We start from the raw sequence: 144,179 nt of genomic DNA on the forward strand, positions 1-144,179 counted from the left end.
AAGGTTAGATCCTCACATTTCAAAGGATGGTCTTATGAGCTGACTACAAGTCAGCAGTGTGTTATAAAGGGGCCTGGGTTCAACACATAGCTGAGGTATTCTACTTCTGCATGCATATCTCTTGCAGCTTACAAAGCAAGAAGTGAACAGGGAAAAGTACCCCCCTTTAAGGTCTGGCACTTTCTCTTATGTTATTTCCTGGTTGCACTGCCCTCCTTCTTCTTTTTTTTCATCTGCCTACTTACAGTGTTCTTTTCTCATTTCAGGTGTTAGTGGATGATATGGTGGATATCCAGGTTTTGCAGTAGAGGTGGTCAAACATTGCGGCCCGGGCAGCGGACCTTTTCTGACAGATGCCAGGCAGTGACACTATAATGGCTGGGGCGCAGGGTCAAGCCACTCAGAAGAGATGACAAACATCGAAGGGCAAGCAAGTGGCCAGATGAAAAAGAACATGCCAGTCACTGTCCAGTGAGGAGGTGACAGTGGAGGTCTTGACACCAGAGGTCTTGACATTGTGCTCAGCACTTGCTGCTCCTGCAGGTCATGATTCTATAGTTCTGACTGGGGGGCAGGATGGAACAAGAATAGTAGGGGGAACATACATTTTGGAGGGTCCACAGGGTGGTGTTGGGGGTCTGCAGAACTTAGTGGGAGAGGGGTATGGTTGTGGGGAGCACTTTTCTGATAGAGACAGTCTAGCCATGGTGGGTAATCTGTCATCACTGGGGGAAGATACTGACCCTTGTTTGGATGAGGTAGGGTCAGATTTTGGGATGCGACTGGGTTATTGGCTGGCTATGCAGGTGATGAGGCAAGAAAGTGTGGTGGTCTTTTTAACTCTTGCCATACAATCTACCATAAAGGAAAGAATCTGGAAAGGAGAGTATGTGGACATCTTTGACCTAATTGATGCAGATGGTGTACAATGGTTGTTGGAAGCTAAAACAGCAAATGGGAAAGACCTGTTGGCAGCCTTAGCATCTCTCTGTCATAGACAAGTGAGGAAAATGCATCCAAGAATGTGGGAAAATTGGGTTTTGGGATTTATTTACTGCATGGAAGTCTGGTTGGAGAAGGATAGTGTTTTGGACCTCCCGTTATTGACTTATTTTTTTTTTTTACAATATGGGAGGCGAAAAGAATATGGGCTGGGAATGCTTGGTTGTGGTATGATTTTTGCAAGAGGAAGGTGGTGGATAGGTTCATGCATTGGGAGGTGAGACAGTCTGATATATGGCTGTCCACTATGATGGACAGCTTTAGTTTGGGTGGTAGGGGGAGTAAGATGGGGGAGGGAGGTGTTGGGGGTATGTTGGGCTTTTAATACCCGAAGATGTGCTTGAATGGCATGCAGATTTTTGCATGCTTGCTTGAAGTGTGCAGGTGTTCACCCAGTGGTGCAGTGTGGTAGGTGTGAGGGCCAGTTGGTAGGACAATCATCATATTTTGCTAGACAGATTGCAGTAGGTGGGCTATCTCCAGGATTGCAAGGGGTATGCGATATGGGGAATTTTAGTGGTCGGAGAAGTTGGCATTTTTGAGGGGCAAAGGGGTGACCCATGGGCCCATTCTGCTATTAAGGTGCATGTCTTGCGAGACATGCTTCGGCAGTACACATAGCCAGTGGTAGCCAGGGATCTTAGTGAGGGTTTTTCAAAAGGGTTTCCTATTAAGTCACAATTGGTGGGTGATGGAGTAGTGGGAAAAAATTTCAGGTCAGTGCGTCAGAGGGAGGATATTTTGGAGGCTTTGGTAGAGAAGGAATAACAGGTGGGCTCGTTACTGGGCCCATTTGAAAGCCCCTCTTCTAGCTCATTTTAAGGTCTCACCATTGGGATTGGTACCAAAGAAGAAGCGAGGGGAATTTAGGTTGATTAACCATTTGTCTTACTCTGAAGGGAAGTCTGTCAATGACTTCATTTCAGTGGAGGAGCATAAGGCGAGTTTTGCATCACTGGAGGATGTGGTCTTTATCATTAGAGGGTTTAAAGATCCTTGGTTGGTTAAGGTTGACACTGAGTCTGTATTTCACCTTTTGCCAGTTCGAGAGGGGGATTGGCCATTGCCTGGCATGGTGGTGGGGGGAAGTTTTATTTTGACAAAGCCATGCCAATGGGATGTTCAGTAGTCTGCACCACTTTTGAGAATTCAGCATGGCTTTGCATTGGATATAGCAGCAGCAGGTACATAAGCAGAGAACGGTACATTATTCGAATGGTTTCTTGCTTGTAGTGAAGTGAAGGAGGGAAAGACAGTGGCTATGCATGAGATTTTGAGGATGTGCAAGGAACTGGGGATCTCATTGGCCACCCACAAATTAGAGGGCCCTTGAAGGTGTTAGATTTTCTGGGGTGAGTGTGGATGCAGAATGGGTTTGTTTTGCTTGCTGGGGAGAAGGTGGCTAGGCTAAAGGATAATATGGTTTGGATGAAGGCCAGGGACAAGGTGCGGGTGAGGGATGATATGGAGCTCTTAGGGCTATTGAATTTTGCCTGTTGATCTGTTCACCCAGGACACTTTTTGTAGATCAGTAGCATTTCTGTTGAAAGGGGGTAAAAGTAAGCTCCACTGGGTGAAAATTGGCACATTGACTTGTGAGGATTTAACTTTGTGGTTGCAGTTGTTAGACCAATTTAATGACGTTACCTTTTGGCAGTGGGATTGGGTAGGGTAAGGGGAGCTACAGCTGTTCACTGATGTGGCAGGGGGCATTGGTATGGGTGTGTGTTTTGGAGGACATTGGTTTGCATTGCCATGGCCATCTGATTGGCAGGAGGAATGGAAGAGGGATGTTGCATCTTTGTTGCTGATGCCAATCTGGGTGGCATCAGTAGTGTGGCAGGACTGTTTGAGAGGCAGGTGGGTTGTTTTTAATTCTGACAATGTTGCAGTTGCACAAGTATTACAGGTTAAGATGGCTAAGTCTGCACATTTATTGTTGATATTCTGTAAGTTAGTTCTGCAGAGTTTGTTGATTAATTTTTCCTTCAAAGGTGTACATTTACCAGGGGTAAGGAATGAGACTGCTGACAGTTTGTCTCACTTTCAGTTTTCCAGGTTTTGGTAGTTGGTCCCAATGGCAGCAGATGATCCCATGGTGGTGCCAGATGAGGTGTGGTAGATTGATCTGCAGTGATCAGGAAGTTGATGCTGAAGTCCTGGGTTGTGCCCACCAGGAAGGCTTATGGTAGGGTGTTGTATGATTTTGACTGGTTTGTTATGCAGTTACTGAAGGAGGTATGTGTGTGGTCTGTAGAGTTGCTGTTGTGATATTTACCTGGGGCTAGGGTGCAGGGCAAGGTGGTAAAATCAGTTAAGGTGGATTTCGTGGCAATCAGTGTGTTTCCAAAAGTGGCGGGCTTGATGGATTTTACTAAATCCTGGAAGGTGGTGCGAGTGTTGAAGGGATGGAATAAGGAGGAAAGTTTGAACAGGGAAAAGCATTGGTCATGACAAGGCAGGTCTTAGAGGTGTTGCTGTGGAGTTTGCTTAGGATATTTGGAGAATTGGAGGATCATGTTTTGTGGACAATGTTGAGTGTTTGGATGCACTTTGGGCTTTCAAGGTGTCCGAGTTGTTGGGGTCATTGGTTTGGAATGATGTTATGTTATTGCCTGGAGCATTTCACATTAGGTTAAGGTCATCTAAGAATGATCAGGTGGGCAAGGGTGCATAAATAGTTTTAGTGAAGGGCAGGTTGGAGAAGATGTGTCCAGTAGTGTCAGCAAGGACATTGCTGGCAGTTCATAAAGGAAGATTACAGGAGTTAGTTTATCAGTTGAAAGGGGGTATGGCAATCACAGGGGGACAGTTGATTTCAGTCATGAGATGGGATTTTTATAGTATGGAATTGGATGGAGATAGATTTCTACTCATTCTTTTAGGATGGGTAGAGCATCAGACTTGGCTAGAGTTGGTAGTTTGATAGATGTTATCTGGAGGGTGGGGTGATGGTCTTCCAATGCCTTTTTGACTTATATTAGATAAGGGATGGTGTTTTTCCATTCCAGTGTTAAATATGTTTTTTTTTCTCTCTCTCTTCCCTAGACAAAAGGTTTCTCATCCTAGGTCATACGTACATTTACTGGGCAGCAAGGAGGGCTGCTGTTAGGAATAACGGTTCTGAGTTGGGATTACACCAGTTTGGTTGGAGAGTTCCATGGCATGGCATTAGAGGGCTGAAGTGGAACTGGCTGTTGCAGGTTGTTACAGTGATACAAAGTCAAGTGCAGCTTCCTCGAATCTTGCTGCTGCACCTGGCAGGTAACAATTTAGGTTTGATGCCAAAGAGTAAGTTGATTTATCAGATAATGGAGGATCTGTTAACTTTAAGGAAGTTATACCCAAGTTTATGCTTAGTGTGGCCAGAGATTATTCCTTGTTTGACCTGGAGGAATGCCAAGAAGTTTTCTGCAATTGAGAGGGCATGGAAGTTTGTAAATTTTCAAGTGACAAAGCAGTTGAGAGCCATGGCAATTCAAACTATACAGCATAATGAGTTTGCAGACAAGGATCCTATGTGGTTCAGTGAAGATGTGGTCCATCTTAGTGATTTTGGTCTGGACTTGTTTAATGTGAATCTGGAGTTGTTTTTGGAGGGGTTGGTTAGAGACTGGAGTTAGTAAGGGGGAACATCCTGATTTAGGCTGGTGGGTGGAGAAGAGAGACAGGGTTGTCCTTCTTCAGTTCCCTCTCAGGTGTACACTTTTGGAGGAAGGAAGCCTGGAGTGGTGGAAGTGAGTGGTTGGATGCTGCATGCACCTCCTGGTGGTTTGGATGGAAATAAGTTTTTTTTGATGAAGGTGAGTGGTTGCATGGTGCCTGAATTGTAAGATTAAGTGAGCAAGAGAGGATGCTGCTTATTTGGCAAGGGTGAGGGGTGCTATGCTGCCCTTATGTATGGTCATATGATGTTTTGATGATGTGTAAAGAAAGGAAGTTATGATTAATAAAGTTATGATGCATTTGTTTTTATGTTGAATTAATAAAGGTTGTCAAAGGTCCTTTGGAGTTCTGTTTCTTTATCAAAGTGGAAAGTGACAAATGTTTTCTATTTACACTTTGCCTGACATTACTTATCAATAAAACCAATCATTAAACTACAAACAATTAAAGAATTTAAAGAGAAACACAAATATTACAATCAGTATCCAGAAAATTAACTGACACTGAATCAATTAGGAATTTATTTCATATTGTATGAAAAAATGTACAAGCAATATGCAGATGTTGTAAAATAGTTATTCTGATCTACCATAACAGTTATGCCAGTCACTCTAAGATGTTTGTTGTGCAATAACTGTAATCATTATACATATCACACCTGATTATAAGTACTGAGGGCCCGGGGTAGAGTATGCCTGCTTACTGTCTAACCAATTCTTCTAACAAACAGCAAAATTCAGAGGTAAAAAATATATATAAACCAAAATAAATCTTATCCTACCAGGTTGTTGCCCAATAAACCACAAAACAACACTGAATGATTAAGCATCCAGTGCTGAAACAAAGTTATATCCTTACATCCTTCAAGACTAACCTAGGAGATTAGGTGGACATCCACAAATTCATCCTGTCTCTGACTTTTATGCCCTTCTAGAAGGGAGGATTCAGTGAATGACAGAAAGGAGGTATGAGAGTGGATACTGGAAAGGCATATATGATCACATGATTGACTTGCCTTGTAATTCCTGTGATGCTGCATACATACGAACTTACATACACAGATGCATGCAAACATACATTCATATATATATATATATATATATATATATATATATATATATATATATATATATATATATACATACAGGCATGCATATATGGTTCTTCAGACATGTGAAAACACCCTTTGAACCTGAAACTGAAACTTTCATTAAAAAAAAAATTATAAGAAATTTTAATGTGTCTATCATCAACAAAGTCCCTAATAAATCTTTATGATTTGCTCCATTCTTTTACAACTAAATTATTAAATCATAAGATTGTGTTATTATGTTTGCTAAAGCCCTGCTATCTCAGTGACCTATTTTTAAAACTTCCTCAAAGACCTACACATTCCTATAAAAAAATTGTCTTCAAAGGCTTGGTATACACATTTTTTCTGTAGAAAACTGATTAGGCATCTGATTTCATTAGAGAATCTTTTCCTTACATCCCTGAATCTTTTTTTTTTGAACTGTATAACTTCCAGTTTTGATATTTCCTGTGTTCCTGAAGTTGTCCATAATAACAAACCATATTCTATCTTAGGTTGAATCAGAGACATAAGGATATTTTCAAACAACCATGTCTCTTGATTTGAAAAATCTTATAGAGCTACCAAGTAATTACACTGCATTCTTTAACATGTTATGTATGCTTATCAAATAAGAGAGTATTATCCACAAGTCTCTTGAGATCTCTAATCAGTTCCACATTTTCTATAATAGTTCTCTCAATCATGGATGATCGTTATATATTTTGATAATCATATGTCATATATTTGGTTTACATATGTTAAGGATCATAGTATATTTCCCAATCCATGCAATGTCTAATGAAGTCTTTAGAAAGCTGTCCTCTTGACAGGCAACATGTTTACCAGTTTTCATATCATGTACATGTAATCAAATGAACATTCTTGAGGAACATAAAATGTCATAGAAGTACATGCAACAAAAAGGTATTCCTAAATCATAGTGGCAGTTCATGGCCATAGATCAAATATTTTCCTGTATTATTGTTATATCTAGCTTTACACGTTGCACTGCAAACTCTTTCTGGAATCCACTCCACAAGAGAAAATGTATTCTCAAACCCACAGAGTTTGATAATCAAGAAGGAATGACTTACTTTATCAAAAGTAGCTGCAGGTCTAATGAATACCACTTCCACTTTAATGCTATTGTCCATGGCAATTATAATTTTATTGTAAAATGACAAATTACATGTTTAGGTACACCTATCCCTGAAAAAGCCATGTTGCAATACACTATAAAATCCAATCTTGACCAGATCCTGAATTAAGAATACCAATGTCACTGTTTCCTTAGGTTTACATGAGTTTACAATAAACTAACTGACCAGTAGCAAGGAGTTGCTCTATTGCCTTTACCTTTATATCCTAGCTTAATTAAAACTGTCTTCCATTCCCTCAGTATTAATCGTTTTACAGGCTTTTACCAAAAATTATACTTAAGGATCAGTTTAACATTTGTAGATTATTTTTGGATATTCCATCCAACCAAGATATCTTTCTTAAGTTTCAATAAGAGAGAAGTGTAATAGAGTATTTTTGTGTCAGAACAGAGTAATAATTCTCACTCTTAATACAGTATAGGGTTAGAGATCCTTTCTCCCCACAGACTGACACATACTATTCGGTGAAAAGCTTTATCCCAATCAGCATTTTTTCCAGCTGTTCATATTTTGGAGTGGTATATCTACTATCATTAAGGAACATGTAAGAAACTTTCATATTACCTTTAATATCACCAGACATTTTTTCCTTAGACATAGCCTGTTCAACCTGTAGTTTGTCTAATTTGTTCAATTATTTAGAACAAATAGTTCTTACTAACCCTTCACTTTTTCAGTATTCTGTTTCTCTGTTTAAGTAGTTATCTTATATTCATTTTATATTTCCATCATCGTTTTATATGTTTCCTTTGCATTGGTTACTTTCTTACAAACCTAAACTTGTGGATGTAATATTTTAAGTAATTTTACATTTCATCAACATCCTTCTCTTAAAGCAATCCTCCCAATTCATTCACTGCAAGTATCCATTTCCTTCTCTGAATTTGCTAGTTGTAATCAGCATGCAATTGTGACTCCATTATTTTTCTAGGTATGTCCAGTTCAGTAACCACTATGTCATATGATCAGTATTACCCAAAATGGAAATATTTAGCAGAAAAGTACTTCGGCTTCAGGTAATACATGTAAGAAAGCTAACATATATTTTTTTAGTTTTGCTGGCTTCTCTATAACCTGCCTCAAGTTATTTTCAAAAAGAAAACTTGTAAATGTTTCGTTGATTTTCATACAATCTATAATTCTCCATTTTGTTCTTTTCATACAATCTATAATTCTCCATTTTGTTCTTGGCAGAATAGTATTATATTATGGAGTGAGTAGATGAAACTTAGTTCATTGAGATCATATCTCCCTGATCTGCTGAGTCTGCATACTCCAATAACAGATAGCCTACTCTTATCTGTAATATATGTTAAATATAATGTTTGTTAATGTTAATTTGTTAATAGAGATTGATTACTTTTGTATAAATGCAAATTTGCCTAGGCCACATGTGATAACAAAATAAAGATGTTTAAAAAAGTCTGATGCATAAAGAGTCAACTAATTGTTTCTGTTTTCTAAATATTTGAATTCCACAAACAGATGAAGATCTTTAACCAGTATCTATATTGCTAAATTTCTCCTTAATGCTTGTTGTATACATAAACCCTTCTATTATACATTTATGAATCACATCCTGCGCTTACAAAACAAAAATATGTATATTTTTCTCACGTTACACAGCCTGATCTTGCCTGCCCTGCTGCTTACAGAAAGGCAATGATATTTGAACAATATTTTATGCATTATATGATGTACATTTCTTTAATTTGGCCAACTTTTACTTTCTTTCATGAGGGTAATTCTGTGCATTAATTACACTCCTGATCACATTGCACACTACAAATGATTTACCCTGTAACTTATGTGTAGAGTTCAGTAAGTTATTTCTATGAATCACTGTGACAAGCCTGACAACTTATGTCTTATCTGCATGTGCCATCAACCATCCCAAGTCCCATGGTTTCACTGATTATTGAAACATTCATTATAATTAAATAAAGAGCACATTTTTGTGTCAAAGTTATAATTTTACACATAGATGTCATTTATGAAATAAGACAATATTTAACTTAATTCCAGACATGGCAAAAAAATCTGTTGACTACTTGGGGAGAAAAAAATCTCATTTTTTTTCAACTGACTCTGTCAATTATTTTCACAGCAGTGTCTATGAGCACCAGAAGAATCAACAGAGGTTACAGGTTTTAGTCCAAAGTATATGTTTTCTCCTCTTTCTATCAAAAGATAAAGTACTCAGTGGTGCATTTTGACATGTAGTTAGTGTAAGCAGAAATTGAAGAACATGTACTTTGACAAAAGAAAAAAAAAATCACATGACCAGGTTCGATCCCCTTTCCAGCTGTGATGTACACATTGTAGGTATACACTGAATCTAAATAACTCACAATGCAGCTTGAACAGTCATGTTTATGTTTAAGTATTTCATGACTGTTAAGTGGTTAAATGAACTGTTTGATGACCTTGCTTGGCTTTAACCTAGGCAATCTGGCAAAGGCAACCTGAAACCTACATTTTAGACTTTTTTAACATGGCTTTGCTTGCATATCAATTAATTTGAGAGGAAAACTGCATAGATGGAATAAAGCAAGACTCCTTGCTAGATTTTTCTATGATCAATTCTTCATTCACAGCTTTCTTCTATAAAATGTTGACAATACAGAGATAAAGTAGAATGGTACTGCATTAACAAATATTCAAAAAAGTATCACATGACATGATGAAATTGAACAGGATAACACTGCAACAATCAACATTAATGAGGTATGCCCTGTGAAACTTCTACAAATAAATAACACATATTTGATTTTTGACATGGAACTGAAAATGCTTAGACTTATCTGAGCCTTTGTATTAAGTCATGCTTTTTCCAAAAGCTGTATAACTTTCTGGCTTTCATTTCTTTGTTTAAGTATGTGTTATGTATGTAGCGCCATAACTTCTTATTAACACATGGTTTGAGAGTTATATGAAAACTCTTTCAAGTCATGTTTATTTAGTTTCATAATGAGTTTACATGATTCTGGCCTCAGAAAAGTTTTACAATTAGTTTAGAAAGCATGCAAAGTTTATTTCTCATGTTCTAGGATTACGTCACTCCAACTCTATTTGTACAAGTGTAGCATTCATGGAATAAAGTACAATTCACTTCAGAAACATATTATCCTGCTGCAGAAGATTGTATTACTGCTCAGATGGCAATGTTGGTATCATGTAACCTCTTGTGCCATATCATTTGCTAACCCGTTTTCGATTTGATGATATACAAGTACTGATTATCCATAGTTTTGCTATATCACTTAATACTTTTAGTTGCTTTAGTACAAAACTGTCAATGGTAATGAAATCTCCTAATTTAATATGGCATATTAAGTAATCCACCGATGCTTATTGTAGGTTTAAGGCCTTAAAGTGACTTGCAGTTTTAGAGGGCATTAAGATTAGGTTTTCTGTTATGAGTCAATAATGTACCAGTCATCTGCAAATCTAATAAGGAAGGCTGAGCAAACAAATTTTATCTCACCATCTATTTTCATCATGTCGAAATGGTGGATCAAGGTGAGGCCTCCTACACAGGAAGAGTTTCTGGCTATCAGGCTTTTATTCTAGTAGCTACCAAAAAACGCGTTAGATGCAAATATGGGTCTAGTGGAAAATTCAGTCAATGCCTGCTGTTTGAAGTGAATATTAAATTACTTATTTGTAAAAATGTCACAGTCTTCCTAAGTTTATACAAGCAAGTACTCACTTTAATTGCAAGAAATGGCAATTCCTCCTGGTTTGAATGACTATTGTTCCAATTAATCTTTTTTAAAGCTAAAAGACTATGAAATTATTGTGTAACTATAGTACAGGGAATGAGGTGTATTTTATGCATGCACTTATTTATGCATCTATTTATGTACATATACTTTTATTTTTCTTAATTATTGATTGATTGGACTCTATAGCTATAGCTGTATAATAAGAGTAGTGTAAGAAGAAGAACGTTCACTTTTTGTAAAAAATATACCCTGTATTTGTCACATAGTTCTTCCAGCTACTGTAAGTTTCAGTTTTAATATTATTGCATGCTCAGTGTTCTTTGTTGATGGAAAGGATCTTTGTATTTAAAATTTTAAATTCTCAAACACTTAACCTTTATGACTTTTTTAGTAATCAGGTGATTATTGTTGTCATGTGACATAGACTGTTAATTAAGTGGTCCCATTGATCTTGATGTCTGAAAGCACTAAGCTCCTGCATGTTTTTATTTTATTGTGACCTTAATAAACATGTGCTGCAGCTTCAGTATCTTGACTGCTGACCTTATTTAAGGATGCCGCTTGCTGTACTGCCCTCTCACTAGGTCCATTTTAAGCCTTTTTAGCTGGAGCTGCTTTGGATAGACACTCCTCTAAGAAACAATGAGGTGATGTCTGTAGACTGAAACAGCATGTTACAAAAGCAACACATTAATGTACCTTTGTTTGAAAGTGTCTAAGTATTTTTATAGCCAGGTAAAATTGAGAAAAACCTTTCCCCTGGATTTCAGAATATTGTTGGAGATGTAGTAGGCAGGAAATTTTTTTGGAAAAGAATACATCTGGATAATGTATTTTCCTGTTTGTGATTCTCAAATGAAAAGTTAAAAGATTGTAGGAAATTATAGTTACTTGCATTAATGCTGCTAGCAGCTAATTTTTTTTTTTGAAAAACATTACAAGTTAAAGAACATACCAGATACAGATGAAGTATAACAGTTCAGAATGATTTAATAAATGAAGAGGTGAACGGTAGGAAGGGAAACATTACTGGAAAAAGTGGTGTTTTTGAAAGGAGTACATAGAACAGTGAGCTGATAAGGCAACTGTATACGTATAAGCAAAATAATGTGATAAATGGAGTATAGGAACACACACACACACACATATATAAATATATATATATATATATATATATATATATATATATATATATATATATATATATATAGTTCCACTTGAATACATCAAAATTCCAAAACATCAAATGTCATATGGTCAAGACCATATCATTGATATATCGGAACATCAAAGTTTTCAAGTGAAACCAAAAAAAAAAAAAAAACTTTTAAAACAAGTGTATGCAGAGGGGCAAGCCCCTCTGCACCCCCCATGTGGGGACTGCACCCCCCACCCCCTCTACTTTAATATACCAACTCTGAGATTGCACTACAGTGGGGTTAAGGGAAATCTCCATTTTAACACTATATAAAGAAGCGCTAAACAGGGGATTTCCCATACCCTGCCTGCAGTGCCATCACAGAGATGGCACATTCACAGACACAGTGTGCAGGGCACCTTGCTGCCTTGCAGAAACACTAGCTTTATCCTGTGCTGCGGTAGCATTGTCGCCTCACAGTAAAACCCTGTCCGGTTTGATTCTCAGCTAGAGGGTCTTCTGCGTGGAGACGTGTAAATGGGAGTACCTTCGTTGAAGGTTGTGCATCAGGGCTGGTAACTCGGCACATAAAAATCAACTACCAATCATTAGCGGACCGGAGTTCCGCTCTGGCGACCCCTAACCAGGAAAAGCCAAAAGACACAAACTTACCTTTTTCTTCCCCTTGACAACATCGATGTTCTAAACACTCAATGATATTGTCTCGACCATATGAATTTCGATGTTTTAGAATTTCTATGTTTTCAAGGGGAACTATATATATATATATAAATCAACTTTCAATTATTAATGGAATTGGATTGTTCATCCGTTGTGGTTATTTTAGTTTTTTTGTTTTTTTATATATATATATATATATATATATATATATATATATATATATATATATAAATATATATTGATCTAGGACTTTTGAAAGAAAGTTCAAAAAGCTCAAATCCATTACCACCGAACACACTCTAACGAAAGCACTTTCATTGAAAAAGCACTTTCATTAAAGTATGTAAAAAAAAAAACACAATCTACTTGAATGCAAACTCCCCCCACTTTAATATTTTCACTCTGAAGTCGCACTACAGTGGGGAAAATTTCCCTTACCGCACCATAGTACGACCAGAGCAACAAGCATAATTACGCGAAAGTGCTTCTTCGGTGAACAGCACTTTCGCGCAAGTAAGCTCACCAAATTGGGATTCGGTAAAAGATGCAATTGAGCATCTGTACAGATCCCATATACATATATAGATACACACATTCACACACACACACACACACACACACACACACACACACACACACACACACACACAGCTATCTCTCTCTCTCTCTCTATATATATATATATATATATGTTCACTTTAGAAGCTTGAAATTCTGAAATCTTGAATTACAGAATCTCGAGCCCATGAAGAAAAAATCCAAATACCTGAAACTACAGAATCACGAAGCCCTAAATCCCAAAACCGCAAAACTGAAATTCAAACTTCCAACACTTTCAAACACCATTACAACACACACGCACACAACTAAATAAACACACACACCTACCCTTATGATATGCAGGGGGCAAGCCCCCCTGCACCCCCCCATGAAGGGGGCTGCACCCCCCACACCACCCTACGTAAATATACTAACTTCAAGGTCACACTACGTACACACAGACATAAAACACCATCACACAAACTAGATTCCTCTCGCACACACACATCACAGTAACAACACACACTAACACACACACACTACAGCCCCTTCCCAACAACGTTAAACATAAACATTTACCTGAATCCATGAACACAGCGCAACACCAGAATTGTTAATTCAAAATCTCCCGCTTTTGAGATTTTGAATTTCGCGCTTCTGAGGTTGCGATCTTCCGATCCTTCCACTTTATGAACTCGAAATACTGAATTTCACGATTTCGGTATTTCAAGCTTATAAAGTGTTCCCATATATATATATATATATATATATATATATATATATATATATATATATATATCACAAGGGGTAATATAACTTCTGTTATCAAATAAGGATTGCAGTTTAAGAGATTGCGTGATTTATAACAATATCAATAAATAATAGGGGGGGTGGCCTAATGGTTAAGGTGTTTGCCTTACAAACACAAGATGCAGGGTTTGAGTTTCACAAGTGATAATTGGCTAGGCTTACAATGGCTTGCAAGGGCAGTTAGCCTAGTACTAACCTATGAACATTACTGCACTAATTGAGATTTACATGATGAGATGTATGCAAAATGGAGCAAAGCTGCTGTTTGTTATGGTTGTATACCATCAATAAACTTAAAAAAATAATATTACTTTTTTAATAAAAAGCTATTAACTCATGACCCAGTATCCCAGTTCAGAAGACTAGCTTGTGCATGCATAAAGGGCAGACACCTGGGCTAGAAAGTTTTAGAGGATGCAATCAGCAGAGCTGACTGGTCTTCAATGCAATATAAACATTTGAATGTCTGTATTAAAATGTATCATTTCTTCATGTGTGGTAAGTATCAACTATAGCAGCTGCTTGATACAAATGTAGCAAGCAGTTTGCTACAGATAGAAGAGCTTGTGTGTATGTGTGTGTGTGTGTGTGTGTGTGTGTGTGTGTGTGTGTGTGTGTGTGTGTGTGTGTGTGTGTGTGTGTGTATGTGTGTGTGTGTGTGTGTGTGTGTGTGTCTGTTTGCTGAAGAGCTTTAGATCTCCATGTATATCAAGCATAAACCAGACTGGAAGATGGCCTCAAATGCTAGAATAGATAGCTACACCTCTGACCCTGTGGTTCAGAGGTATACAGTCCTGATTGCAATGTACATGATTCAAGTTCATGTAACAGCACTGGTAATGGAAGAAATATGCACTGGAGGATAGAAATGACAGACATTTCTTTCCTCGTTTATTCCAGATGGAAGAAGTTAGCATTAGTCAGGTTGACCTGCTCTTTTGTAAGAAGATGCTTGCATGTTTGCAACAGCAGTTGCAGGATTGTGAGACTTGTTTGGTGATTACAAGCCAATGCTAGTAGCCTTCACTGGTTTGTATATATATATATATATATATATATATATATATATATATATATATATATATATATATATATATATATGGGTCTACCTGATAATGCCGACACGCCAAAACACTGACAAATAGATAACCGACACCACAAAACCGAAATTTCAAAAACATGAAACTTCACATGCCCGACAAACCACAATCCCAACAATCAACAAAACAAATACCTTTCCTGAAAAACACACACACAACACAAGCACACCAAAAACCTTACAAACCTACACTAAACCATACATATACAACTATCTATGCACTAACCTTAACCCAAACCCTAACCCTAAGGTCCGTCACTATCGCACACTTACCTGACTTGTACCCTAACCCTAACTCACTTAATCTGCCCCTAACCCTAATATCCATCACTATCGCACACTTACCTGACCCACATCCTAAATCTAACTTCCATCACTATCACACACGTACCTTACCTGCACCCTGACCCTAACGTCCGCCCCTATCACACACTTACCTTAACATGTCGGTGTTCTCAGAGTCGGGATTTTCAACTGTCGGTCATCTCCGTTGTCGATCTTCCGGTGTCAATTATCTCATTGTCGGTGTTTTCCGCTTTTGGCGAAATCAGGTAGACCAATATACATATATATATATATATATATATATATATATATATATATATATATATATATATATATAATGTATAGGTGTACCAGAGTATACAGAGGGAAGGCATACAGTGCTCTGCTGTGACCTGATTAATGCTATATATTTACAGAATACATTCTTCAAAATGGAAGATAAGAAATATGTGAGTCACTGAGGTAGAAGAAAGCATTAGTAGATGGGATATTAAGTAAACTTTAGAGTTTTCAGAAGGAAGAAGTGGGAAGACAAAAAAAAATCTACAACAGATAAGGAAAAGTCAGGTAAGAAAAAAATTATATAGACATAATGGTACAAATGATGCGAGTGAAACAGGGCTGTAATTTCTTCATTATACTGATAAATAGTAGCAAGATGTTATTGAAAAGATATTATAGACAATGTTAGACAATTTAAGAAGGACATAATGCACTGATGAAGGAAACTATGGCCAGAGTGTGAACATCGATGTGTATGATATGTAGCTAGCTTGTTTATAAGTTAAAACTACTTAGCCTCATTCATGATGTGTTTCTATATAATAAAGCTGCTTGAACAAGAAAAAACAATGTTCATCTACTTCATCTCGACTAGTCGAGTGACATGGTGTCAGAACTGGGATTCCAGCCAACTGCTTTTCAGAAACATGAGGTGCAGAGTTAACGATGAAGGCAAACTAAGAGAACCGAGAGCAAAAAAGGGCCAGTAATGTGCTAAAGGTAATGAAAACTTGCATGAATGATTTATTTACTAAAAAAGATAAAGGGGAGCATTACAATGCAACAAAATGCATTATTAAGCAAACAAATAGCATGGAAAAATTTATTACGCAAAAAAAAGCATAAATAAAAAGCTCATTAATCAAACAAAATGTTTCAGATTAAGTTATTTGATAAAATGAGCATCAGAAAAGCAGATAAAGGGTTCAGAACCACCCTAAAATTGCAAAACTAGCATGTTTAAAGTAAAATGAGCATGTTTGGAGTTAAAACAAGCACAAGAAAGTATAATGGGAATGAATAGATTAAATGAGCAAAATGAATATAATAAATGGCAATAAGGGCACAATAAGCATAAATGGAGCAAGGTGACTGCATGTGTTTTGGCAAATTACTGTGTTTTGGCATAAATAATTATTTTGCATTGATTGAAGCTAGTCAAGACATAACTAGAGTTATTTGGAGTATCTCAAAATGTGTAAAAGTTCTTACAGTGTGTGTTTATTACTGGGCATTTATTTTAAATAGTTTGTTGTGTACAAAGTGCAACTATTTTGTGAAGTGCAGTCAAATACAGCCATTTTGAAAAGTCTCTTGTGCATGGGTGTGTCTATTCGCAGAGTATCACCATTACAGAGTGTTTCTTGCACTGTACAGAGTTATTTGGCAAAAGTGCAGACATTTGGGGGAAATCTGAGTGTGTTGTGTCCTATTTATTCACAAAGTGCAGTTAGTTCGAAGTGTTTCTCACTCTGAGCTTCTTCTGCCCAGTTCATAGGATCATAGGAAGTTACTAGGCTATTGACCCTGTGGCCCTTACAAGCCTAGCCAAGAATATTTAGCCCATGTTCCAACAAGTCAGCGCTCTATGCCACTGTCTAGCAGGGACACAGATGGAATCCTAGGGGTGTATTTTCTGTTCCCCATCCAGTTATCCAGGTTGCATTTAAAACGGGTTAATAAGGTACTCTGCTTTACATGAAGAGGGAGTCTATTCCTCAAAAGGAGGAGTCTCTGTGACACAAATCTGTACTGCCAACAAGTCCTATTGATATCGCAGACCAGGTTAAGGTCATGCATGTGGGTTACTCAAATGGAGCTTGACTTATGGATATGCAGCAGTCCCATCAGGGTGGGGTCTGAGATTGCTTTGTATGCCAGACAGATGTCACCTCTGAGGAGTCTGTTGGAGACTGAGTAGAGGGACAGGGTTTTTAGCATATCTGTATAGGGTATATGTTTGAGGCCCTGGATTCTCCAGTGAGGAACCTCTGTGGTCTCTCCACCTGCTACATGTGCTTTGCTAGGTACATGCCAAAATGGGCATCATACTCAGTAATGGGTCTTATAAAGGAAGACTACAGTGATGTTATAACCACCTTGTCCCTGGATGAGATACTCTTACTAATGAGATGGGCCATGTAGAAAGCTTTCCATGCAACAGAGGCACAATCAAAAGTCAATTTGCTATCAACCTGGGTGCCCAAGTCCCTCACAACTGATTGTGTGCTTAGGACCTTATTATCAGTGTGATAATTTGTGGGGATGTCACTCTCTCCTAAAAGGATGATGATGCATTTTTTGGTAATAAGTTTGAGGCCATGTTTCTGGCACCAGTCATTTGTCTGGGTAAGACCCTCTTGGAGGATGTTCATATCACTAGAGGGATTTATGACAACACCCAGCTTGTAGTCATCTGCAAACTTGATCAGCCATAGCTCACTAGATTTTGCCTGCATCTCCAGGAAGTATATCCCAAACAGCAGAGGTCCCAAGACCAATCCCTGGGGTACACCACTGTTACGGGTCTACTACTTGAGGTGGCTTCCCCTATTTTGACAAGATGGGTTCTGTCAGTTAGCCAGTTTGCTACCCATCTGGTAACATATGGATTAATGCCTAGTTGAGAAAGTTTATCTATTATACCATGACCCCCCATTAATATTCCAAAACGTGCATGCTGATTGGCCAGCGTGCACATTGTAAATCGACTTATACTAATGGAAAAAGGTCCGGTCGCCCGGACTTTTTCCATTAGTATAAGTCTTTTTTTAAAACACTGTCTCGCTATGTTAAAAGAGTTTAACATAGCAACACAGGTTTAAAAAAAGCAACGGAGATCTCCGTTGCTTTTTTTTAAAGCTGTCTCGCTATGTTAAACTCCTTTAACATAGCGACACAGTGTGTAAAAAGCAACGGAGATCTTGCTTTCTCCGTTGCTTTTTTAAACCTGTCTCGCTATGTTAAATGGGTTTAACATAGCGAGACAGCTTTAAAATAAGCAACGGAGATCTCCGTTGCTTATTTTAAAGCTGTCTCGCTATGTTAAACCCATCTAACATAGCGAGACAGGTTTAAACAAAAGCAACGGAGAAAGCAAGATCTCCATTGCTTTTTACTGTTTTGCTATGTTAAATGGGTTTAACATAGCGAGACATCTTTAAAATATGCAACGGACATCTCCGTTGCTTATTTTAAAGCTGTCTCACTATGTTAAACCCATTTAACATAGCAAAACAGTAAAAAAGCAACGGAGATCTTGCTTTCTCCTTTGCTTTTGGCCACAGCTCTGATGTACTGCGCAGGCATGCGCAGCACAGCAGAACTGCCGCGGATGCCAGACAGCTGCGGAAGGGCAGCAAAGAGGCATTATACAATGCCATTATTTAAGAAAAGTAATTGTTTCTTTTCTTAAATAATGTCATAGTATAATAGCAATAACCCACTTCTGGGTGTGGGTAATGCGGGATTTCCCCACGGTTGTCTTTGTTTGGTCCCTCGGGCTTCGCCCTTGGGACCAAACCACGCCAACCGTGGGTAAATCCTGCATTACCCACACTCATGCGTGGGTTATTGCTATATTATACCTGAGTGGGGAGTAGTATCAAAGGCCTTGACTAGGTCAAGGTAGGTGGTCTTCCCCTCGTCTATGGCCTTGGTGACTGTCTCAAAGAAGTCAACCAAATTTAACAGGCATGACCTTCCCATGACAAAACCAAACTGTGTGGGATCAAGTGTTTGGAGGTTGCCAATGTCCTTGTTTATTCACAAAGTGCAGTTTCTTTGAAATGTTTCTTACAATGATGATGAGTGCCGTTTACAGTAAAGTGCTTTCAATAGTATTACAGTGCCTGGAAAACATATTTCACAAAGTTGAGTTATATAGAGGGTTGTTGTGCCATTGGGCATAGTGTAGTTACTTTGAAATGTTTCTTGCTCTCAGCTTCTTCTGCCCAGTTTATTTGCACAGTGCAGTTACTTCAAATGTTTCTTATAATAATGATAAGTGAGTTTTACAGTAAAGTGATTTTAAGAGTATTACAGTGCCCAGGAAACTTATTTCATAACGTTCAGTTATACAGAGTCGTGTTGTGCTATTGGGCATACTTACACGTATCTGCATACATTTCTGACATATGCATGTATGTATGTGTGTGTGTTCATGCATACTTGCAAAAGTCTTCACTGAGATGAGTTAATATGGCAGACAGATTTTGAAAACCACTAACACTTGTATTTGCTCAGAATACTTGAGCAATAGTATGATATATTTATACAAGCAGCTTATTCTAGCAAAGATGCATGCACCAGGGCATTCATTTTGCTAAATCTAGCAGGGTCAGAAGCCAGTGATAGGGAGCGCTCATTTGTATATGCACCAGCCGTGTATGAAGGTAAAAGGGAAACTCAATGTATTATTGTGCAGGCTGAATCAAGGAAAGACCCTGAGTGTTTGAAGCACAAATTCAGAGAAATTTGTATCCCCAGACTAATGTTACATTAGAGAGGCATTTGTTTTACACAAGACATCAAAAGCAAGGGAAAACTTTTGCAGCATATATTACTGACATGAGAAACAAAGCTAAAATGTGTAAGTTTGGTGATTTAAAAGATGAGTTAATAAAGGACAGTCTCATGTGTGGTATTAATTAGTGCTACTGTGAACAAGATTTTGCTTCATAACAGTGATTTAATGCTGAGCAAAGCTACTGAGATTTGCCAAATCCATGAAGTTTCAGAAAGGCACACAGATATGCTTGCGAGTGATAGCATAGTTTCTGCAGACTCCAGAGCAAATGTAAATGGTATGCAACATGTGAGTAGCAAAAGCACATGGCAGCTGCAGCCTCTGTTGGTTTTCCTGGGAGGTCCAGTAATCTCCCAGCAAGTTCCAAGACCAAAGCAGTTAAAGAAGCATGCTTAGTACAGTACAAGGGTGAATCAGCAAAACCCAAGTCAAGCTTTATTCTTAACTGTTACAATTGTGGTGCCAACCACGGGTCTGAAAGAGAAAAGTGCAGAGCATTTGGTCAGCAATGCCACAAATATAAGAAATAGAATCATTTTCAAAGATTCTGTAAATTAAGTAAGCCTCACACAGTTGTAAAGAAGGGTCATTTGAAAAAGTAAAGCAATCAAATAATCCTGCAACAGACTGCTTTCTATGTAAATGGTGTCATTAGTTGGTGAAAAGATTGATGCAGTACATTTATTGGCAAAAAATGAAGTATTTTGTACTGTCCAGCTCAATGATAAATCCACAGAGCTCAAAGTAGACACTGGTTCAAAGTGTAATGTTATGTCTGCAGATACTTTTGATAAGGTGAGAGCTGGTGAACTACTGAATGTGACCAGTTGTGCAAAACTTGTTGCTTATATAGGTGAAGAAAGTCAAACCGAAGGCTCAGTAGTGCTTTCATGTTATGTGGCTAAGAACTGTTATAGCCTATTATTCTATGTAGTCTGCAGACCTGTGCAGTCATTACTGGGTCTCAGAGACAGTTTGAGAATGAATCTGCTTTATTTTTCCAAAGAAGTTCATCATACATATCCCAGTCCCAGCTTCACTACCATTATTTTTTGAGAGTATGCTGTTTTCTATTAAAGTTGGACAAACTTCCAGTTGTGTATTCTATGAAATTAGTCCCAGAGATCAGTCCAGTGGTCAGACCAGCAAGAAAAGTACTGATAGCTATGCAGCATAAGGTCAAAGCTCAATTAGATAAAATGGTGGAACAAGGTGTAATTTTTCTTTAAAGAACCAACTCATTGGGTGTTGTCCATGGTAGCAGCTCACAAAAAAGGCTCAGATGAAATCAAAATGTGCATTGACCTAAGAGATTTGGAAAAAGCATTAAAGAGACCTCATAATCCTATGAGTATAGCCGAAGAAGTCGCATCTCTAATACCGAATGCCACTGTTTTTTCTGTCTTAGATGCAAAAAGTTCATTTTGGCAAGTGATACTTGAGCGCATATCTTCACAACTTGACTACATTCAGTACCCCATTTGGAAGATATAGATTCCTCAGGATGCCATTTGGAATATATTCTGCATGTGAAGTCATCCAGCATGTAACAGAGCAATTTTTTTCAGGTTATAATACAAATTACACCTTTTCTGGTTATCCTTGTGCCATAAAAGTAGATGATGGCCAGAGGGAATGGTGAAGCAGAGCATGACAGAAATCTTAAGAGAGTTCTAGACAGATACCATGAAGTGAACTTAAATCTCAACCCTCTAAAGTGCAAATTCAGACTATCTGAAGTTACATATGTAGGTCATTTATTTGCAAGCATTGGCTTGAGACCAGACCTATCCAAGCGAGCAGCTAATCTTGAGATGCCAGTGCTGGATAATATACAAGCGCTACAACATTTTCCTGGTATGGTCAACTATTTAGGCAAATTTATACCAAATTTCAGAGATTTGACAGTGCCTTTGAGAGAGCTCAAATGTAAAAATGTTACATGATCATGGCTAGAACAGCACCAGAAAACCAGTAACTCTTTGCTGCAGTGCCTCAAAATTTGGTTTGGGTGCAGTTATTCTTCAAGAAGGCAGGCCAATAGTCCATGCATCTCGAACACTTACCCAAATTGAAATGCAATATGCTCAAATCAAGAAAGAACTTTTGTCAATAGTGTTTGCATGTTCCAAGTTTCATGATTATATCTATGGTCGAGAAATTCAGATTGAAACTGATCATCAACCTCTAGTTACTGTTTAAAGAAGCTTATGCATTCAATTCCAGTGAGATTACAAAGAATGATGCTTAAATTGTAAAAGTATAACTTAAAAATGGTCTATACAAAAGGCAAACTTTTTTATCTGGCTGATGCCTTATCCAGATCACCCAGAAATACCACAGTACAGCCTGACGGAGAAAATTCTGACTTTGATGTCATAGAAGTATGTAATTTTTTGACCACAAGACTTGAAGAGCTATGAGATCATACAAAGACTGATCCAGTTTTGAAAAAGCTCAATCACTACATCAGTGCTGTATGGCCATCAAAGCAATCTAGTGAACCACCTTGCAACCTTACTTTCCTTACAGAGATGCAATGTTGATGGAAGATGCCATTGTTTTCAAAGGACCTAAAATTGTTGTTCTTGCTTCCTTACACCAAGAATATATTCAGATTTTGCATCATGGTCACCCAGGTTCCAAAGCTGTGACACTGCCAGCACAGCTATCTGGAATTTTGTTAATAATTCTAAATCATTTGTGAATATTGTTATGATTTATACAGAACTGTATGTTATGTACCGAGTTTCAAGACTGTAACCACAGCATGACCTGCTGGAACATATAAGATTAACTTATAATACTTCAGTAAAATAAGTTGAAATTAAGTGCTTTATGGTGTGCTATAACAGTTAGTTTCAATGTGGCAAGAAGTCAGGATGTCTAGAGCTAGATGTTTTTTCTATTGTCTTAAAGAAAAGTAATTACTAGTTTTAAAATGTAACGTGTTTTATAGCTTTATGAATTCCTAGCAGCTGCACATCTGAGAGACATGTATTTTTAACACACATATGTTAGCTTCTGGTTTAGCTTGGGAACTAAAGTCAGGTGACAAAAAGTGATGCCATCCAAGCTAACCCAGCAGTAATATTTGTTATAGATTTACAAACTCAGAGAAAGGCAGAGTATTTTGTATCTTGTCTTGGACCTAGAAACATCGATTCAGCACTACTGCCTGTATGTTACTCTGTAAGTAAGTTATTTAGGGCATAGTATCTCTTAGATATAGATAGGAATATAGTAAAGATGTTTTCTGTTTTTATTTGAGACTGTTGTGCAATGTTGTTTTCAAATATTTCCTGTGATTCTGAACTCTGTAGTTACTGTGTTGATTGGGTATTGTCTTGTTCTTTTATTATTAAATATATTTTTGTGGCTGATATTTGTGAGTCCTATTTAAGCTCCTAGAGTACTTGCATATGTATTTGGTGACTCTTCAGTCTGATCTTTTGAGTAGGCATAGCCTCTTCAGTGATGGGCTCAGAAAGGCTGCATCCAGGAATTTAAGATCTTTTTGCATGTGCTACACAAGGACTGTGAAGAACATCTGCTGCTCTTTATGACTACCTCCTATATAACATTAATGCTTAGAAATAAAAGGATAGAGAAAAAACAATACATTCAATGAGGTGACATAGCACAAGAGCATGACAGGGTACTGTCCATTTGGTAGGGGTGCTCACCAAACAACCATCTCAACTTTCTCCTTAATCTTAAGATAAGTATATTCACAAACATACAGTGGTGGTGATAATGGACAGTCCTGCAGTGTCGCTCTTCTCAACTGTACATAAACTCTCATGCCTTTATTAAACACTGTCTGAAACCCTGCCTGCCCACATCTAGTTCATAAAGCTCACCAAGTACTACCCATTTCAGCAATAAAAACATAAAGCCTCTTGATATCATGTTGAAGGTAAATATGCCAAATACAGCAACCCTTTTCCTTTCAATGCATCATTAAGTGATTATCAAGCACTACTAGCCATACCTAATTATTAGTAAACAACTTGTCCTTCAGATGACCTACATTCCCTCCATGACACCTTATTTGTACACTCCACATTTTCATTGACAGCATTCTTGTGAAAACACTTGCAGCTGCACTCATTAGTGAAACAGACCTACAATGTACCCTGTCTCTCAGATTCTTCTACTCCATTTTCCAAACTATTAACTTTTGCCTCACACATTGATTCTAGTAAATGTCATGCTTCTCCTAAAATAGTCTCACAAACTAATGTGACACACCTGACTCACCCAGTTTTAATAACCTGATGGAACATTATTTATCCCTGCTGTTTGCTCTGCTTTCAAATACTAAATCACCACTCCTAACAGTCCTTTTCCTAAAATGTATTTAGCCTTCTTGTATCTTCCATTTCCATCACTTTCTTTTTCACCTTTCCTAGCCTTGTACCTTCCAACTTGCTTGTCCATCCCATTGTCCCATATGCAACATTTAATAAAACCCTCAAAGTACCCCAACATTGCTTTATTATGACTAATTATTTTCCCCTTAATGTTTTTGAGTATCCTAACCATGCACATTTCTCATTTATTCAGTTCCCATGCATATAAGTTACTCTCCTTTTCTCTGTGCACCCCATCCACCATACCATATAATCTCAAGTTTACCCTACACTATTTAAACTTTGCCAACATATATCACAACATCTTCAGTAAGACTCTCCTTTTTGTGTTGGTTTGTTGTGCATACATAGCTATACACTGATTTATGATCTCCCTCAACAAAAGTTAGGCTCCATTGATCAGACATTCTAACTGATAACAGCACAACCTTTCGGCAGCACTGAGTTAGTGGACAGTTACATGGATCAGGAAGGTAGGTTGTCATACACAGCAACATGATCTTTCCTGCAAATAAAAGGTCACTTTGAGGTTGTGTTTAATCCAATGATGCCATCACTATGTAGGGTAGTTTGATTACTGGTAATTATAGTTCAACTGTCAGCAGACAGCATGACCTCTTAACTGACCCATACTGATAAAAGGAACAGTATTACTGTTGTTTAATAGTACACTAGGAAAGTTTTGCTACAGAAGCTGTAATCTATGAATAACTCAAATACAATCTGAAACCTCTAGTGTTGTTTAAATATATCAGTTACACTGTGAATGTAAGGAAACTGTAAGACCTTGGCCATCCTTCATTTTCGTAGCAATGTTATGAAAACTTATATAAGATGCATACATAGCTATAGATCCTAAAGACACTCCTCAGGACTTAATAAAATCTGTGTAGGCACTGTGTAGTGCCTACACAGAATTTAACCATGTCCGTGTACATGGTTTCCCCTCTGCGGCGCATCATGCATATTAATGATGGTGCATTGCGGTGAGAGAACTGAGGAACATGGTTATTGAATCAGTATAGGGAAAGGTGTAGTGCTAGCCATGTCTACAGATGAGTAAGGGACTTTCTGGACTGTCCATTGTTTTATTTTTATTTTATTTTTTCTAAAAAAAAAAAAACATGTTTAGACGATGCTGAAAGGATCACAGCAATGCTAAGTGGTTCCCACAGATAAGATGGCAGACACCGGCTAGACATCTAAAAATAGAAACTGGATGTATTTTATTTGTTTAAATGTGTGTTTAATAGTATCTGAGTATGTCTGCATGATGCAGCGCTGTAGTCAGCACTGCTTATAGGTAGCTCATTGATATATGTAAAGGTACATCAGATGTTTTAATATCCATGTAGCTTAATGGTTGGCATTATGGCTCCATCTGAAATAGGTCTGGGGTTTGAATACATGGAAGGGAAAAGATGTATTTAATTTTGATAGACATATCATGTAGACAGTTTTAAAATATGGCTTCATTGTGCTCTGCTATGTTCTGCTCAACTGTACTTAGACCTGCTAAGCACCGCATAAACATGGTAATGGCTGCCAATACTTATGCACATCTCAGCTCTACCTGGCTAGTTTGCACACTGCTAAGCTCCACTAAGACCTTCGGTTCTGCGAGATTTTGCTCTTTTCAGCTCAGCTGCACTGGATTGCGCTCTGCTAGGTGACATGGCTCTTTTTTAAATGTTGCCCAATTATGTGTAAGAGTGAGAAAACAGCCTATATTAAGCCCAATAGGTGGGAATACTGAAGCATGTATGTGCTACATCAGGTGTAAGAGACTTGTAGTGACTGTACACATAAAGAAAATACAGACCTATTCAGTAGATAGTAGTACTGCTGTCAAGGAAATAAGCTGCAGTGTTACTAATGGACTGTTTTCTCTCTCTCCCCACCCCTTATCTGCATTTATTTATTATTGTTATTCATTGGTTATGGCTTATTATTAACATATGTTGTTACATTAACTGTTTTTGGGATGTGTTTTATTATTGTTATGTATTATAATGGTTGCATATTAACATATCTTGTTAAATTACCTATTTTGTTGGCCTTTTCTGTAGCTGTTAATGGCATGCTGTTAACATACTGACTGTTCTGGCATTTACTGTTGTGTTCCACATAAAATGCATTGATATGTAACTGGGTTATTTCCAATGTTCTGGCAGGCTATTACTAAGAATGAACTGTTCACAACTAACATATACCTATTGCTATAGCTCCATTACCACAGCACGTCAGGGTAGGCTGGTTCTGGCTGATCCACCTCCCATGCCTCAGTTGGCATTGTTATCAGGTCCCAGGACATCTGGGACCTAGACCGATGGTGCCCCCTCTGCTGCCCCTGCACAACCTGTGGCATTGGGTGGGACCACCTCAGAACACAGGACCTGGCCTCCAGATGGGTGCAGTGACAGAGGGGCCATTGTCACCCAGGATTTACTGCCAGTCATGGTGCACAGGATCATTCACCACAGCTATGAATGCTGCTTGCACCAGAATGAGAGCACACTGGCCAACCTGGTGGGGCAACCTCACCCTGGTGCCCAGCCTCCATCACAGCCACCCTTGGGGCAGTGAAGGAGCAGTGCCAACTGCCCCATTGATGGGGAAGTGAGTCATACTGCTGTCATCTGGAGGCACGTGCAACTTGGATTCCAGAACTTCATTCCCATTCAAGGTGTTCACCCACCTCATGTGTCACATACTGCATCTGTCTGCTTTCTTGTCTATCTGCTAATGCATCCTCTGATACCCAACATACCTCCCCACATGTACCTATGTCCCTTCCCCAACATTCCACTCTCACCTTAATAAAAAAAAAAATGAGCACTTGTCCCCCTAAAAAAATCACTCCATACATAGCTCTCCATTTCACACACATGTCCACTCCACACAAGTAATTTGGCCCAGTTGGCATGAAAACACAGTTCTGTTGTCACCCCTCTTTCTTGGGTTTGAGAGTCCAAATTAATCTACAAAATCTGACAAAGTGGACAGCTGTTGCTGTACAAGACCTGCACATCCCTACCTACCTTTCACTATGTTTTCCCCCTGCTTGCCCCATTTCACCATTTTCCAATCACCCCTTTTTCTTTTTTTTTATATTTTATTAGCACTGATTTGTGGGGATTTGTTTGAATTTTTGTGGTGTGGCACACTGCAGTGCATCAAGCTGCTTTGCTTAGCTAAGCTTACATGAGCTTTAATGATTTAATGTATTTATTAGATTGGTAGACCTGTATAAAATAAACACCTCTGACATGTTTCAAACCTGGGCCCCTCTTACCTACCATCCACTGCATTAACCCACCACACCACACCACACATACCTTAACTAAAGAAGGTGTTTCCAGCAAAACTTACTGATTGCTACTTACAGTAATTAGGCTTGTAACTGAAATAAAATCTAATGGGGAAAATGGGAGTGTACCTTGGACTCTGGTGCAATAATACATCAGTAGACAGCCAGAGAAAATAATGGATGTAAGTGAGGCCTGTGATGGCAGGTACATGTGCCCTTTTATCAGCAACCTGTGGAAAGACACCTGCTAAGGGATCAGTGGCAAAGTACATGTACAACTGGGACCCTGGTGCAGAAATACAGCCATATAAAGCCATGCATGGATGTTAACATGGATGTTGACAAGTCACAGCCTGCATATGTGCACATATATCTTACAAATGCACATGCATTTGCAGTGACTCAGTAGCTAGTTCTGTTAAATGCCTTCCATGTAGTGCATTTTGCCACACACAGTCCTGGGATCAAATCTAGTTTTGTGTTGCAGTTCAATTACATTATTGTGAAGACAGCAAGTAATAACCAAGTCATGTATCCTAATCTACACAGATTACTCCTACTTAATGAACTGCTACCCAGTTTTGCACATCAGAGGATTGCAGGTAGGGACACACTGCACATATCTGTATAGGCTAACTATATGTTGCCTACTTCTCTGTTATTGTCACCATTACATAACAGACATACCTTAATCATATGTCTCAGTTGGACTAAACAGGGTACCCATACCCTGGCTTTGAACTAATGACAGGGATGTCATAGCTGCCACAGTTACACATACAGCCTGCTTTCCTGAAAAGTGTCTGCACCCCCCCCCCAATGTGTGCTGGACTGCAACAGCAGCTGCAGTCTGTAGCATACACAGCTGTATGTAAAGGTAGCTGCTACAGACCTACCATACCTCCCAACCCCCTAGAACAAGGGATCCGTATGCAGCCAAATGTAATGGGAGGAGGTCTAAGGCCCACAGATAAGGACATTTGTAATGATTTCCCCTACAAAGATAGTAGGTTGATAAAATAATAGTTATTACATTAGCATGCATATTCTGACCAGTATGAAGTTTGATATTCAAATGTGTTTCTTTCTATACTGACCTCAACCCACAATGTTTGCCAGTGAACTGCCAGATGACCACAATGTCATGGAACACTGATCACACATATGAGGCAAAACTGTAGACATACTCCATACATCTCTACAGTTGACAGTTATGGTACCTATCTTCTACGATGCTGTACTCTCCACACCTCAGCAATGTCTATCTTAAAAACTAAGAAAGGTGTCCAGGTCTACATGAAGGCCTTAAAAAGTGCACTGTGATGGCATGTCATTGGCCGATGATAGTGCAGTTCAGCTGTTTCGGCAGCAGTTAGCAATTCTAAGCCACAGATTGGTGCAAAGGCAATTGCCTGCTAATGAGCAGTACCTTAAAAAGGCACACAGCTTGTTATGGGGTACAGGTCTGTATGAGACTTAAGTCAGACAGAGAGCATATTTACAAAAGATTATAAGAAGCAAAATTCAGAAAAGGAGTATTGCATTCCACCAGGTATGTAATAGATTTTTCCATATATCAGGATGCAGATGTAAGGATGGAGGTATGGGGAATATAAATTACAACAGTAAGCCTTTCTTAGATCTATGGTAATGACATGTCATTAATACTCTGCTGTACTACACCTACAGGCATGCCTCTCAACTGTCCCGATTTTCAATCACATCTCAGCTCTTTACCTGCAATCCCTCCTACAATGGCTGGCTGTTGTAGGAAAAGTAGTAGATTACACAGAGTACATAATGACAATAAGTAAGGGTATACGCTCATGTAATGTCAAACGATGTGTACTAATTCACCTCCTCTCATTTTGTCACTGACTTACATAAATAGTTCTAACATTTTAAAAGTATCCCTGAATGTCCCTGATGTACTCTGGCTAACTCCTTGTTTCTTTTGACATTTGTCCCTGACCAAAACCATGAGGCAAACATCTTGACATTCTGCAAGCATCTGTATAGTTGAGAGGTATGATGCATACAGGGAACATATACTACAGCAGGTCTGCATTGTTTAGTATCATTGTGGTACACTGGTGTTGCTGGACTGTCTCAAAAAAGCCAAACACTTGCAGAACAAAGCTTAGTTCATAAAGTCAACGCTAATAATAAACAACTGTTTAATAAAACAGAGCTTTCAGGTCAAACAAACCCTTCATCAGTGTATAAAATACTAACACATACTAATCATAATTATACTATCAAAAATCACAAGCCATCAATTATTCAATTAAACAATTAACATCCTGGTTAAGAACAATAATGAAAATTTTTAAAAGCATAGATCTCTATTTCGAACACATTTGTTTATGTCTTAGTACAGGTTTTAAAGAAAGAGCTTGATTTAAACCCAGTAATACACACAAAGGCGTATTATTCAATGATATCCGTTCATCTCAAGTTTATTGTTTAAATCTCCACTTCATACATCTTTATATACTCTATCACTCGGAAAGAAAATTTATGTGCATTACCATATTCCTTAACATGTTTAGCCAGAGAGTTGGTATCAGTCTTTCTCCTTATTTCTGAATGGTGCTCTATTATTCTTTCCTTCGGTTTTCTAGCTGATTTCCCAACATAAAATGCATGACATCTACGGCATGTATGCACATGCTCAGCTTTTTATATTGGCCAGACTTCTACACCACTCAGGTTACATATAGCAGAACACCTTAGTAATATTAAAAACAAACATTCCACCAATGCACTTTATAAAACACACCACTTTTCATCCCTCCACTAGTTTTACATTTATTATTATTGACAAAATTTGGGGTAATAGATGTTGTAAAGCTGCTTGGCACAATATTCTTAATAAAAAACAGAAATCATGGATTGTGAGACTGGGTGGATTATTCTCACCTGGCATGAATGATCACTTGTGATTTGCTATTGGCTTATCGGCCAATTAATAGTTTTTGGTTTTATATATATAATATGTGGTCTATCATGGCTAATTTTATTTATTGACAAAGGCTTTTGGACCAAAACCAGACTGTTGACTGTGGTTTGACTTTAGTGAACTTTGTTTTGTCCCATCCCAGCTGGTGTTGGCTTATTTTTGTGTCTTTTGTCATGTGTCATGACTACACATCAAACTTTGTGTATCTTTGTTGCATGCTGCTGGACTGGCAGTAGTGTTACAGAATGACAGGTGTGTCATGGACCTGTGTATATTTCTGTTCCAGGAGTCTGATGGACACATTGTGGCAATACAGCAGCACAGGATGGCATGGCAACACAGCAGAAATGTGATGTCAGCAAGGTACAGAAGTGTACGTGCATGGCTCCATAGTTGCATATGTATATAACAGTATAACAGGGACAATGGGGGAAGTCAGCATAATCATGCATTCACACTTTGTGATAAGGTCTGTTACCCTTGATACGTGTCACCTGGATTTTCTGAACTTAAAGCTCTAGAATGTGTGGTGATGGAGTTGAAACATCTACAAATAGCCTGTGTCTGGGTCAGACAAGTGGTGGATATCAGTTATGATTATGTAGAGGAAGGCAGTTTAGGGCCATCAGCTAGTCACAGGCACATAAAATGTATAACCATTGTATGGGGATAGTCCATAAGGGCATATCCACAGTGCTTCAAGGGGATATATTTATACACACACAGAGTTGGCTGCTGTGAGATTAGAACTCTTACCTATGTACTATTGCACACTATAGCTTGCAGAACTTATCACATGCGCCACATAGTTTATCTGTTATTAGGTTGTCAGCAAGCACTCTTATGGTGGATGACATCAGCAGGCCTTGTAGAAGAGGGCAATTTAGAGGCCAGCAGCTAGTCACAGGCCCTTAAAATGCATAACCATTGCATGGAGATAGCCTGTAAGGGCATGTCCATAGTGCTGCAAAGGGATATATTTATACACACAGACACACAAAGTTGGCTGCTTTGAGACTAAAACACCTACCTATCTACTATTACACATTATAACTCATTCTATTTATTGCACGTGCCACAGGTTATGTCTGTTGTATATATGCTTGCAGGCACAGTAGTTGTGGAGTATGCAAAATGTCCTTGTGTTAGACAGCATGTGACTCCCGTGGAGTGATATTGCTTGGTACTGTTATTGTATCTAGTATCCGAGGAGTGGGATACCTGTTAATATCCCTGCTATCTATGTGCAGTTACCAGTGTGGCCATATGTTGCTGGTTGCAGTTAGACAGGCAAATATGTGGCCAGGGACAATATGGCATGTCAAAGGCATGCATTGAAATAATTGTACATTACACCACCTGCTCACCTGTGTCTGTCTGCATGGTGACATTCTGCAGACACAGAGGTCTGTGGGTGAGTGGATTATGTACTGTTGCAGCCTTGGTCTGGTTCCTTTGGACAATTGTTGTGATGTATGAGTGCAGACAACTTCAGAATTCCAAGCATATGTGGGACATTCTTACATCCCCCCCCCACACACACACACATATAGATATATATCTAAAGCTATATATCTATATCATATATATATATATATATTGATATATATATATATATATATATATATATATATATATATATATATATATATATATATATGTGTGTGTGTGTGTGTGTGTGTGTGTATGTATATATATATATATATATATGAAGTGTTTAACAGGGATGTCTCTTTAAATGTTGCTATGTATGTCGATGTATCATAATTATGATGAAGAGGCAACAGACTTGCCCTCAAGTTAGCTAAGTGTAGGAGTATGCCCAGTGGGAATGTCAGTACTTACAAGGTGACTCCAGGCCAGAGCTACCTGTACTCTAGTATGGGATTTTGTGTGCTGCAAACATTGGCTGTGTCCCTGTTTCCATAGTACAGCGCTTCCCTTAAATTGTCCACAGCATTCTCCTCCTGTGTGCTGTACTTAATATATGACTGAGATACATAATGCAACACCACATAAAGGGTGAAACATAACCACAAAATAATGAACAAACCACAACTGAAGGAAGAAAATAAACAAAATTTAATGAGAAGTTAGCGCTTTCATGATCCAGACTGATCGCTTTTTCAGACTTAAATCATACTACTGAACAGACAAATTTAAATTAAAAGACAGCCTATCACAGTGGAGAATGTACTAACTAAATTATCTTTATTTATTATTTATCTAAAAACTTTAATTACTTAAAAGCTAAAAATATTTAAAAATGTACAAACTATTGGTAAAATGTATAAATAATACATAGTAATACAAAAAACATTTGATACATAATTTTAATGTTTCAATGGTCTGGCTTTCTAAAAAGGTTTAATTGATACCATACCATTAATTCCAAGGGGTTTATCAGCCTGCAGTTTCATAGGTTCATAGGTTCATAGATTAGTACTAGGCTAACTGCCCTTGCGAAACATTTTAATCCTAGCCAATTATCCCTTGTGAGACTCATAATCCACTTCTGTTCAACCTCCTCTATCCTGTTCTTAATATCTCCACCTCTCAAGCTTTCTGATAAAATCTCTAATACAAAAAAGTTAAAAACATGGTGCATCCCTTTTTCTTGTACATGCTTAGCCAGTGCATTAATTTCCTTATTTTTTACAATGTCTCTCATATGTTCCAGGATTCTATCTTTAAGGCCTCTATTTGTCTTCCAGATATAATGTTTTTTGTACTACTATGTATTATTTATACATTTAACCAATAGTTTGTACATTTTAAAAATATTTTTAGCTTTTAATTAAAGTTTTTAGATAAATGTACTTTCTAATTTAGTTAGTATGTTCTCCACTGTGATAGTCTGTCTTTTAATTTAAATTTGGCTGTTCAGTAGTATGTACATGTTTAAATGATGGTCTATACATATTGCAGCTATTCTGTTCTGCTAGTCACCCTCTAGGTTAGTCAAAGTGTGTGTAATGTCTGTCTGCAGTTTTAGCCCTTTGTCCCCCCATTGTCTCTGACTTTGTCTAGATTTCGTGCAGTAACAAATTGAGGGATATGATAGTCTGTGGGAATACCACCATACGAGTAGCTCACATGCAAAAGATGTGGATGCTGGCAGATTCAAACCATCAACACCATCACCTATGCTAATCTCCCTAACCCAGTGAGCCACACCAGCTGCCAGATAGATCAATGTCATTCCTCACACACTCAACAGCATATAGATGTACATTGTCACCCTCTGCATTACGTGAGACATACAAAGGGTGGTTAGGTTATATATCACAGCTCTGGAATTGGCTCGTCTGCTGATATATCATTGCAGACTTACTGTTTCAGCAGTTGTATGGGAACACTGATGTGTTGGAGGTGGGGGACGACCAGCACATGCTCTGCTGACATTGACAGTTTTGCAACTGTCGTGTGACCCAACTGTTTGCCACCCCCCTTACATAATTTAGTGAATTTTCCAGCTAGGTAGCCTAATGAATATTATGGAGCACATACTATACATACTATTATGTAGTAGTATGTATATTATGGAGCACATACTATACATACTACTACATAATACTATATACACATACATACTATTGGACAGAGTACCTGTTGTCCCAAGTGGCTGTTAGATCTCTCCAAGTAGCCCAGTAGCCCACTATATTCCCTTGTATACATGCGGCAGGTCCATACATATGCTACCATATTCTAGTACCTCTTACAAGGGGTGTATAGGTCAATGACTAACCATGTGAATGCAGCAGCTGACAGACCTGTAATTTGAGCTGACTCTGTCTAATGCATGCAATATGCAGCCAATGCATAGTTAGATACAGGTTGTGGGGGCTGGCTGGCATCATTTTTACTATATGTATGTGAGTTGGAGTGAGTTGTCAGTCCCTTGAGCCCTAGGTTGTCAATGTATGTGCTATGCATTGTCTCTTGGCCAATACCAGGTCATACTGGGCACACCTATGTCTACCTAAAGGGAATCCTCAGGGGTTTTCTCCTCTGAGAAACCTTGTGGGTGTGGGTGTGGCTGTGGGGATCTAGGCACTGGTGGGGGGCTGAGTATCCCTTCCCTTTGCTGATCCAGCTGCAGCTGTTTCTGCAGGATCATATTGTGCAGCATGGTACATACAATGAACATCTGCGCACATGTGGCTGAAGAGTACAGCAGGGCTCCACCAGATATATTGAGGCACCTGAACTCTGACTTCAGCAGCCCAAACACATGCTCTATGATGTTCTTAGTTTGAGTATGTGCCTTGTTATGGCATTCTTTAGTGGGTGTGTGTGCATTTCTGATGGGTGTCATCATCCACGGTTCCATTGCATAGCCAGCATCCTCTAGTAAATGACTATGCAGATTGTCCCCCTTAGCAAACATCTGGTGCAGCTGTGATGCATGCCAAATATGGGAGTTGTGATAACTGCCAGGGCTGCCAGCACACATTCATGATGATGCCCTAGGCACTACACACAGCCTAGCAGTTGATGGAGTGATACTCCTTGCAGTTGACGTAGATTCTACCCTCCTCACAGGGTGGTGCCCTGACGTGTACATGAGTGCAATTTATGGCACCCAGTACCTCAGGGTAGTGTGCTACACAGTAGAAGAGTTGCATACTGCTGTCGGTCACTTCTGGGGTGAGGGGAAAATAAATGTACTCACTGGCATGCGGTTACACAGCATCCAGGAACTGGTGGAGTACCCTGGATGCTGATGCCTATGAGACACCCATCATGCTCCCAGTTGGTCTTTGAAAAGTACCTGTAACTAGTATCTTAACAGGCACACATACCTTTGTTTCCACTGGGATGGGCTCCCCTCTGTAGGCTCTGGGCCTGAGTTAAGGGAGGCAGAGCTCAATTAGTTCTTGTAGTATGTCCTTGTGCACCCTGTAGCACTCTACAATCTCCAGATCATGTAGCTCCTGGAAGGTTACCCTGGACCTAAACACTCTTCTCCTTCTCAGTCTAGGCCTATTGTCAGCAGCAGCAGCACTGACCTCAGCATCTATCACATACATATGTAGCAGACCTGCAGCAGCCCCTAGCATTCCTTCAGTTAAAAATCCCAAATCTGTACTCCACTGATGCAGATTATGGTGGAGAAATCAGATTGTAGGGATTATGCAACCTTTATAGTGCTCTGATGTAGGTGTATCCTGTGTGATTGGCTACCTATGATGCATTCCACCTGCCAAGTACACCATTAAGGACTGTTAATGGCCCTAGTTTAGTGAAACAGGGGTCATCAGTAATTAATATATATCATTGACTTTCAGAGACACTTTTTATTTTTTGGGACAGCCTTCCTTGCTCAGCACTGTGGCATGCCATAGTAACATGCACTTCAAAGGTAAACACTGTACACCCCCATAAAAGGTCATACTCAGCATGGCAGCGCATCATGCAAAACCATGCAAACCTGATGAAACATGAGGCCCAAAGATAAACAAAGATTAATGGACACTGTACATGCCCCCTTGCACAGCACAGAGCTGTGCAAACAGGTGCTGCTGAGCTCCAATTAGCTTAAAAGAACTCAGACACACAATGTCAGCTACCTCTTCTCTGGACACCAACACGGTTCTGTGCCTACACGAATGGGATCTGTGGACACGGATACCCATTTGTGCTATTCAGTAACCCCATCTCATTTGCATTGTGATCCATGCACACAACCTGGAAACTACATAGTTCCCAGCCCTGTCTTGTTAGCAACAGCACCATTCCACCACTGTAGTTACTCTGCACAGGGTCCTATAATGCATTACTGCCACATACTAGTAAATTTGTTTTTTACAGTCTTTTAATTTTTTTTTTCATAAAATCATGTTTGTGCACTGAGGAGTGCTACTCAAAAATACCTGGATCATTAAAAAAATAAAATTATATTACATTATTTCCATATGGTTTTGGGCAAATGGTGGATAGCTGTGCACAAATATGTATCTGTTATTCTATTTCTGTCCATCTAACTGCACATTTACAGCCCATGTTGTCTGTTTCATATCCTGTACATGGAATTTTTCCATGTACACTGTGGACACCAACACTGGGTCTGCAGAACTGCCTGTCTGCTTCCTGGATTGCTCTGCTTCCCTCATTTGCATGCAGTTCACCTGCTTATAAAGTTATTTTCATGCCACAGATATTTTAGTGTTGGTGTGTGTGTGTGTGTGTGTGTGTGTGTGTGTGTGTGTGTGTGTGTGTGTGTGTGTGTGTACCATCCAGCTCTGTTAACTGGATTGCATACCTGCATACTTTTGTGTAAGCAGTATGCCACCATGCCTACATGTAAAAAATACATTTTTATATAAAATACATTTTTTCATTTGGCCAGAAGATCAAGTGACACCTGCAAAGCAGAGACACATATTGTAGGTTCTTATGTTGAACTTGTAATAACATTACTGATCATTTCCAGAAGTAATCCTTTATGAACTGTATGAAAATAGAGCAGCATACTAATTATTACCCTCACCCTATACAGAATGATCCACTGGAGAAGTAATGTTTTATCTCTCACATGGTCAACATTAAATAATCAAAACTTAAAATTACAAAAATGTGTTCTGTATTTTTTGTAGTCAAACAAAAGGTGTAGCTTATGTGCCTGTAAATCAGAAAAATTAATTTAATTTCCAAAATCTAAACTGTTTAATTTAGTTATAATTTCTGATATTATACTAACCTTATAGATGCTAAACTTTATTGTTTGATCTTTTATAATCTAAAAGGTCATTTATTCTTGAGTAGGAGTGGTCTTGCTTCAAAGTGTATAAGCTAAAATCTGTAAAAATGTGCACTAATTTAAGATATATTTGTGATAAAAAGTATCTCACCTCTTTATTTACAATATTTTGGCTACTGTGCATACAAACTTTCAATTAACAATACTGTCACCAGCTTAAGAAGAAAGGCAACCAAAGACCTTTTGAGATAACCCCGATCTTTCCTCATAAGCAAGACTAATAATTTAGTACATGAACAGCCACTGGCTACAGACTCATAAAACACTAACTAGTTCCAAAATTAAAACAAATGCAAAGTATTGCTGTTGCATACTAAAAGAGGACAGATAGTTATTCGGTTAAAAAAGCTACAACAGTTTTTTTCTCACTTGCTGTGTGAATGCACTTGAAACATCTAAAACTGATAGTGTGCAGAAGATTTTATATTTTTATTATTATTATTATGAACTCGGGCTCAGTCTGCTCCCCTACCCTACTCCCAATTCCCATCCATCCCCTCGTACTCTACATTTATACTTCCATAGCATCACGCAGATATTCCTCAAACCAATACCATCATTTCCCTCCAGAAGAAATACAATCAATAGAATTGCTGCCAATAGTATCCCCACTCCTGTTTAACACCCAAAACTCTCTCTCAAACTGTCTTAATCCTTGGTCCCTACAACTATGAAATTAAATCTCTACAACCAACCCAGTACTCTCCTAATGTTTTTTAATCTTAATTTACAAAACGAGATAAAACCCAAGTTGAAAAAGATGCTCTTAACTATTTTACTATTCCTCCTTAATCGACTAGCCTTTATCATCAATTATCACATCCACCTCATTCAAATACTTAGGATTTCAACCAATGCTCACAAAGAATATCAACATCATCCTGTCTTTCTACATAACACCCTATCTCTACAAACAAACCATATCTGACTTAGTTATCTAAAAATATCTCAAAACTAAGTATCCAAATTAATGATCAAATACCAAACCAAGACCAAAATATAACTGGGAAGATGCTTTCCTCTGTAAAATATCAATTCAAAAAATTAGTGGAGATACTCACCCCTACCCAGGTCTCACTGTTAATAAAACCATCACTTCCAACCCCAAAGTATACCTGTAACTTAATACATCTAAGCAAAAAGCAGTACCCAAACTCATCTTACTGAATATGATTCTAAGACTTATGTGCAGTAAAATCCATGACATACATGCCTACCTTACAACATACACTTCTGATGTAGTCATAGGTACTGAAACCTGGTTAAAAAAGAAACAAAGGATAACAAGATCACCCCCCAGATGAAATGTACTCAGACAAGACAGACAAAACAAGTGTGCAGGTGGTGTAGCGATCATTTATAAAAATTCCCTAACCGCCGCCTTACTTCCATAGGAAATATCCACATTTAACAATGCTATACTTCTAATGTTGTTGTGTCTTTCGGCTTTTCCTGGTTAGGGGTCAGTCAGTGGAACTCGGGATTTGGCAGTAGATTTTTTACATGCTGGCTTGCCAGTCCTAACGCACAACCCTCAATGAAGGAAATGATACCATCATGCATGTCACCACACAGAGAGAGGTCTCTGAATCGAGGCAGGCAACGTCTAACTGTGGTGAAGCGGTTTCCGCAGCACCACCACTGCAGCAATACTAATAAAATCAACAATAGGAAAACTATATGTTTAACAGCAATTTGTATACCTGCAGGGAATAACATTGCTACTGCTGAAGGCATCCTGCATTGGATATCCCAACACATTAACAATGAAATTATAATTCTTGGTGACTAAAATATATAGACTGGCAATCATAAATTCCACTACCCCCATTGAATCCATAAACTTGTTCAACTTCAGACAGTTAAATACCACACCTACTAGAATGAAAAAACTTCAGGGAGACACTCAACATTAAACCAGATTCTCATTAACAAATCAAATTGTCAAAAGTAGGTTGCCTGTTAGATAGCATAAGTGACCAGCTACCAACATATCCTATTAGAACTCACCATAACCTAGATAAACATATTATGTATAATCAAATATGAAATACAACCAATTTCAGAAAAGATATTTTCAATGAAACACTAAAGCAATATAACTGGAATGTACTTAGAACAATGCCACTTGATATGTTCTAGCACCAGTATGTAATAAAACAGTAAAGTCTAACCCTGCACCATGGCTGACAAAAGAAACAAAAAAAATCAAAACAAAAAGGGATAAAGTCTGGAAAATGGCAGAAAAATAGAACTCAAAATGCCTTCCAGCAATTTAGACATCTTAGAAACCTTGCAAATCTCCACGTCAAACAGGATAAGCAAAGATGCTATGCCAGCCTACAAGACAAACATAAAAAGAAAACAAAACATTTTTGGTCATCACTAAATAAATTACTCCACCCTGGCAATACCACGACTACCTCTCCAAAAATAGATAATACAACAGTCTCTATCCCCAGACAGTTTAATTCCTTCTTTATACAATCAAAATTATCTATCTTAGATGGTAATACATCTGCCCCCATCTCTCTACCCCTATCCAATCAAAACCACTGACAGTTCTTCGATTTTATTTGAGTACCTACCTCATTCATAATGAAGTTGATGTTAAATACCTGTATTACTTATATGTTGGGGTAAAATACTTGCGCCACCATTAATTAATAAGCTACAGTAACTTTGAACCATTATTTTGAGGAATTATTTTACATCAAAAATATAAAAATGTATATACTATCAAAAAAGCAAGTATGAAGCAATTTAACAAACAGCCCACAGTCTAAACACAGTAGTATCCTCTGGAGTGGGTATTACTGTGGACATAATATACTTCCACAGGTGTGAAGTTAGGCCTCACAACATTCTTGGGTGGATGTTATTTCTTCAATAACACCCACTTGAGGGGCATTATTTTTTTTTGTATTTTTGTTTTTCTTCTCTGTGCATTCCAAAGACATGCATCTGGAGGGTTTCTCCTCGGGCCTCCGCTGAATATAGAATATATATGAATAGGCTCTGTCCTAGTCAGACTTTCCCATTCAATAAATGTTAAATAAACAAATTAGCTTCTGGAGGATACACGTGTAAGGGTAGAACATGTTACACATATGTCAAGAAATACATTGCTTATTTCATCATAGCAATCTCTAGTAGGAAATGACCATCTAATAAATATATAGAGTTTTAAGGTCTGTGTAATCTGTTCAACCATGCTTATTAGTTGTTTTTTGCTCTGAGATATAATGAACTGCAAAATGATACTCTTCTAGTTTTAAATTTTCTTATTTAAGTTACTTCTCGATAGTCATTTAAATGCATACAAGTCCTCACTATGCCTTAAATAAGTATAAAATAGTAAGCACAAAATGGTGATCTACTTTATTTCCTGAAATTTAAAAAAATGTTTGCTAAAAGAAATATTTGTTATCCACCCCTTCTCCCAATGCATAGCTCTCAACTGTCCAGATTTTCACAGAATGTCCAGATTTTTACCTTATATTTTTGGTCTGTTCCTCATAAAATTTGTGGTTTTCTGGAAAATCATTGCGGACCAAAGTCACTAAATATTTACATACATTGGAGTTTGAGACTCCATATTCTTCAGAAAATGCATGCTAATGCAAACCTGTTATCCTGTCTACATTTTAAGTCTTTAAGAAGACTATTTAAAAATTGCCCCTATTTTTGGGCCTTTGTTCATCCCAATATTTTTGGCTTTGTCCAGATTTCTTGAGCTACAGGTTGACAGTCTGCTCCACTGCCATTTCCCTGCCTCTATACATTTTTTCCACTTGAAAGTGGTCAGGTAAAAACAATACTGTCTCAGTTTACTTTACACAGGAGATACTATGCTCACCTTAAAGCCTTTCTGTATGTTAATTGTCTGGAGAGTGTATGCATTGTCTGGATAGTGTACACATTTTTATTGCAATCAGACTGGTATAATTTAATAGGCAAAGTTTTATTTAAAGCTAGTATCTAGGAGTAGTTTGCTAATGCTTCCATAATGCAAACATCATCACTATCAACTCCCTTTTTCCCATTTTTTTACATGGGGTCAGGTTATTGTGTTAACTGTCACCATCTCTTTCAATTCAATGCCACACTCCTGCCTCCTTTCACACTCATGCTTGACTGTTGCAGATCTTCTCACACAATCCATCTGCCTCTTTGCTGGACATCTTTACTAGAAAGGCTCACCCAGACTCTGCTACACGTTGCCGTGAGGGAAAAGTTAGTTTGCTTTTTATTTGTTGTATTACTTTATTGCCTTTTTCTATTTTGAATACTGTGATTCATTGTATTTACCTTGTGTTTTACTTGTATTCTGCTTTTAGCTGCAGATTAAAACTTGAAAAGAGACCACAGCTATGTCTCTTGTGAGTCAGGCAGAAATTAATCCCCCCCCCCACCCGGGTACTGTAGTGTTCTTAAACAGCACTGTCTTTCTAGTTGTCTTCCCCTTATGTTAATTTGACCATATATCTCATTTCTTCTCAGTTTTACTGGCTTGTGTGAGTAAGCACAAAAATTACCATTTTGTGAAATCACTCCCCTTCAAATATTTAAATTTATTGGCCATCCTACTGTATTCCATAGTACCAGAATACAAAAGTGGCCACACCCTTTCAATCTATCTTGCTGTTTTAAAAATAGTGACTCTTCACTAAAACTTAACTTTTTAGACAGGTAAAACTTAAGTTACCTGCTTTCACATCTAACTCCTCTAGTGCACACTGCAATGTTTAGAATAAACCATTTTTTTCATTTTACCTTTAAGCATCCCTGTGACTAGCACTTGCTTTAAAACCTGCTGGAAAGCACTAGAAAGTCTTAAACTGTTCCAAACACTCAACTCTCCTTGTTAATAAGGAGAAATTAATCATAGGCACTAAACAGCCTATAATTGCAAAGTACCTTTCTAAGGTAAGAGAAAACAGCTCTTGTACTTTACAAAAAAAAAAAAAAAAAAAAAAAAAAGCACCAAACCAGGCATGTCCAAGGGTCAGCTTCCGGTGATTTCTCCTGTCCACCTGGTGAATCCGGGCATACTGGGGCAATGTAGCAATTGCCTCATGTACACAGACAACCCTCTCCTCCTACCAACAACACTACAACCTGCGAGAGATGCACTTACAAAGCCAAACTGGAAGCAAAGCTCTCTCTACCCAATATTGTGCTAGACAGTCAAGAGGAGAAGGATAACACTTGCACTATACCTCAAGTAACCCACAGCCCTTCTAAACCCACACCAACAGCACCCACACATAGCAACACTAAACTCACATATGTGGAGGCCCTTAATATTAACCTGCCCAAACAACAAGGACCTCCGAAACTGAAATGCAAACACCAATCACGACCAAAGTGTCATACAGCTCACAATACCAGTGTGCCATCCAACAACAGCCCCTAAGGCAAGACATAAGTGACTCTATAGTCAGGCACACTGATGTCCCACTCACCAGGCTGAACAAGGAGAAAATTACAGTCAGCTGCCTGTCAGGTGCCAGGATCTGCCAAATAATGCATGCACTCAAGTCACTCCACAACAAGTACAAATGTGACTGTCATTGTCCATGTTGGAGTGAATGTCTTGAGACATACCTCTCTGGACTACATGAAAAGAGACATTGAAGAACTCTCGGATCAAGTGGCCCATGTAGGTATGACCCTAGTCCTGAGTAGCATCCTGCTTTTGCCCAGAATTATACCACAGTATAAAGACAAAATGACTGAGTTTCTGGTGTCATTCAAAGGGGATCAAGTATCAGTCTGCCTGGGATTACATGATCAACAGACCATGATGCTTTGCCAGAGATGGGCTGCACCTGTCGCCCCTGGCATTTTGGTTACTGGCTTATCCCTATAGTGCCTTTTTTAGGCAAAGGTCAAAGGACAAAACCACCACCATAACAGGTACAAGCATGCAAAATCTGATGGTAATGCTACTCAATGCTAGAAGTCTAAACCTCAAAATGCACTCTCTCCAGTCACTCCTAAAAATGGAGAACATTGATATCTGTGCCGTAACTTAGACCTGGTTCAAGGCTCTAGACAGCACCCCTGCAATACCAGGCTACAACTCTTACCACACTATTTGTCCACCAAACCAGGACCGAAACACTAAAGGTGGAGGAGTGTCCATATTCACCAAGGATATTCACAGCACTAGGCTAGTTGCCCAACACAATGCATCTGAAATTCTCTAGGTGCAATTCACACTAGGTAAGACTGCAATCCAAATTGTAGCGTGCTACAGATCCCCCACCATGCCCCAAGATTCTCACTACACCTTTCTAAACATACTGGAAAATATTAAGATACAACCAAACACCTTAATACTGGGTTAATTCAACTACCCTGTCATTAACTGTGAAAACTACTCATGTACCAACATATTTGCCCAACGGTTCTTGGAATTCATAAACTCCAACGCCGTGGATCAACTAATCCTTAGTCCTACCAGGGGCTCCAGTATCCTAGACCTGGTCATTACCAACATGGGAAATTGATGCTCCACACCTATGGTCACCCCCTTCTTGGTCAGGTCTGACCATAAGCTAATTACCCAGATATAGGGTCATAGGTTCATACTAGGCTATCTGCCCTGGGGTAATTATAAGCCTAGCCCGATTCTGTATGGCTTACGCCACCCCTTGATTTGAGTATACCGTGCCCTTTTTAAGGTTTAGTTTATAGGTTCATAGGTTCATACTAGGCTATCTGCCCTGGGGCAATTATAAGCCTAGCCCAATTCTGTATGGCTTATGCCACCCCTTGATTTGAGTATACTGTGCCCTTTTTAAGGTTTAGTTTATAGGTGACACCCTTGACATCCACATCATACCTCCACCCGCCCAGTAAGGAAACCTCCATAAAAAACTTTTCCAAAGCCAACTTTATGCTACTGAAGTCAGAAGTGACAAACTTCATGACACCCATGCAGATGGGAATTGAAAGTTCGACTGCTGAATCCTACACTAAGGCACTGAACGAGCACATCCACTTGTGCATAAATCGTGCCATCCCCAATAGAACCAAGACGCTCTCCTCCAAAAAGAGGAAGCTAATCTGGTGGTCCCTTGCCATAAGCAAACTTTACAACAAAAGAAAGAAACTGTTGCAGAAAAGAGGAAAATCCCAGGATGCAAAAAAACTCCCCTATCAGCCTCAGTAAGAAGCTGAGATCCCTCCTAAAATCCTCCAAAGCTAGGTATGAAAATAAAGTTGTCAAAGAGTCCAAAGACAAGCACAAGGCATTCTATAGCTATGTCAAGAATCTAAATGGCAATGCTCAGATCTGCTCTGAGCTACAACAGAATGGCATTAAATATACTGATCCTAAAGATATTGCCAATATCCTGGCAGATCGATTCAGAGCAAACTTCACCCACTTCTCATCCCCTAAAGGGCCCATCTCAAGACCAAAAGATTGCCAAATTCCAGTAATAATGGCCACACAGGTAAAAATGCACTCTCCAAAGCTAAAAATACAGCATCCATGGGAACAGACGACAAACCAGGCTGTGTACTACATGAATTACAAAATGAACTGGCACCTCACCTAAGTGTCATGTTTAATCATAGCCTCACCTTAGGCTTCATGCCCACTGAGTGGTGCACAGCTACAGTTATCCCACTCCACAAGGGGGGATACACCTTGGATCCTGAGAACTAGCGACACATCAGTCTGATAAGCCTGATCTGTAAGGACATGAAATGTATTATCATGGAACTTATAAACAAAGACATTGGCAACTTTCAAACACTGGACCTCACAAAGTTTGGGTTCGTGAAGGGCCAATCTTGTCTCCTGAACCTAATTGACTTCTTTGAATCAGTCTCCAGAGCCATGGACAAGGGTAAGGTAGTCCACATAGCCTGTCTGGACCTCACCAAGGCCTTTGACACCACCCCCCACTCTGAAATCATCGATAAACTTACTAAGCTGGGCATTAATCCCTGTTACTCGATGGGTTGCCAAATGGCTTACTGACAGAATCAACACTGTAAAAGTAGCCAACTCCAAATTCAGCTCCAGACAAGTGACTTGTGGAGTATCTCAGGGTTCATTCCTGGGACCGCTCTTGTTTGGCATCTACTTCTCTGAAGTACAGGCCAACACTAAGGGACTCTGGCTAACAAAGTTCACAGATGACTGCAAACTGGGAGCCATTATCAAATCCTCAACCGATGTGGATATTCTACAAAAGGGCCTTAGAGAAACAGATGCTTGGTGCCAGAGCCATGGGCTCAAGGTCAATGCCAAGAAATGTATAGTTATTCCTTTTGGGAAAAAACATACACCCATGAATTACCACATAGGTGGCAGTACACTAAACACTGAAAGTGTGATAACAGACTTGGAGACATAGGTGGACAGTGGTCTCACCTTCGATAACAACATCGCCACAACCATCAGGAAATCCTTCTGTGTGGCACACCTCATCACTAAGGGCTTTTCATCAAGAAAAAAGAAGGTCATTGTCCCACTGTACTCATCCCTCATTAGACCCATTATAGAATACAACACCCCGTTTGTTATGTATCTCTCAAGACATCTGCAACAACTGGAAACGTCACAGAAATACCTCACAAAAAGAATCACAGGCCAAAAGTACATGCCCTATGCTGACCGTCTAAAATAAACTCCACCTATACTCTGTCACATATCCTTTACTCAGAGGTGATCTCTGCTTAACATACAAGGCCATGTCAAACCCAGAGCGGTTGGACATGCTGCACTTAAAGAAATCCCAATCCCTCAGAGGCACATACTCCAGGGATCTAAACCTTGTTATCACAATCAACAAAACATGTGGGAGGGATAGGTTCCTGACCCAGAGACTCCCCAGACTCTGGAATAGACTGCTCATACATGTCAAGCAGAGCACCTCTTTGGCCCTCTTCAAAAGGAACCTTGATGATTGGATGGGAGATAGGAAATTCTCTCCAGGGATCACATTAGTCACCCTACTACACAGAGGTCCAGGGAAGTAAATACTGTGGGAAGAAATAGCCAGGGAATTGTTATGGCTAGGCTTGTATAGGCCCTAGGGCCGATAACCTAGTAGCAACCTATGAAACTATAAAACTATTCTTGTTTCCTCTTACCATCTTCCTGTCTATCCCAAATCATCCTCACCAGATTGTCTTCTGCTTTTCTGCACATGTCCGAGCCACTGTAATCTGTTCTCTTTGATCTTTTCTGCAACTGGAGCGACTTTGGCTTCTATTCTTATATCCTCATTTCTTTATCTGTCCCACAGTGTGCATCCTACCACCCATCTCAAGCACATCATCTGCATCACCTTTAGCTTCCTCATCTGCTCTGCCTTTATGGCCCAGGTTTCTATACCATAGATTATTATTGGTAGCACCACTGTCTTGTATACCTTACTTTCCAGATTCTTCATCATTCTTTTGTCTTTTAATACACCTGAGAATCTGTCAGTTGGCTGCAGTCCCTCTCATTCTAGCTTTGACCTCCTCATTCAGACTTCTCCTCAACCTCCACTCCCAGATACTTGAAGCTGTTAATATGTTCCTCTATCTTCCCTTCTATCTCTGTTCTCAGCTTCTTCTGATTTCTCCCATTTGCTCTCTTTACTGTTGTCTTATCTGAACTCTCTTTCATCCCATGTCCCTTCAGTTTTTCTGCAATTCCCCTGTTCTTTGCTGAAGTTCTTGCTCAGTCTCTGCCTGCAATGCCACATTGTCTGCATACAGCTACTTTGTTGATCTGTCACCTCCGTAATGGAAAAACTACTGGCTAAAGGCACTACTACAGTTCATTATTTTTTACTAAACATACATCGTAATACAGCAGACGATTTGCTGAAGTATCAGACTGAAAGTAAGAGATTGTTACTTGGATGGAAAGGAAGCTTTAGAAATGTTATCAACTTCTCACATGTTCTGTGCCAAATTAGAAACATTTTACATGGAAGCACTTACAGTTGTTGTTTCTAAATCCCAAAGCTGTATAGATAGATATATAAATAGACAAATACTTTTTATTGAAATTCCTAGCTAATGTCAAAGGGATTAAAATGGTAGTGCAGGTAACTGAACGCATATATTTTGGAATAGTCACACACTGTTCTACTAGGGCAATTTTCAGTCTGGCATCTTGGAGATTTTTGTGAAATGTGTGACCACAGTAATTTTTGTAGGTTACCAAGGTACAGTAAGTAGCCCTGCAGCTAGTTATTTATTATGAATTATTTTGACAATAACAATAAATGGTATTACCAAGCACTGGGAGTCAGAATATGAAGCAAGAGCTCAGACTTGCAGGATGACTGGGAATCAAATTTATGTGGCTGAAATGAAAGTAGCAAGGGGAAGAAAGATTTTATATAAAATAAGCCAAAGTGGGTCCTATCTGAAATTTCTAGGTATATAATGCTTACTTAAGAATAGGACATGTGTCTCTCCCTTTTCCTCCTTCTTTTTTACACCCACATGAGTTTCTAATCCTGACCTTGACCTCTCACCATCCTCCTCATTTTTCACCAGTTTTATTATCTTCCATCCCCTCTCCTCCCTTTCACCTTTCTATTGAAACTCAGGTGTGTAGTGTTTCCCCATCCCATACACCCTCTGTGTTGCAAAGCTGTTGTTCCATTAACTTTTTAAGTGACTTTATGGTAATATCTTAAGATTAGCAACAAACAAATGAATGGCAGTCAGATGCACAACAACCATAAAACTTTAATAAACAAGTGCAAGTAGGTAAGTGCTTTCACCACTACAAGTGGCTTCTTCAGACCATATAACTCACAAGAGGAAAAACAAACACTTAAATAGATGACATCAGCTACTCACTTTTTAAATGAACCAATAAAATGCATAGCAATCACAGTATTTCATTCATTCAGTGCTTAACTTGCACCTTCCTTCATTATCAGCTGATAAGAACAGATAAAACAAGCTACATCATCAAATTCAGGAAGCAAACTTCTTAAAACAACAAGATTCATATATTGCATGCATCAAAATTCAAAGTTGCTACAGTTATAAATACACAGCATAAACAAAAACATATAACAGCAGAAACAGACATTTAAATAAAAACATCAGCTACTCACTTTCTACTTTATACTTTTTAAAATAAACCAGTAAATGCACAGTATTTCACACACTCAGTACTGAGCCTGCCTCCCTCCATTGCCAGCTTCACAAAGGAGCTGAAGCATACTGCATCATCAAGTTCAGAGAGTGAGCTATTAAAGCAACAACACTCACATATTGCATGCAACAAGATCATTCAGAATTGCTGCAATAATACATGCACAGTATAAACAAGCCCCAGAATGAATGCTACAGTCATAATCACACCCATATATAAAATACATAAATAGTAAGAACAATAAAAGAAAAAGAGAGGTAGCCTATTTAGGTATACCTCTCTTCAGAACTGTCTTGATGGAAACTACCCCACTGAGCCCCTACCCCCAATCATCTCTAAGCTTAAGGATCCAGCAAAGCTCTGCTTATTCCATCTAATTCTCAATGTCTCCAAACCTGACACCAGCTTCTACACTTTCAATGACCCTAAATTTAAATACATGTGTTAAGGTCATAAATAAATAACATTAAGAATTTACCTTATATTCCTTTAGTCAAGAACAACACTTCAGGATGCGCAAACAGAAATTTAATTTTTACAGTGCTGGGAGTTTGTCTTCATAATTCTTGATGAAGCATTCTCACTTTACATACAAAAACTGTAATTTTATACATTTTCTTATCAAACTGCTCATGCAATTTCATGACATTATAATGACTTGTGTCCAATAGAAAACTTTGCAAATGTCCTCATCCCTAGTGATTTTCACCTCAGAATTCATGTGAACACCTACCTATACATGATTCACCTGCTTCTAAGGGGTCTTGTTTCTGACCTTGGATGTTTCAAACCTACCCTAGCAACAACGCATTCCTAGCCTGGAGGAGTAAGGCTAACAAATTTCTTTTTATAATAACTACATGCCTCACTTCATGCAACACACTATTCTCTCTTATTACACACTAAAAGAATACAGTTTAAAATGAACAGTGATACTGTGACTTATGAAGCTGTATTTTTCCCAGCCCTGCATACAAATTATATTTGCTTTTTAACAATCATATTATAGCATAATTAATAAACTGAAAATAATATACATTTTAATAAGCTGGTCTTGTCCCATAACAGTTTTCTCCCTCTGACACTATCAGTGTCATACCATACATATAATTATATTTTTATTTTTTTAACTTGATAAAATACGCCTCAATGTCATAGTAGTCATCATCATTTTTTTTAAAATAGAACTGTCATTGATTTCTGCATGCAGTGGCATTTCATGTGCAGGTGAGGTTAAACATTTTGTAACCACAGCCTTTATAATAGAAAATGCTAAAATGATTACAAATATAATTAAAAGTCCAATGACAATACCGTGGATTATGCTAGTTTTCAGGTTACTAAAAATACTGCACAACCAAGTGTCCAATTTTTGGATGTGCTGTCCAACTCTTTGGCCATTTGTTCCATGAAGTTTGACAGTTTTTTCTCTTCATTATGATAGTTACTAATATATGAACAGCAATGACTCCTTATGAGGGCACATGACCCCCCTTTTTCAGCAAGCATTATATCAAGTGACATTCGATTCTGTAACACCACAGTTCGCATTTTAGTCATTTCTCGATTTGCCATTCTGATGTGATGTGAAGTTTTTTTGGCCACCTCCTGTAGAATTTGAGCAAGCATAGTGATTTCAAGCATTGTCCTTTGCACTCCATACCCAGGATTAAATACTGAAAATACTTGCTTTGCCCAGTGGATTGCACATTTATTTTTCAGTCCACCTGCTGGTGGGGTTTTGAAATGTTGAATAGCAGAAGTAATAAAACTTACAAAGCAACATTCAAATCAGTCTGTAGGCAACCAGGGGTAGGCGCAATTACCACAGATGTAGTAACAGTCACTTATCATGCCCATCCCACCCCCCCCTAGTCATAGCTTTTTAAGTGCAAAGAGTTTAACAAGCTTAGATTGCCTGGTGTCATTACATTTGCTTTTCTCTACTGGTACAGTCCCATTTCTGGCATAACAAGTGTCTCCATGTTGTGTGGTTGCAAGTTGAAGAGACAACTTTTGGAAAATCAGTTACATTACGCCAGGTTAAGCTAATGTCATTAATGTCCTTTTTAAATGACAAGCTAATGTCATTAAGGTCCTTTTTTAATGACGCCTGTGATGCAGGGATGGGAATAATGGAATCCCTGCCTTGGAATAATGAGATATATGTGAACATATCCAGCGAGGAACTGTTTTCTCTCAACCAGGTTATAGAAGGGAACAGCAGCAGAAACAAAGAAAAAGTACCTGTTGTCACTGGATTCATCATGGACTGCTACTGAAGTTGACCTTCTCACTGGGCAGATGAATTATCTGTCACACCTCGATCTTTCTCTGTTGGCTACAAAGATTTGTCTGGGGTGCCCACACAACAGGTCTTCTTGCAATGAGATGAATGGATTTACATTGTTTGTCCTGCACAGTGAACTGCAGTCATTAGCAGGACCTGAAAAGGCCCCTTCCTCCTCAGACTGAGGCAGTTTTTCTTCTGGAATTTTTTTTTATGTAGACCCAATCAGCCAGTTGTTGTTGATGACAGGGTTGGTCAGGAGGCTTTGGTAATGCTGCTTTTACTGTTTGTGGATGTTGCTGAAAAATGTTGAGGAGTCTCCTACAATAACAAATCAGAGCATCATCTGACAAAGTTAAATTAGCATTTTCCACTGGAGGGGTAGCTGGAAGAGTCATGGGTCTTTTCATTAATATTTCGTATGGACTCAATTTTCTGGTGGCATTTAGTGAAGCCCTCATACTCATTAATGCTAAGGGAAGGGCTTTGGGGCACTTTAAGTGGGTTTCAGCACAAATCTTCAAAATTTTATTTTTAAGGGTCCTGTTTACTCTTTTCACTAATCCAGATGACTGGGGATGGTTGGGAGACAGTGAAGACTGAACTTAGTATTAAAAGCTTTACAAAACTCTTTAAACAGATTATTATTAAAATGAGTTCCCTGGTCACTGTTAACAATGCTGGATATACTGAATTTTGGTATATAATCGGATAACAATTTTTTAATAACTGTGACTGCATCAGCTTTGCAACATGGGTAAGCTTTCACCCATGCTGAGAACATACACACTACCACCAAAATAAATTGTAAATTATTAGTCTTAGGCATCTGGATGAAATTCAACTTTATATGAACAAAAGGTCCCTAGGGTGGAGGTAAACATGCCGATTTGCTGTTGGCATGTTTGCTTATGTTATATTCCAAACAAATAGTACAATTTTGTACATACTGAAGTATCAAAGAGGAGGCATGAGGAGCATACCAACTTTGGGTAATTAGATTAAATAAGGCTGTCTTACCTGTATGGGCCGGTAGATGATATGCCCTTACCAGGTAAGGTAGCAAAGAGGCAGGCACCATCAGTCGGCCATCCAGATGTCGCCATATGCCATCAGAAGATTTTCTACATCCATCTTTGAGCCACCTCAGAACTTCTCCCTCTGATGCTTCCCTTGAAAGGCTGACAACTTTTTAAAATCAAACATCATTACAGTTGGAGTTTGTCATAGTTACATGCACAGATCTTTACAACAGTCTTCTACTGCTTGTTTAGCAGCTTGGCCTGCCAAGTTATTGCCCTTTGTTACAGCATCTGTTCCCTTTTGATGGGCACAACATTTGATTACAGACAGCTTTTAAGGTAACAAAAGTGCATTTAACAATGATTTTATGTACCCTGAATTTTTAATTTGATTTCCTGAAGAGGTTAACCCCCCCCCCCTTCAAGGATGCCCAAATTCATGTACCACCCTGAAGGCGTAATGGCTGTCTGTAAAAATATTGGCCACCTTGTCTTTGGCTAACTCACAGGTGTTTTGCAAAGCCACTAGCTCAGCTATTTGAGCAGAGTGAACATCTTCTAATCTTTGTTGCAACAATATTGTTTCCTCGGTGCAGACTGTTATTCCCGAGATCAAATTTTCTGTTTGATCTCTTCAACAAGAACCATCCACAAACAGATGCATATCACCATTGGGTATAGGAGTCTCTTTAAGTCCTCCCTAGGAGAAAGCAAATAGTTAGTTACACACACACAATCATGCTCTTTATCATCCTCAGCATTAGGCAACAGAGATGCAGGATTTAGAACACGACAGCAGATCAGAGAAATAGATGGATCAGAAAGAAGTATAAGTTCATATCTAGTTAGACATGCAGTCAAGAGAGGATGAGTTTTATTTTAAGTAATAAAGATGATTCAGAGTGACGGATAGCTACTGCAAGATCCTACTCTGAGATATTAAATGACCAAGATAACGTACCTGAGGTAACCATAGCTGTAATTTTTTTTGTTGACACTTTGTGTCCTTTTTTTGCAAAGATAGTCAGAAGATGCAATGTATTTCCTGCAAGGATAGTCAGACGATGCAAGGTATTCTGTTAACACTGTTGAAAGGAATTTGGTGCTATCAGTAAATCATTTACATATTGTACTAAGACAGAACCACCCGAAAATGTCACATTCTCCAAATCTTTTGTATAATTTGAAAAAATAATGAAGAAGATTAAGTATATCCTTGTGACAGCCCTGTCCAGTTATATTGTTGTCCCTGATAAGTAAAAGAAAACAGAAACTGACTGTCAAGGTGAATTGGTATAGAAAAGAATGCTGAACATAAATCTATCTCAGAAAAGTAACTAGCTGTAGGTGGTATGCAACTCAGTATTGTTGCTGGATTTGGAACAACAGGAAAAGTAGGTAGTGCTGCATTACTTAGTGCCCTTAAGTCTTGTACAAATCTATAAGTATCCTTTTCTGGCTTTTTCACTGGAAAAATAGGAGTATTACAAGGGTTTTGGCTGCTAATATTATTTCTAGCTGTATTAGAGACCGAATTATAGGTTTCATTCCTTGCTCTGCTTCTGGCTTTAGTGGTTACTGTGGAACTCTGGGGAGAGGTTTTGATGGATTTAATTTTATTTTTACTAGTTTTGCTGATTTCAGTATACCTACTTAATTTGCATGCTTAGCCCACAAGTTGGCAGGTACTTGCTGTAGTAACTCTTGTCTGTATGCTTCCAAGAGACTGTTCTTCAGCTTATGCTAAAACTGCCAATACTTCCCCCTCTGATTCTGTTGGAACATTTAGATACACCCCTTCTGGGGTACAGTAAGTAGTACAACCCAGCTTACATAGCAAATCTCTTCCTAGTAGGTTTACTGGTGCAGTAGTACTCAAAAGAAAAGAATGCTTTTCTTCAATCGGACCTAAAGAAATGGGGATGGGTTCTGAAACAGGATACATAACCATAGTATTTGTTACACCAACTGCCTTTACTTTGTTTTTATACTGGTATTTAACTGTCTGAAGTAGCTTTTAATACAGACCTAGTGTTTCCGGTTTTACCAAGAATAGAATTGGCTTTGCATTTATTTTTATTTTAACATAGGGACATAGGGAGCCAAATTCAAGAAGCCTCCGTGTAAGAGTTATAACTCTTATACGGAGGCTGCAGTTAAATGGTGTGATGTCAGCATGTCATGCATATGCATGAGGTGCATGAGGCATGCTGAATCACACTGTAACTCTTACACGGTCCATGTAAGACAGTAGGGGGCGTGTCCGTAGGCTAAGCCCTGCAAGCGGACACGCCCCCGGAAGTCTAGAATGGCAGAAAGTAAACACCCACGAGAGGCCATGGAAATGTGAATAAACACACTACACAACACATGCCCCCACAGACCAGCAATGTAAAATGTAAAAAGTGAACAGATGTTATAAAATGTAAAATGAAAACTTTTTTATTTTTTTTTAAAACCCCGTAAATGTTTGCTAATGTGTGCGCTCGTGTGCGCGGGTGTGCTACTAGCGCAACTGCAGTTAGCAATCAGTGGAAAAGGATATAAGAACTAAATATGCAAAGTAAGCCAAGAAGTAATAGCATAGCGGTAGAGTTTTTGGCTTAAGAGCAGGCAGGCAAGGTTCGAGCCCACACAACATCCTTTTTTTTTGTAAATAAGCACTAAAAAGGCCCCTGACAGTATTGTACAAATGTAAAAGTATTTCCTTTTGTAAAATGGAATGAAATGGATCATATATTTTCAAGTAATACAATAATAAAAATATTTAGAAATGTACCGATAGCTAAGCTGCTGTCAAACAAGGTGAGACAGAGTGCCCGTAGCTGAGTAGTGTTTCAAAGGCTGCAAATTGCTTGCCTGTAGCTAAGCACTGGTTTAACAGGCTCAAACTGTGTGCAACTAGCTGTGCTTAGCTTAACATGCATGTTAATAGCCAATTAAGGTTTAACCCAGCACACACAGTTTGCGCGGAGGTGCGCCGCCACAAGCTAGCCGCTGGGCAGCGTTAAGCAAGCTGTATCAAAAGTGCCTTTACACAGACACACCCCTCAGCCTGTCTAGACAGTCATAAAAATTAAAAATCAGTGGTCAGATTCGAACCCAGGATACCATGCACTAGAGTCAAGGTACTAAACCACTAAGCCATGACAGCAGTACTTAGAAATGCAGAAATAGCATATATATAGGATGTAATCCAAAATGGAGCATGATAAAGCAGTTTCTGTGAAGTTGATACAATTCCAAAATGGCCAATCATAAAAATGTGCGAGAAAATCGGCATATATAAGCCCCATAGGCGGGAATACACAGCATAAATGATTGTAGAATAGACCTGCAAGCAGAATGAGTGGAGTAGGGGAGGGACATTGCTTTCGAGCACAGCGGTGGGGTGTTGAGGAGTCCAGATACATGGTCTGGCTCCTAGTTCATCGTCATGACTGCTTGCATGTATATCACATGTTCTGACTCAATGTGTTATTATGTTTGACCTTATATTGACTGTTGCTGTGAATTATCTGTAATATCGTTGGAGCTTTTCTCCCCGGGCCTCCACTGAAAATGGACATATATCCAGCTGGACTAGCCCGGTCAACAAATGTAAAATAAATAAAATAAATAAATAAATAAATGAGGCCCAACTCATGCAGGGCCAGGTCTCATGGGGAGCATACAGGGCGGAGGCATGGGACCAGTTGACTCATGATCTCACTAGTGCTACTGGGATTCCACGTACCGGTGAGCAGGTCTGTCACCACCATGCGGACCTGAAGCGACGCAAACAAGACCAGTTGACCCAATGGATCCAGGAGGCCCGGGATATGCCCAACGCCCCACTACTGAGTAAGTTACATTTTACTTATGTATGTAAGGAATTCAAGTAGCTGATACCATGGAGATGTGTATTCCAATATTACTTGTTTTGGATTACAGCTGCAGGTGTCTGCTCTGCGAATCGCAGGGCACATGACAGCAGGCTGGTGCGGCTGTGCCATCATGCAGGTTAGTAACCCCACCTAGTACTTGTAAATAAATATTATAGTGTAGCACGTAGCAGAACACTGCAGTGTATTGATTAAAAGTAATAGAATGTGCAAGCAACAAGTGAAAGTGTGCAGGTATGGCTGCAACAAGTTCATCAGTATACAAGTGAAACTGGAAATATAATTGATAGAAATAAATAGTTCTGTAATACAGATGTCCCACCATTAATTAAATGTAGTATAACCTGCAGTAGTCTCAAGAGTACAGCTTCAGAAGCTGAGTTAATCACATGTGAGATATATCCCTGTTGAAATGCTGAATCATGACAGAAGTGAGGCTGCTGGAAAGTGTTTGAATCACCACAGGTCTAATATGTGAACAAAGCCTAGACGTACCAACCTGAACTGTGAAATAGCAGGATGTGTGAGAGTGACAGAAAGGGTCATGTATCAATAAATAAAGTAGTAATAACTCCTGAATATATAAGCCTCAGTGTGGTTCTACAGAACTAAATGCATGTGGGAATTAAAAATTAACATCCCAAAATGATTTCAGTGTGTCTGAATCTTGAATGTTTAAGCCAAAATCTGTATATGGTGATCACAGTCAACAATTTTCAGATAGAATGAATGATTGTCTGACATACTAAACATCCATAGTTGTCCCCTGCCTTGTCATCAAAATGTAGCAGGATGATGTATCTGATCAAATTCAAAATAACTAGGATAGTGATGTATCGGTAACAGGTCTAGCATGACAGTCAATTAAAAATTATTTGAAAACTATCACCCACAAGTTAATTGTGTTTCTATTACAAATGTATATCAATGTATAATTTATGAATGTGTCAACATTTTCTTTCTCCACCCACCCTATAATTGCAAATTAAAAACTCACTAAATATTGGTATGTGAACATTTCATTAACCATGGACATTTGTCCTGTTGTTTCAAAAATATATGCATGTCCGTTGTTGCATGTGCCCTGTTCATACCTGCAAACCTGATGGCCTGTTGCCATTAATCAACCCTGCATGTTGTTTGATTGTGTATTTCTGTTCAAATAATGCATGTGATATTGATATGCCTGTTGTTCAATGGTGTTAATATCTGGGTGTTTGTTTAATGGGAATACCAATGCATGCTGTTACAACTAATTTGAATGGAATAATATGCTACTAACCCAAGCTAACATAACATACTCACAAACCTAGAATGCTTGGGAAGGCGGGTCCCAGCGGACCCACCTCTCCCACCTCATCTGGCGATTGCACCTGGCACTAGTGCCCAGGCCGGACCCTCCTCTGGTGGCCCTGTGCCACCTTCGGGTGGAAGCGCTGCAGGGGATGGGGCCTGTCCCCCCCTCTGCAAGCGTGGCCAGAGGAGCCCATCCACTCACCCTCCAAGGTGTCCGGTCTGTGGTGCGAAGGGAGATTCAAGACTCTGTTCTTGGGCCCCTACGCCAGCTTGAGGCCTGGGTGGCACAGCTTACGGGCATGTCCGTTGTCCCTCCTGCACAGCCCCCAGCACAGCCCCATCCTGGGCTGTGAAGGAACAGTGGCAACTGCCTATGGGTGGGGATATCAGTTCCACTGTTGCCATCTGTGGGCTCATGTGCCCTGGATATCCCAACCTCCGTCCCTGTCAATTGTGTAAACCCCCACATGTATCATACACCGCCCCTATATGCATCTTGTCTGTCTTGTCTGTTAACCTATCCAACCTACCTCCCCAGCTATACCGACTACCTTCACCTGACATACCACTCTCACCTGAAAAAAAAAAAAAAGGGCACTCTGTACCCACAAAAAAATTACGCCCCATACATAGCTGGCCATGTTGCACACATGTCCGCTGGACATTGAAACTGTTAATTACAATTGGCTGTACAACAGGTATTAATGTTGTCCTGACACCTCTCTCAGGGGTGGAAGGTTTCAAATGTCGCACCAAATTACATACAAATGCACAGCTGTTGCTGAGAAAGACATGGGCAGCTATGGACCTCATCTACATCCCTCCTGCAAAATCCCAAGCTTGTTTCCCTACTGTTTTACCCTCTTTGTGACCCCTTTTTCACCACTTTCCTGTCACCCCTTTTTCTTTATCTTCCAAAGAAAATAGCGCGAGTGTGCGCCAGAGTAAGCACCGTTAAGCGGTTGTAAGCGGGTGTGCGCTTGTATGCGTGGAGCTAACCGCCAGTGCGCGTGAGCTCAGCATAAGCGGCGGCGCAGACCTAGTTTTAAGTGCTTAAAAGTGCCTTTGGTACTTTTGATTGACAGGTCCTGTACTCATTTCGAAAGAAAAATAAATTCCCACTGTCAGTCTCGAACCCAGGACCTTGGTAACACTGGTCTGTATGACCTACCACTAAGCCATGACTCTCATACAAGAACATAGTGCTAAAATAAATATAACATGTAATAGTAGGAATCAATATAAAGGCAATATAGGATGTGTACTACCCAAAGCATGTCAGGTAGATTTTTAATGCCCGAATTACTGGATTCCCATACTAGTTTAGTGTTAACAGAAACAGCCCTGCTAATTGTTAGCTTGTACATAATAATGTAAGGTAATGTACATATATGAAAGTATGTATATGTACACATACATATATATATATATATATATATATATATATATATATATATATATATATATTAATACATATGAAATATAGTGGTAGGTGTCAGTATTCATACACACTCACTACAGGAAACAGTGAAGATAAATGCAGCAACCAGAATCTACAACACAGCCTGACTCCTGTGAGACTTACTAACCCTTTTAACTGCTTAAAGGTGCCTTCAGCACTTTGATTGACAGGTCCTATACTCATTTCGAAAGAAAAATAAATTCCCACTGTCAGTCTCAAACCCAGGACCTTGGTAACACTAGTCTGTATGACCTATCACTAAGCCATGACTCTCATACAAGAGCATAGTGCTAAAATAAATATAACATGTAATAGTAGGAATCAATATAAAGGCAATATAGGATGTGTACTACCCAAAGCATGTCAGGTAGATTTTTAATGCCCGAATTACTGGATTCCCATACTAGTTTAGTGTTAATAGAAACAGCCCTGCTAATTGTTAGCTTGTACATAATAATGTAAGGTAATGTACATATATGAAAGTATGTATATGTACACACACATATATATATATATATATATATATATATATATATATATATATATATATATATTTATATATATATATATATTAATACATATGAAATATTATTATTTATTTATTTATTTATTTGCAGTTGGTTTACCAGGATAGTCCATTGGGCCAAAAAGAACCCGTTTTCAATGGAGTCCTGGGGAGAAAAGCTCCAAAACAGACAAACTAGGTACATACAAAGATTGCTAATAATAATTATACAAAAATAAAAGATACAACATTTGAGCTCAAAATTCAGGAAGCATTCAAAACAATACAATCTAATGAGAGTTAACGTGAAGTGAATATGCTGAGAAAGTGACGTTGTTTTACACATACAGAGTAGTTATTTTGTAAGGAACATAAGCTTTGTTAGGTATAGTTAAGTAACATGAGCGTAAAAGGAAGATAAGATATCATATATTATGAGGGGTGGGAGCAAGAACATTCCCATTGGGACTTTAGATGTATATGAAGAGATTTTTTGAACATGTAATGGTTGGAGGTGGTGCGAATGGATGGTGGGAGTGAGTTCCAGAGACGGGCTAGGTTAAAGGATAGTAAGTTTTTGCCTGGGGGATGAGATGGTTTATGAACTTCTAGTAGGTTTTGATTGTTAGACCTTAAGACTCTATTGGGTAGGTGCATTTTAAAGGCAGAAGACAGGGAGGGACAAAGAGAGGGGTTGAGAATGAGCTTGTGGGCTAAAGTTAGCTGTGTATAGATGAGTTGGTTAGGTAGTTCAAGCCAATTTAGTTTTTGGAGAGAGGAACAGTGGTGGGTGGAGGACCTGTGGCTGTTAGCGAATTTAGCGATTTTGTTATAGCAAGAGGAAAGCTGTTTTTTTAGAGAGGTCTGAAGATTAGTCAACAATGGTGCCCCGTAAAGAAGGGAGGGGATAAGAAAGGAGGAAGCGAGAGTGATTTTGGAGGAGCTTGTAAGGTACAGATTCTGACGGTAGAGCATGCCTAGTTTTTGATGGGTTTTTTAATATTTAGTTGTAGATGGGAATTGAAATTAAGCTGGTTGTCAATTTGTACACCAAGTAACTTGGTTTCAGACACCAGTTCCAGGGGTGAGTTATTTTGGCTAGTAATCGAGAATGTGTTTATATCGAAAGGAGTAGTTTTAGAAGGGGTAAATACCATTAGTTTTGTTTTGGAGGCATTGAGTGCTAGGTGATTTATTTTCATCCAATGTTCAGTAATTGAAAAAGCTTCTTGAGTAAGCTTTTGGAGCATAGAGGAAGATGTGGCAGAGCAGATAATGGTAGAATCATCTGCATATTGGATGATGTTTGCGAATGGAATGGATTTGTGGAAATCATTTATAAATATATTAAAAAGAAGGGGACCAAGAATGGATCCTTGGGGAACTCCAGTGGGGTACTAAGGAAAGAGGAAGTGGCCTTTTTCCATATTAAAGCTTGGTATCTATTTGATAAATAGCTGGAGAACCAATTTACGGAGGAGGGAGAAAGGTTAAGTTTTGAAAGTTTAGTTAAGAGCAGGCTGTGTGAGATAGTGTTGAAGGCCTTGGAGAGGTCAAGTAGTAAGGTAGAGACAATTTGGCCAGAGTCACGTGCTCTATTAACAGTCTCAAGATAGGACAGGAGGGCTGTCATAGTGCTATGATTTGGCCTGAAACCATGTTGTGTAGGGGTTAGAAGGTTATTATCTAAGAGATGTGGTAAGAGTTGAAGTTGGACACACTTTTCCAGAAGTTTAGAAATGGGGGACAGGATAGCAATAGGTCGGAAGTTGTTGACGTTACAGTTGTTGCCTCCTTTATGCAGAGGAATGATAAAGGCTTGCTTCCAGAGTTGGGGCACTGTGCATTCATGGATGGAGCGGTTGATTAGAATGCTTATGGGTTAGGCAATTGCTTCAGCAGCTATACTTAAGAAGTAAGAGGGAATGTTATCAGGTGCGTTAGTACATGCTTCAGTTTCTGAAGGAGTTTCTTTATAGTAGAAGTGGATATAGGTTTTAATGAGAATAGAGTAGAGTGGGGAGAGAGAGAGTTTAAGGATGATAAGGGTGATGTGGAGGTTGGAGTAGCGGATGAGGTGGAAGATAGACAGTGAGTAGAAGGGAATGAGGAAGAAGTGGTAATGAGGGGTGGATTGTTTGCAGGAGAGGGTGGGGGTGTATTAGATAGTGAGGTGGAGCTCGGGAAAGAGGAAGTGAGTTTGCTAATAGAATCAAGGAAAAAGGAGTTGAACTGAGTAGCTAAATCTACGTCTGGGGTATTTGGGTCTGGGGTTGGGGTGTGTGGTTTGCTAGGGTTAAGGAGGGTAGAGATTCCCTTCCAGAATCTTTGAGGATTAGTTTTATTATTGTTTTGGAGTGTAAAGAAGTATTGTTGTCTATCAGAGATAATAAGCTTTTTTACTTTATTTCGAAGGGTTTTGTACGCAATGTGGTGTTCTGGGGTCTTGTTTCTCAGATAGAGTCCCCAGGCTTTGTCTCTAAGGCGCATGGTTGATAGAGTGGTTTTGGTTAGCCAGGGGGCAGAATTTGTTTTTATTCTTTTTATCCTCAGAGGGGCTTGGGAGTCTAGTATTTCTAAGAATGTAGAGTTGAAGTGCATCTTCTAAGGGTAGTGTCCTTAGATTGTTCCAGTTAATTGTTTTTAGGGAATTTAAGAAGGTTGATGGGTTAAAGTTTTTGTGGTTGCGGGTAGTAATGTAGTTGTGGGTGCGGTATGAGATACAGGGGAGTCGGTGAGTGAAAATGGGCATATGATCTCTTAGAGGGTCGGGAAGAGTACCACTATCTGAAAAATAGTGGGGATGTGACACTAGAATCCAATCTAGAATGGTGCCACAAGAGGGATTTTTGTGGATGTGTTATAGTGTTGATTAGCTGGGAAAAGTTATATAGGTTGATGTTAAGAGGGTTGGTTGGAGACTGGATGGAGGCTCAGTTAATATTTACATCACCTAAGATTATGATTTCATTGCTGATGTTGTTGGAGAGCCACGAGAGGATATTTTCAAGTGTGGAAATATTATCCCCTGGGGGGATGTAGAGGGATGCTAGACATATGTGTTTGTGCTTATTAACTTGTAGGAGAGTGAGGAGTAATTCAGCGTTGTTAAATTGTGGAATGGGTTTGTTGTAAGGAGTAATTAGCAAGGAAGATGAATATAGGAGTGCTACTCCACTGCCTTTTTTGTGGGTCCTGTCTTTTCTAATGATAGAATAGTTGGGTTGAGTTATTTCGGAGTCTTTTATAGAGGGTTTTAACCATGTTTCTGAAATAGATAGGATGTCAGGTTTGTTATGCATGAGCCAGGCATGGAGGGTAGTGACTTTATTGACTATACTCTGGGAGTTTAGAGAAGTAAATAATATAGGCTTGTGTGAGGAGGTGGAGGTAGAGGGGCCTGGGTTGGGATGGATATCACCTGATAAAAGACTGGTAATGAGATGAAAGATTGGGTTAGAGAGGTAATTGAAAAAATAAGAAAAGGATTGGGTTCTGTTGTGATGGTGAAGGGGTTTCTAGTTGCTATGGGGATGGAGTTTTTCTGTGAGGAGAACACTTTGTATGAGAAGGATAGGAAGTGTTTTATTGGGTATAGATGGGGAGAAATAGAAGAGTGTGAATGTGAGAGAGGGGAGTTTAGATGGTTAGTTATGTGATAGAATTGTGAATGGTAGGAAGTACAGGGTTGGGTGAGGTAATAAAGATATGAAAGTTTAAGAAATAGTAGTAGTAAAATAGAGATGGATGAAGGTTTAAAAAGCATGTTGAATTAAGGTTGCTTAGTGTTATAGTGTTGTAATTGCCTTGTATATGTTATAAAGTTTATTACACAAGGGGATGGAGGAAAAAGCCTGAAAGGTAGTGCGGAGTATAGTGTTAGGTAGGTTGGAGCTGGTGGGTTAGGTCAATTATGTGAGTGGAATTTAGAATTGGAGTGTAATATTATAGAGTAGATGTGGGTGTGGTAACAAGTAGGTAATAGGCTGGTATGGGGTGTGTCTAGGGTGTTGGAGGTTGATTGGTGTAGAGAGGAAGTGTGTGTGGTCACAAGAGGGATATAGCTAGAGGTACCAGGGGCGGGTGGCATTTGGGGGCAGGGTAGGGGAGCGGAGTGAGCCTGAAGGGCGAACGGAGCGGGAAGGCACCAGGAGAAGATCGAGAGCCAATCAGGGGAGCATAGATTTCAGGAGAGTAAGTTGTAGCAGGGTAAGTAAGGGTTCTGTATATAATAGGTAGAGTGGGCTAAAGGTATGGGTGAGAAAGTGAGGAAGGAGAGTAATAGCAGAGAAAATGCAAGAAGTGAGTAAAGGAAAAGTAATAACAGTGGGGAGGGGACGCCCTCTAGTGGCCAAATGCAGAATTGTACTAGGCCCACTAGGGAGGTCTAAGGACTAAATAGGATAGAATTAAGGAAGAGCTAGTGAAACTCAGAAAAGAGATGAGAGTGAGAATGGAGAGGGAGAAATAAGAGGGGTTTAGGCTGCTGGCTGTCCTGGCAGGGAGATAGCTTACAAAACTAACAAGCAGGAGTTAGAAGTTACAGAGGCCTAAGTAGTAACAGATGCACATACTTTCTCAGTTTCCTCTGGGAGACTCTGTTCCAACTTTCCAAAAAGGGGTGTTGAGGCAGCAGAGCAGTAATATTGCCTGAGCAAAATAATGGATGAGGTAGGTGACTTTAGTCAGATGTATGTGTCCACCCAGGCGAAGGTCCCAATGGGAAATGCAGGGCAAAACAACTGGAGATAGGAGGAAAGATGAGTAAGAGTTAATAACAGTATAGTAGTGACAACACCTTATTGCCTAATAGTAGTAATAAGCAGGTAAAATAAGATACCATAAGCACAATACAATCTGTAATGCAAAGAGTAATTCAATATCCTAATACTAGTAGACTCTATCAAAATGGGTAAAGCACATTTGAAACTCAGCAGACCTACTTCACAGACGAGTTTACAACTAGGCTCTATCGACAAACAGTGTAAAAAAAGAGAGCAGTGCCGTCTGGAAATATTCAATTCAATCAGTAGGCACTAGAACTAGTCCACAAGCTCTGTATGAAGTACAAAATATAACTGAAGCAATTATCGAAAAAAAAATATTGCTACAGTAGGCAAGATAGCATTACAACCCTAGTGTGCCATACAACAGCGACTAGCCAGGCATATGTGAAGATAACACATACATGTGGAGTTGGCGTGTTACACCAACATTGGTTAGTAACTATAACACATTTTACACAGGCACAGAATAGTTCAAAAAGCAGCCTCGAACAGTCCCATTCAACTGACCCATCCAAAATAGACAATAACTGTTTCTTACATCAGCTGTACATGAAGCAATCATATAGGAGTTCAGAAAAAAATATGCAGTGTAGTCTAAACACAGGCAGATCAGGAATATGCAGGGCAATGTCGCACTACAGTCAGTAGCGACTACAGAGGCACAAGAGCAACCTAGTCAAACTATAGAGAAGGTTTGCAATAACCAAAAATAATGAATACTAAGTTCCACCAATACATATACAGTATTATATGCAGTAAACCATCCAAACAGACAATCAATCTACGTTCTGAATACACACTTTAAGCAGTAGAAATGTTTAGTACATTCTAAAACAGCAATCGACACAGCAATATACACTTTAAACAGTAGAATTGTTTAGTACACTCTAAAACAGTAATCGACAGTGTTCAGATGAAAAATGCTGGCATAGCATAGCTATGGTGGTCGTTTTACATAAAAGTAAAGGGAAAAGCCCTGATAATAGCGCTACAAATTATACATGGAGTCTACTTACAGTAGGAGCGCACTCCTAGCCAGTTACCTGCAGCAGCCGTGAACGGGTAAGGTTCAAAAATGGTGCCCTGAGGAGAGGGGGCGGATATATCACTTCTAGTGGTAGGTGTCAGTGTTCATACACACTCACTACAGGAAACAGTGAAGATAAATGCAGCAACCAGAATCTACAATACAGCCTGACTCCTGTGAGACTTACTAACCCTTTTAACTGCTTAAAGGTGCCTTCAGCACTTTGATTGACAGGTCCTGTACTCATTTCGAAAGAAAAATAAATTCCCACTGTCAGTCTCGAACCGAGGTAACACTAGTCTGTATGACCTACCTCTAAGCCATGACTCTCATACAAGAACATAGTGCTAAAATAAATATAACATATAATAGTAGGAATCAATATAAAGGCAATATAGGATGTGTACTACCCAAAGCATGTCAGGTAGATTTTTAATGCCCGATTTACTAGATTCCCATACTAGTTTAGTGTTAACAGAAACAGCCCTGCTAATTGTTAGCTTGTACTTAATAATGTAAGCTAATGTACATATATGAAAGTATGTATATGGACACACACACACACACACACATATATATATATATATATATATATATATATATATTAATACATATGGAAATATAGTTGTAGGTGTCAGTATGCATACACACTCACTACAGGGAACAGGTGAGAGAAATGCAGCAACCTGACTTTACAACACAGCATGAATCATGAGAGACTTACTAACCTTCACACTCACAGAACACTGTCAACAGCATACCAGCATGGTCCACCCCCTTACAATCTGAAAGGGCAATGCCTATCTCACATACCCTTTTATAGCACTGTCCTGAAATCACAGTGAGACATGCAATCAGTACACAACTGGCTGCATGCAATTAGCAAATGCTGCCTTACAATTGGTGCAGAGGCCATCACATGGACCTATGCAGATACCTACAAAAGCATCCATTACTAACACTCCACACATGTAATACATTCATTGCACCAAACCGACGGAGAAAGAGAGAGAGAGAGAGAGAGAGAGAGAGAGAGAGAGAAAATAAATAAATAAATAAATAAAGCAATAAAGGCAGTGATAAAAAAAACTGCATCATCACAGCAACAAAACCAGCAGCAGCAACTAGCACCAGTGACACAACAACAGCTGACACAAACACAGGTAATGCAAAGTAGCAGGTTAATACTGTGTTTACTGTGAAACCTCCAAATGTATCATAGTTCACTATCTATAGGTATGTCCATGAGATAGGTTGTGTGTACATAGTCCTGATATATATACATATGTAATATTGCTGTACATGTCTTCCATACTTAAAACTTCCATAGCTTAGAACACAAGGCCAGTTATGCATATGATGCAGTAGTTCCCAGGGTCAGTAGGGGTTCCTCCTCATTGGTGTGGGACCACTGTGTATGTATGGCACTGTTCAGGTACATATCCTGTAGTATGGTCAGGGTTTAATATCAGTCTGTAATGTGGTGCTATGTCCTCTAGGGGTGAACGTATCACACATCCAGGGATACCATTTTGTAACAGTGATGCTGTGTGTTCTGCAATGTTGTTGTGGCCCTCACCTGGACATGTGAGATGATAGGGAGGTTACATTCATCTGTGATAACTAATTCCACTTGTGTAGGAGAATGGGGGGGGGGACCTGCACCTAAACTGTCTGCAACAATGTTGCCAATTTCTGTGCATTTGGTGAATGTGAAGCATCTTACCACTGCTGACCACAGATGCCTTGCCTTCATGTGAATCTGCTCTGTGCTGCAGTAGCCTCCTGCTATTGTTATACAATGTGCCTGTATCTGTAGTCCACTGGACAGGATAAATAAGTGGTGTGCATACGGTCTGGGTTAGATATGTGTGTGCACATTACATGCACTATGTGGGATGTCTGTGGTAAGCTTTTGCAAAGGGGCCAGCAGTGTGTGTTGTGGCTTCCACTGGCCCAGTGGGCTGCATGGATAGCATCACAGTCCTAACTAGTGAATAACTGTGTAATTACATACATACATAGCAAGGTAGTGTACTGTGCTTGTGATGTTGTTGAGATATGTATATCCAGGCTGAGTAATGTGTGCCCACATCACAATGTTGGATGGCAATGCACATACAGTATGTTGGGATGAACACCCAGAGTGTTTCAGAAGTGTTGCCTGTGCAGAAATATCTGGCCATTACCTGCGCATCCCCCACAACACACACACATGCAACATATGGCAGAAGTAGTATAGCAGTACACATAGGTTCATAGGTTCATACTAGGCTATTTGCCCTAGGGCATTGATAAGCCTAGCCAGAATGTGTTTGTCTTTTGCCACCCAATTAAAATTTATTTTGCTATGCCCTTCTCTGAGAAGAGAGTCAATGAGGGACTCTGCCTAACCTGTACTGTGAGTTCATTACAGAGTGAAGGGAGCCTCTGGGTTAGGAATATGTCCCTCCAGCATGTCCTATTTATGTCAGTGCTAAGGTTCAGGTCTCCTGAGTGTGTGGCTGTATGGGATTTTGATTTCCTGAGGTGCAGCATGTCCATTACTTCTGGGTTGGACATGGCTGTATACGTCAGGCACAGATTGCCTCTGAGCAGGCAGTATGCCACTGAGTCCAGCTGGATTTTCTTTAACCGGGCAGCATATGGCATCTGTTTGAGCCCTTCGATCCTCTTGATGAGGTACTGTTGGGTTTTTTCCAGTTGCTATAGGTGTCTGGTTAAGTACATCCCAAAAGGGGCATTGTACTCAATTATAGGCCTGATGATGGATGAGTAAAGAGGCACGATGACCTCCCCTGATGTACATGTGAATCCCTTCATGATTAGCTGGGCTGTATAACATGTTTTTCAATCCACTTTGGCCACGTGGTTGTCAAATGACAGATTGTTATCAAGTTTGTTCCCCAGGTCCCCAATTACTTCTTCTGTACTTAATGGCTTAACACCTATGTGGTACTTTGCCACCAATGTGGAGGTGTGGGTATCTTTGATGAATATTGATTCTCCCCCTCCTTTTGTTGTTTGGTCCAAGTGTTGGGGCCAACAAGAATGGTAACAGGTATAACCTGGTAGTGCTGGTGTGCTCTTGGGAAACCTGAACCAGGTTTCTGTTACTGCCTGAATGTCGATGTCCATAATGCTAAGTAGTTTTGAGTGCATGTATCTTGAGGTTTAGACTTCTGGTGTTGAGTAGCATTACTCTTAGTTCCTCATCCTTTGTGATACGTATGGATGTGGGTTTGTCTTATGAGCCTAGCCTAATAAAGGCACTATGGGTGTAGCAAGAGCCTTTGCCAAAATCCAAAAGCCCAGGGGTGACAGGTGCAAGCTGTCCCTAGCAAAGCATCGTGGCTTGTACAGCATATCATCCCAAGCTGACAGGCATTGTATCACCTTTGAATGACACCAGTACTTCAGTCAATTGTTGAAAGTGATCATCTTGCCTTGATATTGTGGCATCATTCTTGGTGAGGGTAAGATGCTACTCAAGGTCAGGGTCATACTGTCTTGGGCTACATGCTCAGAGAGCTCCTTTCTGTCTCTTTTCATGTAGTCTAGGGAGGTATGTGTCAGGTCATTCACACCAGCATGGACAATGAGTGAGTCATATTTGTACTTGCCTTGGAGTGCTTGTGTTATGTGGCGGGTCGTAGTGCCCGACAGGCTGCACACTGTGACCCTCTCCTCGTTCAGCCTGGTGAACGTGACGTCAGTGTGCCTGATGATAGAGTCACCTATTACAAGTGTATGAGGTGTGTTGTTTACTGTTAAGGGCTGTGAGTGTTCAGCACATTGGCTTTGTGAGATATGTGTTGCACGTGAGTGGTTGCTTGGATGTCTGCTTTGGAGGTCTCTGCTGCTTAGGCAGATCTTTATTTGAGCCTCAGTATGTTTTTGTGTGATTATGTGTTTGTTTTGCTGTCGTGGTAGGTCTATGTGAGACTGGAATTGTAGTGAGTGTGGTTTCCTTCTCCTCCTGACTGGTTATGGTAGTATTGAGTAGAGAGAGCCTAGCCTCCAGTTTGGTATATGGTTGCATCACTCACATGTGTTTGAATTTGTTGTTAGGAGGAGGGGGTTGTCTGTGTACATGAGGCTGTTATAACATTGCCTCTGGATTACCACACTCACCAGCTGGACTGGAGAGGAGATTGACAACTGACCTCTGGACATGCTAGAATACTATTGTGAATTCTGTAATAATTTAAAACAAGTTCCAGTGGGGAGTGAGGGTGTACTGATATTAATTTCTACTGCTGACTTGATATAATAGCTTCATTGAGCAAGTGCCAGGTAACTTAAGTGCAATGTGTTACAATTAACTAAATGCAAAAATGACAAACAGTCACTTTCTTTCAAGTGTAGCAAGGAAATAAGTACAGTAAGCAATGCAGATATCAGTAGTGATTCACAGAAGTGCTGAGAAGCTGTGTATTATGTGGAATTAGAGTACCAGTGAAATAACAAGCTAACAAATAACAAGCATATAAACAAAGCTAGATTCAGGAGGCTTGGATGTAGTGTATGCTACAGCAAACAAGGTGTACCAATGTCAGTAAGATACAGTTCAAATATGCAGGCACTATAGACCATAAACCAGAAGTTCCCAGCTATGAATGGCAGAGTACAGCCTATTCTCACACAAGAGTGCAGACCACAAACCTTGTTAATGTTAAATAACTGGCCTGAAGGCCAACTGCTTATACCATAACTAATACACTTTGACACTGGGCTCTCAATCAGCAGTTCCCAACTTAGAAGGATGAAAGCTACCTGTCCTGCCACCACAGTGCTTGCCACAAACCTTCCTAATGTAAAACAACTGGTCAGAAGGCCAAGTGCTTAAACCAAAAGACTTAGAATGATAGCTACACTTTAATCAAGTTACAACCAAGCAGTAATAACTACAATTTAATACTTCATGTATAGAATGTGTACCATATATTGCTGACATACTCTGCTGATATCCTGTTTGTGTACTTTTCCAGGGAGATATGGCTCCAAAAAGGAACTCTGCATACTCTGCTGCAGAGGACGAAGTGATCCACCAGAGCCTGGTGCGTGACTATGACATCCTGTTTTCATGCACCACCCAGAATCAGCAGGAGAGGTCTGCACTGTGGCAAAACCTTGTCAGCAGGATAAATGATGTTGGCATGCATGATAGGACATATGAGCAGGTGAGACATCACTGCAGTGATTTGATTAGAAATGTCCACCAGCGTGCTGCAGATATCCGCAGGCAACAGGTTGCCACAGGTGGAGGGGCCACATCCCCCCCTCACCAGACAGGAGGGGCTACTGCTAAGTGCCGTGGATCCAGTCCCAGAACAACAACAGCATCAGACTTGCATCCTGATGGAGGTTGGATCCACACAGCAGCAAGACACTGAGTGTGCAGGTAAGATGCCATATGTACATATGACTGTTCTGTACACTGTTACTTCATGCATGCATAAGGTGTGCACGTGGTATGTATCTGTCATCATGATATGTAATTGTGCATGTGTGATACTGGCATTATGAGCAGCTGATGTGTATAAGGGAACTGTATCATATGCAAAAACAATGGCACACTTGTGCCCACTGACATTACTTTCTTCATATTTCCAGGTCCCTCCCATCTAGCAACGAGGCAGGCCATACATGCTGGTGAGTGTGTTTATCATTACCTGAAAAACTATTTATAATACTAGTAAGAGTAGTGTAACTCAGTAGTAAACATGCTGGTGAGTGTGTTTAATAATACCTGCAATACTCAAGTTAATACTAGTAAGAGTAGTGTAACTCAGTACTGATGTGTGTGTGTACTGTGGGGTGTGCATGTGTGCAAATGTACCTGTGCCCATGTGTGCATGTTTGTGTGTGTGTCCATGAGTGCATGTGCCCATTTCTGAATGTGTGCATTTGTATTGAAGTGCATCACCGTAAAATATGTCTTGAGACGGTAATCTGTGTTCCCTGTTTTCCTCCTGTAGGTTCTGGTGCTGCTCTGGTGACCTGCAGCAGGGAACCTGAATCTTGTGCCCCAGGTACTGATGATGAGGAAATGTCTATAATGGTGCAGGAAGGTGTGTCTGGGTCCGCCATTGGTCAGCCAATTGACAGTACACAGATGTCAACCCACAATAGAAAGCTTTACTTTTTCATGTATTTTTGTGTATGATGGATGGATACATTTATATATATATTTGTGTTTAACCACTTGTTTTTGTATTTATGGATTTCCTCTTTCCTATTATGTTTCCCCTTATACAAGACTATGGCACCCAAGAAATCTGTACCCTTTAAACTGCCATAGATGGACGCTGAGATGTGATCATTCTGACCCTTTGCTGCCATAAGCCATTCCTATTAGGAAAAGGCAGGGGTGACAAGTTCTCCTATGACCATATCTGGGAGCAGGTGGTGAATGATGTTAATATATATATATATATATATATATATATATATATATATATATATATATAAATATATATAGGTTTACTATCAAAATGTTGAAATTCATATGGTCGACAGTCATAAAGTCGAAAGTCATTACACCGAACATTCAAAATACTGAAAAAAATGTCAACGTTTAAATGGTCGAAAAACACCTGCAGCACTGACAGCAGTGTTTTTGCAGGCCCACCTGCACTCTCCCCCACACCCCCTACTACTTATATATTACAACTCCGAGATCGCACAGCAGTGCTGACAAGGGTATATCCTTGCCCTGTTGTCAACATAATTTGCATGCACTTCCTGTTGACCAAATGAACTACTTAACATTTATATGTCAACCATATGGGTCGATCTAATGAATGTTTGACCATATGAATTTCAACCTTTTGATAGTAAACCATATATATATTATAGAGAGAGAAAGAGAGATGTAAGGTAATAGAAGAGACACAGATAGACAGGGAGAAGGTGGGGGAATGGGGGTGGTCCAGTTTGCAGTATTGATTTGTATGAGACATGCCTTATTCTGCAACTGTAAAGGCAACGGTCTTCTGTTTCTTCTGCCATTTACTTGGTGATTCTTATCATTCCTGTTTCTTTTTTAAATGTAGGGACATCTAGCTCTGTCATTGCATGATCACCTGCATGTGATAAACACACCTTCTGTATTCTTATTTATATCCAAAAAGTAGGTGCACTTGTAAATGAAAGTTATTTGACTTCATTGCATTAGCATCTTTTAAGCTGTAAGATGCATTCCACAAAACATAGGTTTGATCGTTGTTTGTTCTCTTTCTTTTCATTTTTTTTTCTGTTTGCCTACTTCTTAGCATAGCTGATCCTGTCAGTGGGACTATGGAACTCCTGCCCCCAATGTCACAGCATTGCTAGCCTCTGATGATAATGATGGTGATGAAGATGTACAGTCTGGGGGTGAAGATGATCAGTCTGACATAGAGGTTGTGCCTCCTACATCTCCTACTCCTATTCTAGACACAGTCGGTATACCTATATATACCCATGACACAGAGACCTCAGACACAGGACAGGTTGAGGGTGACACAGCTGATCAGTGTAGTGTGGTTACTCCAGCTGCAGAACTGGATGATTCTTCTCATAGCCATTGCAAGGGTGAGGTGCCACACAGGTGGGTTGTTAGAGGTGGTCAGATGAGGTCTGATGTTCACCCTCCTCCTGATGTTGGTGTGTCAGTAAATGCCATACAGCATATGTGTACGATGGTCATGGAGGCACAGGCACATTCCACAAGGGCTTCAGAACAGATAATGTAAGTATTAAAGATTGTGCATTCTGAGGTGTAGGCCTGCTGGAACCATGTCGGAGAATCCTTGGACATGATAAAGGACACACTGGATAGGACAGTATCTGTAATGGAATGTCTACAAGGGTATAGTTGCTATCCATATGGCTGTAGAGCCACTACATCATCTACTGATTTAGTTCCTATGGTGGTATTCCTCCCACCAATCTGTCAGTGATTGCAGTACCCACACCAAGACATGGTAGGTGACGTGGTGGTGGTCCCTGATGGAGTTGCGATTACAGCTCATCCAGCAGACATTAGTCACAATCAGGTAGCACCCAAATTCTAGTCAGGCCATGGAACTAGCAGTACAATACCTGGCAGAGGTAGTTGGTAATGACGACATTGAACTAACTAGTCTACCAGACACTTCTCACACCTGTCTTAGTTACCAGGATGTAGTACTAGCACGGTGCTTGATTGTGTTCATGTAGAGACACACACATTCAATAATATTTATTATTTGTTTATTTATTATTTATTGACATTAGTTGACTGGTAATGTCCACTGGACTTGAGACCCATTTTCAGTGTAGGCCCAGGGAGAAAAGCTCCAAGTTACATGAAAATCATTACATGAATTTGTAATGAAACAATTACTTATAAAGCAAGTTAAATACTACAGAAATCTAAACAGCACATATGTTGTAAAAAGGCACAATTCAGTAACAATAGAACATTATCATGTAGGAAAATTATATAGTTAGAAATATTTAACAATACAGCTCATTTTTTAGGGGGGAGTAGGAAAAGGGAAAGGTAAGTGTAGTGGGAAGGCAGAATTAGAGAGTTAAACTTAAAGGTAGGATAAATACAGTTAGAATCTTATAGCTAGGTGGTGGGAATATGTAGATTAAAGGCGGCATGTATTTAATGGTAGTATTGAAAGTAGGAAGTGACAGCAGAGAAGAGAAAATGTGTTAAGATGATTGTATAGATGTGTGGATTAGGATACTAAAGATTAGGGATAACTCGTATGGAGTAACAGTATGACATATACATAAGTATATTTGCTATGCGAAACAGTTTTGCTAGCGTAAGGAGTCTGTGGATATGTGTTTCATCTACAGCTGGGGTTATCAGTGAGATGTTGTTTTAGTTTTCTTTTAAAGGAGGTTATGTTCTCTAATTCTGTAACTGATGATGGGAGGGCATTCCACAGCTTAGTTATGGAATGGGAATAGAGGCAGCTACCTGCTCTTTTACTAGGTTTTGATACTTTAAGTAGGTGTTTGTTGTTAGATCATGGTTTTCCACGCCAATCACGTGTAAGAGACGCTTTTGTGTCTGTCTCTTACACGGAGGTTTTGGGCTGTTCCCTGGATCGGGAGGCTTACACGGAGGCTTACACTACTCTTAAACTCCGTGTAAGCCTTCGTGAACCCTGCCCTAGGTCTATCATCATCAGCCATGTCTGCAGCAGGCAGTCCAGGCATGTGGGTGTAAACTGGCACCCAGTTCTGATCCCCCATGTAACAGCTTGTGCACAAAAATGCACAGCCTTGCTAATAGCATTTGCACAATAAGAATCACAGGAATGGCTTGCTAGAGACATTGGCAGTGAGTACAACTAGAAGAACAGAAGGTTTTAAAAATGGAATTGAGATTTAACTATGTTCGATGCTCCAACTCTTGAAGACATGTTTCAATGTTAAACCATGATATACTTTATGGTGTTGATTATAATCATGCTTTTCTGGAGGAAAATGTAATTACTTGTGACATATTGGCATGTTGGGAGTTAGACACTGATAAGATTGAGGAGTGCCACCTGAGAATTGAACCCAAGAGAAAAAAGGATAAAATGCCAAACAGTGCTGATTCAATGTCTGCAGTTGCATGATCTGTGTAGGACATGGTGGGATGGATCATATGCATACTTCAGTACACATGCTGTCAAGACATATTTATATATGTACAAACTCAATAATTACAACAAAAATGTGCACAGCATACCTATGTATGTGCAGTCTACATTAAATATCCTTGTCATGTTTAACATTCTATTTGGCTTCTAAAGCGAGCAGTAATGATACATTTTTTGCAATAAAGATAGTTATGATATTTATGTCCATTTACTGTGATATTCCTAATCAAAAATGCTGCGAGAAATGGCATTCCATCTCCTCCACCCATTTGTCAAGTGGAGTCAACCCGTACATCAATTGTCTCCTCTCTTTATGATCATTGCACTTACACATTGTGCCACAGGAAAAGACTGTCTGAGTGATTGAATTTTTTCCCTGAATGCTATCCAGAGTGCTGATGGCCACATACTGCTGCTGGGCTTCTTTGTGCTGCAGAAGGCAGCCTAAATTAAAATGTTCACTTTTTTTCCTTAGATAGTGAACTGTGTTTGTGTACTTCAAAGCACAGTGCAAATGCAAAAGGTATTAGAAAAAAAAAAATAATCGATAGAGATAAAAAGCTGAAAGGAAAATGTAACTCTAGCATAGCGTATACCTAGCAATAACCAGAATAAGAAATGCATTACAGTGATGATGCCATCCTTCTCCCATCTCATCGCCATATCACACACTTAATTTCTGGCACAAATTATCAGGGCAGACAACAGCTCACATGTTAGCAATACTGAGCATAGCTGATTTTTAATCTACAGTACAATATCACAAAATGTACGCAAATATGTTTTTAGATCCCATGCAACAGCATTTATCTTTCTTTAAGCTCACTGCACTTACATTTTGTGTCACAAAGAAAGTCACCTGACAGGTGCATTTTCTTCAGTAAGTGCTACCCAGAGTGCTGACAGCCACACACCATTGCAGTGTTAGTTTGTGCTACAGAAATCATACTAAATTAAAATTTTGTACTAATGAAATGATTCCATGAGTGCCATATTTAACAAACCATTAATGTTGGCTCTAGTTACTCTGAACAAGTTTAATAAATGCAGAAAATGATTAAATAAAACCACAGACTCTAATAAATATTAGTAATTTAAAGTAACAATTTATTTTTTAGGAATATTTATTAAAGAAAGAACTAATATGGCAAGGAAAACTCAATTCTGATAGTTAGCCAGGCATAAATGAACACAGTTCCATAACACCTGTGTTAAAAACTTTGCAAAGGAAGAAATTGTAAAATACAAGTATTTTATTGGTTAATTTTATTAGGATTTTTTTCTTTATTAATATTGTTTTAGGTTGATATATGGTAGACATGGTAATGTTTGCTTTAACATTTGTTTCAATTATGTCTGTATGCTAAAAAATGTCTTAAATAATGAAAAATGGGCCTTCCAAAGTTTTAAAAGGGGTGTGTATGCTGTGAACCAATCACGTGAAAGGTGCTAATATTTAAACTGTAAGACAACAAATGGCGGATGTCTGATGAAGTTTAATATTATGTTAAATGAAAGTACTTGCATTTACTAATATTTATTGGACTCTGTGGTTTTATTTAATCATTTTCCACATTTATTCAAGTTGTTTGGAGTAACTAGAGCCAGCATTGGTGGTTTATTAAATACAGAGCTCATTGAATCATTTCATTAGTGCCAGCTTTTGTGTATTCAGTTTGTTTTTGATTTATTTCTTTTTTTTTTTTTTTTTGGTAAATTAAAATGTTCACTTTTTTCTTTAGGCAGTGAACTGCAATTCATCGCTAGGGACCTCTGCCAGTCCAAAATGCAGAATGCCAAACTGCATGCAAATGAAAAACAAATAAAAAAAATAAATAAAAAATAAAATAAAAATAAAGAAATAAAGAAAAAAATAAAGTTAATGAAATAGAGGAAGCAGTATAAAACAAGTAGTTAAATGTAGAGTTTTGATATTCTCTCAACATGGTTGTGTTTCAACATGAACCTATTTTCATTAAACATCATCATGTTCACACAGACACCACCATCTATGGATTAGAACCGCACAACACCAGGGCATTTACAAGACACAGTTCAGATTTTTATCAGTATAAGCCACACTCAGTATACCATGAAGATAAAAAGTGAGGTTACTTATATTCGGTATGTGACATACTACACATTGACATTACAGGTAAAACAACAACACATCTCGTTTGCCTTATGTAATTTAAACTTAGATGTGTGATTGGCTGTGATACTGGCAACAGGGAAGGTAATCTTTCCTCACACAATATAAAAAAATGTGAACATAGCACCTCTTTTTTTCTTTTTACTTTGTGATCATCATTCCCATATCGATGCTTCCCTAACAAGACTGTTATATGCTTTGCCTTGCAGTTGATATACATTTTAATGAATAACTTGCTTCCTTAGAATGCAGATTCTATTGTATTGAGAGGCAGAAAATGTTGTCAGAAACAATTCATATAAATTGTAGGAATATTGCTCTCCTAAATCAGTCAAGGATAGTCAAAAAATTTCTTGAAAGCCCCTTCTCCCTGACACACCCTTGTTGATATTGCAGTTAAGCTATTTATTCACACTTGAAAGCACTTAGCAGGTAACAGTTCTCAGTGCTCATCCTTGCAGAAGTAGGGCATGTGCATACAACTGTGTAGATCCTTACACCATGTTTATATTCACTGTCTTTAGTGCAGATTGTGGAATTCATGAATGCTAATTAGTTCCCACATTGTGTGCTTATTCACAGTACTGAGAGGGCTAAATCTGCACTACATAAAGGTAATCATGTAGCTAAGGAGTTTATATCATAGTAGTATAGACAGGAACCCTAGAACTCAATAGTAATACTTACTGCTACTTGCTTTGTAAACTTTTTTCTACTTTCACAACTGATTTGCTGCAAGAGTAGATTGATGTTATGAACACATTTATGTATTTGAACCTTAATTATGGTTTGCATTTCACAATGCAAGTATTTCTCTATTATCTGCATTATTCTCAGTAGCTGTGCATTGATGCGGCAATGTACTACAGTGACAGAAATGCTTGTTCTGCTATGAATATTTTATCCAACTTCCTTCTTTGTTTTCAATTTGGGGGAGGGGATCTGTTATTAAGTTGTGTTTATCCATATAAAGCCTCCCCTTAAGCAAGTATTTTGTTTATGCTGGATGGATATATTCATATGAATAAACTGATGTATTTGAACCTTACTTATGGATTGCATTTCACAATACAAGTATTGCTGGACTGTCGGCATTAGTTTCAGTAGCTGCTGGCATGGGCATGTGAGCCACAGTTATTTCTTGACCATTGAAATTAAGAGCCCATATAGAACCGGGCCTTAATTCTATTGTTAATATTAGACCGGCTCTTTTAGGGCAACATTAGACAATGAATGTTATGACTCTGTACCTTGGATTTTTATTAATTATATTTTCAGTGTTTATGCACTACACATCTGTTATATTAATATTTACATTAATACATTAACATCTCTATATTAATTTTGTATAGGTTTTATCTTACAGTATATACATTGTCATTATTAACTTCATTATAATTGATGACCATATATATTAATGGACTAAATATAAATAAATTAAGTAAACAATTTTATCATGGCTACATTGCTATTGATATTGATTAAATATTATTTTTATATATTAATTATATCTGATTTAGACATACTAAATGGAATGTATAGAATAATTTTTCCTGGACACTTCATGTTATTTTTTATTCTATGTACATATCTTGTTTTATATTATCTAATACCTGTATTTATATATAATTATTTGCCAATATTGCTAATATTTTTGGAGGCATATAAACTTTTGCATTTATGCTATTATATTCTGGGGAATTAACATCAAATGCATAAAATATAACCCCTGCTGTTTGGGAAGCAAATTAAAAAGTTTTAAGCCGATAGGCATATTAGGTGAAGCTAAGCAATGCTACTGAAATACACTGCTGGTTTTACTTTACTGTTTACCTTGTATAGAAAAATTCTCTATGACATGAAATGTCATTTCCCTTTTAAATGTTCAAATTTATATAGATTAATTGGGATTTTAATGGAATGATTGATGAAGCTTTTTGTATATAAATGTTGATTCTAAATTGTTTAATTGTAACCTGATGAAGCACACCGGGATGGTGTGTGAAAGCGCTTGTTCTTCCAATTAAACTGTGGATTTTACATCGTGGTGGTTCCTTGCAGTATTTCTTTCTTTATTTCTTGACCATGCAATAGTTTCCTCACAATGATTCAGAAGTTGTTTGTATTAATTATTACCAAGGTCATTGGTTCATGCATTAGAAACAGTGCCAGATTTGTTATGGCTCTCCTGTCAACATGGCTGACATGCATATCAGATCACAAAGTGTTACTGAAACAAATGTTTTGAGCAAGAATAATCTATATCTCTTATGGACTATTCTAGCAATTGCTAGAAAATGTATTACAAGAAAATGGAAAACTCCTGAACCCAATATTCAAGAATTTAAGTCTTTACTAGAAGAAACAATACATTTGGAAATAAAGGTAAAATAAGCAAGAATCTTCCCTAATAAATGGATCAACAACCCTTGGAAGAAAGTTCTTTCTCTTACTGAGACTCTAAAGACTTCCACAATCTCTTAGTACTAGAAGAAAGTACACTGATATATATGTAATTGTGTGACTAATTCTCTCTAACTAAATATCCTCTTTTTATATAGGCCATATGTATTTATTGTATACAGTTTGTTATTTGAATTATTCACATTCTATTAGAATTTACATTTATTGTCTTTTTGAAAATCAATAAAATTATTTGAAAAAAGTGTTAACCATTTTCTTTCATAGGTGTACATTTTTTTAATGCTGCAATTTATTACAGAGTGACAGAAATGTTATTCCTGCTATGATTTTTTTATCATGTTCTTTCTTTGTTTTGCATTTGGGGATGGGATGGGGGAGTGGATTAAGTTATTTCCACAATAGAAAGCTTTACTTTTTCATGTATTTTTGTGTATGATGGATGGATACATTTATATATATTTTTGTGTTTAACCACTTGTTTTTGTATTTATGGATTTCTTCTTTCCTATTATGTTTCCCCTTATACAAGACTATGGCACCCAAGAAATCTGTACCCTTTAAACTGCCATACATGGACGCTGAGATGTGATCATTCAGACCCTTTGCTGCCATAAGCCATTCCTATTAGGAAAAGGCAGGGGTGACAAGTTCTCCTATGACCATATCTGGGAGCAGGTGGTGAATGATGTTAATATATATATATATATATATATATATATATATATATATATATATATAAAAATATATATAGGTATACTATCAAAATGTTGAAATTCATATGGTCGACAGTCATAACATCGAAAGTCATTACACCGAACGTTCAAAATACTGAAAAAAAATGTCAACGTTTAAATGGTCAAAAAACACCTGCAGCACTGACAGCAGTGTTTTTGCAGGCCCCCCTGCACCCTCCCCCACACCCCCTACTACTTATATATTACAACTCTGATATCACACAACAGTGCTGACAAGGGTATATCCTTGCCCTGTTGTCAACATAATTTGCACGCACTTCCTGTTGACCAAATGAACTACTTAACATTTATATGTCAATCATATGGGTCGATCTAATGAATGTTTGACCATATGAATTTCAACCTTTTGATAGTAAGCCATATATATATTATAGAGAGAGAAAGAGAGATGTAAGGTAATAGAAGAGACACAGATAGACAGGGAGAAGGTGGGGGAATGGGGGTGGTCCAGTTTGCAGTATTGATTTGTATGAGACGTGCCTTATTCTGCAACTGTAAAGGCAACGGTCTTCTGTTTCTTCTGCCATTTACTTGGTGATTCTTATCATTCCTGTTTCTTTTTTAAATGTAGGGACATCTAGCTCTGTCATTGCATGATCACCTGCATGTGATAAACACATCTTCTGTATTCTTATTTATATCCAAAAAGTAAGTGCACTTGTAAATGAAAGTTATTTGACTTCATTGCATTAGCATCTTTTAAGCTGTAAGATGCATTTCACAGAACATAGATTTGATTGTTGTTTGTTCTCTTTCTTTTCATTTTTTTTTCTGTTTGCCTACTTCTTATCATACCTGATCCTGCCAGTGGGAACTGTGGAACTCCTGCTCCCTGATGTTACAGCATTGCTAGCCTCTGATGATAATGATGGTGATGAAGATGTACAGTCTGCGGGTGAAGATGATCAGTCTGACATAAAGGTTGTGCCTCCTACATCTCCTACTCCTATTCTAGACACAGTCGGTATACCTATATATACCCATGACCTCAGACACAGGACAGGTTGAGGGTGACACAGCTGATCAGGGTAGTGTGGTTACTCCAGCTGCAGAACTGGATGATTCTTCTCATAGCCATTGCAAGGGTGCGGTGCCACACAGGTGGGTTGTTAGAGGTGGTCAGAGGAGGTCTGATGTTCACCCTCCTCCTGATGTTGGTGTGTCAGTAAATGCCATACAGCATATGTGTATGGTGGTCATGGAGGCACAGGCATATTCCACAAGGGCTTCAGAACAGATAATGTAAGTATTAAAGATTGTGCATTCTGAGATGTAGGCCTGCTGGAACCATGTTGGAGAGTCCTTGGACATGATAAAGGACACACTGGATAGGACAGTATCTGTAATGGAATGTCTACAAGGGTATAGTTGATATCCATATGGCTGTAGAGCCACTACATCATCTACTGATTTAGTTCCTATGGTGGTATTCCTCCCACCAATCTGTCAGTGATTGCAGTGCCCACACCAAGACATGGTAGGCAACGTGGTGTTGGTCCCTGATGGAGTTGCGATTACAGCTCATCCAGCAGACATTAGTCACAATCAGGTAGCACCCAAATTCTAGTCAGGCCATGGAACTAGCAGTACAATACCTCACAGAGGTAGTTGGTAATGACGACATTGAACTAACTAGTCTACCAGACACTTCTCACACCTGTCTTAGTTACCAGGATGTAGTACTAGCACGGTGCTTGATTGTGTTCATGTAGAGACACACACATTCAATAATATTTATTATTTGTTTATTTATTATTTATTGACATTAGTCGACCGGGAATGTCCACTGGACTTGAGACCCATTTTCAGTGTAGGCCCAGGGAGAAAAGCTCCAAGTTACATGAAAATCATTACATGAATTTGTAATGAAACAATTACTTATAAAGCAAGTTAAATACTACAGAAATCTAAACAGCACATATGTTGTAAAAAGGCACAATACAGTAACAATAGAACATTATCATGTAGGAAAATTATATAGTTAGAAATATTTAACAATACAGCTCATTTTTTTTATGGGGGGGTAGGAAAAGGGAAAGGTAGGTGTAGTGGGAAGGCAGAATTAGAGAGTTAAACTTAAAGGTAGGATAAATACAGTTAGAATCTTATAGCTAGGTGGTGGGAATATGTAGATTAAAGGTGGCATGCATTTAATGGTAGTATTGAAAGTAGGAAGTGACACCAGAGAAGAGACAATGTGTTAAGATGGTTGTATAGATGTGTGGATTAGGATACTAAAGATTAGGGATAACTCGTATGGAGTAACAGTATGACATATACATAAGTATATTTGCTATGTGAAACAGTTTTGCTAGCGTAAGGAGTCTGTGGATATGTGTTTCATCTACAGCTGGGGTTATCAGTGAGATGTTGATTTAGTTTTCTTTTAAAGGAGATTATGTTCTCTAATTCTGTAACTGATGATGGGAGGGCATTCCACAGCTTAGTTATGGAATAGGAATAGAGGCAGCTACCTGTTCTTTTACTAGGTTTTGATACTTTAAGTAGGTGTTTGTTGTTAGATCATAGATTTTTGTATGGAACGTAAGGTTCAAGGATATTTTTCAAGGAAAAGCAAAACTTGGGTTTATAAATCAGTTTATGGCCAAAGGTAAGTTGTGTGTAATGTAGGTAATGTGCAAATTCTAGCCAGTTTAGCTCTCTAGTGGCCTAGCAATGGTGGGTGTGATTTGGTTGGGCTGATGTGAATTTTGCAATCTTATAATAACAGGACTGCAGTTTGTGTTGCAAAGGGTTGTGGAGATTGGTGAAGGTAGGAGACCCATATAGTAAGATTGGGAGGAGAAGACTTTTTGAAAGTTTTATTCGGATGGATTTGTCTAAGTATTGTTTATTTCTGTAACGTTTGCCTAATTTGAAGTGAGTCTTTTTTATTGTGTTATTAATATGCAAGTCAAAGCTAAGTTTGTTGTCAATAGTAATTCCTAGCAGTTTGGCCTGATTTACTAACTATTTGGGTTTCGTTTATGGAGAATATAGTAAAGTCTGTGGGAACAGGTTTAGATGCAAAGATCAGTAGTTTAGATTTATTAGGGTTAAGTAATAGCTGTGATTGGTTTAGTCAAGAGTTTGGTGTATGTAAAGGCCTTTTGTGTTAACTTTTTGAAGTCAGAGAAGTTATTGAAGGTACAGATTATGGTTGAATCATCTAAATATTGTATGGTAGTACAGTCAGAGGGAACTTTATGTAGGTCATTTATAAAAATGTTGAATAGTAGGGGTCCTAAGATTGACCCCTGGGGCACTTATATGTTATTTGAGAGAAAGCTAGAGAGGTTATTCAGCCATTTTATGGATTGCTGTCGATTTTCCAAGTAACTAGTGAACTAGGTTAGGGTGGCATCAGAACATCCTAGTGAGTGGAGTTGCTGGATAAGTTTGATGTGGGAGACTGCGTCAAATACTTTTCAGAGATCAAGTAACAGGACTGATGTAAGTAGATTACTGTCTAGGCCGTTATAGATGAAATTTGTGAAGGAGACTAGGGCAGTAATGGTACTGTGGGACGGTCGAAAACCATGTTGTGAAGGGGATAGTAGGTTGTTGCTGGTTAGATATAACCAGTTGTTTGTGGATGCATTTTTCCATTATTTTAGATAGAGGGGACAGTATGGAAATGGGTCTAAAATTAGATAGGTCATAAGGGTTTCCACCTTTATGAAGTGGGGTGATTACTGATTTTTTCCAGATCTGGGGGACTGTGTGTTCTGCAAGCGATCGGTTTATAAGGATACTTACTGGGAAACCTATTGCCTTAGCACTAATTTTGAGGTATTCTGGGGGGAGATTATAAGCAGATGAGAAGCCTGGTTTCAATTTTACAAGTAATGTTTGCATTTGAGAGGCTGCTATGGTTGGAAGTTAATGGATGGTATGGAGCTGTTATTGCCTTGAGGTATATTGGATGGGTTAATGGGGGTTGGGGTATTGACTGCATTTACTAATGTAAGGATAATATCAATAAAGTTTCTATTAAATATTTCAGTGATTTCAACTGGGCTTTTGTCTGGAAATCGAGATGGTTTTGGGTGCTACCAGGATTTAGTAATGAGTTGACAGATTTCCAGAAAAGTCTGGGATTATTAATGTGGGTGTTTATTTGTTGAGGGAAGTAAGTCTTTTTGTCCTGATTAATGGCCTGTTTTGCTTTGCTTCTACATATTTTGAAGGCGGTTTCATTGAGTGGGGTCTTATCTTTTCTCCATTTGTGCCATGCTCGGTCTCTATTAATCAGTAGTAGTTTGTTTGATTTAGATAGCCAAGGAGCACGGTTATGTTTAACTCACGTTTTTCTTATGGAGGCTATGGAGTTAAGGGTATTTAGGAAGACAGCATTGATATAATGTACTGCTTTATCTAAGGGAAGATATTTCATTGGGTTCCAGTTAATGTTTGTAATAGGTTGCAAAAGTGAGACTGGCTAAAGTTGGCTAGATTTCTGGTATATTTATTTGTATGAATGAATGCATGGAGTGGAGTTGACAGAAAAACTTGCACATACCCCCACACTAACAGACTCTCTAGTTATCTAAACACTACTGTTGACTGCTAAACATGTCCTGCTACTGGCCCTGTAAATTGGATACTTAAGGAATACATTTTTGTTTTACTTGCACACATTCACTTCTTTGGTTTGTCCCCCAACCACTCAACCCTGTGCAAGTGATGACTGTGCCCTGCCTTTTGCATATTTCTTTGTGACTTCAGGTTGCATATATTTATGATGCATAAAGTGCATAGCTAATGCTTGATTACTAAGAACCCTCCTTTAATGAAAATGTATTGCAGAGGAAATGCTTTCATTCATAGTCCCTAATCAGTTGTGCGTGATTGCTTCGGTAATTTTTACCCTTCTGTGTATGTGTGTTACTGTTGTTACTCATGCATTCAAAGTAGATGCTTCAGTCTTGTTTACTGTTATACCTGTGCAAATAATGCTACCCATGACCTGCTCACTGGTTTATATGCAGTGGCCAGCTGAAAGGCTTGATGCCTGTTAGTGGGCAAAATCCATAGCTGTGTATTGCAAACATCAGTCATAATGTTTTACTGACATTACTGTGCACCTGGGACATGTATCAAATCAGGGACATATGAGATTTTTGCATAACACAGTAATCATTTATATAACGGTTGTTTCTTCCATGCATGTCACAGACTTACCTTGGTAATAACCACCCCCTCCCGTGGTGGGGTTGCCTGTCTCTGATGCTAACTGAATACATGGATAAGTAAAGGCTGTGCATTTTGTCAGATATCATTTTTAATATTTATATATTCTAAAGATACTGTTCTTTCTTTTAGGTATTCAGAGTGCATGCTGTGCTTTTCCTCTTAGCCACTGCCATGGCATGTTGTGCATGTCTATGTCTGTCAGCAGCATCTGTGGCTGGTCATTTTCTCTTGGACTCTTCATCTGTATCTGCCGGAGCTGATGACCCAGCCATCAGTACTGGGAATGCTGGTTCTGCCTTAGTTGTCCTTGTTGAAGCTGTCACCTGAGAATGATATTGTGCAACATTGAACAGACTGTATTTTAGCAGAGCTGGATGGTCATACTGCAAGGCACCTCCTGAAGTGTCTAGGCACTGGAACCTTGATTTTAGCAAGCAAAATACATGTCTGTGACATTTCTAGTTTGAGCATGGTCATCATTGTATCCTTGCTCACTGGTGTTGTGTGGGTTTTTCATGGGTGTCATGAGCCATAGTTCCAGGGCATGACCTGCATCCTCCAGCAGATGTCCTAGTGGAAAGTCAACCCTACCAAGCTTTGTTTACTGCTCACATGTCTGCCATATGAGTGAATTGTGAAAACTTCCAAGGTTAATTGCATAGACGCTGTAGATGATCTCTTGGGCATTATAGACAAGCTGGTAGTTTACAGAGTTGCATCATTTTGTGTTGATGCACCTTCTTACCTGTTAAAGAGGTGATGATTTTACTTCTGTGTGAGTACAATCTATGGCCCCCAAAACTTAAGTGAAGTGTCCTAGTGCATAAAATTCCTGCATGGTTCTTGTTGTCTTCTGTGGGGTGCATGGGAAATAGATACGATCCCTTACATATTGTAGCATTACATTTAGGAACTGATGTAATATTCTAGAAGCTGAGGACTGACAGCCCTACTATATCCCCTGAGGGTTTTTGAAATGTGCCTGTACCTAATATACATAAAGTTATACATATTTCCTTATGTATTGTAGCATTACATTTAGAAACTGACGTAATATTCCAGAATCTGAGGCCTGACACCCTAATAGATCCCCCTGAGGGTCTCTGAAATGTACCTTTACTAATATACATAATGTTACACATACCTTTGTTTCCACTTGGATGGGTTCTCCATGATATCGCTGGAGCCTCAGGTGAGGGTGGTAGAGGTTGAATATTTCCTCTAGTGTTTCCATATCCACCCAGTACTGATCTACAATTTCTGTCATAAAACATAAAGGGTCTTAACACCCTCCTTTTTCTTGACCAAGATCTGACAGCAGCATCACCTTGAATTAGCACAGGCATATGTGATGCTATTTCTACCATCCACTATGGGTCTCACTTGGGGGTCTTCTTGTTTAACCCCCCATTGCATACTACCTTAGGGATTTTTAAAAACGATGTGAAATAAACTTTAGGGATGTCTTGGTTAGAACAAGTTATAAACAACACAAATTCAACCTACATCCCTCTCAAATACAAGATCTTCCTAAATTGAAACTGTTTAATATATGTGTGATGCAACCCGATAAGGGTGGGGGCCTAATTTTCATGGAGAAAAGTGATTACACCTTGAGGATGTTAATCATGTTAGATAGTGAAGCGTATGAAAACGTTTCTGCAAATTAAGTAAATAGGGCATTCTTGAAAATTAGGAACACCATTAATGACATGTTTCTGGAAGGCAAGATTAGTCTTGACATTAGTAATTATTTGACAATGGCTGCCCCTATGACACCTGTAATATTCGGAATCCCAAAAATCCATAAAAATTTCATAAAAATTTAGAAGACCCCCCCACCCACTGAGACCCATAGTGGATGGTAGAAATAGCATCACATATGCCTGTGCTAAACTGGTGGATGGAATGCTAAAGAAATATATTGCCACCGAATCTCAAATTTGCAAGGATTCCTGGGGTTTATTTACATGCATTGAATGAAGGTGAGTATAATTCAGAATTTGGTTTCCTGACGATAGATGTCAAGGACCTATATACTGCAATACCACAAGTTCTGGGTATTAGTTGGGTGAGAGAATTCTTGATGGAGAAAGGTGTTGATGGCGATGAAATTAACCTAAGAGAGAACCTATTAGAAATAATTTTGGAAAATCATTTTTTTCTATTCAATAAGAATTACTAATTGCAGAAAAGTGGGGTTGTTATGGGTTCACCCTGTGCGGGCAGCTTTGCAAATACCATCATGGCCTTCTGGGAAAATAAATTTTTGTTTCCCAATGATACATTCAGGAACAATGTGAAATGGAATACATGGTTTTTGGATGACATGTTTCTATTAATAAAAGGTAATTTAGAAGCAGTTAACCGATTGTTAGATGAGATGTCAAACATGACATCCTTTCTACAATTTACATTCAGTTTCCGTGAATATGAAATGGCCTATCGAGATGTAAAATTGAATAAGAATAATGTAAATAATAGATTTGTAGCCTGCATATATAGAAAATCCACATATTCTAATGATTTTCTTCACTTCACCAGTAACCATCCTGTACATCAAAAGCGGGCAGTGGTGAAAGGGCAGCTCATGAGAGCTGCCAGGATGAATTCCCTTAACCAGGATTTTGACAATGAATGTCAAACCTTGAGAAACATGTTCCTGAAGCGGGGTTACCCACCTAGTTTTTTGGATGACATCATGGTTGAAGTAAAAGGAAGAGAATGACAGGCCATTTTAAACCCATTTTGAATAAGAATGTACTGGAATGTAATGGGGAGACGGTGAGTACCATAATAGACATGAATCCTAGGATAGAAAATAAATTTAATGTTAGTTTTATAACAACTTTTTCTAGGGATGCAGGTGCCCACAGGAACATCTTAATTAAAAACTGGGCCCTTGAAGATGCCACCCTTAGGACCAAATTAATGGACAAACCTAAAGTTACATATAGAAGGGGGCCCAACATAAAATTTATCCTGGAAAGGAATGTACAACCTTATATACCCAACAAAGGTATGAAGAAATGTGGTAGATGCCCCTATTGTAAATTTATACAGTTAACATCAACATTCACTGTTCTGGATGAATATGAGGTGCAGGGGAGATTTGACTGCAACACAAAAGGGGCTGTCTACCTTGCACAGTGCCAGGCATGTGTCTGCTTCTATGTGGGGAAAACAGGGAGACACTTTAAACAAAGAATTTATGAACATCAATATAGCATAAATAAACAAAATACTATGAACACTTTGACTAGACACATAATGAATGAACCAGGTCACCAGTTTAAATACTTAGTAATTAAGCAAGTAGTACCCAACTATTGGGGGGGTCCGTGGACTTTGGGGTTAGAGGAGCATGAGCTTTTGTGGCAATTAAGGCTCAATGCACACTCATATCCTGGACTAAATGATTATTGCTCCTTGAAATGTACCTTAAAATTAAAGTCACTTTTAAGATAAATATGGAATAAGAACACCAAAATTGATGGTGTTAATTCCTGTTATATGTGTTAAAATACCAACAAATTTCCAGACACACATATATATATATGTATATACATTTTTTTACATCAAATAAGAATAATAATATGTTTGTGAATGAATCATGTGAATTGTTTGATCATATGACTTGATAATCACATGACTTTTTAGGGTGGGTTTGTGATGTCATGAATCAGGAAATGTATTTAAATGTTCTTTTGAATGCCTTTTATTTGTCTGAAGAAGTTCATTTTATTTATGTGAATGAAAGCGCACACATTAAAAGGTTTTTAAACTATAATTTGGATTAATGGATTATTTCCAGCTTCGAGGTGCCTGGATTCCTGTTTTGGATTATTTGTTTGTGTTTCTTTCTTTTGAGTCTGTTTTTTTATGCCACACATTATTATAAATTTATGATTTTATTTAAGTTAGTTGATTCTTTATGTGGTGATTTGATACAAAAAATTGAACTAGTGGAATACAAGTGGATACTTAGACTGAAAGCACATATTTTACCTGCCTTGAATTAATCTATATGTTTAAAACCTTTGTTACAACAACTGCATCAGAAAGTTTGATTTGTCATGTGACTTGATTTAACTGATTTAGGTATTTAACCCTATTTTAGACTTGATTTATATACCTGAAGAAGCTTTTATGTGAAAATATGAAAAGTTGCAAAATAAAACTGTTTTTACTTGAGCTGTCTTGCCTTGGTATATTCAGTGCTTAAGTGGTTCCAGTGGATCTTATTTATTTATTCAAAGTTAGAATTTTACACATGCATGTAGACCATGAACATCCTTTACTTAATAAAAGACACTAAAATAAATCTTTCTTTCTGACTGTCCAGGTTAAAACCACTATGCTTATACCAAACATATCCACAAAGGCGACAGAAAAAATATATTTAGTGAAATGTATATGGTTTCCCCACTTTCTGTCAAAAGCCAAAGTACGTGGGAGTAAATTTTAACAAATAATTGCTGCAGACAGGTAAGTAAAAGAAGTCACACATACTCTTCCATATATACTCTGTAAAAGTTGCACATTTTATGCATGCACTGAGGCCCTGTGGGTATATAATTTAAATAAACTATTGTCGCCTGAATGAAGTCTCTATGAAATGCCTATAAACAAATTACAGAAGCATGACTTCTGCATTGGCTTACTGCATCCTTAATACTAAATCTGGCTCTTCTAAGATACTGCATAAAGCTGTTAATCTTTGCTTGTTTTATTTAAAAAAGTATTTTGCATATAAAACCTGTATTCCCATCTGTATGTCATTACTCAGTGCAACAGTAACTCTCACTAGCCACATTTATTTATTTAATAGCATGTTTACTGTACTCTTGGTTTTGTTTAAAATATTGCTTCACATGATAAGCTCTGCAAACAGTAAATATGACTACAGTAACTAAATGCACCCGAACATGTAAAGTATTTTAGAACAAACCACTACTTGTTCAGTAAGCTGTTACTATTTTTCACCGTCGGCAGATGAATATTACCATACAGAGTACAAGGAAGATGATATCTGACCTCTTGTATACAACCACATAATTCGTTAAGCTCAATTCATTTTATGACATGCAGATTCTAATTATCAGTTCAGCTTGGTCATTTGGTAAATATGACTTTAGTTTTCATTTCCTTTGTGCAGATTTGTCAGGGAACTTGACAGCTCCTCATTTGTTCTAACCACAATGTTAAATGATGCACATGTACCTACTGTGTGCATCTCCTCATTTGTTCTAACCACAATGTTAAATGATGCACATGTACCTACTGTGTGCATCTCCTCATTTGTTCTAACCACAATGTTAAATGATGCACATGTACCTACTGTGTGCATCTCCTCATTTGTTCTAACCACAATGTTAAATGATGCACATGTACCTAATGTGTGCATCTCCTCATTTGTTCTAACCACAATGTTAAATGATGCACATGTACCTACTGTGTGCATCTCCTCATTGTTCTAACCACAATGTTAAATGATGCACATGTACCTACTGTGTGCATCTCCTCATTTTCTAACCACAATGTTAAATGATGCACATGTACCTACTGTGTGCATCTCCTCATTTGTTCTAACCACAATGTTAAATGATGCAAACCACAATGTTAAATGATGCACATCTCCTCATTTGTTCTAACCACAATGTTAAATGATGCACATGTACCTACTCATTTGTTCTAACCACAATGTTAAATGATGCACATGTACCTACTGTGTGCATCTCCTCATTTGTTCTAACCACAATGTTAAATGATGCACATGTACCTACTGTGTGCATCTCCTCATTTGTTCTAACCACAATGTTAAATGATGCACATGTACCTACTGTGTGCATCTCCTCATTTGTTCTAACCACAATGTTAAATGATGCACATGTACCTACTGTGTGTAGGAAGGCAGACATAACATCGTTTGCAGTTCCTGAGGACAGGACATAAGCATACTGTGAGTTATTCACTTGCATTATACCACAATGTTAAATGATGCACATGTACCTACTGTGTGTAGGAAGGAAGACATAAGATCGTTTGCAGTTCCTGAGGACAGGACATAAGCATACTGTGAGTTATTCACTTGCATTATACCACAATGTTAAATGATGCACATGTACCTATTGTGTGCTTCTCCTCATTTGTTCTGACCACAGTGTTAAATAATGCACATGTACCTACTGTGTGTATGAAGGCAGACATAACATCGTTTGCAGTTCCTGAGGACAGGACATAAGCATACTGTGAGTTATTCACTTGCAGTATCTGGCAGGGAGAGCTGAACAAATGTATTTTGTCTGATCCCCTCCTTTATCTTCATTACAGCTTTGATTGTGACATCAGATTTCATAAATAAATAAATGAAAACATTGAGATCCTAGATCTGTTGTGAAGCTTTTTCTCCCTGGGCTTCTACTGAGAAGGAGTTATTCAAAGGTACATTTTTCTCATGCAAGAAACTCTGTAACAAATTAATATTTATTACCAACACTCTGGCATGTAGAAAAGATTATTGTTATATGTAGTCATGCAGTATGTATGTGTGCATATATACAGTATATATACTTCATTTAATCACGTGGCCATAACGTCGAACTACAATACATTAAGACCAAAACAACTAAAGACCAGAAACTCGAAAATCCACAAAATCTGCAGCCATAAAATTGAAGACCTTAACATTGAAAACAGTATGTCACACTACTGATACCGTCAGTATGTCACACTACTGATACCATCACCACTCCCTGTTATAAGCTAACACATAGCATTCATACTTAAAAACTCCAAATTAACCTTTTCTACATTTTAGCAGAGGGCGTCTGCCCCCTACAATTCCCACACCCCCTATAAATTAAATATACAAACTCCAAGATCACACTACAGTGGAGAAAAGGTACATTTCCCTATCCCCACTGTACCTCAATCTCCAAAACTTGCACACACGCACCTATTCCCTGAACAACACACCTAAACACATCCAACATACACACTTCCCCTCCTAGTAACGTATCCCACCACTTTCACTACCACCATTCTTTAAACCACATAAAACTATGCATAAAATAAAACATCATATCTCACAAACTAACATAAAAATATCCACATAGCATACTACAGCACTGTAAGCTACCTCTGTCATGTTGCCTCCATAGAAAACACCTTAAAGCAACACACCACTATCATAGGTTCATAGGTTCATACTAGGCTATCTGCCCTGGGGCAATTATAAGCCTAGCCCGATTCTGTATGGCTTACGCCACCCCTTGATCTGAGTATACTGTGCCCTTTTTAAGGTTTAGTTTACTGTGCCTCTGTCTAATAGTGACACAGGAGTAATCCCTGGGACAAACCTACGATCCCCCATCCACTTATCGAGATTCTTCTTGAAGAGATTCAGTGAGGTGCTCTGCCTCACATGAACTGGAATTCTATTCCAGAGTGAAGGGAGCCTCTGGGTTATGAACCTGTCCCTCCAGCAAGTTCTATTTATTTCTGTGCTGAGGTTCAAGTCCCTCGAGCATGTGGCTCTAAGGGATTTAGATTTACTGAGGTGGAGCATGTCCATTAATTCTGGATTTGACATAGTTTTGTATGTCAGGCATAGATCGCCTCGAAGTAGGCGGTATGCAACTGAATAGAGCTGGAGTTTTTTTAGCCGAGCAGCATATGGCATCTGTTTGAGACCCTTAATCCTCTTGGTGAGATACTTTTGGGGTCTTTCTAATTTCTGCAGGTGTCGGGTAAGGTACATCCCAAAAGGGGCATTGTATTCTATGATGGGCCTGATGAGGGATGAATAAAGGGGCACGATTACCACTCTTGATCTAGATGTGAAACCCTTTGTGATGAGGTGGGCTATGTAGAAGGTCTTTCTAACCACTTTGGCAATGTGGTTTTCAAAGGAGAGATTGCTATCAACTTGGGTCCCCAGGTCCCTAATAACTTTCTCTGTACTTAATGGGTTTCCGCCTATGTGGTAATTTGTGGGCACATTGTTTTTGCCAAAGGGTATGACTATACATTTTTTGGCATTTAGCTTTAAACCATGGCACTGGCACCAGTTATTTGTCTCTGTGAGACCTTTTTAAAGGATGTTTGTGTCAGCTGGAGAGTTTATTATGGCGCCCAGTTTGCAGTCGTCTGTGAACTTGGTGAGCCATAGTCCTCCCACGTTTGCCTGTACCTCGGAAAAGTATATACCAAACAAGAGTGGTCCCAGGACAGAACCCTGTGGGATGCCACTTGTGACCGGTTTCGAGTCTAACATGGCTCCAGGAACTCTCACTCTGTGGGTTCTGTCTTTGAGCCAGTTTGCGACCCATCTTGTGACATATGGGTTTATATTTAAGCTGGATAGCTTATCTATGATGCCCGAGTGGGTTATTGTGTCACATGCCTTTGCAAGGTCCAGATAGGCTGTGTGGATGACCTTCCCTTCATCTATGGCTTTGGCGACTGTTTCAAAGAAGTCAACCAGGTTCAAAAGGCAGGATCTGCCCTTGACAAAGCCGAACTGGGTAGGATCTAGTGTCTGTAGGTCCCCAATGTCTTTGTTTATGAGCTCCATGATGATCCTCTCCATAGCCTTGCAGACTAAGCTAGTCAGGCTTATGGGGCGATAGTTTTCAGGGTCCATAGAGGCTCCACCTTTGTGGAGAGGGACCACTGTTGCTGTACGCCATTCTGTGGGCACATATCCTGTAGTGAGGCTGAGATTGTATAGCTGTTTTATTTGAGGGATTAGTTCCTCTTGTAGTTCATGTAGGACGCAACCTGGGACGCCATCTGGTCCCATGGAAGCAGTGTTTTTTGCTTTGGAGAGGGCAGCCTTCACCTGAGCATCTGAGATGTTTGGGAGGCAGCCCTCTGCTGGGATAGATACTTGCTCTTTTGGGGGGGAGGGGGTGGAGAAGTTTGCACTGAACCTGTCTGCCAGGATATTGGCGATGTCTGTGGGTTCAGTGTATTTTTTGTCATTTAGAATCAACTCAGAACAAGTCTGGGAGTTGCATCCCAGGTTTCTAACATAACTGAAAAAAGCCTTATGATTGTCTTTGGTGTCCTGTGCAATTTTTCTCTCAAAGCTGGCCTTGGAGGATTTTATGAGGGATCATAATTTTTTGCTAGTACTGATCAGAGATGCCTTCCCTATTAGGGATTTTGCTCTATCATGTAGTAGCTTCCTCCTTCTGTTGTACAGTTTATTTATGGCAGGGGTCCACCAGACTGGACACCTGCCTTTGGATGATTGGGTCTTGGTTTTGTTTGGGATAACATGATCCATGCATTCCTGGAGATGTCCATAGAATGCATTTATATAGGATTCTGCAGTTTGGGCCGTAGTTTCCACTGGCCCTGGGGCCTTGAAGGATTCCACTTCGGTTTTGAGAAGTGAGAAGTTCGCTTTTGAGAAGTTTTTCACTGTGGTTTTCTGGGCTGAGGGTGGGGTCGGGATGTGGACATCCAGTGAAATTAATTTATGGTCTGATCTTACCAATGAGGGATATACTTCTGATGTGGAGCATAGAGTCCCCATGTTGGTAATGATCAGGTCTAGTATGTTGTCCCCTCTTGTGGGAGTGGTGACTAGTTGTTCCATAGCATTTGAGTTTATAATTTCCAGGAATCTTTGGGCTAAGGTGCTGGGGCTTGAGTAGTGCTCCCAGTCAATGCTTGGGCAGTTGAAGTCACCCAATATAATAGTGTTTGGAGAGAACTTCATGTTCTCCAATGTTTTCAGGAAAGCTGAGTGGGATTCCTGACTTTGAGAGGGCGGTCAGTAGGATGGTATAAACTGAAAAGCAGTCTTGCCCACTGTTAGTTGCACATGGATGGTCTCTGATACTTCGTGCAATGCCACTAACCTAAAGGTGTGGATATCCTTGATAAATATGGAAACTCCCCCTGCTTTTGTCGTTCGGTCCGGGTTTTGGGGCCGAAAAGCATGATATGAGGTATAGCCTGGTAGTGCTGGGGTGCTCTCTGGAGCCTTGAACCAGGTTTCTGTCACTGCACAGATATCAATGTTCTCCATACTGAGGAGAGCTTTGAGTGCGTGCACCTTGAGGTTAAGACTTCTGGCGTTTAGCAGCATTACCCTTAGTTTCTTGTTCCTTGTGCTGTCTATGGGGGTGGGTTTGACTTTTGAGCCTTGCCTAAATTAGGCACTATGGGAGTGGCAAAGGCCTTTACCAATATCCGAAAGCCCATTGGTGACAGGTGCAAGCCATCCCTAGCGAAGCAACGTGGCTTGTCGAGCATGTCATCCCAGGCTGACAGACACTGGATCCCCTTTGAATGACACCAAAATTTTAGCCAATTGTTAAAATCAATCATTTTGTCTTTGTACTGTGGCATCATTCTAGGTGAGGGTAAGATGCTGCTCAAGGGCAGGGTCATACCAGCCTGGGCTACATGATCAGAGAGCTCCTCTATGTCTCTTTTCATGTAGTCCAGGGAGGTACGTCTCAGGTCATTCACACCAGCATGTACAATGACTGAGTCATATTTGTATTTGCTTTGGAGTGACCTGAGTATTAAAACACTACAACACTAATATATAAACAAATTCAACTTTAAGACACTCAACCTTTTCAATTTTCAATCTTCTAAGACTTCAGTATTCTGGGAACCTGAGTATTAAAACACTACATCACTAATATATAAACAAATTCAACTTTAAGACACTCAACCTTTTTAATTTTCAATCTTCTAAGACTTCAGTATTCTGGGAATGACATTCTACAGTTCGATATTCTGGTAATTTATATATAAACATATATATATATATATAGAGAGAGAGAGAGAGAGAGAGAGAGAGATTTACATCAAATTATTGAAAACTCACTTTATTGAATCCCATTTCAGTGAGCCTAATTTCATCAACTTCCATTATATCAAACTCCCAGACCTACAAAAAGGAAACCCAGGGAAAGGAACCACTTGACCAGCAAGACAAAAACAACAAACAGAAAAACAAAAAATTCTCCACCCCCAACTAAATATACTATCTTTGAGATTGCATTACAGTGGAGCAAGGGTAAAGTTCACCATGGTGGCCAACTGTTTCCTTTTCTGGGGTTTCCTTCTCATAGCTCCAGGAGTTTGATATAATGAGAGTCGATGAAATGAGAAACAAAATCCAGAAATGTACCAAGGAAGGGTAAAAAACAGCAAGGGGGTTATCCGACAAAGATGATTCAACAAGTCAGGAAGGAAGTCATTGAAGGTAGGAAGTAAAGATTTAAGCCTATTTTAGGTGAAATTTTAGCAAGTAATGCAGAATTGAATGAAGGTCATGATGAAGACTTTGGGAAGGATGTAGTGCTAGAATTTAATGCTAGTGCAGGTCTGGTTAAAAGAGTTATGAAAACAGAGTGGGAAAGTTTTGTACGGTTTACTGACCTAGGGGACATCCCTAAGGGCACATTAAAGGTTGTATACTGAAATTCTCAAAATCTGAAATGCTTGCTAGAGGCTGATCAGAAGTATGGTAACTTTGTTAGAAGAAAGAAAGGGACCTACAAGTGTAGGTGCTGCTTGCAATGTGGCTATATTGCGAATAAGGAAAAAATATTCTTAGCTAATAGGAGTAGGTGGATAGTTGGAAATTAATTTTCCAATTGTAATTCTGCTGGGTTAGCTTACCTCACAAGTTGTGAAGAATGAAAGTCCTTTTATATATGGAAAACAGAACATAAAATAAGGAAAAGGATTTATGAACACTACTACAACATACAAACTAAAAAATAGACAAATGCGTTGTTTAAACACTCAAAGTAATGTAAAAATGCACACTATTCAATTTGTTTTTGTTTTAGAAGAGGTGAAGAAGGAAATAAGAGGGGGGGGGCTAAGAGAAGAAAAAATTGAATACAGGAAGTTGTGGTGGCAAATAACATTGCAGGCCACTGTTCCATCTGGTTTGAATGAGAATATTTCCATAGCCCTGCTATTAAAAATTAGGGCGGCCAAATTGTAACATGGGGAAACATAAAAACGTGCACTTAATATGAGTAAAAATGTTCTTTATTCATTTTTTTTATCACTTATTTATTCTCTGCAATAAACATAAAGATGTAGTTGTATAAATGAGAATTATTTAAATGAGAAGTATTAGGTAATAAACACAACACATCCTAAATGCTACCAACCTACACCAATTCAAAACTCTGCTCAAAGACCACCTCACTAACAACTGGCTCTGCTTACCACATAAGCTCACATCAAATTTCATCCCCTAAATTATATAGTCTCCACGTATACCCTGCTCCCACTTGTTATCAACACCTATCAGCTACCTACAATAAGAGTATAATTTGATCATTTCTTTTCTTTTGTAAGGGTATACATATGTACACATATTAAAGTATACTCAAATGATCAACTAAAGATGGACCCCTGCCCTCAAAAACTGTATATATAGATATATACAACTTTAATATATTGCAATAACTTTCTCCTTTTCACTAAAGTGCCTATTGTATATTGTACTTTCTTTGTTGTCTCTAAATATTTTTGTTAAATTCTATGTAAAACCAACACTGTACCTGTCAATGCTGTTCTTGTTTTACTGGAGCTTTTCTACCCGGCCCTCTGATGAAAATGGGCTTCACACCCAGACGGACTATCCCGGTCAACAAATGTAAAATAAATACATAATAAAACAAAGTGTTCAGAAGATTCCACTGCCATGATTAGAAAATGGGTGTAATTTTACATTTAGGCCACAAGAGGGAGGCTTTGTATTAGTATTTCACCACTTTGCTAGTTTCATTCACAAAACAAAGCTCAAATAATGTCTTTTTAAACACATTTTAGATATATTTATCTTGTAAATAAATATTTTTTAAATACATTTAAGGTTTTTTTTAATAGGTAGAAATTTTTATATTGTTTTTATAGACAATTTTTAATGCATATTATGAATGTATTTGTGAAAATGTTTTTTTACACATGCATTCCTTAATGGATATTTTTTTCTCATAAGAGGCTTCACGAAAGCACTATTTCATTGTCTTAATAGGGTAATGAGGGGGAGTATATAAGTTGTATAATGTTGATTGTCTGCATCCGATGAAGTCTGTATAACAGGGATGAAAACGCAGTGATATTTGTGAAAGTGTTTATGTGCTGGTGTGGTTCATATTAAACATTTTGCTTCAAAGCTGTGGATTGCTGTTTCTTACCCTTCCTGGGGTGTTTGAGTTGTGGTTCACTGAAATTTGATTTGATAAAGTGAGTTTTCAATAATTTCAGGCACACCCAGATATACATACATATATATATATATATATATATATATATATATATATATATATATGTATATGGTTTCACTTCATATTGCCGAAATGCATTTCGACAGTATAAAGCCGAAACCATCACCACACTGACACTTCACAATCACGAAACCACAACATCGAACACACATCATACAGCACACAACACACAAACTATAACACCCATACCACAAAACAATTACATATAACAAAACACTACACAGACACACACCTACACTACAGAAATGCAGGGGGGCACCCCCCTACTTATACATACTAACTCCGAGATCGCACAAACAGTAAAAAAAAATCACACACAGTCAGCACACACACTCATACCTCCACCTCCCTACTCTAACCCTCTTGTACAAGTTACAAAACACTCATGCACACTCATTCTCCTTACACTGCAGGCATAACGTAAATGCATAAGCGCAAATTCGACATATTCCTATTCGCACTTATGCACTTTCATTATTTATAGACACGAATTGCTAAAATTCGCTATTTCAGCAATTTGTGATTATGAAGTGAAACTCTATATATATATATATATGGGTCTACGGACCGAAGCGACGATTTCACGACAACACGGGGGAAGAGAGAGAAAAGACCGACAGGTAGGTTTACCGACCGGAGATTCAGTGTGTGTTTGTGTGCGTGGTGGTCGGTGCTTTGGGTGAGGAGGGGTGGGTAAGTGAGTGTGGGTAAGGGTGCAGTAGGTGAAAGTTGGCGATGGTGGTGGTGCTTGGGTTAGGGGGTGGGTAAAGTGGTTAGGTTAGGGTGCAGGTAGGGTGTGTGCGATGGTGGTGTCGGTGCTTGTTAGGGGTGGGGTAAGTGAGTTAGGGGGTGCAGGTAGGTGGTCGGTGTGGTGTGTTGTCGGTTGTTTGGGGTAGACCCATATATATATATATATATATATATATATATATATATATATATATGAGTGTGTGTGTGTGTGTGTGTGTGTGTATATATATATATATATATATATATATATATATATATATATATATGTGTGTGTGTGTGTGTGTGTGTGTGTGTGTGTGTGTGTGTGTGTGTATGCGAATCACCCCTTTGATCAAACATTCAGAATATTGAATGTCTGTAATGCCAACACAAACACAAATAGCCATATGATTACAGAATGCCAGCACTGCTTTGTACAAAACTGGGTTACAGCTGGGATTGTGAATTTGCCATTGTTGTCTGATTTTGGAGTTGGTATATATAAGTAGCAGGGGACGTGAGTGCACTAGGGGGCTTTCCACTCTGCAAAAAATATATATTTTTGGTTATTTATATTTTGTAGGGATCACAAATAAATATATAAATTAGTTATCACATAGCTCTGCCAGGATCTGAATGTGCCCTTAAATAACGATAAATGTAGTAGAAAGTGGTGGACAGTATTGATTATTTGTGGTGTTCACTGATTGCTATGACTTTGAAGTAAGAATTAAAATTTGTTTCTTCACATCGTTTATTAATTTAAAGATTTATGCATACATGGTGTGACATAAGTATCAAAACAGATAAAGAGTGGCATTGATATGATTTGGATCCCTTATGACTGTAGCAACTTTGCATTATTTTATTTTTATTAGTGGAATCATTGACTTGTTTATATTAGCCTATCTGTGTATATTGCTGCCAAGCTAAATGTTGTTTTCGACCTTTTTCTCATGGAGTATGTAAAATTCATTTGGAATATGTATACTGGACTTCCTTTTGTCAGGATCCGTAACATACAGAATGTGGTCTTTATTTTGGGTTAAGTAATAATTTGTTGGCATGATTATTCTGTTTCTTATGCACTTTTGTTTTGAGGGTCTTCATGTAGTTGTGCTGATGTTCTGACATCTCTATGACTTTGGGAGACATATTTCTGTGATTGTGGGGGTTGAAGAGTTGTGATGATGAAGTGTAGGAAACCTGGGTGGTGCAGTGGTACAGCAGTTAACATTGTCATCTCGCAGTAAGAGATTCTCCAGTTCAGTTCTCGGCTAGGGTGCTTTTTGTGTGGAGTCTGCATTTCCTCCCTGCATTTGGGTGGGTTTTTTCTGGGTGCTCTGGTTTCCTCCTACATTCCAAAAAAATGCATCTGGAGCATTTCTCCCCAGGCTTCTTCTGAAAATAGCCTCTGTCCTAGTCAGACTTTCCTGATCAACAAGTGTTAAATAAATAACAAAGGTTACTGTTGAGCAATAATTGCTTAAATTATATTATGGTTACAGCTCTAGTGTACAAATTCAGTGTCAAGCATACCTCTCAACTGTCCAGACTTTCACAGAATGTCCAGATTTTTGCTTCATTTTTTCAGTCTGTTCTTCATAAAAGTTGTGGTTTTCTTGCAATTTCTGAGGATTGGAGTTACTAAATAATGACATACATTTCCATTTCAGACTTAATATACTTCATAAAATGCATGTTAATACAAATTATGTTATTCTAATAACTTCCTAAGTTTATAAGATCAATATTTAAAGGGCCTATATCATATGAGCGAATCGCACAAATTGTAAATGCTCATAATATCAAATGTACCTGAACTCGAACTTCCTATTGCAGGTGGGCTGTGCCCCCACACCCCCCACTAAATATATATTCCAAGTCTAGGATCGCACTACAGTGAGGAAAGGGCAAATATCCAATTCTTCACTGTACCACAATCTCAGAAAAAGCACTTTGAGGTCCGGTACATTCAATATTATGAGTGTTCACAATTTGTATGATTTGCTCATATGATATAGACCCATATTTAAAATCTGTCCCTATTTTGGGGCTTTTGCCCCCTTCCCCACATTACTGTAAGCTTGTCCAAATTTCTTGCTCAAAGAGGTTGAGAGGTATGGTGTGTAATGCTGATTCAGTTTATTGACTTGAAGATAGGAACTCTTGGAGAGTAAGGAGAAGTTTGTTGATGATCAAGCTGGTCATGTGAGCCTTATCATTAATTCAGAGACAGAGCCGCGTAACACGGTTACAGAATCAGTGTAGGGGGTGTGCTACAGTATCTGGAGATTAGTAACACACACCCTGCATTGTCAAAGCATTGAAATTAAATCATTTAATAAATAATGTTTTTTTTTTTGTTTGCGCGGTGTGGCTTTTAGCTGTGGACATGTACCAGACATCTAAAAATAGAAACCAGATACATTTAATTATTTAGTAAAGGTCAAGTTTAAGCACAGCTAAGTGGGTTTGTGTGGAGCGGCACAGTGCTTAGCTTTGCTTAAACGTAATGGAGAGATTTATGGAAAAGTAGAACAGTCTTTTACACAGCTACATATCCAAATGATTAGAATGACAGCCTCATATGCAGAAGATTTGAATACACAGGCAAATTATTTTGTAAATACACAATCTGAGAATTATTTTAAAGTTCCAATGAAATATTGTGTGATTATGTTGCAAATACATGTAAGAGTATGTTTAAACCTTTGATGGAATATTGTATGCATGCACAGACATTTTATTGAACATTCATTTTGCAAGTACACAGTTATGAAATATATTACAAAATCCTGCAATGCTGCACATCAGCTTAGCTCCCCTAAGCACAGCTAAGCATAGCCAAGCACTGCTTAAACCAGGAATGTTTTATCAGTGCTTGGCTGGTTTGCGCATTGCTTATCAGTGGGAAGCCCTGCTATGTAATGCCCGTTTAAGCATTGTTTAGTCCAGTTAAGCTGGTTTGTGCACCACTAAGCATTGCTAAGCATTGCCAGTTTAAGCACTGCTCAGCTGAGCTCAGTGGGTTTGTGCAGTGCTAAACGAAATCCCACATTTTTAAAATGGTCCAATGTCTGCAAAGGTGCGGAAACAGCCTTATTTAAGTTGAACAGGTGGGAATACAGCCAGAACCTGTTGGAGTTTGACCTGTGCAGGAACTATGGCAACAGTTAGAGAGGGTACACTCTTCTGGGTGTAGTGGTGGGTCATTCTGGAGTCCAGTGTCACAGTTGGACTCCTAGTAAAAGACCATGACATCCGGCTGCTGCAGGGCCAGTACCAGGGGTTGGAATACAAATCGAAGGCCTGAGACTGGCTGGCACATGATCTTGCCAGTGCAACTGGTATCCCCCACATAGATAAGCACATGTGTCACCATTTTGATGACCTGAAGCATAGGAAGGGGGATCTCTTGCCACTTGGATTCAAGATGCCCAGGATGACAATGCACCACAATATTGTTAGCATTGTTTTACCAATAAGTAATATCCATGTGTGATAGACAGGTACACATAATGGTGTGTTTCTCTCTCCACAGCAGCAGAGGAGGGAGCTCTCAACCTGGAGGACCATGAGGACATCTGGCCAGGTTGCACCGAGAGTATGGTTAGTGAAGATGTATCTTGCAATCTATAGTCATATAAACAATAAAGAGTACATTAGTAGCTGCTAGTATGTTGGGTGTACTGCAATGAATGTGGTCATAGACCTGGACTGATATAAGTGAGTAATGCCAGGTATAGTTCAATATAGATGAAAGCATGAAACCTGCTAATATTAAGGAAATACATTTACTACTGTAGTAATAATGTTAAGGAAATAAATGTTTTTATTAATTTAATAATGTTAAGGAAATAAAGTTCAACTGCATTCATAATTGTTAAGGAAATAAAGTTACTATCGCATACATTTGTCGAAATACAGCTGTCTTACAACACTTGCATAAAGACTGTTAGATGTATAACAATCACTGCTTCATGTCACTCCTAATAAAGGTATGTTGTGCAACGTGTGTATTTGGGCTGTTGATCAAGAAATCGAGTATTGCAAGTGCTACCATGAAGTGACTGAAGGTTAGCTGATAAAGACTGTTTTGTTAAAGTGTAGCTGTACTACAAGATATAATGCATTATGATATTTGTTCTGCACTAAGATCTGAGCCTAGAATAGTAATGGCTAAGGTATAATAGTGTGTTTATCTCAGAACTGTCTTGTGTTAACCATTGCATTTCAGCTATATGCATTCCTGAACTCAGTTACGCTGCTGCAGGCAAGTATGAAACTGTAATAGCTGTAGACTGCAAATATACCATCTGCAATTGTATATGGGTCCGGTAGGCAACCCAGCAGTCTGATATGGTCTGTACACATCATACATATTCCCATCCACTAGGGTTTAAATGTGTATACCTGCATTCTAAGTATTAATACACAGTTCACCTACTATCTCTATCATGTGTTCAAGTGTCAATGCAGTCTTGTAAAACACTCTACCTCTATTACCAGGTCACAGTCTGTAACTAGGTGATCTCTAGGAATATATTAGTCAACCAATGCTCAGTAGCTCAGTGTGATAAATGCTAGGCATGCTGTACATTTTGTTATACAGAGACCGGAGTTCGAATCCAGGGACAAGTACTACTAAATATTAATAGAAACAACAGTTATGTATTGTTAACAGATTTTCTCCCCACAGGAATTAGAAGGTAAATAAATGGATGTAGTAGCTGTTCTACTGGGTTACTAATTTGTTTGTCCAGATAAACCAGAGTGTTAACAGCATTGCTCAGCAAGGTGATAAGACTGCAGCAAATAAAAAGTCAACAAGTACAATACTAATACAAGTTATTAAAACAAATAAAACTGTTTAATCTTGATATGCCTGTTGTGTCTGTGAATGTCTGCTGATAGTCTAACCCCATGCTATTCAAGGACAGCATGATAAGCATAAACTATCTGCACTGTGCAAAATACATGTCTCTCATGTGTTACACTGTCACTGACTGTGATCACTGTTGCCAAATCCCTGGGACACAGATTTAACAGCCACTTGATTTATCTCAATACCACAGTCACACTACATCACAGTACACCTTGACAGTCACATATGTTTCCCTGATATGTAATTGTCCCCTGTAGTTGTGTACCTGTAGGTGTTACAGCTTGGCCCATATTTGTCCCTATGTGGATACTCTTGAGAGGTATGTAGGTGCAACAGAACAGATGCTATAGGGCACTTTTATATATATATATATATATATATATATATATATATATATATATATATATAAAGTAATGGCAGACCTGTAGTGTTTATAAGAGTACTGTTGCAAACAATATAGGGTACCTGACAAATCTTCGAACACTCAAAATTTTGAACGTTACATGGTCAAGACCAAATGTTCGAAATTTTGAGTGTTCGAAGATAGACTTTCAATGGTGCCATACTGTGCAGATAGGGAGAATTTCCCTTTTCTGCTCTGAAGTGTGGTCTCAGAGTTGGTATATTTAAGTAGGGGGTGTGAGGGGTGCAGGGGGGCTTGCCCCCCTGCCTATGCTGTTAAAGTGTTTTTTTTTTCTTTTTTTACATTTTTTTATTTGATGTTTGAACATCCAAATGTTGAACATTTGGTCTCGACCATGTAATGTTCGACATTTTGGATGTTTGAACATTTAACATAGACCCACAATATAGCCTATAGTGGTAGTAAAGGAATGTCTTAATCTCTCTCCCCACCCCTTATCTGCACCATAATTTATTATTGTTATACATCAGGTATGGTCTATATTTAAGATATGTTGTTCTCAAATTGTTATGCTGAGCTTTGTGTTTTATTATTGTTATATATTACAATGGTTGCATAAGACTGTCATTCCACTTATTGTTGTGTTCCATATGCTATGCAATGTTATCTTACTAGGCTATCTGCAACATCTTGGCATGCTGCTATAACTAACATTAAAATGTTCTGTTCATTACTAAACTATACACTTGGAAAACCCTCAACACCATAGTTCAACTGGGTAGGCCGGTTCCCGTGGATCCGCCTACCCTATCTCAGCCGGCCATGGCACCAGGTCCGAGTACATGTCTGGCACCAAACCATGAGCTGACCCCTCCACAGTCCTACGCCGCCTACAGGCAGAACTACCTCAGGGGATGGGGCTTGTCTCCACCCTGGGAGCAGTCATGGAGAGAGAGTTGTCACCCATTAACAGCTACGAGTGAGGGTGCGCAGGATTGTCCACTGTGGTTTGGATGATCACCTGCACCAGATTGAGGGCAGACTGGCCAACCTGGAGGGACAATTTGGCCCTGGTGCCCAGCCACCAGCACAGCTACCTTCAGGGCAGTGAAGGAGCAGAGGTGACTGATGATTGGTGGGAAGCTCAGTCTCACTGCTGCCATCTGCAGGCATATGGGTCTCCAATTCCAAAACACCCTCCCTGTCCAAGGTGTTTACCCCCCCCCCATGTGTCATAGACTGCCCCTGTCTGCTGTCTTGTTTGTCTTGGCTGTTTGCAAATGCTACCTCTCCTACCCAACTTAACTCCGCATATGTACCTATATCCCTTCCCCAACATCCCACTCTCTCCTTAAAAAAAAAAAAAACACCATACATAACTCTCCATTTCACCCCATGCACACTGACCACAATCAGTCATTACAGCAATTAATAAACACAATTATGTCACCCACATCCCTCAGTCTGGGATGTGACGGTCCAAATTCCAAATTCTCTACAACCTGCACAGCTGTTGCTGTACAAGAAATTGAGGGCTTTAGTCCTTTCCTACACCCATCCTGCACATTACTACCTACCTTTCACATTGTCTTTGCCCATGCTTTCCCCCATTTCACCACTTTCCTATCACCCACAGGTTTAAGTTGAGGTAAGCGGTGAGTCACACACCCACTTAAAGCTGCTTAAAAGTGCTTTAATCACCTTATGTCTTTCTGACATTGTTCTACACATCAGCAAAATGATCAGCCCTGCCATGTCTTGAACCCAGGACCTGGCCAACTAGGACATAGTGCATTAGCCCACTCGGCCACTTAGCTTTGAAGAGTAGGAGGTGTTGTCATAAACATATCCTGAATATCAGTGATGCACATCAACAAAACATTCAGCCCTGCCAAGTCTCAAAACTAGGGATCCTGTCACCTATAGCATAATGCATTAGCCCACTAGGCCAATCAGCTCTGATAGCAGCTATTTCCATACACATATCCTGAGTGCCAGTGACACACTGCTTGTATATATAATATGAAAAATGGCAGCGTACTTGAGACTGTGAAGCAGACATCAAACCAGTACACAGCCAAATAAATAGTGATAACTGCACAGACTGTTGCAGAATGTCCACAGTTGTGCCACCTACTTTTGGCATGATTGTCACAAAACCTATTCTGTGTGCTGATGTACTGGCAAGTCAGTATAGATTGAGATTTGAAAATCATAAAAGACAAATCAGTGCCACGTGTCATACCGATCTGAACACACATGTTCATGCCAATCCTGTGTAACAGACTGTATGCATGCACATATGTCTTGCAAACACACCTACTGCAGTATTGCCTCAGTAGCTAAATCTGTTACATTCCTAGCATGCTTTTGCCACCCACAGTCTTGGTTTCGATTCCAGTCTGTTGCACATCATGTACATGCTTGTCAATACAACATATAACTGATGGAGATGTGCAATTTTAAGCAGAACCAGATGTGACTACTACAGTTATTCCTAGCATGCTGTACATTTTTCCTTCCACAGTCCTGGCTTCCATTCCAGTCTGTTGTATGTCAAGTACATGCTTGTCAAAATGGCAAATAAATGACTGAGCCCTGCAATCTTAAGCAGAACCAGTTGCTGCTACTGCAGTCACTGCCACCCATATTAGCATGTCAAAGGCTTGTAGGTTGGGACACACCACAAATATGTATAGGTGTCATAAATGTTGCCTACCACTCTCTGGATGGCACTATTACATAACATATGTACCTGAGGCATATGCCTCAACTGGACTGTAATGGGTACCGTCACCCTGGCTATGCTGTGACAACAGAGCTGACACTGCTCCCATACTGACATATACAGCTTGCTGTCCCCCACTGTGTTCACAATCCCCAGAATAACTCCCAGTGAGAATGCAGCAGTTGCAGCCTGCAACATATGCAGCAGTATGTTCAGCTACCTGCTACAGACCTACCATATCTCCCAAACACCTAGAACAGGGGATCCACAAAACACCCATACAGAAATGGGTTGGGGGAATGGTCAAGTGACAGGGACATGTGTCACAGTCTTCCACTACAATCATACACAGCTGATAGACCAGCAGCTACTGCAGCAGCATGCATATTCTGATGCAAATGAGATATGATACACACATCTGTCTGTCCCTTACTGACCTCAACATACATTGTTAAACAGTAAACTGCCACATAATCAGAAAGTCTGTTCACAATGATCAAACATAGTATTCCAAACTGTGGACATACGGCATAAATCTAGACAGTGGCCAGTATTTTTACCTACCCTCTGTGATGCTGCAGTCCCTACACCTCAATAATGTACATCTCACAGACCAGGAAAAGGGTCAAGGCCTACATGAAGGCCTTAAATATACCACTGTGGTGCCATGTCATTGACTATTGAAAATGCAACGCAGCTGTTCTGGATGCAATTAGCAAGTGTGAGCCACAGATTGGTGCACAGGCAATCACCTGTTCATGAGCATTACCTACAAAAGGCAAGCTGCTGCCCATGGTAAACAGGTCTGTGACTTTCTTTATGAAAGATAGACCGCAAGAACATAAGCATTAGACTACAGGATTTCTGCACATAAAGGAGAACAACACTATACCAGGTGTGTAATAGAAGTCCCCATGTAATGGGAGGATGCAGTTATCGGAAATAGCGATTACAACAGTAGGTCTGCAGTACATATCTTGGAATGACATGTTGCTGTTAGTCAGCTGTCCCGCACCTACAGGCTTCCCTTTCAGCTCTGTCTGCTGTGACATAGATCACAGCTCTGGCTCTCTGAGTCCCTCCAACAATGGACAACTCATGTATGAATGCTACTGGTTTGTATTTTAGACAATAGTGACAGTAAGTACTGGTGGATACACCTGGCATATCACATGATGTACTGTCAGTCAGCTCCTCTCAGTCTGTGAATGCCACAGAAGCATACTTTCAAACATTGTCCAGGTGTCCCTGACTGTTCTTGATGTACTCTAGCTAGGTCACTGTGTACTCCACACCTGTATCTCATAGCTTGAGTTATGCCTAGCATGCCTGTTGACCCCTACAGCAGGACAGCAGATTATAGTCAGTAGTAATTAGGGGACACAGGCCCGGCCGCAATGACAGAGTGTATATATTGAGCATACAATGTAAGGGAATGAATACTGTACCAGATATTAATGTACCTTAACTGTTTTCTGAGGGGTCTGGTGTGTAGCAGCCAGATTCCCTACAGTCTGGGAACAACAATTATGTATTGTCCAACTACTTGCAAGACATCCACATTTGTCTGACAGAGGGTCCACATATATCAGGTGCATGTGCACATTTTGCAAACATCTGTGTACTGCAGATGTCGGACACAAACAGGGAGGATATCCCACAGCTCATTTGCAGTGCTGTCTGTCATTGTGTTACACATATGTTACTGGACTGTCCCCATACACTTGTAGTACCACTCACCTATTTGTCAGATGGTGGCTGTATGACATGGTACTGGGACATCTTCCATAGGGGACACACCACAGTAGATGACAGTGGTGGATGTCGAGACATAACAACACAGTCCATCACAACACACAGGGCCATAACCAGTATACCTAGGATCATAGAAGGTTACTAGGCTATTGGCCCTGAGGCCCTCATAAGCCTAGCCCACAGTTTAGGCCAAGTTTATGCAAGTCAGCACCCAGTGCTCAGTCTAACAGGGACACGGGTGGTATCTCAAGGGTGTATGTCCTGTTTACCATCCAGTTATCCAGGTTTCCCTTAAAAAGGGGTAAAGAGGTACTCTACCTGATGTGGACAGGCTGTCCATTCCATAGCTGGGTGAGTGTGTGGGACACACATCTGACCCACCAACAAGTTCTGTTGATGTCATAGACCAGGTTGAAGGTGCATCTGTGGGTTACTTGAGTGGAGCTTGACTTTCGGATGTGCAGCAGTCCCATCAAGGTGGTCCATGATCACCTTGTATGCCAGACAGAGGTCATCTCTGAGAAGTCCATATGAAACCGGGTAGAGGGATAGGGCTTTTAGCCTATCTGCATATGGTAGATGTTTGAGGCCCTAGTATTCCCTGGTGAGGAACCTATGTGGTCTCCCCACCTGCTGTATGTGCTTTGTGAGGTACATGATGAAAGGGGCATTATACTCAATAATGGAGCTTATTAGGGAGGAATACAGGGATGTTATGACCCCCATGTCCCTGAAGAGATACTCTTATGTATGAATTGTGCCATGTAGAAGGCTTTCCTTAAAAAAGGAAGCAACATGATAGTCAAATGTCATGGTGCCATCAAACTGTGTGACCAAATCCCTCACGACTGACTGCATGCTTAGGACATTGTTAGAAATGACTGTCTGTAGTAGATGTTGCCAATGTGGGCTCAGAGTTTGATTTGCAAGATTTCAGTAGTGCTCTTATTTGCTTGTTCAGGCTAAGGAGACAGTGTTTCAAATTGGGCACCTGCTCCTTCTTTGTATTGGATAGCAATATTTCCTTCCTGTTGTTGTTGTTGTCTTTTGGCTTTTCCCGGTTAGGGGTCGCCACAGCAGAACTCCGATCCGCTAATGATTGGCAGTAGATTTTGATGAACACTGAGGTGCCAGCTCGATGTTCAACCTTCAACGAAGGCACGGCCATTTACGCATGTCTTTTGTAAGCCCACCCAACCGCGGGGAGGACATGCAGACTCTACACAGCACTCCAGCTGAGAATCAAACGTGAGAACCTCTTGCTGTGAAGCAACAATGCTACCGCTGCACCACCACGGATGAATATTTCACTCCTGTTATAGAGTGTATTTATTGCAGATGTCCACCAGATAAGTTTATTTATAATTGCAGAGGATGATGTAGTCCTGTCGGGAATACCTGACTCCATGCATCTATACAAATGCATATATAGTGCTTTGGTGTATTTGTGGATGTTGGTGCCAGTTGCTACAGAGGTGAAGGGGCTGTGAAGCTGTTTATACCATTATTCAGGAGGCTATAATCAACTTTGGAGATGTTTGTATATCTGACCCTAGCTAGATGGGTATTGTGGGAGATGGTGACTGCAAACATGACTGCTTTAAAGTTGGTTTTACTATGGAGGATGATTCTGTAGGGATGCTGAAATGGTTACCCGTGTTGTTTAATATCAACTCCAACAGATCTTGACCTTATGTGCAGGTAGTAAATAGCTGTTCTAAGGTGTTTACATCACCAAATTCCATGAATCTCTCGGCATTTGTGTGCTGGCATAAGCAGTTCTTCCAGTATATGTTTTGGTACTTAAAGTCACCCAGGATTAGAGTACAGAGTCAAATCCTGATAGAGTTGAATATCTCCATATAGGCAGAATGGGCTTCCTGGTGACATATGGGCCCAGTGGATAGCTATGATTTGAATAGTGGTCTTGGCAATGGTTAACTGCACCTGGAGTGTCTCCTGTGTGTCTTACTATTTGACCAGCCTGGAGGCGCATATGTCTTTCATATATAGTGAAACCACACGTCCCTTGGCTTTACTGCCGGCACCTTGGGGTCTGACTGTATGACAGAATGGGTGACCATGTAAGGTTGGGGTGGTCTATGTAGCTTTGAACCATGTATCTGTGACTGCACACATGTCAGTATATTCCAGGGTTAAGACTGCTTCCAATGAATGCAGATTTATGTTTAGACTGCTAGCATTTAGCAGCATGACCTTCAATTTGTGATTTGTTGACAGTTTCATGTTGGTAGTGTTAATGTCACCACTTTTCCCTAATAAAGCCACTATGGGGGTGACAAGAACCATTGACAAAAGCCTGAAGGCCAGGAGAGACAGATGAAGGCCATCTCTGTCAAAGCATCGTTGTTGGTTAATCATACCATCCCAGGCTGTCAGGTACTGGATCTCCCTGAAATGGCACCAGAAACCAAGCCAATTGTTAAGGTCAATAATTTCCTGATTGTATTGCTGCATCATTATGGGTGATGGGAGAATGCTACTTAAGGCTAGGGGCATACCTGCTTGGGACACATAATCAGTGTGCTTAATCATGCATCACATCATATAGTCCAGGGAGGTACATCTCAGGTCAGGCATGCCAACATGGACTATGACAGACTCATAATATTATGTGTTGCTAAGAGACAGCAGTGCTTATGTGATATGGAAGATTCTAGCACCTGACAGACAAGTAATCGTGACTTTCTCCATATACAACCTGGTGAGGTGCCCACCAGTGTGTCTCACAATGGAGTCTCCTATGACTATGTTCGATTTATGGTGACACCTTAGTGGCTGTGGGACACAGGTGTGTGGCTATGCATGGTATGGGGTGTGCAGGGCTTGTGGAGTTTGTGTGTGTTTTTGCCTCGGAGGTCTCCTTTGTTTGGGGATGTTTATGTTGAGTACCTCTGCATATGTGGGTGTGGTGTGTGTTGTATAGGTGTGGGTGGTGTGTGGGGTGTACTAATTGTGTTGATGACATTTTTGGTGCCAGATATGCGGGCTTGAGAGGGAAAGAGCATGGGCTGTAGGTTCCTAATGTCATTGCATAGCTCACAAATTGTGTTCCTTTGTGATGTTTGTAGATGGTTGTCCATGTACATGAGGCAGTTGCTACACTGTGTCAGGATGCCCATATCAACCAGACTGGCATGGGAAACTGTAGAAAATTGTCCAGTCATATTTGTCAGACTCTGAGGAGGGAAGACCAGGGAGACTGAAGGGGTAGGCCTACAGTCTAAGTGCTTAAAAGAAATGTAGGAGGCTTACACTACTGCATACAATGTAGACAGGCTATAAATAAGCAATAATAGGTGCAACAGAAAATATGCAGTTGAACAACTTAGAGAACATGCACCAAGTGGCAGGACACAGCAGGATGAGGAGGAAAATGCATGATGTATTGCCACTATGTTGCTGATAGCCACATACATACTGTGGTGACAGATGGCAGGATATAGGTTCATAGGTTCATAGGTTCATACCAGGCTATCTCCCTAGGGCATTTATAAGCCTAGCCAGAATGTGTTTGGCTTTCGCCACCCATTTTAAATTTATTTTGCTATGCCCTTTTTCGAGGTTAGTATACTGTGCCTCTGTCTAACAGTGACACAGAAGTGATACCCAGGGTAAACCTATGATCTCCCATCCACTCATCAAGATTCCTCTTGAAGAGAGTCAATGAGGGACTCTGCCTAACCTGGACTGGGATTTTATTCCAGAGTGAAGGGAGCCTCTGGGTTATGAATCTGTCCCTCCAGCATGTCCTATTTATTTCAGTGCTGATGTTCAAGTCTCTCAAGCGCGTAGCTCGATGGGATTTGGATTTTCTGAGGTGCAGCATGTACATTAATTCCGGGTTGGACATGGCTTTATACGTCAGGCACAGATCACCTCTGAACAGGTGGTATGCCACTGAGTAGAGCTGGAGTTTCTTTAACCGGGCAGCATATGGCATCTGTTTGAGCCCTTTGATCCTCTTGGTGAGGTACTTTTGGGGTCTTTCCAGTTGCTGCAGATGTCTTTTAAGGTACACCCAAAAGGGGCATTGTACTCAATTATGGGCCTGATGAGGGATGAGTAAAGAGGCACGATGATGTCCCCTGATCTAGATGTGAATCCCTTCATGATTAGGTGGGCTATATAAAATGTTTTTCTAACCACTTTGGCCACATGGTTGTCAAATGATAGATTGCTATCAACTTGGGTCCCCAGGTCCCTAATTACTTCTTCTGTACTTAATGGATTACCACCTATGTGGTAATTTGTGGGCACTTTGTTTTTGCCAAAGGGGATGACTATACACTTTTTGGCATTTAGCTTGAGGCCATGGCTCTGGTACTAGTTGTCTGTTTCTATGAGGCCCTTTTGGAGGATGCTTGTGTCGGCTGGAGAGTCGATTATGGTGCCCAGTTTGCAGTCATCTGCGAACTTGGTCAGCCACAGTCCTTCCGTGTTGGCCTGTACCTCCGAGAAATATATACCGAACAAGAGAGGTCCCAGGACTGAGCCTTGTGGGACACCACTTGTAACTGGTTTGGAGTCTGACATGGCTCCAGCAATTCTAACCATGTGGGTTCTGTCCTTGAGCCAATTTGCAATCCATCTAGTGACATAGGGGTTTATATTTAAGCTGGTGAGCTTATCTATAATGCCCGAGTGGGGTATTGTATCGAAGGCTTTTGTGAGGTCCAGGTAGGCTGTGTGGACCACCTTCCCCTCATCAATGGCCTTGGTGACTGTTTCAAAGAAATCAACCAGGTTTAAGAGGCAGGATCTGCCCTTAACAAAGCTGAACTGGGTAGTATCCAATGTTTATAGGTCCCCAATATCTTTATTTATGAGGTCCATGATGATCCTTTCCTTAGCTTTGCAGACCAAGCTAGTCAGGCTTATGGGGCGATAGTTTCCAGGATCTGTTGAGGCACCACCTTTATGGAGAGGGACCACTGTTGCTGTACACCACTCTTTGGGCACATATCCTGTAGTAAGGCTGAGATTGAACAGTAGTTTTATGTTTGGGTTTAGCTCTTCTTGGAGTTCATGTAGGATGCAGCCCGGGACACCGTCTGTTCCCATTGATGCTGTGTTTTTTGCTTTGGAGAGGGTGGCTCTTACCTGAACATCTGAGATGTCAGGGGGGCAGCACTCTGCTGGGATAGATATTTGCCCTTTGGTGGGAGGGGAGTTTGCCCTGAACCTGTCAGCTAGGATTTTGGCAATGTCTGTGGGTTCGTGTATTTTTGTCATTTTGGACTAATTCTGAGCATATCTGGGAATTACCACCCAGGTTCCTAACATAACTAAAGAAAGCCTTGTGATTATCCTTAGTGTCCTGTGCATTTTTTTCTCTCGAACCTGGCCTTAGACAATTTTATGTGTGCCCGTAGTTTTTTGCTAATACTGATCAGTGATGCCTTCCCTTTTTGGGATTTTGCTCTATCATTTAGTAGCTTCCTCCTTCTATTGTATAGTTTGTTTATGGCTGGGGTCCACCAGACAGGATGTCTGCCTTTGGAGGATTGGGTCTTGGTTTTATTTGGGATCGCATGATCCATGCATTCCTGAAGGTGTTCATAGAATGCATTTATAAAGGATTCTGCAGTCTGGGCCATATTTTCCACAGGCCCAGGGGCTTTGAAGGATTCCACTTCAGTTTTGAGGAGTGTGAAATTTGCTTTGGAGAAGTTTTTCACTGTGGTTTTCTGGGCAGGGGTGGGTTTTGGATGTGAATATCCAGTGAGATTAGTTTATGGTCTGATCTTACCAGTGAGGGATACACTTCTGGTCTGGAGCATAGAGTCCCCATGTTGGTGATGATCAGGTCCGGTATGTTTTCCCTCTTGTGGGAGTGGTAACAAGTTGTTCCATAGCATTTGAGTTTATAAATTCTAGGAACCTTTGGGCTAGGGTGTTGGAGCTAGAGTAATGCTCCCAGTCTATGTTTGGGTAGTTGAAGTCGCCCAATATAATGGTGTTTGGAGAGACCTTCATATTTTCCAGTGTTCTCAGGAAGGCCGAGTGGGGTTCCTGGGTTTGGGAGGGTGGTCTGTAGCAGGCTATAAACTGGAAGGCAGTTTTACCCACTGTTAGTTGCACATGGATAGTCTCTGATGCTTCGTGCTTTGCCACCAACCTGGAGGTGTGGGTATCTTTGATGAATATGGATACTCCCCCTCCTTTTGTGGTTCGGTCCAAGTTTTGGGGCCGAAAACCATGGTATGAGGTATAACCTGGTAGTGCTGGGGTGCTCTCGGGAGCCCTGAACCAGGTTTCTGTTACTGCACAGATATCGATGTTCTCCATGCTAAGGAGCATTTCGAGTGCATGCATCTTGAGCTTTAGACTTCTGGCGTTGAGTAGCATTACTCTTAGTTTCTTATCCCTTGTGATACCTATGGAGGTGGGTTTGTCTTTTGAGCCTTGCCTAAAAAAGGCACTATGGGGGTAGCAAGAGCCTTTGCCAATATCCAAAAGCCCAGGGGTGACAGGTGCAAGCCATCCCTAGTGAAGCATCGTGGCTTGTCGAGCATATCATCCCAAGCTGACAGGCATTGGATCCCCTTTGAATGACACCAGTACTTAAGCCAATTGTTGAAATTGATCATCTTGTCTTCATACTGTGGCATCATTCTTGGTGAGGGTAAGATGCTACTCAAGGTCAGGGTCATACCAGCCTGGGCTACATGCTCAGAGAGCTCCTTTATGTCTCTTTTCATGTAGTCCAGGGAGGTACGTCTCAGGTCATTCACACCAGCATGGACAATGACTGAGTCATATTTGTACTTGCCTTGGAGTGACCTGAGTGCCTGTGTTATGTGGCGGATCCTAGTGCCCGACAGGCTGCTCACCGTGACCCTCTCCTTGTTCAGCCTGGTGATAGAGTCACCTATTACAAGTGTATCAGGTGTGTTGTTTAGTCTTAAGGGCTGTGACTGTTCAGCCCACTGGCTTTGTGAGATATGTGTTGCACATGTTTTGTTTTGGGGTAGCGGCTGCTTGGGTGTCTGCTTTGGAGGTCTCTGCTGCTTTGGCAGATCTTTATTTAGAGCCTCCGAGTATGTTTTTGTGTGATTATGTGTTTGGTTTGCTGTCGTGGTAGGTCTATGTGAGACTGGAATTGTAGTGAGTGTGGTTTCCTTCTCCTCCTGACTGGTTATGCCAGTACTGAGTTGAGAGAGCTTAGCCTCCAGTTTGACTATATGGTTGCATCTCTCACATGTGTTGGAATTTGTTGGGAGGAGGAGAGGGTTGTCTGTGTACATGAGGCAGTTGTAACATTGCCTCAAGATTCCCAGATTCACCAGCTGGACCGGAGAGGAGATTGACAACTCACCTTTGGACATGCTAGAATAATATTGGGAATTCCTTAATAATTGAAAACCAGGGTCAGGTGGGGAGTGAGGGTTTTTAATTTTTAGTGCTGACTTATATAATTGCTTTAGTGAGCAAGTGCCAGGTAACTTAAGTGCAATGTGTTACAGGTAACTTAAATGCAAAAATGACAAACAGTAACTTTCTTTCAAGTGAAACAAGGAAATAAGTACAGTAAACAATGCAGATATCACTAGTGATCCACAGAAGCGCTGAGAAGCCGCGTATTAGGTGGAATTAGTGTTCCAGGGAAATAACAAGCGAACAAACAACAAGCATATAAACAAAGCTAGATTCAGCAGGCCTGGATCTAGTCTATGCTACAGCAAACAAGGTGTACCAATTTCATTAAGATACAGTTCAAATATGCATGCACTATAAACCTTTAACCAGAAATTTCCAGCTCAGAAGGGCAGAGTCCAGCCTCTCCTCCCACAAGAGTGCAGACCACAAACCTTCTTAATGTAAAATAACTGGCCTGAAAGCCCAAGTGCTTAAACCAGAATTAATACACTTTAAGAATAACAGACACTGGGCTCTCAATCAGCAGTTCCCAACTTAGAAGGATGAAAGCTACCTGTTCTGCCACTACAGTGCAGACCACAAACCCTCCCAGTGCAAAACAACTGGTCCGAAGCCCAAGTGTTTAAACCAAAAGGCTTAGAATGAGTTACACCAAGCAGTAATAAATACAATTGAGTAATTTTAAGATGATGCAAAAGTAAAAAAAAGTAGGTAGAAACACAAGTACAGTAAAAGCAGATGAAATTTTTTTTTTTTCTGAATAAGTGCTCAGATCAAAGAAACAGATTTGAGTGCTGAAACTAGAAAACTGGCTAGTTATAAGAAAAAAAAACTAAGCTAGAAGGCTTCCCTCCAACACAGAAGGGCTTGGGGGCTCAGAAGCCTACAAATAGTCTATACCACTTAACAGGAAAGGCAGGAAACAAGCTTAATTTTTTTTTTTCTGTTTCCCAGATGCTCTCTTTGTACACAGTAGGAGTGCCTGAAATGATATGAGAGTTAGCAGAGGACTGTGCTGTCAAATGTGGATGTGCAGGGTGTGTACATAATGGAGAGCAATGTATGTGGTCCTGTCATGAGTTCCCTTCTTCTTGTCTTTCAGGAGTGATGAACAGATAGAGGAACCCACCTTTTTCTGCAGCCGAGAATGAAGTTATAGTTGATGGCCTTAGACTGCATCATGCCATCCTGCTGTCAATGAGTCACCATAATCTGGAACAGTGTGCTGCACTGTGAGCAGACTTTGTTGCATCAGTAAATCACATTGGGCTACAGAAAAAAAGCTATGAGCAGGTCCAACATCAGGTCACTGACATTATAACCAAAGAAAGAAGAAACGTTATACTGAAGTCCCAGGTACTAAAATAATATATCCAAGGAATAATGAGTAGTAGGACACTGCCAAGATAAATCCAGTTAAAAAACTTTTATTGGATGTAAGCGCTTTCGGGATAGCCCTTCATCAGACATAGTTTCAATACATTAAAACAGTCTTTATTTAAAATACATAGCAGCCAATCACTTTCTTACAAACACCCGCCTATTTTCTAGGGCGGGTTTAACAGGTAATACATCATTAAGACCTGGTGGTCTATGTGCTCTCAGATCAACTATCCACTTGGATTCTGCTAAGGCTGTCCTATGTTTAACATCCCCCCCCTGTCATTAACCATAACATTAGTTATGCATCTAAATTTAAAACAATGTGTAGGATTCTGGCTTATGTGTCTATAGAGGGCATTACCTATATCAAGGTTCCTAATGCTACTGAGATGTTGCAGGATTCTAACTTTTAGCATATTGTTAGTCATTCCAACATAAAAACATGTGCATTTCTCACAATTCGCCATATAAACCAAATGTTTAGTCCTACATGTTGCCCTTCCTTAAAATGAAAAAATTCTGCTTAAATCAGGATGCTTAAAATCAGTGTCCCCTAATGTACTCACATGCCTTGCATTTGCCACATGGGTGTGTGCCTACACTCAAAATTGGTTCCAATCTTTTCTAAATGTACTTCATATGGCATCTGTTTGAGCCCTTTGATCCTCTTGGTGAGGTACTTTTGGGGTCTTTCAGTTGCTGCAGGTGTCTGGTAAGGTACATCCCAAAAGGGGCATTGTACTCAATTATGGGCCTGATGAGGGATGAGTAAAGAGGCACGATGATGTCCCCTGATCTAGATGAATCCCTTCATGATTAGGTGGGCTATATAAAATGTTTTTCTAACCACTTTGGCCACGTGGTTGTCAAATGAGAGATTGCTATCAACTTGGGTCCCCAGGTCCCTAATTACTTCTTCTGTACTTAATGGATTACCACCTATGTGGTAATTTGTGGGCACTTTGTTTTGCCAAAGGGATGACTATACACTTTTGGCATTTAGCTTGAGGCCATGGCTCTGGCACCAGTTGTCTGTTTCTATGAGGCCCTTTTGGAAGATGCTTGTGTCGGCTGGAGAGTCGATTATGGCACCCAGTTTGCAGTCATCTGCGAACTTGGTCAGCCACAGTCCTTCCATGTTGGCCTGTACCTCCGAGAAATATATACCGAACAAGAGGTCCCAGGACTGAGCCTTGTGGGACACCACTTGTAACCGGTTTGGAGTCTGACATGGCTCCAGCAATTCTAACCATGTGGGTTCTGTCCTTGAGCCAATTTGCAATCCATCTAGTGACATAGGGGTTTATATTTAAGCTGGTGAGCTTATCTATAATGCCCGAGTGGGGTATTGTATCGAAGGCTTTGGCGAGGTCCAGGTAGGCTGTGTGGACCACCTTCTCCTCATCAATGGCCTTGGTGACTGTTTTAAAGAAATCAACCAGGTTTAAGAGGCAGGATCTGCCCTTAACAAAGCCGAACTGGGTAGGATCCAGTGTTTGTAGGTCCCCAATATCTTTATTTATGAGGTCCATGATGATCCTTTCATAGCTTTGCAGACCAAGCTAGTCAGGCTTATGGGGCGATAGTTTCCAGGATCCATTGAGGCACCACCTTTATGGAGAGGGACCACTGTTGCTGTACACCACTCTCTGGGCACATATCCTGTAGTAAGGCTGAGATTGAACAGTAGTTTTATGTTTGGGTTTAGCTCTTCTTGGAGTTCATGTAGGGCAGCCGGGACACCGTCTGGTCCCATTGATGCTGTGTTTTTTGCTTTGGAGAGGGCAGCTCTTACCTGAGCATCTGAGATGTGAGGGGAGCAGCACTCTGCTGGGATAGATATTTGCCCTCTTGGTGGGGAGAAGTTTGCTGAACCTCTCAGCTAGGATGTTGGCAATGTCTGTGGGTTCGTGTATTTTTGTCATATTGGACTAATTCTGAGCATATCTGGGAATTACCACCCAGGTTCCTAACATAACTAAAGAAAGCCTTGTGATTATCCTTAGTGTCCTGTGCAATTTTCTCTCGGCTGGCCTTAGACAATTTTATGTGTGCCCGTAGTTTTTGCTAATACTGATCAGTGATGCCTTCCCTTTTGGGATTTTGCTCTATCATTTAGTAGCTTCCTCCTTCTATTGTATAGTTTGTTTATGGCTGGGGTCCACCAGACAGGACGTCTGCCTTTGGAGGATTGGGTCTTGGTTTTGTTGGGATCGCATGATCCATGCATTCTGAAGGTGTTCATAAAATGCATTTATAAAGGATTCTCTTGGTCTGGGCCGTATTTTCCACAGGCCCAGGGGCTTGAAGGATTCCACCTCAGTTTTTGAGGAGTGTGAAATTTGCTTTAGAAGTTTTTCACTGTGGTTTTCTGGGCAGGGGTGGATTGGGATGTGAATATCCAGTGAGATTAGTTTATGGTCTGATCTTACCAGTGAGGGATACACTTCTGGTCTGGAGCATAGAGTCCCATGTTGGTGATGATCAGGTCCAGTATGTTTTCCCCTCTTGTGGGAGTGGTAACAAGTTGTTCCATAGCATTTGAGTTTATAAATTCTAGGAACCTTTGGGCTAGGGTGTTGGAGCTAGAGTAATGCTCCCAGTCTATGTTTGGGTAGTTGAAGTCGCCAATATAATGGTGTTTGGAGAGACCTTTATATTTTCCAGTGTTCTCAGGAAGGCGAGTGGGGTTCCTGGGTTTGGCAAGGCGGTCTGTAGCAGGCTATAAACTGGAAGGCAGTTTTACCCACTGTTAGTTGCACATGGATAGCCTCTGATGCTTCGTGCTTTGCCACCAACCTGGAGGTGTGGGTATCTTTGATGAATATCGATACTCCCCTCCTTTTGTGGTTTGGTCCAAGTTTTGGGGCGAAAAGCATGGTATGAGGTATAACCTGGTAGTGCTGGGGTGCTCTCAGGAGCCCTGAACCAGGTTTCTGTTACTGCACAGATATCGATGTTCTCCATGCTAAGGAGCATTTCGAGTGCGTGCATCTTGAGGTTTAGACTTCTGGCGTTGAGTAGCATTACTCTTAGTTTCTTATCCCTTATGATACCTATGGAGGTGGGTTTGTCTTTTGAGCCTTGCCTAAAAAAGGCACTATGGGGGTAGCAAGAGCCTTTGCCAATATCCGAAAGCCCAGGGGTGACAGGTGCAAGCTGTCCCTAGCGAAGCATCGTGGCTTGTCGAGCATATCATCCCAAGCTGACAGGCATTGGATCCCCTTTGAATGACACCAGTACTTAAGCCAATTGTTGAAATTGTTCATCTTGTCTTCATACTGTGGCATCATTCTTAGTGAGGGTAAGATGCTACTCAAGGTCAGGGTCATACCAGCCTGGGCTACATGCTCAGAGAGCTCCTTTATGTCTCTTTTCATGTAGTCCAGGGAGGTATGTCTCAGGTCATTTACACCAGCATGGACAATGACTGAGTCATATTTGTACTTGCCTTGGAGTGACCTGAGTGCCTGTGTTATGTGGCGGATCCTAGTGCCCGACAGGCTGCTCACTGTGACCCTCTCCTTGTTCAGCCTGGTGGGCGGGACATCAGTGTGCCTGACGATAGAGTCACCTATTACAAGTGTATCAGGTGTGTTGTTTAGTCTTAAGGGCTGTGACTGTTCGGCACACTGGCTTTGTGAGATATGTGTTGCACGTGTTTTGTTTTGGGGTAGCGGCTGCTTGGATGTCTGCTTTGGAGGTCTCTGCTGCTTTGGCAGATCTTTATTTAGAGCCTCCGAGTATGTTTTTGTGTGATTATGTGTTTGGTTTGCTGTTGTGGTAGGTCTATGTGAGACTGGAATTGTAGTGAGTGTGGTTTCCTTCTCCTCCTGACTGGTTATGCCAGTACTGAGTTGAGAGAGCTTAGCCACCACTTTGGCTATATGGTTCCATCTCTCACATGTGTTGGAATTTGTTGGGAGGAGGAGAGGGTTGTCTGTGTACATGAGACAGTTGTAACATTGCCTCAAGATTCCCAGATTCACCAGCTGGACCGGAGAGGAGATTGACAACTCACCTTTGGACATGCTAGAATAATATTGGGAATTCCTTAATAATTGAAAACCAGGGTCAGTGGGGAGTGAGGGTGTAGTGCTTTTAATTTTTAGTGCTGACTTATATAATTGCTTTAGTGAGCAAGTGCCAGGTAACTTAAGTGCAATGTGTTACAGGTAACTTAAATGCAAAAACGACAAACAGTAACTTTCTTTCAAGTGAAACAAGGAAATAAGTACAGTAAGCAATGCAGATATCACTAGTGATCCACAGAAGCACTGAGAAGCTGCGTATTAGGTGGAATTAGCGTTCCAGGGAAATAACAAGCAAACAAACAACAAGCATATAAACAAAGCTAGATTCAGCAGGCCTGGATCTAGTCTATGCTACAGCAAACAAGGTGTACCAATTTCAGTAAGATACAGTTCAAATATGCATGCATTATAAACCTTTAACCAGAAATTCCCAGCTCAGAAGGGCAGAGTCCAGCCTCTCCTCCCACAAGAGTGCAGACCACAAACCTTCTTAATGTAAAATAACTGGCCTGAAAGCCCAAGTGCTTAAACCAGAATTAATACACTTTAAGAATAACAGACACTGGGCTCTCAATCAGCAGTTCCCAACTTAGAAGGATGAAAGCTACCTGTTCTGCTACTACAGTGCAGACCACAAACCCTCCCAGTGCAAAACAACTGGTCCGAAGCCCAAGTGTTTAAACCAAAAGGCTTAGAATGAGTTACACCAAGCAGTAATAAATACAATTGAGTACTTTTAAGATGATGCAAAAGTAAAAAAAGTAGGTAGAAACACAAGTACTGTAAAAGCAGATGACATTTTTTTTTTTTTTTCTGAATAAGTGCTGAGATCAAAGAAACAGATTTGAGTGCTGAAACTAGAAAACTGGCTAGTTATAAGAAAAAAAAAACTAAGCTAGAAGGTTTCCCTCCAACACAGAAAGGCTTGGTGGCTCAGAAGCCTACAAATAGTCCATACCACTTAACAGGAAAGGCAGGAAACAAGCTTAATTTTTTTTTTTTCTGTTTCCCAGATTCTCTCTTTGTACACAGTAGGAGTGCCTGAAATGATGTGAGAGTTAGCAGAGGACTGTGCTGTCAAATGTGGATATGCAGGGTGTGTACATAATGGAGAGCAATGTATGTGGTCCTGTCATGAGTTCCCTTCTTCTTGTCTGTCAGGAGTGAAGAACAGATAGAGGAACCCACCTTTTTCTGCAGCCAAGAATGAAGTTATAGTTGATGGCCTTAGACTGCATCATGCCATCCTGCTGTCAATGAGTCACCATAATCTGGAACAGTGTGCTGCACTGTGGGCAGACTTTGTTGCATCAGTAAATCACATTGGGCTACAGAAAAAAAGCTATGAGCAGGTCCAACATCAGGTCACTGACATTATAAATGCTGCATGGCAAAGGCTGCAGCTGTGGCCAGAGACCATGCTGGCACTAGTGGAGGGCCTGCAACACAACAACCACTCTCGGCCACAGACAAGTTCCTGGCAAATCTTGGCTCAGCCACCAGCTCTCAAGCATCCATCACCCCATATGTCATGGAGTTGGGTGGCAGAGCTTCCACAGCAGAGGAGCATCCAAGTAAGCCTCCTGTGGTCATCACATTAATAGTGTAGCAGTCAGAGTGGCAGCCCCTGCAAACCTGTGCACGAATCTCAGGTCAATATGCATTGGGGGGGTTGTAACACACATGTGCACACATACTCAGAATGTCAGTAATATGGCCAGTATCACAGTTCATACTGTACATGTTGATATACTCACATATTATCCTGTACCAATGCCACATTTGTGTTTGCTGACAATACCACTCCCCACAATTCCATAGGTACATCTGTTATGGCTGGAGTCCAACATTCTGTAGCCAGTGAGTGTGAAACTGTTTTATTATGGATGGTCTGTACCTTAGGAATGTTAAGGGCTGCCAGTCTGCCATGGACACAACTGTTAAGCTTAGCCACAGTACAATACCTGTGTGTTTAGTTGTGAAGGAGTTCACTGCAGTGCATTGAACTGGTAATCACAGTAGCATATTTTCAGGAGCTGTAACATATTTGCATGCATTTCTGTAAAGGTGTATGCAGTGTACTATCCAGGGTGCAATAATATGGTGGAGACATGCACTGTGTTATAGGTGAAGGTTCATCACATACACTGACATGTCGCTTATCTCACAGGTGTATAGTACTGGCAACATTAACCAGATGTAGCTGCACTGCATGTTGTTAAGGGCCTGTCTTGTCTGTGTCTGTTGTGGTCTGCTTGTGTGTTTTGCATGAGATCAGTAATAAGGTGTGGTATGTATAATGCAGTTGTGGCACCTCACCTGTATGTGTGTGTGTGAGGATCAGCAGACATAATAGTGCAGGTATTAATGTAATCATTGTTGTCTTCCTCCTTATAGGTGACCGTGGGGGATGGAGTCTGTCCCCCTCCCAACCTGATGTCAGTGTCTCATCAGGCTCTGATGATGATAGTGGCCATAGTGAGGCACAGGTGGGGTTGTTGGGGGCTGAATCTGTTCCATGGGTTGACATCCCACTTCCTCCACCAGTGTCCCTGCACACAGTCAGTATGCCCAAAAATACCCAGTCCTCTGTGACCATAGATATTGGACAGTCAGAGGGTAGTAGCATCAAACAGGAGAGTGTGGTGACTATGGCATCTGTGACTGCAGACACTAGCCATAGCCAGAGAGCTGATGAGGTCCCAGAGAGGCAGATTGACAGTGGTGCTCAAAGGAGGACTGCTGCCCATCCACCAACTGTCACAGGTGTCAGTTCATGAGTCACTTGACACATGTTTCAGTCCATCATGGAGGCATAGGCACTTTATGAACACAAAACAAGATGGGTGCACAAGGTCATAGATGCATTACTGTTTGGCATCAATGACTCCATCCACAACATTAGTGACACCATGCATCATTTAGCTGACATAGTTTACAGACAGTGGGGTGAAACATTGTCAGTTCTTAACCCCACATTGTCTGTGCTGGAACATGTTGTGGGAGTAGGGCATCAGACACGTGGATGTAGGTCAGCACCAACATCAGCTGAGAGTCCATGTGGCCATGCACAGTCATGGTCCTGTATTGGCAGTACCATCAGCACTACAGAAGGATGGGCGCTGTCCACACCATGACATGGCAGGCCATGGGTACATGGTTCTGAGTGGTCATGTGAGGGAGATGGACCCAGCAGACACCAGTCACTATCAGCAAGTAGTACCGCATCTGATCCTGGGCATGGTGGTGCCAGTGCTACTCCTGCCAGAGCCAGTTTCTGTGTTCATGGCCAGAGATGATGAAGTGTACATTCTGCCATGTACAGTCCACAGCTGTCCAACATACCCTCGTGTATGGCTAGCACATGGCTTGACTGTGTACACGTACACACTCACTCATCACATGCAGATCACAAACAGACACACACAGCTCTTCTCCATGGCCCAACAGACCAGCACTCCTGCAGACACACACAAACACACACACACACACACACACACACACACACACACACACACACACACACACACACAATTTCAACTGTGTGACACAGCCTAGGCCTTTCGCAACCCCACACCCCCCTGTGCATGCAATGATACCTGTGCCACATCCCTGTCATCCATACCATCAATGCAGGGACATGCAAATATGTGTCTGATGCACAGGGTGACTATAGTACATTTAATGACAGTTTGTAGTGCAGTAGTGTTATGCACTGTAAGGTGTGGTCTGCTGGCATGTGTCATGAGTACACATAAAAGTGTATGCGCCTTTGTTCCATGATGCTACATTGGTGGCAGTATTGCTGACTGACTGTTGTCTCCCACACCTTTTTCTTTTTCTGTTCCAGGGGTCTGTGTGTCTATGCCGTGGAGAGCTGGTGCCAATACAGTGGCTCAGGATAGTATAGTGGTAATGCAGAAATGTGACTTTGCCAAGGTATGGCTGTATATGTACATGGTTACCTAGGTGCATATGTTTAGAACAGTGTGTCAGGAACATTGGAGGCAGACAGCATAACCCTGCATGCATACCCCGTGATACAGCATGCTACTCCTGATACATGTCACCTGGGAGTTCAGTAGGATCATAGATTCATAGGATCATAGGAGGTTACTAGAGTAATGGCCCTGGGGTCCTTACAAGCCTAGCCATTAGTTTATCCCCAGAAAGAAACATCAGTCAGCACCCATTGCCCCTCTCAATGAAAGACACAGGTGGAACCCCTGAGACAGAAATGTGGTTTCCCATCCACTCATCATGGTGGCACTTAAAAATAGTGTGGTACTCTGTTTGATGTGTATGGAAAGTGTATTTCTGAGACAAGGCAGCCTCTGGGAGACAACCCTAGCTCACCAGCAGGTTGTGTTGATGTCACATATAAATTTCAGGCCTGTTGTGCAGGTAATGTGTGAGAGTTAGACTTACAGATATGGGGCAGCTGTAGTAGCGCAGAGTCCAACATTGCCTTGTAGGTGTGACACAGCCCACCTCTGAGCAACCTGTCTGATATTGAGTGGAGCAATAGTGATTTGAGCCTGTCTGCATGGGGCAGGTGTTGGAGGCCATGGATTACCTTTGTGAGGGATTTCCATGGCCTTTCCAGTTGGTGCAGATGTCTGAATAGCTACATACTAAATGGAGCATTGTAGTAAAATACTGGTCTATGGAGTGAGGACTACAGAGAGGTAATGCCCTCCTTTTTTCTAGATGCAATCCCTTTACCTATGAGATGAACCAAATACAAGGCTTTTCTGACCACTGCCGCTACATGATGACTAAATGTGAAACTGTTATCAACCTGAGTAATCAAGTCTCTCAGCATAGGTTGTGTGTTTAGGGGGCTGCCATTGATGGGGTAAACAGTGGGTCCATGTCTTTGCCAACTGGTTTGATGATATAGTTTTTTGCATTTAGCTTGAGTCCAGGACCTTGGCACCAGTCTGTAGTTGAAGTAAGGCCCTCTTTCATTATATTAGCATAATTTGGGGGAGTCAATGACAGACAGCACCCAACTTACAGTCATCCACAAACCTGGTTAGTACCTACAAATGTAGGTGCTGGTGGGTAGGATTCATGCCTAGGTACATGTGGGTTAGTTAGGGGCAGAAGCTACTCACATGGCCTCAAAATGTATACATATTGCACACACAGAGGCAGGGCGGCCATGGTGGTGCAGTGGTTAGCATTGTTGCCTCACAGCAAGAGGCTCACCGGTTCAATTCTTGGCTGGGGTCCCTTCTGTGCGGAGTCTGCATGTCCCCCCTGTGGTTGTGTGGGTTTCCTACAGGTACTCCGGTTTCCTCCCACATCCCAAAGTCATGCTGTAGGTGGATTGGACTCTCTAAATTGGCCCTAGGTGTGAGTGTGTGCATGTGTGTCCCTTCCGTGGAAGGTTGGGCGTCGGGCTGGCAACTCCACACTGTAAAACTCTACTGCCAATCATGAGTGGACAGGTGATCTGCTGTGGTATCCCCTAACCAGGAAAAAGATGAAAGAAGAAGAAGACTTGCACACACAGAGGCAAGACAGACTAGGGTTGCCATCTTATCAAATGCCCAATGTGAGACACTTTTTGTAGTAATGTGATAGTTGGCAGGACAAGCCATACCACGGTGAGTGCAACCGACAGAACCTCACTTTTTTGGCAATATAGCAGCTTATTTTTGTAGCATTTGCCTAGATTATGCTTTTTCTCATAACATTTAGGTGTTTGCGATGTAAAATGACTACACACACACACTGCCCTTGTTGAGAGTAGAACCCCTACCTGTCTAGTTGTACATACTATAGCACTACATACACATTGCATGTGGCACACACCCTCATAAACTGCCCTTGTTGAGGGTAGAACCCCTACCTGTCTAGTTGCACATACTATAGAGCTACATACATGTCGAATGCACCAATGAACTTATGTGTTTTTTGGAGTGTCTGTCACTACTGTTCAGGTGGATGACATTTGCAGGTGCTGTAAAGATTGCCAATGAGGGGGTTAACAGGTTTGCACAGGCCCTTAAAATTGTATAACCATCACTCACACACATGACAACTACACTGCTCAAGGGGATATGCTTACATGCACACATACACTGAATTGCTGGTTTTGAGAGATGAACCCTTACCTATGTAGTCATATAAAGTATAGTGCTACATATTTAGTGCATGCGCCACAGGGCTTATGCATTTGGAGAGTGTCTAACTGTGCTTTTAAGGTGGATGACATCAGCAGGCCCTGTAAAGTAAGCCAACATGGAGGTTAGCAAGTAAGCATGGGCCTTAAAATGCATATGTATTGCACACACATAGGCAAGACAGACACACTGCTGCAAGAGGATATACTTACACACACACACTCACAGAGTTGCTCTTCCTGGAATAAGAACTCCTATCTGTCTATATGTATATACTATAGTGCTATGTGCTTATCACATGTGCCACTGAGCTTATGTGCTTGGAGAGTGTCTGACTATGCTTCTAAGGTGGGTGACATCAGCAGGCCCTGTAAAGTAAGGCAATGTGGGAGTTAACTGGTAGGCATGGGCCTTAAAATGTATGAGCATTGCTCATACATGGGCAAGACAGACACACTGCTGCAAGGGGATATACTTACACACATACACACTCACAGAATTTCCATCATTGGGACTATAATCCCTACCTATCTAGTTGTATGTAGTATAGTGCTATGTACAAATTGCACGCACCACAGAACTTATGTGTTTGGAGAATGTCTGCCATGCTGTTGGGGTGGATGACATCAACAGCTGCTGACAGGGAGGGCACTGTTGTGGAGGACACTAGTAACAGGGCCATAAAATGGCTGACCATTGCAGAGACATAATGGGCATGTGTATGCGGAACATCTACACACAAACACACAAACAGTGTCTTATGTAAGATTAGAACCTCTACCTACCTACTAACACACATGACAGCTCACTGTATTAGTTGCACATGTCACTGGTAAAAATTGGTGTGTAAGTGGCTGCAGCACTACAGCACTCTATACCTTTCTGTGTCTATCTCCCCCTCTCTCTCTCTCTCTCTATATGTTGTTGTTGTTGTATATTTCGGCTTTTCCTGGTTAGGGGTCACCATAGTGGAAGTCCAGTCCGCTAATGATTGGCAACAGATTTTTTATGTACCACGTTGCCAGCCATGATGTACAACCTTCAATGAAGGTATGCCCATTCACGCATGTCTCCACACAGAAGACGCTCTAGCTGAGAGTCGAACAGGACAACATCTTCTCTCTCTATATATAAAACCTATATATATATGTATTTATATAAAACTCTACAGATATATATATATATATATATATATATATATATATATATATATATATATATATATATATATATCTTATATGTGCCACATACTGATAGATAAGAATAATCATGTCTGACGGGGATAGGGGAGAGACAGTTAGGTAAACATAGCTGTCTGTATGCACAGAGATATGTTGGCATCTCAGTTCTTTAGGCAGATGATGCTTCAGACATGTGCTGAAATTAGCTAAGTGTAGGAGCATCTCCAGTGTGACCATCAGTATTTAGAAGGGGACTCCAGTCCAGACCTACCTGTACTCCAGTATGGGATTCTGTGTGCTACAGCCAATTGGCTGCTGCACCTGATTACACAGTCCAGCACCTCCCTGATATAATGCCCAAGGGATTCCCCAGTTGCGTGCTGGCCGTAATATCTAACTCATACCTAGGGTGTGTACAGATTGTATTAGGCTGAACAGGGTTTTTCATCAAATGTCTGGTACATTTTACATAGCAATGTGATTTCCTAGTACATCAATTCAGATCATTACAGACTGAGGTGAGGAATTGCTGACAGACATTTGAGTTACTGACTCTGTACACAGCAGGGAACCCATGCTACTGCACGGCCTGTTCTACTCTGCACTTGCTACATTTGTCTGGCCAGTAGTACATCCTTCTCCTTATATGTGGCCCTTTGTCCCGCTCCTGTTCCTGGCTTTGTCTACAGTTCCAGTTCTATGTAGTTGTAGGTATGCTATGACTGGGATACAAGTAACATCACACACAGGGTTATAGACTTCACACCTCTGACTGTACCTGTTTTGCAGGATGTCTAGCATTGGGCCAAATATGTCTGCTCTGGACCTCAGACAATTTGTGCTGTATTGGTATTATAATGCTACATGGTGCCCATAACTCTCAACCTCTTAGTGCAAGAAATCTGAACAAAGCCATATATAAAAGTGGGACACAGGCCCAAAAATAGGGACAATTTTTTTATATTGCTTTTACAAACTTAGACAGTTGGTAGAATAACAGATTTTGTATTAGCATGAATTTTCTGAAGGGTATGAAGTCTGCATTTCAAATGGCTGTCATTATTTTCTAATATCAACTTTTATTGATTTGCTACTAGTTTGCCAGAAAACTGCAATGTTATGAAAAATGGACCAGAAATGTGAGACAAAAATGTGGACATTCTTTGAAACTCTGTACATTTGAGAGGTATGATGGTGCCCACTGACTTGTTGTAAGTACTGATATTGTTATGTGATGACCTTTACATCCTGCTGCTACTCTGTCTTGTTACAACCTGCTGTTCTACTAGCCACCATCTAGGTTACTCAGAGCTGTTTACTGCCCATATCTGTGCCTCCCTGTCCCTCCATAGTCTCTGGTTTTGTCCAGCTTTCTTGCAGTAAAAATAGTGACATATGGACAGTCTGTCAAACTCTTCCCATACGTGTAGCTCACATGCAAGATAGTAGGTGGCGCCAGTCTTGAACTATGAACACCATCAACCATCTGAATGTACTTAGCCCACTAAGCCGCAACAGCCACCAGACAAGGCAGTTTAATTCCTGGCACTATCAAGCACAGACATACACAGCACATTGACCCTTGCGTGTTGTGGACATGGAACATGTCACCAGATTGATTGGGACAGCCCTGGGATTGTGTGGAGTGCTGCTATTACCTTGCAAACATAATGTTACTGCAGTTGTATGGGAACACAGGTGTGATAGGATTAGGGGACTCTAACAGTGACAGTCATGCATCTGTCCTATTCATTTCCCTCGCATAGTACAGTGGGTTTTGCTGCCTTGGATCCTACTGCATATTATGGGGCAGCCAGTATTGGGCAGAGAGTTCCTGTTCTCCCACATAGCTGTCAGTTGTCTGCAGGTATCCCAGTAGCCCACTCTATTCCCTTGATACATGTGGCAGGTCCATAGATATGCTATCATAGTCTAGTACTCCATACATTTGTTGTAAAGAAGAGTGACTTACTTTGTGCCTGCAGCAGTTCAGATCACAGTGCTTCAGGGAAGACTCTGTAGGATGCATGCAGTACACAGCCAATGCATGATAAGGTACATGTTGTGTGGTGTGGTTGGCATCCTTTTTGCTATGTATGTGAGTCGGAGAGAGGTGTCAGTCCCTAGGATGTCAGTGCATGTGCTATGCGTTGCCTCTTTGCCAAGGCCAGGGCATACTGGATATGCCTAGATATTCCTACAGGGACAGGCTTAGGGGCTGCCTCCTCTGAGTTTTCCTGTGGCTGTTGGGACCTTGGTACTGGTGGAGGGCTGCGTGTCCCTTCTTTGTGATGTTCCTGCTGCAGCTGTTTCCACAGGATCATATTGTGTAGCATGGCACATACTGTGAACATGTCTGCACATGTGGCTTGAGAGTACTGCAGGGCTTCACCAGATATATCCAAGCAATGGAACCATGACATATGCAGCCCAAACACATGCTCTGTGATGTTCCTGGTTTATGTGTGCCTCATTACGGTGTTCTTCAGAAGGTATGTGTGCATTTCTGATGGGTGTCATCATACATGGTTCCAGTGCATAGCCAGCATCTCCTAGTAGATGGCTGTACGGGATGCCCCCCTGGCAAATGTCTGGTACAGCTGTGCTGCATGCCAGATGTGGGAGTCATGATAACTGCCAGGGCTGCTGGCACATACATTCATGATAATGCCCTGGGCATTGCACATGACCTGGCAGTTGATGGAGTGATACTCCTTTCATTTGACGTAAACTCTACCCTCCTCACCAGGTGGTCCTTTGATGTGGACATGAGTGCAGTCTATTGCACCCAGTACCTCAGGGTAGTGTGCTACACAGTGGAAGAGATGCATATTGCTGGCCCTCTCCTCAGGGCTGTGAGAAAATATATGTGCTCACTGGCATGTGTTTACATTTCAGCCAGGAACCGGTGGAGTACCCTGGATGCAGATGGCTGTGAGACCTCCATCATGTCCCCAGTCAGTCTTTGAAAAGTATCTGTAGCTAGTATTCTAAGGGCTACACATACCTTTATTTCCACTGGGATGGGTTCCCCTCTGTTGGCTCTGGGTCTAAGTTGAGGGTGGCGAAGTTTGTTGAGCTCTTGTTGTATGTCCCTGTCCACCCTGAAGTGCTCTACTATCTCCAGCTCATTAAGCCCCTGGAAGGTTACCCTGGGCCTGAACACTCTTCTCCTTTTCAGTCTAGGCATATTGTCAGCGTCAGCACCAGCACTGACCTCAGCCTCTAGCACATACAGATGTAGTAGAGCAGCAGCCCCTATCATTTTGTCAGTTAAAATTCCCAAGTGTGTAACCAATGGTGCAGAGTATTTGGGAAAGATCAGACTGAAGGGTGTATGCATGGTTTACCTTTATAAAGCTGAATCACAGTGGTACGAATGCTCATATGAGCGACTCGTAACCACGAAAGTGAAAACGGCGATAGTCCTTAATGTTTGAAAAACAGCAAATCGTAAACACCTTACCTTCTATTCACTGAATATTCAAAGCTTAGCCAATAAAACTACTGACCTACACTCATGGATTGCTTTTAAAACCCCTCACATCCTATCCCTATCTGAAACATGGCTCAAGCCAATATCTGTAACAGTGAAATTCTCCCTCCTGGCTATAACATCTACCGCTCTGACAGACCTTCAAAGAAAGGTGATGGTGTAGCCATCCTCTAGTCTAACACCCTTAACCTATCACTTTACCCCACATCTATTCCCAGCTTCCACCCTGATGAACTTCTCATCCTAAATATCCATCTGAACGCACATAAAAAACTAGCTGTAGCTTCCATTTATATTCCTTGTGGCAACAATATACCCATACTGGAAAACATCTTATCCTGGTTCACCCTCAACATACCCTATGAAACACTCATTCTTGGCGACATCAATATAGACTGGGCAAAACTATCTACTGACTCTCCCTTATATAGCATTCACCTTCATGGTTTCCACCAACTCATTTCCACCCCAACTCACTTCCACAAAGCCTCAGCCTCCAGCTGTATAATAGACTGGATTCTCACCAACACCCCCCATCACTACCATCAGCCCACAACCTTATGAGACTCACTTAGTGACCATCTCCTTACCTCCATTCTAAGATACAACCCTCACACACTTAAACCCCACCTTTTCAAAGACTGCAGAAAACTTTCTACATTTAATCCTTTACAGTTTAACTCGATACTACAAAACATTGAATGGTCCATCCTTAAACAACTCCCTCTAAATGATTCTGTTAACACTTTTAGCAATATTTTCCTAAATACTCTGGACTCCCTAGCTCCCTCTAGGAAGATTCGAGTGAAATCCAATCATGGTCCCTGGCTTTCAAAAGAAACTAAGTCCATCATGAAACAAAGAGACAGTTTCTGGAAAGCCTGGAGCAAATCTAAACAAACACCTCTTCTACTCAAATACAAACAACTACGCAATCTTGCTAAAAAACAGGTAATAATAGACAAGAAGTCATTCTATAGCTCAGGCCAGAACAAATATAACTCAAACCCTCGTAAATTATGGACAACACTCAACAGCATCCTCTACCCTGGTAATCCCTCTAACCCCTCACCCTACCCAAACACAACTCCTGAGGAAACAGCTACCCTACTTAATTCACATTTTATCTCCTCCATACAAAATCTCCTACCCTCTCAACCTACCTCTCCCTCAGTACCTGTCCTCTCACCCACCCCCAACACGTCACCCTTTTACTTTAAGCCTGTGTCCATTTCCTACATCAAATCTCTACTCTCAAACTCAAACCATGCTCCCCCTCCACTGACAAATTACCTCCAACCTTCCTTAAACTCGCAGCTGATTCTATCGCCTACCCAGTAACAATATTAATAAATAGATCTATGCAAGAATCTACTGTTCCTACCCTTTGGAAATCCTTCTACACTATCCCTCTCCAGAAAGGAGGTAACTCCACTGACCCTTCAAACTACCGACCCATTGCCATTCTGTCCCCACTATCTAAGATACTTGAAAAATGCATCCACACTCAACTTATGGAGCACCTTCTCAATCAAAACTTACTCACCCCTACCCAACATGGCTTTCGCCCCTGTCACAGCACAACTACTGCTCTACTCTCCTTCACTCACACCATTGCAGAATCTCTGGACAACAATAAACTTACTTCCTGTCTCTTTCTTGACCTCTCCAAAGCTTTTGATACAGTGTCTCATCCACTACTACTATATAAACTCACTAACTTTCTCATCTCCACCTCCACCCTCAAATGGTTTGCTAGCTATCTGTCTGAACGTTAACAACCAGTTAAATGGCTCTCTTCCCCTTCTCCTTTCTTACCTCTCTCTACTGGTGTGCCACAAGGTTCCATCTTGGGTCCCCTCTTATTCAACATCTTCACCAATGACCTTTTCACCTCATGCCAACAGTCCTCACTTATACAATATGCAGACGACTCCACAATCATTTCTACAGCCAACAACATCTCTGACCTACACTCCCTAACCCAAACAGCTCTACTTTCCACTGAACAATGGCTTTCAGAGAACTTACTGATTCTCAATCCTACTAAAACCAAACTCTTACTCTTCCTACCCCACTCTCTTAATCATCATAAATCCGCCTTTGTAATTAAGTCTTGAAATAACACAGCTATCCTACCTGACACCCACACAAAACTCCTTGGAGTCATTATCGATGACGAATTAAAATTCAGTCAACACATACAGCAATGTATAAAGAAAACATATCAGAAATGAGGTCTATTATACCGAAACAAAAAATATCTCAGTCCCGAAGCTAGACTCACCCTAGGACAAGCACTCCTCCTCCCCTCACTCCTCTATGCTGCTCCAGTTCTCACAAATATCCAAAAAACTACCCTGAATAAACTCCAACAATCCTACCACAAAATAGCCAGATTCATCACCAACTCCCCAAACAACACACACCACTGTATTGCTTTGAAGTCTCTACAATGGCTAGAACTCCCACAACTACTACATCTCTATCAATTTCACATGTTGCACTCTATGCTCTTTAAATCATCCTACTGTCCATCCTTATCTCTCCTTGTCTCTGTCTACACCCCATCTCGACCCCTCCGCACCTCTAATCAACAATTGCTTGATATTTACCACCCAAATAAGTCAGTAGGTAAGCTACTCTACAAACACTCTGTGGCCCAAGCCTGGAACAAACTACCCCTTGACATTCGCTCATTCTCTCACACCCCACTATTTAAAAGAAAACTAAAGACTCATTTACTCAATTCCAGAATTTGCCTCTGCTATGACCCTACATAATTCTGTCCTCCCCCCACATTGGAATCACTCCATCTATCCTTGTCATACTTCTGAACTCTATCCTCACTAGTACAGTTACATAGCACCAAAAAAAAAAAAAAACTTGTGCTGTCATTTAACTATTGTTAATGTTGTTTTGTTTATTGTTTTACTACTGTAATGACTAGTTTTACTTCTTTTGTTTGCTGTGCTTGTATACTACTGTAGTGTTTTTCTATTGTACTATCTGGAGCTTTTCTCCTCGGGTCTCCACTGAAAATGGGACATAATCCCAGTTGGACTAACCCGGTCAACAAATGTCAATAAATAAATAAATAAATAAAATCGAAAAGCAGATTCACTGTTTTTGAACATTAATGTTGAATGAAAAAAAAAAAGAAGTGTAAAGCAGGGGGGCAAATCCCCCTGCACCCCCAATGTGGGGGCTGTGCCCCCCACACCCCTCCTACTTTAATATTCTAACTCCGAGATTGCACTACAGTGGGGAAAGGGACCATTTTATGAACCCCACTATAGTGCAATCCACTCAAAATGTCGAATGTGCAATGAGCGAATGTCACTGTGCCTTTGCTCATTGCACATTCAAACTTTTTTTCGTTCGGCATTTGCAAACTTTGCAAACAGCCTTTTGAACAATTGCTGTTCTCCCGAGTGTGAATCACCTTTCTAAAAGTAAACCGTATGCATACTTTATAGTGGTGTGCTGCAGATGCAGCCTGTGTGATTGTTTAACTGTGATGAATTCCACCTGCCAGGTCTATCATTGAAGGTTTTGAATGGCCCAGTGTGAGTGAAACAGGGCTGATCAGTCATTTATTCTTGACTGACTTTCCCAGGCTATTTCCTTGTATTTAATTTTTAATTTCTTTCACTGATGAGCAGTGGGGCATGGTGCGCAAACCCACGGCACTAGAATAAACAGTGCTCAGCAGTATAAATAGACCCCCATGCACAGGCACACTCAGCTTAGCTTAAACCAACTAAAACACGCACCCTGTAGCAAAACAAAGCTTAGCAGCACTGGACACACCCCCTGCTTAGCTCTGCTTAGCTGAGTGCAAATGGGTGCCGCTGAGCTCCAATCCACTTAAACATAGCATGACACGCCCCCTTTTGATGTCAGCTACCTGTTTTACTAACACAATCACAATTCTGGCCCTACACAGGTTTTATCTGTGGACACAGTGGCCCGTTTTTGCTATTCAGTAACCCCAGCTCATTTGTATACAGATACTTACATATTTCCTGGATACTTCACTACTCCAAGGCCTGCCTCCTTAGCAACCACTGAAACCTGACAATTTACACTCTGCATACAGGGCACTATAATGCATTATTTTCACAAATGTTTTCATTTTTCAACATTTAAATTTTTTTTTTTTTGCATAACGGCATGTTTGTGTGTTGTTGCGTGTAATATGTCTATTAAAAAAATTAATAAATCCACAAAAAAGGCGGTGAGGCTCTCAAACGAAACTCTTTATTCACAAATGAATGGTGGCTACAATATGCCAGCTTCTTCAGACCAAATTCAAACAAATTTAACACAGTCCCATCTCATTTTATATACTTTCAAAAACAGCCAATTAGTAAGCTAATTGATTAATGACCATACAAGCTATTAAAACAAGATTTTTCTTAAAAAAACTGCCACTTAAAAGGGTCATTATTTAAAAAGCATTATTTAAATAAACCAACTTCCTAAATTGAGTTATAAATATTAAATAAATAAAATGCAAAATAAATTCAACATATATCTTAATAACCATTTTATAAAATGCTGAATATTATATAAAAATTTATTAAATATATATTACATTTATTTATTTATACACATAAGAAATTTATAACTTCCTAGACAAAATATAATAAAAATGAACAAGTAAATGAATAATATCCCAATGCCATGCATATGTTTTAAAATTGTCCCTGAGAATTATTTATCCCTGACGAAAATATATCCATAACTATTAAACTATTAGTTAGTTAATAAAGCTTTTTTACCATAAAATCATCTATTTAAAGCTTTCATTTTAAGGAGGCATTTAATGGATATTTGTTCGTTAAGCCCAGGAAATACATATGCTAAGGTTCGTATCTGCCACTCTAATTCTAATTCCTCAAGTCTCAGGAACCATGGGCCACCCCTGACACTATGCTCAATCTTTTGTAACACCACAAACTTGAATTTATGCTCTGGAAACAACATAATATGTCTTGCCAGGGCATTGTTGTTATTAGCCCTAACAATATTATAGTGATGTTCATAAACTCTCTGTTTAAGCTTTCTTTCCAATATAGAATGCGTCACAATGGGTACAATTAGCACAATAAACAACTCCTTGAGAGTCACATGAAAAATGACCTAAAATTCTTGTCTCTAATAGTTACACTATCAGAGGTATTGATAAATTTACATTGTGAACATCTTCCGCACCTAAAAATGCCAGGTTGCCTTTTTGGTGCTCTTTTGACTCTTTCCAGTAAATTCTTAAGATTTGTACCCCTTCTAAATATAATAGAAAAATTATGACCTATTTTCTTATTTAACTCATGCTCCTGAAGTATGATGTTCCAATTCTTATACATAATTTCTCTAATCCTATTCGCATCAGTAGAATATGTGGTCAAAAAAAACCCAAGTTCTAAATCTTTCTTAATTTTAGGAGGAGCACCAATTTCAGAGATGCCCAATGAAACCCCCTGTACTTTGACATACATTTACAATTTGGAGTTCAATGACCAATATCTGTTCCTGACTGTAGATATTGAAGATCTTTATACCTCCATTCCACATGATATAGGGCTAGAATGGGTTAGAGAGTTTTTACTTAGGAAAGGCATGGAATATCAGGATATTGACCTGATTAAGGTTTTGCTGGAAATCATTTTAGATAATAATTTTGTTTTATTTACAAACAAAATGTTTCTCCAGAAGAGTGGTATTGCCATGGGTTCACCCTGTGGGGGCAGTTTTGCTAATTGTGTCCTTGCCCATTGTGAAACCACGTACTTGTTTAATTGTTTAACCTACAAAGAACATGTCGCCTGGTACACTAGATACCAGGACGACATGTTCTTTTTGTGGAAAGGTCCGAAACATACTATTGATCCATTCATACTAGAATTGTCTAGTTTTACTTCCTTTTTTGAATTTACTTATCAGGTGGAAGAGAATAAGGTTAATTTTCTAGACATTTGTTTGAGCAAGGACATAGTTAAAGGTCAGTTTAGATCTACAATATATCGGAAACCAACATATTCTAACATGTTCTTGCATTTCACTAGCTGCCATCCTTTCCATCAGAAAAAGGCAGTGGTTAAAGGACAGATGATAAGGGCAGCTAGGATGGTGTCCAGATTTGAGGATTTTCAGGATGAATGTACTTTACTTAAATGTATGTTTTTGAAGAGAGCTTATCCTTTGGCTTTATTAGATCAAGTCATAAAGGAGGTCAGTAGGAAAAGGGACTTAGGGTATTTTCAACCTTTAATACAAGATAGACAGGTACAGGGGGTTTCATTGGGCATCTCTGAAATTGGTGCCCCTCCTAAAATTAAGAAACATTTAGAACTTGGGTTTTTTTTTGACCACATATTCTACTGATGCGAATAGGATTAGAGAAATTATGTATAAGAATTGGAACATCATACTTCAGGAGCATGAGTTAAATAAGAAAATAGGTCATAATTTTTCTATTATATTTAGAAAGGGTCCAAATCTTAAGAATTTACTGGAAAGAGTCAAAAGAGCACCAAAAAGGCAACCTGGCACCTTTAGGTGCGGAAGATGTTCACAATGTAAATTTATCAATACCTCTGATAGTGTAACTATTAGAGACAAGAATTACAAAATTATAGGTCATTTTTCATGTAACTCTCAAGGAGTTGTTTATTGTGCTAATTGTACCCATTGTGACGCATTCTATATTGGATAGACCAAGCGTAAGCTTAAACAGAGAGTTTATGAACATCACTATAATATTGTTAGGGCTAATAACAACAATGCCCTGGCAAGACATATTATGTTGTTTCCAGAGCATAAATTCAAGTTTGTGGTGTTACAAAAGATTGAGCATAGTGCCAGGGTGGTCCATGGTTCCTGAGACTTGAGGAATTAGAATTAGAGTGGCAGATACGAACCTTAGCATATGTATTTCCTGGGCTTAATGAACAAATATCCATTAAATGCCTCCTTAAAATGAAAGCTTTAAATAGATGATTTTATGGTAAAAAAGCTTTATTAACTAACTAATAGTTTAATAGTTATGGATATATTTTCGTCAGGGATAAATAATTCTCAGGGACAATTTTAAAACATATGCATGGCATTGGGATATTATTCATTTACTTGTTCATTTTTATTAGATTTTGTCTAAGAAGTTATAAATTTCTTATGTGTATAAATAAATAAATGTAATATATATTTAATAAATTTTTATATAATATTCAGCATTTTATAAAATGGTTATTAAGATATATGTTGAATTTATTTTGCATTTTATTTATTTAATATTTATAACTCAATTTAGGAAGTTGGTTTATTTAAATAATGCTTTTTAAATAATGACCCTTTTAAGTGGCAGGTTTTTTAAGAAAAATCTTGTTTTAATAGCTTGTATGGTCATTAATCAATTAGCTTACTAATTGGATGTTTTTGAAAGTATATAAAATGAGAGGGGACTGTGTTAAATTTGTTTGAATTTGGTCTGAAGAAGCTGGCATATTGTAGCCGGTGAAAGCGCTTACCATTCATTTGTGAATAAAGAGTTTCGTTTGAGAGCCTCAGCGTCTTTTTTGTGGATTTACTAGTTTTCGTTTTTGTCTTTCGTTTTCAAGTGGAGTTTTCATGGCGAGTGGCTCTACAATGGAACCCCAGTCCTAATCCTTGTTTTCCCAGGAGGATGAAGTTCCTGTTACAACAAGAAGACCCTCAGGAGAACCATCAGAAGTGAATTCTTTAGGTGAGTTAACCGTTTTGGTTAATCAACCTCTTGGTCGAGTTGAAAACTTGTCCCAACGGATTGATGCTACTAATTTTGGAAGTAATAGAAGGTTCGTTGAACAAATAAACACTGGTCTCTCTGATTCAATGATTCCGGCATGGCAACCAACATTTTCGCAAGCAGTGAACGGAGCGAAGGCTTTGAGCAACAGCAGCAACCGGACTGTCAACAACGCTGCTGTAAGTACTGATAATTTACCATTTCAAGCTGCTATTATGGTTGATAGTAACAGTTCACCTTCTAATGTTCAGCCTTCAGGTTCGCAACTTAGGTCGGATGTTGGATCTAGTGCCCTTCCTTCAATGGGCACTTTTCTGAATAATAATAACTTTTTTAATGTCAATTTGGTTACAAATAATAACGGGGACCCGCTGGTGGCTAGTGGGTCTGGAATTGTTAATCTTCTCAACAATTTTGACATTAAATTATTTCAATGTAGGAAACTTCAACTTGAAGTTTCCTACTTACAAGAGTGCATTAATAAAGGCATAGTTCCTAAGGGGCTACGTCAATGGCGGTATCCGAGTGGATTAATTAATAAATCAGTGTTCCATAATGAACTAATTGCCCTTTTTAATCGCCAAGGTATTGAGTTCTTGGAGACACTTGTTAAGAATTACCAAGTAAATATTTTGAATTTAAAGACAGAGTTGGAGAGCCTAGAGCAGTCCATCCTCAATGCCCCTTACTTTGAGCGGTATAAGTTTGACTATTCTAGAATCTTTACTAGTATTGATACTAGTAGCAACAAAATTGTTGAACTTAAAAAGAAAAAGATCAATAGAGACCTCAATGCTTACAGTAAGGGTATCGCTTACCCCCAACCACCCTTTGTTCAAAATCATAATCTGGGACAGGAGCCCATGTTGGTGACCAACAATGGAGCAGCGATCACGGACCTGGATGGAGAGGTGCAGGAACAACAATCCCAAATAAATATGGTTCGTAGGAGTGAACGTATCCAAAACCAACATAATGCTCTGATACGCCAACAATCTGAAATGGGGATGGAGGGGTCTGATATGCAGTATAATTCCAACAACCAAAGGGATGAAAGTCCTTTTCAGGATTTTCAGAACTCCAATCATGGTCAACAACAGACTTTTCAGAACAAGCAGAACAGGAAACAAATGCCGCAGAGGGGACGACAGAACAGGAGGAGGAAATAGTAAATAGTGGCCTTAATGATTTAGTTAATTCTGGACTTAGAATGACCACTAATATTGAGGGTGATTTTCACATTTTTAACTTCAGTTTGGTTGAAGTCAATGAGGAATTAGAAAATTTCTTGTCTAAAGGTCTGACATTTGTTCCCGACATAAGAGCTGGTATTGTAAAAACAGTGGCTGATTTAAAAATATTGGTTCGCAAATTGAATTTAACTTGTGAGCTGGGGCAAAACCTGAGCCTCATACAAAAACTTAAGGTATCTAGTCTGTTTAATCCACCCCTACAACCTGTGTTAGCTTTGTTTGAGAAATGCTGTGAGATGGACTTTCGACATCTTTTAGCTAGTAGTTCCGTCCAACATAAAAATAAAAAATATAATATAGATAAGAATGAAAAAGATCTTCTCAATTTGCTAACCACTAGTAGAGTAAGAGTCATGAAACCTGACAAGGGGGGGGGGTTAGTTTTTATGGACCAGGTGGATTATGAGAATAAAATGCTCGCACATCTGGATAGTAAAACTTATGAAAGTGCGAGTCTGAACAAGCTTAATGGAGCTTATAATAAAATTAAGGGCATCTTGAGTGACCTCTTTTTAGAAGGAAGGATAGATGTGGATGTATACCATTTCCTTACTATGCCAGCTCCTATTGTACCATCTTTGTTTGGCTCACCAAAAATACATAAGAATGTATCTAATCCACCTTTTAGACCCATAGTAGATGGAAGGGGCTCCATAACGTATGGTCGTGCCAAGTTCGTGGATCATAAATTAAAACCTTTTATTGCTACAGAGGCACAAATATGTCGTGATTCCTGGGAATTTTTGACATATATTAACAATTTGGAGTTCAATGACCAATACCTGTTCCTGACTGTAGATATTAAAGATCTTTATACCTCCATTCCACATGATATAGGGCTAGAATGGGTTAGAGAGATTTTACTTAGGAAAGGCATGGAATATCAGGATATTGACCTGATTGAGGTTTTGCTGGAAATCATTTTAGATAATAATTTTGTTTTATTTACAAACAAAATGTTTCTCCAGAAGAGTGGTATTGCCATAGGTTCACCCTGTGGGGGCAGTTTTGCTAATTGTGTCCTTGCCCACTGGGAAACCACATACTTGTTTAATTGTTTAACCTACAAAGAACATGTCGCCTGGTACACTAGATACCAGGACGACATGTTCTTTTTGTGGAAAGGTCCGAAACATACTATTGATCCATTCATACTAGAATTGTCTAATTTTACTTCCTTTTTGGAATTTACCTATCAGGTGGAAGAGAATAAGGTTAATTTTCTAGACATTTGTTTGAGCAAGGACATAGTTAAAGGTCAGTTTAGATCTACAATATATCGGAAACCAACATATTCTAACATGTTCCTGCATTTCACTAGCTGCCATCCTTTCCATCAGAAAAAGGCCGTGGTTAAAGGACAGATGGTAAGGGCAGCTAGGATGGTGTCCAGATTTGAGGATTTTCAGGATGAATGTACTTTACTTAAATGTATGTTTTTGAAGAGAGCTTATCCTTTGGCTTTATTTGATCAAGTCATAAAGGAGGTCAGTAGGAAAAGGGACTTAGGGTGTTTTCAACCTTTAATACAAGATAGACAGGTACAGGGGGTTTCATTGGGCATCTCTGAAATTGGTGCTCCTCCTAAAATTAAGAAATATTTAGAACTTGGGTTTTTTTTGACCACATATTCTACTGATGCGAATAGAATTAGAGAAATTATGTATAAGAATTGGAACATCATACTTCAGGAGCATGAGTTAAATAAGAAAATAGGTCATAATTTTTCTATTATATTTAGAAAGGGTCCAAATCTTAAGAATTTACTAGAAAGAGTCAAAAGAGCACCAAAAAGGCAACCTGGCACCTTTAGGTGCGGAAGATGTTCACAATGTAAATTTATCAATACCTCTGATAGTGTAACTATTAGAGACAAGAATTATAAAATTATAGGTCATTTTTCATGTAACTCTCAAGGAGTTGTTTATTGTGCTAATTGTACCCATTGTGACGCATTCTATATTGGAAAGACCAAGCGTAAGCTTAAACAGAGAGTTTATGAACATCACTATAATATTGTTAGGGCTAATAACAACAATGCCCTGGCAAGACATATTATGTTGTTTCCAGAGCATAAATTCAAGTTTGTGGTGTTACAAAAGATTGAGCATAGTGCCAGGGTGGCCCATGGTTCCTGAGACTTGAGGAATTAGAATTAGAGTGGCAGATACGAACCTTAGCATATGTATTTCCTGGGCTTAACGAACAAATATCTATTAAATGCCTCCTTAAAATGAAAGCTTTAAATAGATGATTTTATGGTAAAAAAGCTTTATTAACTAACTAATAGTTTAATAGTTATGGATATATTTTCGTCAGGGATAAATAATTCTCAGGGACAATTTTAAAAAATATGCATGGCATTGGGATATTATTCATTCCAAAGACATGCATCTGGAGCGTTTCTCCCCGGGCCTCCGCTGAAAACTCAACAAATGTAAAATAAAAAATAAATAAATAAAATTTACTTGTTCATTTTTATTAGATTTTGTCTAGGAAGTTATAAATTTCTTATGTGTATAAATAAATAAATGTAATATATATTTAATAAATTTTTATATAATATTCAGCATTTTATAAAATGGTTATTAAGATATATGTTGAATTTATTTTGCATTTTATTTATTTAATATTTATAACTCAATTTAGGAAGTTGGTTTATTTAAATAATGCTTTTTAAATAATGACCCTTTTAAATGGCAGGTTTTTTTAAGAAAAATCTTGTTTTAATAGCTTGTATGGTCATTAATCAATTAGCTTACTAAGTGG

This window comes from Protopterus annectens, chromosome 9.part0 (genome assembly GCF_019279795.1).
Source record: "Protopterus annectens isolate FY-2018-M chromosome 9.part0, PAN1.0, whole genome shotgun sequence".
NCBI classification, from domain to species: domain Eukaryota; kingdom Metazoa; phylum Chordata; order Ceratodontiformes; family Protopteridae; genus Protopterus; species Protopterus annectens.